At 41.4% G+C, this 142,396-nt stretch overlaps 2 protein-coding genes across 4 annotated transcripts; both read left to right on the top strand.

The window, feature by feature from the left end:
- Positions 1-5,245: 5,245 nt before the first annotated feature.
- Positions 5,246-32,546, top strand: ptbp1a (polypyrimidine tract binding protein 1a). Of its 3 annotated transcripts, none has more exons than XM_066662389.1 (16): positions 5,246-5,289; positions 6,732-6,785; positions 8,573-8,603; positions 13,618-13,684; positions 14,672-14,844; positions 15,356-15,502; positions 15,867-16,016; positions 17,075-17,185; positions 17,758-17,935; positions 19,186-19,263; positions 20,079-20,233; positions 23,593-23,626; positions 25,853-25,945; positions 26,519-26,735; positions 27,669-27,746; positions 28,440-32,546. In XM_066662389.1, exons 1-16 carry the CDS (start codon positions 5,282-5,284, stop codon positions 28,570-28,572), a joined length of 1,707 nt encoding a protein of 568 aa, XP_066518486.1. In that variant the 5' UTR covers positions 5,246-5,281; the 3' UTR covers positions 28,573-32,546. The 3 variants fall into 3 exon arrangements, with proteins under 3 accessions (XP_066518486.1, XP_066518485.1, XP_066518489.1); XM_066662388.1 differs by having other exon boundaries at positions 19,183-19,263; XM_066662392.1 differs by lacking the exon at positions 6,732-6,785 and having other exon boundaries at positions 19,183-19,263.
- Positions 32,547-37,940: 5,394 nt separating this feature from the next.
- Positions 37,941-133,541, top strand: efna2a (ephrin-A2a). The gene is made up of 4 exons (XM_066644019.1): positions 37,941-38,627; positions 120,077-120,369; positions 131,025-131,090; positions 133,372-133,541. Exons 1-4 carry the CDS (start codon positions 38,503-38,505, stop codon positions 133,491-133,493), a joined length of 606 nt encoding a protein of 201 aa, XP_066500116.1. The 5' UTR covers positions 37,941-38,502; the 3' UTR covers positions 133,494-133,541.
- The last annotated feature ends 8,855 nt before the right edge of the window (positions 133,542-142,396 follow it).

Genomic DNA, 142,396 nt, shown 5'->3' with positions numbered 1-142,396 from the left:
CAAAGGATATTACAGTGTATACATTCTACTAACTTGCAATGAGTTAATAAGAAACAAGGAAACTGAAACCATAATCCTCCAAAAAACATTAAAATGTCAGTGTAAATAATGTTGAGGTAATATACAGGGGTAAGATATTCTGGAAATTTAAAGAAATATTGACTTTTTCACCTTCATTTAAAAGTTTCCAAAGCAACATTTCCAAAACTATAATATAATTTTAAGAGAATGTTTTTATATTGCACATTTTCATTTCTAGAATGTTAAATTGATGGTGCAAATGGGGTTGAGGTGATATTGTTGCATTTCAAAGCAACGTTCCCAACAACCAAAATAGAACATAATTTTGCAAAGTTCTAAGTTCCAGGTCATGTCTTGTCTGTTTTCCCCACCATGTGCTCTTGCACATGGCTCTGTTTGTTATTGTTCATGTCTCCGCCCTAGTTGCGCCTTTGTTCCTCCTCCTCGTCCGTGTCTCATTTGTAATCCTGCCCCCTCATTATCTGTTTCAGGTGTCCCTTCTCTGTTTTTGTATGTTATATAATATTATCCTTTGTGTGACTCCTTCTTTGTTCGACATTCCACCTTCGTTTGTTGCTCTATTGTCTTGTCGTGTTGTGACGTCTCGTGTCTTTCTTTTGTCTTGTCTTATGTCTTGTCTTGTCTCGTGTCTTTTGTCTTGTCTTGTCTTGTCTTATGTCTTGTCTCGTGTCTTTTGTCTTGTCTTATGTCTGTCTCTCATGCCCTCCAAGTCAGTCTTTGTATCTCTCTTGTCTCAAGTCTGTCTGTGTTCAAGTTTAGTCTGTTTAGCTTTGTGTTATAGTTTAGTCTATTTAGCTGTCCATGTTCAAGTTTGGTCTGTTAGGTTTCTGTCTGTTTAGTTCCCTCTGTCTAGGTTTAGTCTGTGTAAGCTCTCTCTGATTAGACCTCTGTTTAGTTCTATTTGTCTAGGTTTGTCAGTTCAGTTCCCTCTCTCTGTCTAAGCCCCTCTGTCCATGTCTCTCAGTCTAGGTCTTTCTTGGTCTAAGTATTCTGTCTTTGTTTGTATCTTTTGGTGTATATAAAAAGTCACTGTGTTATAGCGAGGGCGTCCGCCTCCGTCAGTCCACTCAGTCCTGACAGGGGCGCACCTCTGGGGCATCCATGGTTGAAGAAATCCCTCAAGAGTGTGTCCATCAGTCCCCCTTAACCCTCAACAGCTCCAGCACGTGCCCTGTGAGCAGCACAAGCCCATGCCTCCATGGACATCGTCGCAGGGCCCCCTGCCTCTGTGGACGTCACTGCAGTGCCCTTCGACCCTGCGGAAGTCATAGCAAGCCTCAATGCTTATCTGGATGACTTTCAAAGGCGACACCTCGCCGCTGCTCCTGTCCCTGAGTAGGTTGCAACCTCCGTTGCTTCCTCAGCCGCTCCTGTCCCTGAGAAGGCGGCTTCCTCAGCCGCTCCTGTCCCTGTGAAGGTGGCCAACCAGGCCGCTCCTGTCCCTGTGAAGGCAGCCAACCCGACCACTCCAGTTCCCGTGATGGCGACTTCCTCAGCTGCTTCTGCTCCAGTGACTGTGGCCCCGGCCACTTCAGTTCGTGTCCGTAAGTCGGCCCCAAGGACTTCGGGCTGTCCGTGTTCAAGTTTGGTCTCTTTAGCTTTCTTTGTCTGTTTAGTTCTCCCTGTCCAGGTGTCTATTTAGCTCTGTCTAAGATAAGTCTGTTTAGCTTTCTCTGTTTAGGTCTCTGTCTGTTTAGTTCCCTCGCTCTAGGTTTAGTTTGTGTAAGCTCTCTCTGTTTAGATCTCTGTTTAGTTCTATCTGTCTAGGTTTGTCAGTCCAGTTCCCTCTCTGTCTAAGCCCCCCTGTCCAAGTCTCTCAGTCTAGGTCTTTCTTGGTCTAAGTATTCTGTCTTTGTTTTGTATCTTTTGGTGTAAATAAAAAGTCACCACCTCCGTCAGTCCACTCAGTCCTGACAGTTACTTTGTTACAGTTACGGATCTGCCAACAGAATCATACAAAAAAAAACAAATAGCATTCCTCCATTTTCTATAAATCCAGTTTATGGTCACAAGATGATGCTGCAGGTAGGGTCCCCCAACATAGATGCAGGGTTTTGCTGTCTTGGGTTGGCTCCTCTCCTTGGGTCACTGACAGTGAGGAGTGCGGGGTGTTCTCTTTGTGTCTGTGTGGGTTTCCTCCGGGTGCTAGGAAATACTGGATAATTTAAAGGAACTACATTATACACTATCATCAATGTGCCTTTTTTTTATCAACAGTAGACATGAAGCCATAACAATACATATAATAATTATGACACCCGTGATGCATATGGCATTCTTATTTAATCCCATCTGTCAGAATAGTGACCGTAATTTATATTTTTTAATTATTGTAGCTCTTAATATGTTTCTGAGAAATATTTCAATGCATTTCTAGCAAATAAATAAATAAGAAAGTGTCTAGGTGAAATATGTGCAGTATCACGTGTTTAGAGTAAACTGTTACATGACCAGAACTTTTTATGTCCTGGTTGCACCACAAGAAGAGGATGGATGCATCAACGCTCTCAAAGAAAAGGTTAATAAAGTATGTTAACATAAAGAGGGGACAATTGTTTTTGAAACATAACAAAATTGCATAACACAATGCATCTAAGTATGCACTTATACACATTTATATTTCTTCTTCTACCAAATTTTCTACAGTTTTTTTCTTTTAGCTTCACTTTGAGTGAAATTCTAGATATGCTGGATCCGAGTGACCATCTAGACAAAGCATGCAAAAATGCAGTTATCTCTAAAAATGAGTAATATGCTGTCCTCAGTGATTGTGATAGCGATGGATGAGACTCGGAGTAAAAGGGGAAGTCATTGGTCAGCCAGGCTGTTAAATGCATATTCTGAAATTATGTATACTGTTTCCTCCCACGGTCCAAAAACACACGTGTGTAGGTGGATTGGCAACTCAAAAGTGTACATAGGTTTGAGTGAATTTGTGAGTGTGTATCAATGTGTGATCCAATGTGTTTTCCTTCCTTTTGTCCAATGATTCCGAGTAGGCCCCGGACCCGCCGTGACCCTGAACCGGAAAAAAGGTTACAGACAAAGAATGAATTAATTAATGTTTCAATATGTGTTGCACAAAGGAATCAATCTTGACTAAATTACTTGCTTGTAATAAAGTTTCTCTGTACAGCAGAAGTTTAAAGAGCAATGGCAATGAAATTACTGAAGAATTTAGGAAGAACACAACCTGGTAGCTCTTTTGGTGTTATTTTGTTAGTTTATCTAAAATTTGGAATAACTTTTTCTTTTGGCTTTGATGTTTGATGTTTTATTATCTTTGCTTTCAGTATTCATAAGGGTTTTTCAATGGGTTAAATAGTCACACTAGAATATAATAGAGCATTCTTGTGGAAATACTGGAGTCTGCTAACGAGAAAGTTTTAAATGTGATATGAACTAGGCTATAGGATATACAAGAATATACATGACTGCATTGGACAAATATGTTAAATGCATATGCATTATATCACCCCACTGGTCACAATTGTGACCAATCATAAAACAAACATTTTCACCCATTTTTCCTTAAAAATGTAAGACAAAAAATAGTGATGGATTTTTTTCAAAGTGTTAATAATGACATATAAATTGGATTTTTTTATGTCTGGAAAAAATTGGGATTAAATAAAATGACTAAACACTAAAGCTAATGATCTTCAAAATGTTAAATAAATAATATTAATTATTGGTTACTGAAACCTGTTGACGCAAAAATATATAGGTAGCTACCCTTGGTAAGCTAACCTCTTGCTAGCCTGCTAGCCTTGGTAAACTAGTCTCTTAAATGAAATTGCTCATTGAGCTTTTCTGATTTACCAGCTAGCAAGCTACTGTAAGATGACACCTTGATTTAATAGTTGCTTAAAGGCTTCAATGCTATTACTGTCAATAAAAATATGAACCTCATCAAAACTTACCTGACTTTAGGTAGTCCTTTGGTTCAAATGTGTGCTTTCAGTAGTGGTGAGTGTCAGGTTTCTAGAAATTATCTGGACATATGCTGTACATGTGACAGAGGAATGAACAGTGCAGGCTGTGTGGTCTTAATAGCTCTTCAGTGTGTAATGTGCTTGGGATTGAGGAGCAGCTTTGCTATTCAACTGTTTTGATATCATATCTAATTATTTTAGCCAAGATTATGCTTTAGTAAAAACTTTTACCAACTATATGCCAATTTATTTCCTTTAGCTTAGAATATTCACATTTTATTGCCATTATTTTCCATAATTAGCCATTAATTCCCTTTAATTCTCATGGTAAATTTCCCAACTTTGACAATTCCTGGAATTTTGCAACCCTATTCCAAATACACACTGGTAAGTGAGGTGACTGTGTGACACTGTCCACAGGTGAGTGTGAGAGTGACTGGGTTTGTGAACCTGTCCACTGTTGTGTGAGGGAGACTGGGTGAATATGTGTGTGTGTGTGTGTGTGTGAGAGAGAGAGAGTTACACTGTCCACAGGTGTGTGTGAGAGTGACTGTGTGAATGTGTTACACTACCCAAAGTTGTGTGTTACCCTGTCCACAGGTGTTTGAGAATGTGAGAGTGTACTCAGCATCTCTGATGGGTCCTGCAAAACATGGGTCCCCAACTACAGCTGCAGATGGAGAATGTGGCTCACTGAAGGAGAAGGACGTGACCATGTATATGCATAAGTATCAACGCTAATATTGATACTTCCTCCACCACCAGCGTGGAGGCCACTCCACTCCCAAACATGCTTTTATCAAACACTCAGACAAGATGACCTCCAGCTCAAATCCAATGTTTACATACATGTTGTTAGCAGACTTTATTGTCGTGTTTGTAATTTCTAAACGCTGATATATACAGGTTTGGTACTTTCAAGCACAAGGAGCTGCATTTCATTTTGAAAAATGTCAAATGAACATTTTATCGATACATTTCAAAGATAACGACCAAGGCCTCCCTAAGAGTACATTTTGCCATTACTATCTGAAATGATCGGTTTTAAGAATCAATATTTATATCGCATTTAAACGACACTGTGTTTCGCCCTTCAGCTCGAGTTTCTTCGAAGTTCTAAACCGCCTTTTAAGATTGACAATAGATCAGTTGAATCATATAGCCAGGATGTGTGTAAACTCCCGCCTACACCACGTTCTTGGCCAATCAGACAGCACTATGGCCGCCGCGGCCATTTTGTGAGTCTATAAGAGAGTCGAGGTGGCGGAGTCCCTACAGCGCCGACTGTAGTTGTGTATAGTGCCATGGACGGGTGAGTTTTAATAAATATATATGTTTTGGGTCCTTAATATGTATGGAAACCAGTTGGATTCAATATGTAATGAACTTACCACATTATCTAAGCATCTTAAGTCAAAGTGTGAGCTGTTTAAAAGACTCAATTCCGAAGTTTTCCCCGTAGTCTGTCGCGTTGGCTGGTGGTGAGCTCGCAACATGTCGGCGGGCACAAAGTTGAGAGTCTACGACCTGTTGATTTATGATGAACTTCAAAGCTATATAACTCAATTCCAGATTCAGATGAGCTAAATATTTGCATGTAAACAGTCTAACTAAAACGTAAGAATTATATCTAAGCAAGTTTACGCTGAGCAGTATCGCTATTATCTAGAGAAAACACTTAAGAATGTAAGGTCAGTTTGCTCCTTATTCCAATTTTACGTTCCACCTTAAAACAGTGCAATGATATGGGTACACCTTAAGGTGGAACGGGAAATGGGAATAAGAAGCTAATTTCAGCTTTGGTTCAGTTTGTTCAACGAGGTTATTAATTTGTTAAAGGAGCTTATTTTATTGTGGTGTTGTTAAACGAAACTGTATTATTTTTTTTCTTTTTTCCTGTTACTTGTTTAATCTTACTGAGCACTAATATGCGATAGTTCATAAGCCCTGCCGGAGACAGCCTTTAAAAAAAAGCAATTAAGTTATTAACAACTCAGTAAAGCTCGCAAAAAAAGCATTTGAATGGCTCCTTCATACATTAAGTCGTTCCCACGTATAATGAAGTCAGCAAGTCGTTATTCCCAAGCATGATTTCGAGACCATGTATAACGAATTTGTTTCTACGTGTTAACTCTTCAGTTCCATTTAAGTCGTCCCTAAGTGGTAATAAATAATTCTCACACATTATTACACCTTTCACAAGCAATTTTGAATTGTTCACATGAATTAAGCAGTTCCGATGCATAAAGTTGCTTTAAAGCGAGTATTCCCACACATCAAGTATGTCCTTTGCGTTAAATATCTCATTCTCACACATTACATCTATCCAGTGAATTAAATATTTGGTCCCACACCTTTTATTTATTTCGAAGATGTCACCAGTAGTGCTCCATATTCAATAACAAAGTGATCTTATTTCCATATCTTTTATGGTCTAATATGCAGAAAATGTAAGCTTGGAGAAAAGGCTTAAGGGAAAATGCCCTATAACCATTACTTTTGGAAGTAAAATATGTAACAGACTTTGCTGATATGTATGGGAAAACACTTTTTGTTTACGTTTTGTTTATCATTTATATTCCACTACCTTAAAAACACATAATGGTAAACAAGGGTCTGTGATTACACTGGGGAACCAAGACAGTAAATATGTGCAATGTATCCACTCTGTTTGTTTTGGGGGCTGCGTCTGCTTTATTCTGTTTAAAAGAGCCTCTCTCCTGAATCTTTGAGTTTTGTTTTGCTCTTTTACAGACGTTTAGATGCGGATTTGTATCCTCTGGGATCCAGCTACGTCAACAAAATAGAGTAAGGTTTTAAAAACCCGAGCTTGATTTGTAATAATGTTTGATAAACACATACAGCTGTTTAATGTCCTCCCTTCAAAGCTACACTCTGGAATTTGGACATGCACGAAGTACACAGCCCTGCTAGTGGCTTAACACATGGTAACATCTCTCTAAATGTGGGAATGAGATGAATACATCTGTGTTCCTGTGACTTAAATATATAGTTCCAATGGATTCAGCATCTCACTTCCACAGCTTAAGTTCTTCCCATGCAGGGTGATATCACGTTCCCAGCGTTGCGTAATAATTTAATATCATGTTTTCACTTTTTAAAGCCATTCCCATACTTTAGGTGGCTTATTTCCACATTTCCTGAATATCTCTGTCCCTTGTTTACATCATTCCTATGTGTTGAAAATATTGTTCCCACACTTTAAAAGGCCAGTTTATGCATTTGTGTTAAATCTGCGGCATAGCCTGATGTGCACCTCGACAGAAATGTAAATGCACATCGTGGCGAGACAGACCTCAATGACTGTGATCGGTCTGCATTCGGAGAAACACGGATCAGGTTGAGGAGAGATAACCGGGGAAGTTCAGGAACACAAACTCCTCAATGCTAGGGACTGCGGAAGAAAATATTTGGGCTTCAGAAGCCAAAGCATACATAAGCCCTAACTAGTTCCCTTGCATGTTGACTGCTGGGATGCCAGAGAGCTGCAGTCACTGTAGATGTAGCTCTTTATTTCAGAGCAGAATGGTCCAGAAAGGGTAGTGGTCCACACTACTCCTTTGCTGAGACATATTAGATGCTCTGAAAATCTTCCCTTGACCATGGCTCACTCTCGGTGCTTTTCCACCAATGGAAAAAATCTTCAATCAAAATGTCTTGTCTGTGAGCATGTTGAGATAAAGAAGCTAAGAGCCTGAAATAAAGCATTATGGTGCTGTGAAGCTGGATGGGTCATTTACAGAAATAGTTATAGAAATAAATAAAAGGAAATAAAATGGAACCTGCTTCGTCTGTGTTTGTAGGGCTCCTGAGTTCAGCATGACATGACTAACATTAGTTACTTTTCTCCACTGTTCTGAATCTCAGCAGACAACTGAGAACTCTGCATCACTTCCACATGTGTATCATAGCCCACGCTGATCTGCCCCTGCTGTAAACAAAGAATAAACAATGACGCAGTACACCCCCCACCCCTCTGAGGCGTCCATGATTCCCATCAAAACTGGTGGAAAACCGGGGTGGGGGTTGGTTCACAGGAGAGCCCCAAGATTTTAGGAACATAACCTGTTCAAGAACAAAAGTTGTTTTGGTTGAAAAGCAGAATCTCAGAACCAAAGCAGCTTAAAAAGCTCCATTTTTTAATTTTGTTAATGCGACTGCGGTCAGGACTTTTCTGGTGGATGGCTTTGAGGCACTGCTTGGTCAGGTTAAATGTTTGTAGTGTCAGGTAAAGGTAAATCCTGTGGACTGGCTGTTTTTCCAAAGTGCATCTCTTTTGTGCTGTAGGTTAAGAGGGAAAATTTAACTGGGTTTTCAAGTGCTTTTTTGCCTTGTTTTAGTGCTGATTTTTCCCATGAGTTAATATATATATATATATATATATATATATATATATATATATATATATATATATATATATATATATAAAACTTTTTTTTATTGCTTATTTTGTTTGGCAGCAGTGTCCATGATGTAAGGAAGTGATATTTAATAAAAATCCTATTAATTATCCTAATGCAATTAAAATGATTTGTCAAACATAATTTATTTATTATTATTATTTTTTTAAACAGAAGCGTCCATGATATAACAGTTGGCACAAAGGTAAGTTAGTTATTCCTTTACTTGTTATACATTTCCTTTCCCTCACTTAACACTGTATGTGAGGTGTAAACTGCAAATCTCAGCATCAGCTGGTTTTCTTTGTACTGTACTGGGTTTGTGTGTGGGTTTTTTTTTTATTTTTTATTTATTTATTTATTTATTTAAATCTGTTAGACGAGTGAATAGTTCACTGCTTTAAAGTCTGACTAATTATTCATGTCAAATTCCATCTGCTGTTTAACTGTTAATCTCTGAAGAGGCTGGAGAACACATTTCAGTGTTTAGTTTCTCTGTTTTTTTTTCTGTGGATAGGAGGATATTGTTGCACTGGTTACACATGAGAGAACACACCTCGCATTTACAGTGGCATTAATGTAGTTTTGCCTGTTTAACAACAAATGCAGGTCACTTATTCAAAACAAGGTCATTAAAAAAAAAAGAAATTCTAAAGGAATGTGACAATAGGGTTGGTTGCTATGACAGTACCGTGGTATTTAAAATGAGGGCAGTATTTGTGTGATGTGTCAAATTTGTGTTCTGTGTCTAAGTACAAGACCATAAAGTTAATTCAGGTGCATTTAAGAGAACAATTGGGAGGGGGTATTGTGGGAGCTCGCTGACTGCTAATGTCACACTCCAAAACGGGTGGGAGATGAACATAAGACCAGTAGCCCACCGCAGTTAAACGCTGAGTTTGGATTAAGTGTGGAATGAAGCTGAAAACGGACAAAACGCTCAGAAGACCCTTCACTCAACTTTGTGCTCACAGGTATGAGGCGTTATCTCTAAATGTGTGATTTGAGCCTCAGTTTGCTTGAAAAATCTGTTCCTCCAGCACCAGGCGATGAAATTTGCGCACACTCAATGGGTTTTTAATTAGCAACATGTGTCGGTGCCGAAAACCTTTGCTTGACCCGCGCTCAAATATGAGGCTTGGTAATTATAATTACTATAATTAAATTAACAATGTTTAATTTAATAATATTTTGAGCTGATATGAGAACTCTAGGTACCACACATCCCTATTTTATAATACAAATGTATACTTACAATATACTTGCAACTATCTCATAAGATGTTACAAACAATGTCTGGTCAACAACAATGTAACTATACACTCAGTGTCTATTTTAAAAACTCCATTGACTGTTCACTTGCACTTATTAGGTGCTAGAAGTGATGTATCTTGATCATTTTATTTTCTTTTTAAATGTCAGTGCTTGTCAGTCTGTGACCTGCTTTGGTCCCACAGCAGCGTGTTCAGAACGCCTGTTCCTTTAAGTGATAATGAGCCACTCACCATTAACCCCAACCTGAACACACAGCAGTGAGGAGAGAGGAGCAGTAGCTCTGGTTTTTAGCGGTTTTGCTCGGTTCTCTTTTCTTCTCCATTTTAAGCAGAAGAGGCTGGAGAACACATTTCAGTGTTTAGTTGCTCTGTTTTTTTTTTTTCTGTGGATAGGAGGATATTGTTGCACTGGTTACACATGAGAGAACACACATCGCATTTACAGTGGCATTAATGTAGTTTTGCCTGTTTAACAACAAATGCAGGTCACTTACTCAAAACAGTGAGGAGAGAGGAGCAGTAGCTCTGGTTTTTAGCGGTTTTGCTCGGTTCTCTTTTCTTCTCCATTTTAACACAGTGGTTCTGTATTCCCTCCGTTATGTTTTGCTGCATTCAGCCTTGTCTTTTGTGCTCTCACATAAACGTGGGTCCAGCGCTGTGATTGGACACACTCAGACGAGGGTGCAGTGTGATTCTAAAGTCTCAGCACTTGATGTCAGAAGCGTAGCAGAATGAGAATTGCTCGTTTATCCCGTGTTTACTGACTTAAGCCCTATTCGGACAGGATTAGTTTTACCTGTGGACATGGGGGTAAAGTGTTTTTTACCTTAGTTTCTCCTAGTTTTAGTCCCATCCAAATGGACCATCTCAGTCATTTTTCCAGAGTGCGCACTCCTGTTTCAGTAAAGATTCCTGGGCCTTTTACCTAGTATAAAACAAGCAGTAAAAATGACCCCAGGTTATATTAATACAGTCCGAATTGAAATGTCTGTGAATATTGTAATATCCTGGGTAAATGGCAGGTTTTCTTGTAAAAGGAGGAGCTGAAGGAGGCATTCAGTGATGAAATATATGGTTTACGTAAAAGCCCAGCGACTGAACGACACACCATGCACAAAACGGCCTGTAAGCATGCTTTGCCCAGACTAGTAGTCTCAATGCGCCATATTAACGTGTTACCATTAAATGGTTTATAATATTGGTTATAACTGTGAAGAATTAAAGTGTTTTTTGCTGCCGCCTTGTCTGTTGTGTTATGATGGTCTTTGAGGGCTGTATGTTTTTGGTGGGAGGCCTGATCCAAGAACAGTAGTGACAGTATAAAAACTGCAATAGCTCTGCTGTCTGATCCAGACTGTGTGATAGCAGTGCATGAATCTTGTTTCAGTTTGTTGGTGGGCTCCAGATCCACACAGTAACACGAACATGCCCTGAACAAGGGATTATTTTGTTACATGTCCCCTTAAAAGGCCTGTATGGGGTTTGCGTACAGAGTCTTTTTGATGTTTTTTTTTTTACACCCGTCTGGAGGAGGGAGCTCTCTGAATGTTGCTCTTGAAGGCTTTTAAAATTCTGGAATGTTTTGAGGTTGAATTCCTGCTTCTTTTGACCTCATGACCATCAGTACTTCATCACATGATGTAAACAAATCAGTCTGCAAACCCTCAGTTCTTTTAGCATAATGCAGCAGACTCCTGAGCTCTGAAGTTTGTAAAAGTAAGACGTCGAGCCATGAGGGTGTCCAGACAGATATTTAAAGCCACATTCTGGTGCTTAGTTGAGGGGAAACGAAGGAAGGAAATGATCTCAGGGGGATGGATCATTTTCATGAAACAATGGAGTGTTTTATGCCCCCCCCCCCCCCCCAAAAAAAAAAAAAACAACAACAACAAAAATCAGAAAGCAGACCAGGCGTCTTTTTTTTTATTTATTTATTTGTATTTTTTTTTTACTGAAGGTAACAGGAAACTGATTTGAACTGAAGGAAACAGAGCCATGTTCAGTTGTCGCCACCAGCCACCTCTCTCTTTCATTTCCTTTCTCCTGTTAATTTTTCCAGTGTCTGTTTCTCTCTGTCATGCTCTTCCACTCTTCTCTCACCCCCTCTGTCCCTCTTGAATTTTAGGTCAACCCCCCCCCCCCCCCCCCTCCCCCAAACTGTTTGCTCTCTTGCCCCCTGCTTTCCCTTGCTCTGCTCCACCTGCATTTCTGCTTCGTCAGAGAAGGAGTATTCCTCTGTCTGGAGAGACGATGACAAATCTGCAGAAGGGTGTGGGAGTGTTAGGATTTAGAATGTAATTGATTCACTCTTCTGACCCCTAGTGTCCTGGATGTGGGATTCTGTACAAAACCTTGTTATATTATGGCCGCCCCCTTATGGGAGACCCACTCAGTGGAGAATAAATTGGTTTATTTATTCCTTCGTCTCATGTGAGACCCATGTTGTTTTTGGAAAATATAAGATTAATAATTGGCATAAATCGATTGTTTGTGGTGCTAAAAATTGATCTCAGACCGTGGGGGGGGGGGGGGGGGGGGGTAAAATCTAATCCAGCACAATGCTGTCCTTTTGATATGTAACAGAAGTTACATTGTGTGTAGGGCTCTTAGCGTTTGCCTTTACCCAGTTCATGTGACTACTCCAGCAGACTCTCTCCAGCTTGAAGGAGTTTATTAAGAGAGTGATGCTGAGTGATCCTCTCTGTAAACGGACGACTGGACGAGTGGCCACAGCTTTGGCTCTGATAGACTGGCCTTTGTTGTAGTTGACACAGCTCCTTTTTATTCGGCCTCTTTCTCTTCGTTTAGCTCTTGGTGCAAATAAACAGTGACATAATCTCTCTGACCGCTGGCAGCTGAAGACTTCATGGCTCTAGACCACAATTTGTGTCAAATATGAACGTCTGACCTTATTTCTATTTATATTAACCCTGCTCTAGAGAAATAACCCCAGTACACCTGCCCTGACTGCTCCTTTTCCTTTAGTTGCAAGATTTAAAGGAACATCACTTAATATTTTTACCTTAAAGTTACAGATTGAAAATCATTGTGACCCTCCACTGAGCTGTAATAGGAGAACAAAGCCTCTATTGCTGCTACTATGGCCTCAGCACATGCAGAAACTGCGCTATGTAACATTTATAGGAGGATAGGAGACCATCCTCCTGCTTATTGATTTTGTACAGTGCTCTAGATAGGAATTACACTAGAGGGAGCCTCAAGTAAAAAACAAATCTTACTTGTTGTTACTCTAATATTTATTTACATGAAATTTCAAAATGGATCTTGCTGAAATTTGAAGCTGAACCTTAAGAATCTATGTTCAAACTCAGATGTTTCCAGCTCTGGTTTGTGCTGGTGATTTTGTGCCTCTGAGCTCTCGCACTGTCTGTGAACTTGGAGTAAATCTCATTTCCACTTAAATAAATGAAAAAACCCAAACGCCCACCTAACAGGTTTATTATTTTTTTTAAAGCTGCAATGTTCATTTCTCCAGTGATCTGTTTGGGTTTTGTGCAATTGTGTAGGGGATATTATCTGCAGGAGGTTTGTCCACTTTAAAAATGCAATCAGTCAGTTTTAGCCCACGTTGGCAGCCAATTTATTATTTGTACATTCGTTGAACACTTATGATCTACATTATTTATTTATTTATTTAAATATTTACAATAACTTAGGACTTTTGTGTTAATACTATTTTCAAATGAATCTTTTCCTGTTTATTTACTTTATGGCTTTCTTACCCACCCAAACAGCTGTTTCTGATTTTAATTTCCATGTCTCTATAAATGCATTACGTGTCATGTTTAATTATCGTTAGCCATTCTTCTTCCAACAAGTCCTTCCTTTTAATAAAGACGGAGCCCCACACTTTCCTCCCTGAATTACTTAGCCAAGGGGGGGGGGGGGGGGTAATAATGTATTCTTACTGTTTTGTATTTCCAGAGGGGATCTGACGAACTCTTTTCCTCCTGCGTCTCTAACGGACCGTTTATCATGAGCTCAGGAGCAGGTACGGCTTTGAAGGCCAAAATCATCTCCTTGAGCTGGACTCCTTTTGTAATTCTTTTTTCACACTGTAGTTTAGCTTCACTGTTAAATTACTATATTTTAAAGGTGCTGTAGGTCATTTTATTGAAAAAAGGTAAATAAATTAAATTTTTTATATCCCAAACCTGAATTAGCCGAAGGACTTGACTCCAATCATTTAGTCCTACCCACCTAGTGTAAAACTTAGTTGTGCACTGCCTGCTTTCTACAGAAGTATTTACTGCATCATTAAGACTTGTATGTTTTAAAATCCATATATATACACAGGGGGTCCTCGACTTACGATGTTGAGCCGTTTCTACGTCGCGTCGTAAACTGATTTTCCGTGTAAGTTGGAACATATGTACTGTACCTAAATAACATACTGTAAGCACTTATCCTATTCTAACACAGTAATGATCAAAAAACACATTCATAGGAGCAGATCCTTTCACATGTGCAAGGATGCGATCTTTATCCTTGATAATCGTAGCATCAGTCGAACGACTAAGTCCAAGCAACCAGCCAATGTTTGTCGTTTCCCACTTATCAAATCGCTTTATGATATCTAATTTCACTTCCATGCTGATGGCTTTCCTCTTCGATGCACTTCCATCAGAAGAGTCTGCCTTATGCTTGGGAGCCATAATGAAGGGCAAAAAGTTCACAAAATCAGACACGTGCACACGTGAGAGAGAATGACGTAGCAGCAAGCTAAAATGGCGTACAATGTGACTGGGTTGACACCGTCCTCCTCGGTCCCAAGCTGCGTAACTGTGTATTCTTCCGCCGCGCACACCAAACACAAATTTTGCATTACGTCGTTTATGATGCAAAACCACTTAAGTCGAAACAAGGCTTTATACAGTAAGTGGGAGATGTGTCGTAACCGCAAAACTGACGTAACCCGAGGACCTCCTGTATATAGCTGTTGTAAATTGTTTTTAAGTCGTTTTTCACCACCTCCTAGCGAATGGTAACGACAGTAAAAAGTTTAAAGGAGACATCAGGAGTCCTGGAATTCCATCTCGAGTTATTCACGTCCGTAAATTACCAAATGACGTCAACGAGGCAGAGGTGATCTCTTTGGGACTTCCCTTCGGAAAAGTGACCAACCTACTGATGCTGAAGAGCAAGAACCAGGTACCAGTTTCTATTAGCTACAGATATTTTAAAGCTGCAGTGTGAGAGCAGATTAGCATTGAAAGACTTGATTTTACTAAGTTAAGAAGAAAAATGTCTATAAAAAAAAAATTTCCTTGAGTCTAACACCTGGTCCATTTGGAAAGCATGCAGTTCAGGAGTTGACTTTCTTTCCCCACGGTGACGCAATGGATTTTGAACAAGAATGTAAGGCTATCCGTTTATCACTGGTTCTTTGAAACTGGACTCCGACAACAATGCTCAGATAAATTCACTCTGGAATGTGTGCCCATTTTACACAATGTTCTTTCACACGTTTGTGCATGTACGTATTTTCATTAGAGAAGTCACACATTTGCCATGGTTGTCAAACACAATGCAACATAAAGGTGTAAAGACTTGTCCTTGTCCTTGTATTGAAAATAGTGTTTTATTGGTTTGGGGAAGATGAGGCTGTAGGTAAGGGTTTGATTGACTGTAAGGTGAATGTAATCCCTGTTTTTACTTGCAGGCATTTCTGGAGATGAACACAGAGGAATCTGCTCAGACGATGGTTAGTTATTATTCCTCCGTCACCCCTGTCATCCGAAATCATCCAGTCTTCATGCAGTACTCCAACCACAAGGAGCTGAAGACGGACAACTCTCCGAACCAAGTGGTGAGTCTGAAATCGCAGCTTCTGTGAAGAGCCTTTTTTTTTTTTTAAACACTATAGTGACATGGGCTAGAACTGTTTCAGTTTTGGTGTTTAGTGTTTGTGTAAGGCATTGATAAATTCTCAGAACGGTGCGGTGCCCCCCTCTGGTCTCTACTGGATAATATGATCAAAAATTTTGCTAATACACGATTGACTTTCAGTTTATACCCAGCTTGTTCCATTAATTACATCTGACTTAAGACTAAAATGGTCTTGGTTTTTGTTTGTCAAGTTTGTACAACAGGGACATATGAAAGGTGCTCTAAAAAATAAGAACAGGGTGATATTTTAAATATCATTGTGGTTGTTCTCTCCTGTCGTGTAGAGGGCACAGGCGGCCCTGCAGGCAGTAAATGCAGTGCAGACGGGAACTGTGCCTCTGAGTGTGGATGGAGGATCTGGAACTCAAAGCCCGGTCCTGAGGGTCATTGTGGAAAACCTCTTCTACCCTGTCACTCTGGACGTCCTGCATCAGGTACTGCCCTCTGTCCATTTCCAGTCTGCACTCTTTAAACATGCTGCTTTACATTAAAAGTGCACTGTCATATTCTCCACTTATGTTTTTCATGTTATGAAACTGTCGCTCTGGTGACATCTAGTGGATGTGTCAGATTCTGTACTAGACCATTTAAACATGGGTCCCTCACACGGGGTGTCTAATCTAGAGCATAGAGTTTCAAACTTGGTAGGTCTTGTATGATGTTTCACTTCATTTTGGTGACTTAAAATGATTAAGCGTAGATTAAACGGTCCGTCATCTAGAGAAATTGTGCAGAGGTTACAAAAACACTCTTTTAGAACGCATATGAGCATCTGTAGATTTCTTTACTCACTTGTGAAACCAAGTGAGTACCCCTGCAGACAGTTTTTACAGAGGGAAAACTTGTGCTCTGGTTTTCTCCCACACGTGTTTGTATGTGGATTGGCGACTCGTGTCCATAAGTATGCAAGTGTCACGCCGTGAAGGATTGGTGCCCCCTCCAGGGTGTCTGTACCCACCGTGACCCTGCACTGAATAAGGGTTACACACAACGAATGAAAAACGGGTTTCAAAAACATTCAGAGGCATGTGGGCCCAAGAGAAGGACCTGTGGCCTCATCCACTGTCCTCACAGTTCATCATTTAACTCTTTCCTCTCTCATTTTCACACTCATGCTAGAGTTGTATTTATTTTTAGCTGTTTCTCACGTTCACTCTATCAACTCGATCTTAAACTGTTTGCACCATCAGTGATTTTAATCACAAATCAGACGTCTTCAAACCGAAAATAACAACCCTGGATTGAAACCACTCTTTTAATTTCAATTGATTTTAACTCTGCTCTTGTGTCAAACACCTCCGGAGAAGATCCTGACTGAGGCTGAATTCCCCATGTTGTAGATTGGTATGAATCCAGTGTGTTTATTTGAAGTGCTTTAAATAAAATTAAAAATTCATCATCACTTCTACTCAATGAATACAGTTCTTCCTGCGATTCCTGTATCTAGGTTTGTGTAGGTTCCACTCAAATCTCATATGTATTTTCTCTCTAGATATTCTCCAAGTACGGCACAGTTCTGAAGATCATCACATTCACCAAAAACAGTCAGTTTCAGGCCCTGGTGCAGTACTCTGACAGCATGACAGCCCAGCACGCCAAAGTGGTGAGAGCAGCCTTTAAATAGGTTTTAGATTCATCAGTGTTTTGTTTTTCGTTAGCATCGTTTGGCACATTTTTCCTAGACCAGATTCCAGACAGATGCTTGTCACATGTGTAAACAAGGCAGAAGCTGTGCTGTAATAAACCACTGAACTGCAGCATCTTTTAGCCCTTGTCATTCCCATATAATGTTATCAGTAATGTTTCAAACTGCACAGTTAAAATGATGGTTCTGCGAGGGTTCTTTAGTAAAGAAAATGGTTCTATATAGAACCCTGAACACTTGGAGCCTTTTTGTTCACTAATGATCCCTTAAAGAAACATCATTTTAAAGTATGTACAGCTAACACAGGTGTGTGCTGAAAGGATGAAGCATAGATTTCGATAATTTAATTATTCTTTTAGCTAAATGAATCTGGATTAGTTTTAATACAGGACTATGAATCCTGTTCATTTCTGGCTTAGAAACCCTTCCTGGAATTTCTTACAGGGGTATGATTCATAGCTTCAGGATTCTGTAAGCATGAAAGGATGCTAAACCTTTACCTTGCCTGATTAAACTCTTCCCCTCCGCAGTCTCTGGACGGTCAGAACATCTACAACGCCTGTTGCACTCTGAGAATCAGTTTCTCAAAGCTCACCAGCCTCAATGTCAAATACAACAACGATAAGAGTCGAGATTACACTCGTCCGGATCTGCCCACAGGGGACAGCCAGCCATCTCTCGACGCTCAGACCATGGCAACAGCGTTCAGTAAGAGCTCACATTTCCATATTAAACCTGGCACACACAAGATGATCTGGCCGAGCTTCTGCTCCCAACTCCAGCTATAGGTCTCCTGATATCAGGGCGATCTTAAAACCATGATCTCTCCAGGTTTTTTTTGTGCTGTGGCATGTCTTTAATCCTCCAGTCTGCACTCAGCGTCATCTAGGGCTGTTGTAGTGAAACACCTTGCGGTGTTTAAACAGGTTTCAAATTAAAGTTATTACCGCCCCAGATTACTTAACTCATCCTGGTTCTAGTGCTGCCCTCCTGATTGTCACATGGAACTGGCCTGAACTGTTCTTTTTGAGGCTGCTACATAACTCTGTGCTGGTAGAGGCAGTTGGGTTTCAATAGCTGGATGAGATTTCAAATTTCTGTTTCACAGCGACTTTTTTTGGTACAGATTTTGCATATAGCCTCATCTGAATTGCCTGGCTCATTTGATTGAAAGCTTAAATGCTCCCAAACTGTCAGTTACATTTGGTTTTGTGACTAGGTTTGCTGCCATTGTGCTCAAACAAAGACTGACACTCAGCTGTTCAGATGCCAATAGTTGGGGGACAAATTGGCTACAATCCTAAAGTTTTTACTATTATTTTTACAGGTTTTTTATTTATTTATTTTATTTATTTTTTTTTTTTTAATTTATTTAACAATCATTACACACACACACCAAAGTGTAAAACAAAGACCATGCAATGAAAGGGAAAACATTTGTACGTTGCGGTGTTGACAGTTCTTGCCATTCTTTGTGGTTGGCTGGGCAGTAGTGCGGTATAACTCTATTGCAGTTATTGTGACAGCCCTAGCATCATCTACAATTATTTATTTTATTTTTTTAAGAGGGTTCTTTGCATCATAAAGGGATTTTTCAGATTGTGCTGTAGATGGTTCTGTGCTGCACCTTTCAGAAAAGGGTTCTTTACGGCACCAAAAACATTTCTTCAGTTGTAACAAGCTTGACACTGTAGCAATAGAAAAACCCTTTCTGGAGCCGTAGAGAACCCTTTTCCGCTGTATAGAAATAGTTCCATTAATAAAGGACCCTAGAAGATTATAAAAAAAGAGTAGTGTGCAGGATAATGTGTTATAATATTTTTCACTTGGAGAGTTTATATGCATATATTTACTTGGCTTTTGCATATGGCTCTAGAAAACCTGTTTTTTCCAGGATGTTTGCAGGTTTCGGGAGAGAAAATTCATGGTTAATTCATGTCTCTTGTTCCTTGCAGCAGCTCCAGGAATAATCTCAGCTTCTCCATACGCAGGAGCTCACGGATTCCCTCCAACATTTGCCATCCAGCAGGCAGCAGGTTGGTCTTTGGTATTATATATCTTCCTCAGGGTTATGAGGATAACGCCACCCTAAATGTTACATGGCTGAAATTGAGTGCCATAGCTGTCAACATCAGAAAACTTGTTTTTATGTATTAAAATCCACTTGACTGTTGCAGGTCGGTTTTCTTTGTCCTGAAGGGTGCACACACTCAGAATGATAGCTGAACTAGTTTTAAAAGGTTAAATATAGTTTGAAAGCTTTTCTTTCTTTGGGCAGTGTTTTGGCTGTATTAGTTTATGGAGGAGCAAAGCTGCCAAAATTAAAAAGAAATAAAATTAAAAATGTATGAATCAATAAATTAATAAATAAAATGGCTTAAGTATATATTGAATGAAAGTGAACACAGAGAAAGTACTACAGAAATAAACCGCTCGAGTTACAAATGAGTTTCTGTAAAAAAAAACAAACAAAAAAAAAAACCTGCACTTCAGTGTTATAAGTTGGATTTCAGACACCAGAAAGTCAGTCTTACTCACACTGTTCCACAATAAAATAAATATATTCTATATGTAAACATACCAGAGAATTGCAGTTCCCCACCATCGTATACATTGTATACAATGGTATCCCTGTTATACCTAAAACATCAGCTTCTGCGAAAACGCCGCCTCAGTGCTGGATTACCTTTATGAATGACCAGACCACCGATAATTCTCAGGCTTTATCCTTACAATAAACAACTAGAAAACACTCATACGCATCAGGTCCCTCATTTATATCTGAGGTAAGTATTTATCATGTTTTCAGGAGCCTAAAGGTTCCCACTCTGACTGTGATGTCCCCCCTCAGGTCTGTCTCTTCCAGGCGTCCCTGCCGGAGCTCTGGCGTCTCTGGGTGTTCCCGGAGCAGCGGCTGCCGCAGCAGCAGCAGCAGGCAGGATTGGACTCGCGGCGCTCAGCACAGCAGGACACTGCGTCCTGCTTGTCAGCAACCTGAACCCTGAGGTCAGTCTCTTTACGCTCTGAAAGAGGCAGGTAATTCAGATAAAACCCAGGCACACCTTTAAAGGCCAGTTCACACTGAGGTTTATCAAATATTAATTGGTTTAAAGTTATTTAAACAAACAGTTACAGAGCCTTAAATCTGGCAGTGACCTGAGAAATTAAGTGAATCTCAGTTATCTGCGCAGACAGATGTTAAATATCAGACTGACCAATCATTGCGCTATTATTCCTAACAGACAGCGTCAGAGAAGCTCCTTTTAGGTGCTTGCCTTGGTTTAGATTCTGTTATTTGGAGATTGCTGGTTGTGTCCCATTGATGCCACAGCCAGCCTGCAGTCATCGCGGGAGGAAACAAGGTTTTCTTAAGCCTTATCTGGATGGGATTATTTTTCCATGTGGAGCTGGGGTAATGTAATTTTACCACAAGACGTCAGTAATGTTTAAGGTAGATTTGCACTGGATAAAGAATCTTGGTGTAAATAACAGATGGGAGCGTCTACTTGATCCATAATATCACCCAGTGGGTCAGACACAGCAGGGCTGCTGGAGTTTTTACTGTCACTACTGTTCTGAGAACAGTCTTCCCCCAAATATCCACCCCTCAATGAGCATCATCTAGCCCTTTAAAACAGATAAGGGGTGAGAAGATGGCAAAAGCTTCACTTCCTTCAGTTATTATAACTGATATTATAAATTTAATGTTAAATTAATGAATAGGAAACATGCTCATAACACCTGGAGGCTACTATTGTGCACTGCTCGATTTAAAAATTACTGCTCTATTTACAGAAGGTAAAAAGTCTCACGCCGTTAAAACGTGGTTCAGGCATGAGGCGCCGTCTGTGGCGGCACAGCCTGCCCTGTTTACATGTGTATGTGTGTAATTTTTTTGGGCCCTCTGCTGGACCAAAAAAAAATTATATATATATAATATAAATAAAAATGGTGGCTCAATAATATTTAGATCTGGTGATGTTGGAACCATTGGATGCACATGGTCCTCCAGAATGGTTCAGTAGTCCTTGGCAGTGACGTGCCCATCTAGCACAAGTATTGGGCCAAGGGAATGCCATGATATGGCAGCCCAAACCATCACTGACCCACCCCCATGCTTCACTCTGGGCATGCAACAGTCTGGGTGGTATGCTTCTTTGGGGCTTCTCCACACCGTAACTCTCCCGGATGTGGGGAAAACAGTAAAGGTGGACTCATCAGAGAAAAATACATGTTTCACATTGTCCACAGCCCAAGATTTGCACCATTGAAACCGACATTTGGCATTTGGGTTTGGCTATAGCAGCCCGGCTGTGTATATTGACCCTGTTGAGGTGCACATTTAATTCTGCCGTGATTTGTGCAGCCGTGGTTTTGTGTTTTTTGAATACAATCCAGCTTAGCACCCGAACATCCCTTTCAGACAGCTTCCTCTTCGTCCACAGTTAATCCTGTTGGATGTGTTTGGTCCTTCTTGGTGGTATGCTGACATTACCCTGGATACTGTGGCTCTTGATACATCACAAAGACTTGCTGTCTTGGTCACAGATGTGCCAGCAAGATGTGCACCAACAATTTGTCCTCTTTTGAACTCTGGTATGTCACACAATGTTGTGTGCATTGCAATATTTTGAGCAAAACTGTGCTCTTACCCTCTGCTAACTGAACATTCACACTCTGCTCTTACTGGTGCAATTAATGAAGATTGGCCACCAGGTTGGTCCAATTTAGCCATGAAACGTCCCACACTAAAATGACGGGTGTTTCAGTTTCATTGTCCAACGTGTGTATTTTATATTTAATTTAATTTTTGACAAGTGGAATAATTTTATTTAGGATATTTAAAAGTATTAGATTTCAAAACCAATGTTGGAGTAATATTAATAACCATGTACTTGCTAAACGTTTGTTCCTTAAAGGGTGCTACTGCATTGCATTTGTTTAATATAGCTTTATATCAGTTGCATAAAATTTGAGTAATATAGTTTTCCATTGTGGAACAATATATCGACTACACATGGCTATGGTGACAGGAGTATTCAAACAAGCTGCATTCACACAATGAACGTTTCAAGCTAAACAGAAAAGGCCAAGCTGTTTTACTGAGGACAGATATCTGACAAAGACCACTTGGTGTGAACTGGCCTTTATTAGCGTTTATATTCCCGTTTCCACAGGATGCCGTTCTTTCAGCTGATGCTCATTGTCTTAGTCCTGAGTTTACAACAGATTTGACTTATTTACATCACTTTTCAGTCATTTATTAATCATCGAAAATGGACTTATTCCCCCTATATATATATATATATAAAAACTCATTCCATGTAGGACATTTATGCTTTAAAATAATATACATTTAGGAGAGAGGTCTTTTCTCTCAGCATTTTAACTTGTCTGGACATTTTCATTTGTAGCCTTCCTTTAGATCTGTGATTTTCCTTTATATTGTCTCTCCTTTTTCTGTATTTTTCTATATTTCATTGTTAATCTTTTCTGCTCTTTTTTCTTAGTGTTCCTCTAGTGAGAGGCATTTAATTTTAGCGTTCTGCTGACTTGGAGCACTACATTTCTTTGTGTATACTGACCTTGTTTATTTTTTTTGTTTGTTTGTTTTTTTCTGTTTTTCTTCCCCTCCCCCCTCCCTCATTTTTGTTTTAATTTGAATATTTTCATCTGGATTCTCCTTTTTGCCACTGACTGCACGTCCATTGTTCCACCTCATCTCAATTCTTTTTGCCTTTTGCCTTTTTGTCTCTTCCCCATTCATTTATTCATTAATTTTACATATTTCGTTGTAATATTGGGCTTTTATATAAACATGCCACACACTTTAATGCACATTCATGTCAATTTATTCATTGCATTTTAATATTGTAATGAAACATGAACCAATACATTTTAACCCTTCATTTTATTTTTCATATTAATTTCATATAAAATGTATTCATACAACATATATATTTTTACACATTTGTTCATTATTTCATATTGGGCGTAATTATAAACCACCCAAAAACGCAAATATTGTTTAATACTGGGTTAAAATATAAATGACATGCAATACATTTTAAACAAATGCATTTATTCCTTTACTTGAATAATGTATTACCATATAAACCACACACTACATTTCACACCCAAATAACTACCAAAAACCCAAATATGTTCATGTTTCCTCTCCTGGATGTCCTCTTCCTCCTACATTCCTCACCTCCTCTTCCGTCATGAACCAATACCTCCCTCTTCATGATCCTACCACCGTTTTTTCGCCATTGTGGAACCTCCTCGCTGCTGGAAACGTTCAACCTCCACTCTCCTGCCTCCGATCTTTTTCCTGTCCCTTCCTCCCTCTGCTGTCTTTAAAGAGCGTTACGCCCCAATGCCTCTTTATTCTTTTCGGTATGTTATCATTGGCATCTTCCTTTTTTGAATTACCCTTTGTTTGGTTTCTTTTCATATTTTATAGCTGTTCTGTGTAGAAACAAAGATCAGTACTAGTTTGGTTTTATCGTGAGTTTTGTAGTTTTTAATGTGGAAATGGTGACAAGGTGCAGCATTTCAGACTCAGTCCCAGCAAGCTGGCCCTCCAGAGTCTTTCTCTTCACAGCAGTATTTTTTTTTTTTTTTCTTCTCTCCCCCCCGATCTGATACAACCCTCGACTAGGAAGATATTTCTTCAGATCTTTTTTTTTTTCACCTCAATTCTTAATGCACCTTAAACTAATGAATGTTTGTGGTGTCTCAGCCAGACACTGCTTGTTTTTGGGGATTTTCTTCAAATCTAAGTAGTTCATATCTGAGCTTTAGCTTTCTGCTAATTATCATCCCCAAATCTAACCTAGTAAAGGACTTGTGGTTATTAATTACTGCCACTGCCTTTGCAAATCTACACACATTCTGAAAGCAGGTAGAGGTTGAGGAGCGGGGCAGGTGTTTAAATGACAACAGGTTATAGAATAAACTAGGGATTCATCAATAACCAACATGGATAAATACAGGGTGTTCCAAAAGAGACAAAAAAGCAAGGAAACGCCTGTATAAAAAAGGGTGATCCAATTTTAGGCATAAATACATGTGGAGCTAGACGATACGGCCAATATTTTATCACTATTTTTCAATTTCTGTAAAAACAATATAATTCTGATAGCGCTGTGAACAATAAAGCCATGGAAAAGTGAAAGAAACAAAACATCGTCATTAAACATTCATTCATTATCTGTAACCGCTTATCCAATTCAGGGTCGTGGTGGGTCCAGAGCCTACCTGGAATCATTGGGCGCAAGGTGGGGAACACACCGCCATGCAATGAATGTCTGTCAGTGAAGGATGCTTTAAATGTATATTGAAAATGTTTAAAAATCATTATTTTTGAGATCTCTTATATTGTGATATATATTGATATTGAATTATTGTCCAGCCCTAAAAAATGCAAAAACCTGTTAGTCCATGGTTCCCCTGCCCCACAGCTTGTTTCTTATATTTGTCTCCTTACTTTTGTGACTCTGCACATTTAACTTTCTTCATGGCACCCTTAAATGGTACCTGACCAAACCATGAGTGTCTTAAGTGGTGTGTACTTTCCAGTTCTGAATGCATCACTTTTAATTTTTAAAACCTTTCCCTAAGGAAGTGTTTCTCATTAGAACAAAAGGGTGAATGGGACGGGGGAAAAAGCTATTTGCCAACCTTGGATCAGATCATATTTATATTTTTTATATCGTTTTCATTATCGTTCTGAAGAGTCTGTTGAAATGTTGCATCTTTTAACTAATTTCTAAATCATAGTTATGTCCTGTCATAGCCATTTTTAAGGATTTGCATGTTTTAAAATTTATTTTTGCATGTTCCATCAATCAAATGATTGATCACTCCTTGTTACAGGTAGATTATTTGTTTTGTAGCTCCCTTTGTTTTACAGAGCTGTGTGCTGGTTAAATTACATAATGTTTTTGCTTTTCTCAGTGGAAAAAGTAGTGAGATTAATCAAAGTAAATGACCAGATGCACAGAGAACACAACTCTCTATCAGGGTCTGCTTATTGATTCAAATAATAAATATATTGAACTGGAAAAATAAATGCTATCTTATATTTTTCTATGATGAAGTTTGAGAAATATTTTAGGATTTCCCTAAAAGTGATCCAAATAGGAAAATATAAATGGTGTGCCATAATAATGACAAATTTGTGTCGAATAAATATTGCTTAATCTACACTAAAATGTAGAAATGTAAGGAATGTCATTTTTACTGCAGTTATTTATTTTTTAATATATATATATATATTTAAGCTAAATTAAGGAACATTTGTAATACTTTATCCAATTTACTAAATAGCACAGTATTAAAGATTGTCTAAAGCGTTTGACCTGAATCGTCCAAACCTTTTGCCTTTAATGTAGATTTAAACCATAAATGTGAGAATTTTGTGATTTACATTTAATAAGGCAGATGGATTTAAGTGGTCAGACTTTTTCTTAACAGCTAGAAGTGTAGTGGTCCTAGTGTAGTGCATGCTGAGATGATCTTTTAAAATTTATTGATTCCTTTTTAGGTTATTTTTCAAGTGTTTTAATGTGCATGCTTATAAAACAAGTTCTCAGAGTCTTATTGTACTTTATTTTAAAGGCGTGTATGGTGACGTCATGAGAGTGAAGATACTCTTCAATAAGAAGGAGAATGCGTTGGTGCAAATGGCTGATGGAACACAAGCCCAGTTGGGTATGGTCAAAATGTTTCTTTACTTGAGTAATAAACTTGTTATATATTATATTTATAGGGCATTTTAACAGCTGAAACAGCTCACATCTGTACTCTAGTAAAAGTCTCTACTCCAGATGTTGGAATATTTGCTTGTGAGAATTTGATGGGAGTCAGCCACATAATCTTGGGAAATCGGGGCCTGATGTTGAATTAGTTCTGACTCTAACTTGTCCCAGAGGTATCGCAGGGTGCCCCATCTCATCAGAGAGCTCCCTCCTGTCTCCTGCCACAGTACCTGGAAGGTTTTATACCCCTCTGGTGAACTCTAAGCCAGCTGCACATGAGCCTACGTGCACTGTGCCCAGAGTTTTCATGTTTTTCTGCTGTGATTTTTAAAACAAAGCTGCTCAGTTCCTCATACAGGGTTGTCTAAAGACTTGTCGATATATTCAGTGCTTGCTGGAGGAGCTCAACAACCTGGTGGTCACATGGGGGGGGGGGGTACAAGTTGTTACCTTGTATTATTTTAGCAGGATGGAGAGCATCTTCTGGCTTAGTTACACCTTTATAATTTTGTGTTTTGTTTTCCAGCCATGAGCCACCTTAACGGTCAGAAGCTCCTTGGGAAAGCTCTGCGCATCACTCTGTCCAAACACACCACAGTGCAGCTTCCTCGGGAAGGGCACGAGGACCAGGGTCTCACTAAAGACTACAGCAACTCTCCCCTGCACCGCTTCAAAAAACCTGGCTCCAAAAACTACTCCAACATCTTCCCTCCTTCCTCCACCCTCCATCTCTCCAACATCCCGTAAGTCCCCCTCTGGTCAGGGTTAATCCTGGAGGCCGACTTTGATTTAGTTTTAGTCTTAGACTTTTGACTAAAATGCATTTGTTTTAGTCATTAAAATATCCATTAAATTAAAATAGCCTAACTTTTGTGTTTTTAAAAGTTAATTTCAGTGATATTCTTTAACTTCCATAAACAGCTTAATTATGCAAGATTTTAAAACACAATAACGTCCAAAATTTTTGAATAAATCTGGCCACTTTTTTCTTTTTAAATACATTTCAAATTTATTTAACATTAATATTTTAAGTTCAAGGTCACTGCAGAAGGCATCGCAATCTGCAGTCAACTCCAAAAGATTGAACTCTATAATCATTTGCCAACAGTTGATGTGAGTGATTCCCAGATGCTGGAAGAATCAATTCTTTGGGAGTCAACCCCTCTTCACTGTTCTGGCCAGCCGCTCTCGCACTGGCGAACAAACAGACAGGGCATCGTCCTGTTTATATTTCCTAGACATTCATTTTTTTTTTTTTTTAAATATATATAATAGAAATATCAGGTTGTTTCTGTCTTTCACTTTATTCTATGGTTTTAATTTGGTGGTTTTAACAAGGTTTTGTTGTGGAAAAATGGGTTGTCAGCATCTTTCATCATAGTTTTTGTTAAATTAACAGTGCATCTGGCACTGATCTGGCTTTATCAGGATAGTTTCAGGCTTAAACTAAAGCTTAGTCTGATTAATGCAGACTATTCAGACTGAACCATCTTAAGGCTGGATGACTGGGTCATGGGTCATGCATCAATCATCACAGATATCCAATCGCACACTGGCATTGATTTGGAAAACATGATAAAAACCAGGAGCTATCAGTTGTGTGAAAGAAAAGTGCTGGAGCCTGAAAACATTGCTGTCTCACAATCTTCCTCTTTCTTTTTCCCTTCTATTTTCAGACCTTCTGTAGGTGAAGATGATCTTACAGGGCTGTTTCAGAGTTCAGGAGCAACGGTTAAGGCTTTCAAGTTTTTCCAGTGAGTTTCTTTAAATATTGAAATTGAGTTGAATTCTTGTTAAAGCAGCACAAGGTGGTATTTTTTGTCTTAACATTACTGTAGGAAACCACCCCCTCCCTCTTGATTGCAGGACCCCAGGAGAAACAAATCTTACCTAGTGTTGCTTCAAATCTGTCCTCTGGATGTAACAAAAAGTACCTTTGGAATGGTTGTGCATTAATGCTGTTTATTTTGGCACTTTTTTTTTTTTTTTGAATTTGAATTTGAACAAATTAAACTTCAAATTTGGTCTTTGTTGATGTTGTGGCACAATGCTTTTTTTTTTTTTTTTTTTTTTTTTTTTTTTTTTTTTTTTCAAATTATTTAATTAAACAGGTAATAAATGCAAATCAGTAGTTTGCGTTGTGTTCCTGAATGAACCAGTTTATGCTCCAAAGGAGTCCCTAGTGTTTACAAGGGATTTAATACAGAAACAGTTTGAGCGTAATCAGTTGTTTTACTGATGCCTAGTGGCCAATCTTTTCTGGATTTGTATCCAGGGGGACTGAGCTCTGGAGCAAAAACGGTTCAGAGTGGTTTCTTAGATCATTTTCAGACACTGCATGCTGTGTGGGGTTATTCCTTTTTGTTTTGTTTTTTTTTTTTTTTTGTTTCCCCCCCCCCCCCCACTCCCTCTCTCTTCAAAGTGGTTTGTTTTATTTCTGTTCTCAGGAAGGACCACAAGATGGCACTGATCCAGATGGGTTCAGTGGAGGAGGCGATTGAGTCCCTGATTGAGTTTCACAATCACGATCTCGGGGAGAACCACCACCTTCGAGTGTCCTTTTCTAAATCCACCATCTGAGGACAAGGAGCGTCCATTCAGGAGAGAGGGGGGGGGTGTTAAGAGACTGTCACTTTAGACCAAACTTAAAGCCTTCCACAGTTTATAAAGATGTGGACTTTCCACAACACACACTTTATCATTCCTCTTTCTTTATATCCATTACTGTTTTCACCGGGACCCTCGGCTCAGACGCTACTTTGCAACCAGTAGATCTTTTTTTTTGCAACCGGTAGTTTTATTTTTTTTTATTTTATTTTTTTTTTTTTCTCCCCCTCCCCTCTTCCCCTTCCCTGTCCTTCCCTCTTCTCTGATGGTTTCCTACTATATTCCTCATAGGTTAGACCACGACGACATCCTATACAATTTAGGAGGAATTTCCACCGTAAACTTACTATAAAAGCACACTTCTACCAGGAGGAGAAGGGTTCATGTTTCTCAAAGCTTTTAAAATTTCTATTGGCTTTGTTGAAAGTTTTGCTGTTTAATTTCAATACGTTAATTCCTGAAAGTTCAGGACACATTTTGAGAAAATGATTTCAGCTTTAACTTGATTGCCTTCTGAGTCTGAAAGTCATTAGCGTTCAGAGATGACATTCTTCAAATAACATTCAGCCTTGTTTACACTCAGTGCCTCTAAAGGGTTAAAACAAACATCCCAAACTTTCCGGTGTTTACCTGTGCACATACCTGCTCTCCAGACATGTCTTAGTTTTCAAACTCATACAAATGTATGTTTTGTTTTACTTTTCTTTCCCTTGGTTCTGTCTCGCCAAAACTGTTCTGGGCCTTAACTAAAGCCCTGGCTGTGGTTAGCAGCTCAAAGTTGAGAAATTAGTTTAAAGGTTTCTGTGGAAATAGTTCTTTTTTTGAGGCATTTTTCTTATTGGTTGTAACCCAAAAGCTGCAGGTAAAGTTACATATCAACCCCCAGTGGTGTTATCCGTTCACTTTAATGATAATTAGTAACATCCTTTTGGATTTTAGCATATTGTTTTTGCTCAATTTTACGTCACAAAATGGTTGTTAATCATTTTGTGAAACTTTATCATTCTCTCAAATTAAATTTGAGGATTTGAGGAAAAATAAGCTATTTAGACCATTTCTACTGTTGTACATTAACATTTGGCATGTTAAAATAAGTCTTCTCAGGCCGATGGTCTGTCCAATTTATTCAATATTTTTCTCCATAACATCTTTAATCAGCTGTTTGTTGCCCACCGTATTTATCAATAACCAGAAAAGGCTTCTTTCTTTGAAATTACATTAATGTGAAGTTATTCCAAAATGTATTAAAAGGAATCTAAATTGTATGTAATTTAATCAAAATTGTGCAAAAAGGAATCATTGTTTCAATAAGTGTTTGAAAAACTTGAATTTGGCCTCATGCCCTAATTTAGTCTCGATATCCTTTTTTAAATATAATCAATTTATTTAAACATTACACTTTCTCAGTTTTGAATATTGTAAACAATGTTAGGCACATTCTTTTTTTTAAAAAAATATACAATTACTACATTTTTACATTTACTACATACAATTACCCTTTTTTTCCAGAGAATTAAAGTAAAATACAAAAAAATGTCTGGGATCCAAGTTTCTGCACATTTCCAACTTTTTTTTTTTTTTTTTTTCCCCCAGAGTAAATAAACACTGGAAATCTGCAGAAAATGCCGTATTCAGGATGTTCTCTGTGGAGGTTGTTATAGATTTAGTTAAAGCTCCAGTAGGATGTTTTGGCTTTGATCTGAATATATCATATAGAAAATTCCCTCCTGGTGTCCTTCCTGTGATAGTGATGTATCTGAGCTTCTTTTCTTTATCCTCTTCAACAGTTCCTTTAGAGACTCAATTTAAGAATTTAATTCCATTTATGAGTTTTTCTTTAGATGCACGTTTTATAATATTTCTATACTGTACACTCGGGACAATGTCTCAGTCACTGTGCCTTAGCTTAGCTTTGTCTCCTTCCTCTTTGGAGACTTTCTCATTTTGTTTTTGTTGGCTGGGGGGTGTGGTGTTTTCTACTGTTAATTTCTGCAAAGACTGAATCACGGCAGCTTTCTCCCATGGAAAAGCCTTAAGGAAAAAGCCTTAAAGTTGTCATTCTCCAGCTTTAAATGAAACAAAGTTATGTTTTTAGGGCTGATTGTCAGTTCGTGTCCAAATTCACTGTGTTTGTGGCATTCACATCAAGTTTCAGTCGGTGGGTGTGGGGGGGATACACCGATACTGAAGTGCAAATTGCGATATTTAAAGATCTGATTTTCTTTTTTTAATTACTGCTGATATTGATTTCTCTTTTTATGCCTAATAAAGCTTGTATTTACACCAGCAAAACTATGTATGAAAAATAATAAATGTTAAAAAAATCTAAATGCTGTTGTCTGAGAACGAATAAACAATTTTATGCTACATGGAGTGGGTTCCCCTTATGGGGTCGGCTCTATTTTGAGAATGCTTACTAGAGAGTCTGCAAAGCATCCAGGCCACTAGGAGTCAGTGTAATTGCTGTTTCATAATGTGAAGAACAATTAATTTTTCCTTGTAAAAAGGTGGGTTAGATCATGAGGGCCAATGAAATTGATGTTTATATGCATATGGATATTAATTTCCATTCTCAACATGATGAAACATTACACTGACCCGTAGTGGCATGGATGCTGCAGATAAACTGAAATCTTTCTCTGACAGCAGTGTTTTAGACATTTTAGTTAATATCATCCTTCATCAATAGTTTGGCTAGTGTGTTGGTAAAAATAATTGATTGCATCTTTAATGTTAAACAGGTGAAGGGAAATCTTTGAGAGAGCAATGTTGCATTATCGCTGTTGAAATCCAGCCCTGGTCCAGATCCAGCTGTTTACACGTGTGAATTTGGACCTTTCTTGCTTTCCGTAGCAAAGATGTCTCAGTTTCTGACTGCTGGCCTCGCAGTGCTGTGTCTTACAGAAATAAACCATGTCTTAAATTTCAATTTCAAGCCATGCTGTTTTAACATTTGTTTTTTGGGCACTTGTTCGGTCTCGTTGAGAAGCCCGGGGAGGTCATTTTCTCCCATGTTTTGAGCTGTTTATCTTATACGCACTTATTTTCCACAGCATTAAAATCTGGGTTTGAAACATTGATTCCATTTCTGATCCCACAAAGCAGGTTTTCTCACTTGGAAAGAACTTGAGCCCAAAGTCAGTCTTATCCAGTAAAGCAAGAGATTACATTCCTTTTCTGCAATCACCAGCTTTGGGTTTAAATTATCTGGCTAAACTTGGGCTGCATGCGTTCCACAGAGCTCAGGTTTCTTAAACCCAAAGTCAAGTTTATCTTGTACAATAAGAGAGAAGACACACATTCCTGATGGACAATCCTTAGCTTTGCACTTATCTGGCTAACTTTGGGGGTAAAAGAAAAAAAAATCATTCCCTTGGTGAATGTTTTGTGAAGCAGGATTTCAGTTTAGCTGGATAACTTGAGCCCAAAGTCAAACTTTCTCAATTTAAAGAACCCATACACAATTATATTCTACAGCTAAATTTGGGCTTACATTGTCTGGTTACTCTTACATACTGGCTTTGGGATAGTTTGCAAAGCAAATATTCAGTTAGCCAGATAGCATGAGCATGACGTCAGGCTTTTTCAGTAGAGTAAGAAAAGACATTCCTGTTGGACAATCCTCAACTTTAAGCTCAAGTTATCTGGCTAATTTAAAAAAAGAAAAATGTTCCCAGGGACATGTTTCACAGAGCAGGATCTCACTTTAGCCAGATAACTTGAATCTAAACTCAAGATTATCAGTAGAGACACATTTCTGTTGCACAACTTTTTCAAATGTAGTCAGATAACCTAAGCCCAGATGTGAGTTTGGGGTTAAATTATCTGGCTAATATTGGTGCATCACCCCTCAAGTTTTGCATGCTTGTTCCTTAATTACGAAGCCAAAATAGTCTTAAAGTGCGACCCCTGGTGGCCTTTTTTTTTTTTCTTTTTTTTTTTTTTTTTATATAAATATATATAAACTTTTTGGACTGATTGAATTGTGACATGTTTTTGTCCCTTGTTTATCTTGTTTTTCCTCAGTGGTCAGAATCAGTACTTGTTTATTTTTCACATTTTGTTTATGTATATTTTGGTAAAGGCGATTGCATAAACTCTGCTCATTGTAGAGCATTACTTATGTTTTTTATTATTACACAGAATATTAAAGATATTCCAACCCACTGAGTGTGTAACTTCCCCTCCTCTGACACTGCTTCCTCCTTTTCTGCTTTAAATAAACCTGTCGTTACTTCTTTCATCTTGAGTTATTTCTTCAATAACATCTTCCTTTTCCACAGCTTTTACTCACTGTTCATCACCTGTGCCTTTAACTCGAGGTTTTGTTTTATGTTTTCTGATTTTAAAATCTTAAGACAATCTTTAAAAAAGTAATGAGGTAAGATTTCCCAGTCTGGATCAGTGTGGAACTGACCTCTTTTCCATTCCACAACAGAGCTTTTCAGAAATCTTCAGCAGAAACTTTTTTCTTTCTCTCTCAAAATATATCGATTTTCTTTGTATAGCATTTTTTTTTACATGTTACAAAGCAGCTTCACAGAATTCCAGCAAATAAAGTTTTGACATGAAAGATAAAAGGTAAACAATGTAAAAATCCCCCAGAAGAGCAAGCCAGAGGCAACTATGGCAAGGAAACTGCCTATGTATGTGAACGCTGAGCCCCGAACCATCCATACTGTTTGTTGTAAGGTACGGGTTTTATCATTGTACCATGGGGCGAGCTTTTTCGGTCTTATACGTTTTCTTTTAAGTGGCGTCACATTTTCTGAAGTAGATCGACGGGTATTTTCTAAGTAGTCAGTACATCTAGCTCCATTGGGTCTGATGGAGTGGGAACTGGGGCTGATAGTTTTGTGAGATTTTCCATTAATTCTAGGGCGGTAGATGGTTTTGTGGAATAGTGAGGGGGTGTACATATGTGTGAGGCGTAGCTCATGTGAAATTAAGTAATGGTCGGAGATTACTGAGGTTTGCTGTAAGATATTAAGTGTCTCTATGTTAAGACCTAGTGTCAAAACTAATCAAAATTGTGACTACAGTGTGAAGGCCCTGTTACATTTTGAATAACACCAACAGAGTCTAGGATGAAAATAAATGCCTTTTTAATTGGTCTAGGGGGAGACACCTGGAGGAAACACACTCCTCACAGGGAGAGACCCGGGGCCTAGAGACCCTGCAGCTGTCTCTGATAAAGTAGCCAGTGAGTGTCAGTATAAGGGAGTGTTGCTGGTGTTGACCAGCAGAGGGCGGACTTAACACTTACACAGGACATAATGAGCAGAACTTCCGGAAACAAATGATATTTTCAAAATATAGTAATGAGTGTTTTGTGTTTTTACAGTTGGATGGGTTTAGAAATTTGTACTGATATTTAATATATTATTAAGGCTTTTAAAAGTGTATAATTTTTGACTTAAGATTTTATATTTAATTAAGAGCTTTTAAAAGAGCTGAAATTGTTTTAACCAGTTTAACTCCTGACAAATGCTCTCAGACCAAGGAAGTGTTCCATGGAGCAGGATTTCTTAGGGTTGTCCAAAACTAACGTCCTTTAGCTGTTGTAATATACATTGTTGACTTTGGGCTTAAAGGTGTAGTTTAGTCTGACCAGATGTGGGGGGGACAACTGACGTGCAGACTGACCAATTAAATGTTTACACAGAAGGTTATCGACCAATAACGGTAGCTCTACACTCAGACCGTCCAATCAGAAAAGTTTAGGCTACTCCACGTGAGTTCACCACTCACCCTTCTCACTCAAGCAAACCAAACGGAGTAGGGGAGGGCTTCTCGTTTCTATGTAAGAAAATGTGAAATTCATTTGTGAAATTCCGCCCGGAATTTTTAGGTCTAAAAAAGAGGACGTCTGGCACCCTAGTGTAGTTCATAATTTTAATAATAATAACAATTAAAAAATAACCCCAAAACACTGTATAAACCTCTGAGGATGTTTCCTCTCCATTTGCTTCTCTCCAGCAGGTTTGCACTGGAAGCCCCAGTGTCTGTAAACAGTTAAAAAAAAAAAATGTTTCTTGGTTTGGGATGCTAGACTTTTCTTTAGACTGGAGAGATTCCAAACACTGAAAAGCACAAATCAAGATGAGGATGTTGCTCTATTCTTGCTCCATAGATGGGTAACACTCCCTTATTTTTGCTGTTTTGGATCACTTAAGGTGGAAATGTCTCCAAACTTGGGAGATGGCTAACTGTGCTACCAAAAGTGCTACAATACTAAACAGCTTGAGTTACAGATGAGTTCCTGTGAGAATTAGTTTAGGGTCGCGTTGGGTCCGGAGCCTACCCAGAATCACTGGACGCAAGGCGGGAACATACCCTGGAGGTGGCGGAAGTCCTTTGCAGGGCAATACACACTCACATTAATTCACACACTCACACCTAGGGACACATGACTCGCCAATCCACCTACCAATGTGTGTTTTTGGACCATGGGAGGAAACCCATGCGGACATTGGGAGAACATACCAAATGCCTCACGGTCACCTGGAGCGGGGCTCGAACCCATAACCCCAGGACCCTGCAGCTGTGTGACAGAGACACTACCTATTGTGTCACCGTGAGGCCCAAACAGGTGATTTCTTTTATTTAAATATGTAGCAAAATATTTTATGTTTTAATGTTTTGAAAAACTGGGACAAAATTGATCCAGATATCTCAGAATAAGAATTTCTAAACCTGGATTTTCTGAGCTTCTGAAAAACCTGTGGCCCTGTGCTGGACAAATGGTGATATACGTTCATTTTCAGTTCAGGGTTGCGGTGGGTCCAGAGCAGTGGCGATTTCTCTAAGACTGCAAGGGAAGCTCAGCTTCCCCTAAAATGTAAAAAAAATAAGTGATCAAATATATACTGTTGTGTCATTGAATGTCATTGAATAAATATGCACTACAACGAGCTCAACTTTTGTTCAGAATCAGCTTCTTATCGCTGGTAAAGACGCGGCTTTCCCGCAGTTTCACAGTCCTTTAAACAGTGTGGACGCTGAGCGTCCACAGAGTTCAATAGCGAAGCAGCGAAGTGCAGCGAAACGAGACGAATGATTGGATAAATGCTGTGCTTCGTCCCACCCATTGGACGCTCAGCGTCTCTGGGGATCTATGGGGCAGTAGGTTAGCCTCGGCTGGCCCGGACGCTCAGCTTCTGCATGATGATTGGATGATCTGTCTGAGGCTGAATCCCTTTTTGATTGACAGTGAAATGAGCGAATCAGCGATCCTTTGGTGTAAAGATCCGTGGGAGCACAGGCGGACACACTTCACATGGCCGTTTAAGCAGCCTAGCTCTGCTGGCCATTGAGAGGACACTAGTCAAGTCCCTGGAAAAGACGCCTTGTTGGTACGACAGACTCACAGATCATTTTCTTGAATTTACGTATAAATAAGCCGGCACATTTTATGATGTAGGCCGAAATTGAGCTTCCCTTCCTTGAAAGACCAGCATCCGCCACTGGTCCAGAGCCTACCTGGAATCACTGGGCGCAAGGCAGGAATACACCTCGGATGGGGCGCCAGTCCTTCACGGGGCAACACACATTCACTCACACTTTTGAGACACCAATCCACCTACCAACATGTGTTTTTGGACCGTGGGAGGAAACAAGCACCCACGCAGGACACGGGGAGAACACACCAAACTCTTCACAGACAGTCACCCGGAGTGGGAATTGAACCCACAACCTCCAGGTCCCTGGAGCTGTGGGACTGAAACACTACCTGCTGCACCACCGTGCTGCCCTGGTGATATGCAGTATCTCACAAAAGTGAGTACACCCCTCACATTTCTGCAAATATTTTATTATACCTTTTCATGGGAGAAGTCAGTATCCAAAGTGTGCTCATAGTGTCATTAATTTGTGTGACTGCTGTTATCTAACACTGCCTTAGCCCTCTTGGGAATGGAATCTTCTAGAGCTGCACATATTGCTACTGGAATCCTCTTCCACTCCTCCATGATGACATCACAGAGCTGGTGAATGTTACACACCTTGCGCTCCTCCACGTTTCGTTTGAGGATGCCCCACAGGTGCTCAATTTGGTTTAGGTCTGGGACATACTTGGCCAGTCCATGAACTTCAGCTTCTTCAGCAAGGCAGTTGTCATCTTGGAGATGTGTTTGGGGTCATTTGCATGCCCAGTTTCCCAAGGGAGGGGATCATGCTCTGCTCCAGAATGTCAAAGTATGTGATGGAATTCATGTTTCCCTCAATGAACAGCAGCTCCCCAGTATCGACAGCACTCATGCAGCCCCAAACCATGATGATTGACTGTAGGCAAGACAGTCATCTTGGTACCAGGGTCTTGGTACCCTCACCAGGGTGCCTCCACACATGCTGGACACCATCTGAGCCAAACAGCTTTATCTTGGTTTCATCAGACCACAGGACATGGTTCCGGTAATCCATGCTCTTGGACTGCTTGTCTTCAGCAAACTGTTTGCAGGCTTTCTTGTGCGTCAGGTTCAGAAGAGGCTTCCTTCTGGGACGACAGCTATGGAGACTGAGTTGATGCAGTGTACAGCATAAGGTCTGAGCACTGTCAGGTTGACCTCCTACTTCTTCAATCTTTGCAGCAATGCCGGCAGCACTCATACATCTCTTTTTTTTTTTTAAGCCAACCTCTGGATATGACGCTGAACACGTGGACTCAACTTCTTTGGGGACCATGGCAAGGCCTGTTGCGAGTGGAATCTGTCCTGGAAAAACTGCTGTATGACCTTGGCCACCATGCTGTAGCTCAGTTTCAGGGTGTTAGCAATCTTCTTATAGCCTATGCCCTCTTTTGTGGAGAGTAACAATTCTATTTTTCACATCCTCAGAGTTCTTTGCCATGTAGTGCCATGTTCAATATCTAGTGGCCAGTTTGAGAGAATTTGCAGAAATTATATATATATATATATATATATATATATATATATATATTTTTTTTTTTTTTTTTTTGTCCAGCAGAGGGCCCAAAAAATTACAATTTGGAAATCCTTATCCTGGGATTGCATAGTGATGGAAAAATCAGAATTAAAAACTTTCAAAAAGGCCCCTAAGGTTTCTCAAGAGAGAGAAATCAAACCCAGCCACCAGGAGCAGATCTGAGCTATTCTTGATCAATCCTCAACATGGGCTTAAGTTATCTGGCTAACCTGAAAAAATCCTGCTTTGTTGAGCAGCCCCGGTTAAAAATGTGTCAGGTATTAAAATAAAGAAGAAACCTGCGTTTATTGGTTAGTGTGCGGCTAAGCTCCGCCCTTCTTTCTGATAGGGGCGTGGTTTAGAGCGCCCAGGCTGAGAGCTGCTCAGTGTTTGGGTTGGAGCTGCAGGTGTGTGTGTGGAGGAGGTTTAACTCGGGTTTAAGCCTGATTTAAGCTGGGTTTGAGCCGAGGACAGACTGGACTAAGCTCTCTAACCGCGTGGAGGAAAGCGAGGAGCGTGTGGCGTGTGTTTTGTGGGATTTTTCACACGCGTTTTTGCACTGCACTGGCGTTTTCCGCGCATTCCTTGGTCCTCCGGTCATCCTCGCTGGTCCTGCCGGAGTTTGAGGCTCGTGGGACGGCTGTCTGTGGCGGAGGAGAGCGAGGTGCGTCCTGGAGGAGAACCCGGAGAACATTTGGGTCCAATTTGCGTGAACACGGCGCTGGAGAACTCACGTGGAGCGCAGGTCCCGACGCTCTGCTCCAGGGGTTAAACTTAAATCCAGTCCCAGGACATGAAGTGATGCTTTAAAGATGCTCTTAACAAACCGTCTCTCCTCAGAAGGACGTGTGGAAAGCGCTGAGATCCGAGTGATGTCCTCATGGCCCCAGGAGCTCTTCACAAAGAGCACTGTGAGCTGTTAATCCTGCTGTTCTGAGTGGATCAGGTCCTGGTTCTGTGCCAGAGTTCAGTGCAGGTCCAATGGAGGTTCCGGTCCTGGTGCTGATGCTGCTGATGGTACTGATGCTGTACCTGGGTTCCGTCTGCGCGGATGACAGGATGCTCTCGGACAGGCATGCGGTCTACTGGAACAGCTCCAACTCCAGGTAGGAGATCTGTCCTTTAATATGTGCTGAGGTTAATGAAATTAAAGGTGCAATAAGTCTTTTTCACCCCAAAACAAACTCCATAAAGAAATGGCTATTTATAATGCAGCTCACACAAGATGAAGAATCATAACACTCGGTGGTCCCTGAATGAGTCCCCCACGAGTGGAGGCCGACATGACCAGTTTGAGACACAACAGTATTTAGTTTATTATGTTTGTTCCTTTTACACACAGACAATGTGACAGTTCAGGGATTTTTTTTAATTCCTGAATGAAGCAGTTTATGCTTCATAGAGTGGGTCCCCTACATGGGGGGCCATGTTATGTTTTTTGTAATTTTGAGTGAGTAATTTGATGCATCCAGACCAATAGGTGTCAGCATAACTTGTTTTTTTCATATTTTGGAAGAAATGGAATATTATTGATTGCATCTTTAAAATCTGGGAAAGTTGCTGAGTAAATTTTGGAATTCTTCTGTTCCACCTTAAATGTATCAAGTTTTAATGTAGATGATGGTGTATTAATTTCTACCAAACATTTAAACCACAAAAAAAGCTTCAGTAAGTTTTACACAAACAACAATAATGTGAAAATTAACAAAGCAGAAGACACTGTGTCTGTGGAGCTCACACATTTAAGAAACAGGACATTGCGCATGAGTCTAAATCACTCTCAGGGTGATTTTGTAGTGAGAAGATTGTGTGTTTTGGACCCTCAGGAATGACAGCCTCCTGTTACTGAGATATAGGAGATGCTGCTTTGGCGGAAGGTGGTTCGGCAGGACTCAGTTCGTTTGGTTCCATAAAGAAATGTAGTTTTGTGATGGTTTTGAAAGGACCCTGTTTTTGTACAAGAATCTCTTAAAAATAAAGGCGCTTCAAAGGGTTCGGGGGGCAATGACACAGAAGAACCACTTTTGCCTGAAGAACCATATTTGTTTAGAGATTTGTAGAGAGTGTGAAAAACCAATCTTACGGTTATTTACCTATTTAAATGTATCAGCAAAAAAGTTTTTTTTATGAAACCAAAACTGGTTCTTCTGTGGCATCACTCATCAACTTTTTGTAACTCTTTTTTTTTAATTTACTTTATTTTTAAGAGTGGATCATGATTCTCTCCTTCACCTCAGGGATGTGCTCCATCCCCCTGTTCTCCATCTGTGTAAACACAACGAAACCCTTCTAAAGTGTCTTTAATGGTGCTGTTGGAGGGATGCGGGTCATCTTCTCAGCTCGAGCAGACCAGGCCGTGTCTCAGCATAAGGACAGTGATGTTTATGGATCACTTCTGATCCATGCCGGAGCTGTAGAAAAACAGCACAACCCATTCTCTCCATCTCTCTTACACTGGAAGCTCGCTGTTGCACCATGGACACAGCATTTTAATCATCAGGAACTGATCAAATGAAATCAGTCATTAAAGGCACTGTAGATGATTCAGGAAAACTACTGTTTTCAGAGCAAAGCAACATTCACTGTGTGTTCATTCAGAAGCTCCTCATCTTTTAATGTGGATCAGTAAGTTTGAGTAAGAAGTGACTAAGTTTTTATGCACTGTTTGAATTCCCACAGAAACTCGAGCTGTTTAGTTTTGTAGCACTTTTGTTATGTGTTTACTTTCATGCAGTTAGCTGTCCAGAATAGAGCAACATCCTCATCTTGGTTCGTGCTTTTCAATATTTGGAGTCTCCCTGTTAACTAAAAACCTTCAGATGCCTTACAGACAGACAGACAGATAGAGAGAGACATGTCTGAGTCAGTTTGGACAGAGACACTTAGTTTGCTTTCCATTTACTGAGCCAGGGCTGTGTACAAACACCGGAATGTTTTCCAATGCAAACAGAGCGGAGAGCAGCAAATGGTGAGGAAATATTCTCTGAATTTAATAAAACGTTTATTGGATTTAGATCATGAACATTGCTTTTAAGTAGGAGTTATTCATTTCTAAGGAGAAATTTAAGGAAGTAATACAGTAATGTTCCCGCCAAAGCTCTCCCTAGTGGCTAAAGGGTCTGAGTGTTCTTCAGGAGGTGACTGTTGGATCCCTGGTGATTCCTCAATGTCCGAGCCTGGAGCTCCTATAGCACTATTGGCTTTGCTCTCTCTGATGGGGGTAGTTTGCGCTCTCCTCTGGTGTATTGAGCTGTCTGGTGATATTGCATTAGTGGAGGGTGTGGACATGATGTTCCTAGGTGAAAAATTGTAAGAATGGACCTTTAATCCTCCAACGACTGTGGAACAGATGAACTGAGCAGAACGGAAGCACAGTTTGGATGCTGTCAGCTGCCAGTTAGTGTAGTTAAACCATCCACAGTGAGGCGCTAACATCTGAGACCAGAAACCAGCATAGCTTTCACTGATTTTTCTTGCTCTTGCTACAGCTTTCACACTGAGGACAGCCGGCCTCCCCTCTTGGAAGTCTCTGGTAGTGACTGGGAGTCAGGCTATAATTACAGATGGTTCCCAGGGACAAACGTCAAAAATGAGTTAACAGCTTTAAATAAGAATTTTAAAATTTGTACCAAATTTTCAAAGATAACATTTTTCTGGTGTCGTTTACATTGACGTCGCTGGTTTATAGATACAGATACACACACACACACACACACACACACACACACACACGCTTGTCGCTAGTCGTTTTTAACAAAGAAAATGCCGCTAAATCTCTGGTTTAACTCAGAACAGAGCGAAAATGTAATGCTCCCGCGGATCTCTACACCAAGGGATCGCTGATTCGCTCATTTCGCTGTCAATCAAAAAGGGATTCAGCCTCAGACAGATCATCCAATCATCATGCAGAATCTGAGCGTCCGGGCCAGCCGAGGCCAGCCCACTGCCCCATAGACCCCCAGAGACGCTGAGCGTCCGATGTGCGGGACGAAGCCCAGCATTTATCCAATGACTCTCCTCTTTTTGCGGCATTTTGCTGCTTTGCTATTGAACTCTGCTCAGCGTCCACACTGTTTAAATCAATGTGAAGCTCCGGGAATGATTGAGAGGAAAGTCGCGTCTTTACCAGTGATAAGAAGCTGATTCTGAACAAACAAATAAATATATATATATATAATGTACATAATATTGGAATATAAGCATTTTAAATTCTCTCTTTCATTTCACTGATGCTCCACTCATTCTCAGAGCATTCTCTCTCACTCTCACTCTCTCTCTCTCTCTCTCTCTCTCTCTCTCTGTTTCACTGTCGTTATGTAAGACTCCTCCTGCTGGTGGCGTCTTTTTACTTTTGGCTCACAGTCAGCGCAGTCATATCTTTAATAATACATCTGTCCCATGATTTCACAAACACTGGCCTCAATGCAGAGGCCTGACTGCTCCTAAATATGGTACACACATGGTCAGGTCTTCATAAACACAATAGACAGTACACAAAAGTTTGTGGACACTTGTTCATCCAACATTTCTCCTGGAATGAAGGGTGTTTCTCTCTTTGCTGCCGGCACAGTCTCTGCTCTCCTGTGAAAGATTTACATTAGATACAGCAACATTGCTGTTAGGATTTGATGGCATTCAGCCATCATTGTATTCCACAGCAAAATAGTCGTCTGATAGATTGTTTGCATTGGGCCTGTTGACTTCATTGGACTCATGTCTTTAGAGATTGAACTTATTGTAAGGGTTCTAGCTTCTCAAAGGTTTTCAACATGTGTTGGACACTGGTTCTTGAAGTAAAGCAGCGTACACTCTCTAAGTGCTTTTAAACAGATTGGACATATAAAGAGTCCAGCTGTTTATAAGGACCCCCGTGTGTGATGAACATGGAGGACCGGGGGCTGATGGGAGATTTCTGCGCTGTGTATCAGGAGCTGAAAGAGAATCGAAGGGTGCTCTGTTAGTATTGAGCGAGATGTAACTGCATTGCTCAGAGCGAGAACAGAAATCTTCCTCAGAGGCTCTTTAATATTTTAGAAGCCGCTGTTCTGCAGATCTCTGCTAACTCAACCATGAGAGAACACCATTCCTGTGTTTATTTAACCCCCCACCGCCCACACCTGAGGTGGAGGCTGTCGGAGAACATCTGGCTGATGTTGCGAGAGAAACGGGCCGTGTCCAGGCTGTGTGCGGGCTGAGGTGACCACACTCAAGAGGGAACACTATTTGAAAGAGCTGTAGCTGAGGACTGAAAGGATCTGTGTTAATTTTGTTAATTAAAACTGTGTTGAAAAATATTAATTGATGAATGAATTAAAAAAAATAAATCAATAATGTGAAAGCCTGATAAATTACCTGTTATTTTTTTTATTTAAATACAGAAAATTGTAACAAAATAAAGATAGGAAAATGCTCCATCTCTAAAATTGAAAAGCCTTTACAAATACATGAATTAGGTTTTTTTTTTTTTTACATTAAAACTAAAACTAGACGAGAACTAATACAAATTTTAGTCTAAAGATTAAGACCAAAACCAAATGAAAACTATTTTTCAAAAAGTTAATGCTCCACAGAGTGGGTCCCCCACACTGGGACCTCCATATAGAAACTCTGCCACATCCAGGAGGCCACTAGGGCTTCTGAGCAGTGAGCCAGGGTTTGCAGCTGCTAACTTCAGGCAGATTAGCTCACTTTTTCACGTTAAACATTGATTTTGGTAATAAGTGCTCTTAGTCGGTTGCTATGTGGATTAAATTACTGGAGTTACACTTTGGTTCGGTGGAACCCAAGCTTTGTTGAGGACAGTGTTATAGTCCGGTTTTGAGAGTTACTGATGAACGAGGGCGAGTGGTAGTAGCGCCTGCTTACTTTAGCCAGGTTATCTACTAGGATTAGACTGAGGAGGTTTTCAGGTGTCATCAGTAAACCCTGAATAAATCTGACCTCCCACTTCATTTACTCCTCCTTCATTACACACCACACCAGGGTCCACCCATCATACACATCTCTCTCTCACTCTCTCTCTCTCACACTTACACACACGTGTGTGTTCCCCTCTCCCTCTATACTTTCCCCCTCCCCTTCTATCTCTCCTAAGAGGCTTCACTATTGAAGAAGGAATTAAGAGAGAGGGAGCGAGAGAAAGAGAGGAATAAAGTGAGGATGGACTCTCAGGGGTCAGAGCCCAGCTTTGTAACCTGAGAGAGGCCTAATCTAATCCCACCATTTATCCTTCAAAGACTACCTTCTCTCTCTCTCTCTCTCTCTCTCTCTCTCTCTCTCTCCTGAGAAAGCTTTACTGCAGAGGTAGTGGAATATTTCTGTGTGGATCTGATGGTGTTCAAACTCATGATCATCAGTGTGGGTTCCACACACCAGAGGAACCCCATCACTCCAGAGAACGCAGTTCTACTGTTTCACACACCAGAGGAACTCCATCACTCCAGAGAACACAGTTCCACTTTTCCAGTGTTGGGAAAGTCTCACACTTTTCTATGAACAAGGAACTGTAATGTTTTGTTTTGATGGGAAAGGGCTACACTGTGATGGTTATAATGTTTTGGTCCATCTCCAGAACTCCATGTGGTCCATGTGGTGTGCAGTGGTCAGTACTAGGGATGGACGGTAACCACATTTTTCATCCTGTCATACCCTGTCAAAATATTATCACGGTATACTTTATTACCCTGGGGGTTGGAGGTGCACTTTCATTCTGCAAGACCCTAATAACTTTGAGTCGAGTGAAGGGTATTCGATGCTGTGCAGTTCAGCTATAACAATAAAAACCTGTTTCTAAGAGTAGATTTTAGTGCCTGGTGCTAAAGGAGGTCCACCTTTAAAAACTCCAGCAGCACTGCTGTGTCTGATCCACTCTCACCATGAGGATTGTATATTGGTGATCATAGTGATTGATAAGGGCTGTGTGGTGTAAACTCCTGCAGGTGGCAATGTATTGATTCTGAACTCAGACGTGTGTGAAGTCATTTCTCTCTTTTCTTTGAAACCCAAGTTTCTCCCTCTCTTTCTATCACCCACACACACACATACATACACACACGGCCAGAGCGGCTCTTAATTAAGAACATTGTCACAGAGTAAAACTGTCACAGATTGGTTATTGATTGAGCCTGTGTTTCTGAGCCTGCAGCTGCAGCTCGCTCCATTTTACACACAACACACACTCTTTATTATTTACACACTCCCTGATACCCACCCCCGTCACACTTGCTGTCTGAGGGGTAATTATGGGATGTTTAAGCCTCCTGAGCTGAGTTTCTGGATGCTGTATCTAATCTTCCTCAGTAATTCTCACTCTGATGTGATGGCAAAGGTCTTTCCTGTTGTGGAGGTCTAATTTAATAGCCTCATCTGCGTTTTCTAGGTTTAAATTGGACATTCTCTCTTCTTTCTCCAGGAAGTAACACACTTCTGGGTCTTAATGACAGCACCTGGTTTTAAGATGTTTTCGCTTGGTTCTCATTTTTCTCTTCTCGTTGTCTCCGTTTTTACTCATTGTTCTTATTTCTCTGTGCTCGTGTCTGTTTTGCTGCATTTAATCTAGTCTTTGCGCTGTCACATAAACACGGGCCCAGCGCTGTGATTGGACACACTCAGATGAGGAGGCGGGGCTTGTCAAAGCGTCTGCCCCTGACGTCAGAAATGGAGTAGAATCAGAATGGCATGTTTTATGACTTAGGCAGCGAACAGAAAACTGAGGGTGCTTGTTTCACACGTGGGTTGGTCGGCTTTAGATCAACAGTTTAACGTGAATAAGCACACATGGGGTTTTCTTAAATTATATGATCCTTTAAATCTTCATTTAGCCCGTAAACAATATTAAAGGTTGCATATAAGAAATTCTCATGGTCATTCATTTCTGCATCATTATTATCCCGTGATTGTCCAGATCTAGTTTGCATCTTAAAGGTACAGTAACAGTGTTTAATTCTAAGGAATAAAGCAGTGCCTGTTTGTAATGAATCATGATGTTTTGGGAAGAGAATATTGCCATATGGGCACTTTAATCTGCACAGGACTGCCCCCCAGGGTGAACAGAGAACCATGTTACAGCATTTTTCAGGATATTTTCTGGCTGTTAATGCCTTCCCTTGTCGGATTGTTCAGATTTAGTCCACTTTTCTCTGAGAACGGCATTCTGTGTGTAGTGAGTGACCTTCTGGATCGTGCCCTGGGGCAGGAGTGTGTACTGCGCGTAGGGAAGCCTGTGAAGTGTGGACGGAGGCGTTTGGAACAGGGCCGGTTGTCTTCTCTGGGTATCGCACTGAGCAGAATGTGAATGGAGCGTGTGGAGTGTGTATCAGAACGGGGGTGTGTGACTCACGCCGGGAAAGCCCAGAGGGGGGCTCTTATTCTTCTTCCTGGTTTATTTATTTATTATAATTTATCTGTGTTTCGTCAGCCATGCTGTGCGCTCTGGAGGGTCCAGAGACCAGGGTTTAGATTAGCTAAGAAGAGCTGGAAGGGGTTCTGTTTGTTTTTGTTTGTTTGTTTGTTTGTTTACGACCCAGAGCCATGTTTCATCTCTCTGCCAGAGTATAGAGAGATAGAGCAATACGCTCTTTCTCTACACTAGGGTTAAATCTATTAAAATCGATTGTTAAAATAGTTGGCAACTAGTTGGGTGTAAGTTATTATTCACATAGGTACAGTTGCTACACGTGACGAAATCTGGAAGAAGGGTTTGAAAAAATGGCGGAGGCGGTCACAGCAGAGGATAACGTTAGCACAAGCAGAGAGAAAAATGTACGACCCAAGTCCTCAAAAGTATGGGAACACTTTCAAGGAACAGCGTTAGGTGCAAAATGTGCACAGCTGATCTCGCATGGCACAGCAGCACATCACTGCATGAGCATCTGAAAATGAAGCCTGTTGGAGCTATGTGTGAAAGAGATTAAGTATAGTAAGTTAATTCTACTCTTTCTCTCACTCAATGTTACTAGAGCCTGCTAGAATAGTTAAACAACATTTGTTTTCTTAGTACATTGATATTACACTCGCGTTTAGCGAACAAGCCTTAGCATGTCCCCGACTTTTCTCTTCCACCTTAAATGTGTCAGTTTGACCAGCAGTTCCAAAACAAACCATAGTTTTAGTCAAGCTAACGTTAGCGACAAGTTCTATTTTTTCTCTCACTCAATGTCACTAGAGCCTGCTAGAGTAGTTAAACAAGATGTCTCATTTTTAGTAAATCTATATCACTCTTGTATTTAGCGAGTTTTCCGTTCCACCTTAAATATGGCGGCAGTTACATTCAGAGTTAAAAAATCCAAACATTTTTAAAAATAATATATTTAAATCCTTCTTCAAGGTCTTTTCTGACTGGCATTGCGTGTTAGTGTTTGAGTATCACAGCCAAGTGTATATTACATTACATACACTGTTAAATATTGATAAAATAAAATTTATGTAACGGTTGGGTTAATTCTTCACGTAAGCGCTAATTTTTAATAATGGTAGGTTGTGTGTTCCTTATACAATTACAACATTAGTTCTCTAAAATCTTAAATATCTTAACGATATCTGATCATGTGTTAGATGAATTTCCCTTTTATTCTCAGCACATGGCAGCATCACCCAATATCCATTTATGTAATTTCAATTTGCCTGCATTGTTGTCTGCATTTTAGATCACTAGTTATTAACTTAAAAAAGCTCTATGTTCATATCTACACTTTCTCTGTCACCTCAGATAAAAACAGCCCAGCATTGCTGACTATGTTTTGAAGATCTACACACCACAGCAAGCAGCTGTTCTCACTGATGGTATCCTGAATATGCTAGTAACAGACAGGAAACCAAATTTGGCTTGTCTTCCTTTTTTACCCGATTAATAATCGATTAATCGAAAAAATAATCGACAGATTAATCGATTATCAAAATAATCATTAGTTGCAGCCCTACTCTACACTAGATAGCCAAAGGTATTCGCTCTGCCCTATGATATCTGTCCACCCTTTGCAGCTGTAACAGCTTCAACTCTTCTGGGAAGGCTTTCCACAAAGTTTAGGAGTGTGTTTATGGGAATTTTGGGCATTCCTCCAGAAGCATGTTTGTGTGGTCAGACACTGACGTTGGACGAGGCCTGGCTCTAATCTAATTAATTCCAATGGTGTTCTGTCAGGTGGAGGTCAGGTCTCTGTACATGCCAGTCAAGTTCTTCCACATCAAACTCACTCATCCTTGTCTTTATGGACCTTGCTTTGTGCACTGGTGCACAGTTATGTTGGAACAGGAAGGGGCCATCCCCAAACTGTTCCCACAAAGTCCAGAATCTCTTGGTGTGCCAAAGCATTAAGAGTTCCTTTCACTGGAACTATGGGGTCAAGCCCAACTCCTGAAATTCAGCCCCACACCATAATACCTCCTCCACCAAATTTTACACTCGGAACAATGCAGTCAGACAAATGCCATTCTCCTGGCAACCGGCAAACCCAGACTCTGCCATCGGATCACCAGACGAAGAAACGTGATTCGTCACTCCAGAGAACACGACCGCACTGCATCCGACGCTTTGCAATGTAAGGCTTGGATATAGCTGCTCAGGTTTGGAAACCCCTTCCACGAAGCTCTTTTATGCACTATTACATACTATTAATCTCTAATAGTAAAATAATATAATAGTCTGTAGCGATTGACTCTGCAGAAAGTTGGTGAACTCTGTGCACTCTGCACCTCAGCATCTGCTGACCCCTGCTTTGTCATTTTATGTGACCTACCACTTCGTGGCGGTGCTGCTGTCATTCCCAGTCGCTGTTATAATACCACTGACAGGTGGAATATTTAGTAGCGAGGAAATTTCACGACTGGACTTGTGGCACAGGTGGCCCGAGAACTGCAGCTCTGGGTGAACGAGTAAGGGACACAGTGCAGAGTGGCTTAAAACAACAGTGAATCTCAAACACTACAAATTCAAGTCTGATCTCAGGCTTGAATTCTGCAGCGTGGCCCCTGGAAATGCTCCTTAAAGAGGCTGTGTGTGATTACGGTGCATCCACTCTGTGTGCCGGGTTAGCTGGGCTTTGTTGGACCTGTTGGACACGGTCAGTGTTTGTTATTCCTCTTTGCTCTGCTGCAGTGGTGAAAGAGACGCTCAATGTCAGCGTCACGGCCCCCGGGAACTCACTGCTCCGCCGCTGAGAGAGAGAGAGACCACTCTCTAAAAGCTCTGCTGCTTTTCCTGGAAACTGCCCCCTGCTCAATCTGACCAATTCACTGCGGAGAAGCACACAGCACACGCTGTAAATAAACAATGAGCTGTGCACTGTTAAAGGTGCAGTCTGTCATTTCCACCACCAGAAAATTTACGATAAGTGCTTATTGTTTTAGCTTGTTTTCTATCAAATGTAGATCACAATCTGCTCAGTCATCCCTGAATAAACAAGTTTCATTTCCACAGAGTGGGTCATCCACCTGGGACAGTGTCTCTGACACATCCATGCCACTAGGTGTCAGTATAATGACAGGCTCAGTCATGAATAGGACTGTATGCTTGTTTTAAAGCACCTGGGAGCCCAATTTTGTGTTTTTTCTTTGTTTGTTTGTTGTCAGCAAACTTTAAATAAACAAGAGTAGAGAGAAACCTAGAGTTAAGCCTAGATTTGCCAGACCATCTTTAGCCATATAGCCATTGTCATGAGTTGTTTTCCATGAGTTGTTTCTGGCATTTAAAAAACAGGAAAGCTCAAAATAAAATGCATACCCTTGTCAGTGGAAGGTCTGGGGAAGCTTTGGTGCTTCATATCAAGGTTTGTTTACAATAAGAACTATTAATAACTAACTATAAAAATAGTTTATGTATGATCATGGAAAGCCTGTTTTTTTCTGAATAAAACAGAAGCAATGTGTTGAGATGATATTAAAGCAATTTGTTTACCAGAAACCAACATGATAACAATTTAGCATTTAAGTTTTTAAACATTTCTAAAACAAAGCACCTTAACATTTTACCAATTAATCTATACTTGATAAACGACCAGGGCATCGCCGGGAACTAGATATTTATGTACTGACTTGCATTACTATATGGGTCTGACTGATAAAACGGTGCTGTAACTAATTCACAGCCTCGTTTATTTTGAGTAGCATCTCGCTCTGGTGTTTTTGCCCGTTTTCGTGTAAAGTTAAACAAAAAGCTGTGCAGATGGAATTTACTCACCAGAAAAACAGTAACGGTGAGATGTGTCTGTGTATTCGTGTCATTATAGGGACAGACAGTATGACTTTATGTTTGTTAAATATAGTAGAAAAACAAAAGAGACTATGATAAATATTACCTCAACAATGTTCAACACATTTCTGTTCGAGGCTCCAGTAAAACACTGAGCTGCTCACTGTGGTGGACGGTAGACCTACAGCACTGAAGCAGCATGCATGTGTCCCAATTCAGCTCTAAACTCTCAGACCCCTTGAACACTTTAACCCTCACACCTTCTGCAAGAAGTTTATAAGGATTGGGAGCTCTGGTTTCCTCCCACACTCCAAAAAAACATGTTAGTAGGTGGATTGGCAATTCAAGTATCCATAGGTGTGAGTGAATGTGTGAGTGTTTGTTGCTCTGTGAAGGACTTGCACCCACTTCAGGGTGTGCTCTGGACCCACGACCGTCTTGAACTTAATAAGCGCTTAGAGACAATGAATGAATTCATTCATATACAGTACAATACATTTTCAGATACAGACAGTTGACAAAAAGCCTTGTTTTGCAAGTGTAGGAGGAACTTTTTGTGAGTTCAGTAAATTATTCTCATGATTTCTTCCACACATACACACACACGCAAACACACTCACAGAGAGAGAGAGAGAGATCTCCTGGTCACTTCCACTGGGCCACTTGTCTCACACATTATCATATAAACCCACTTCACACTCTCTGCTCTCCCTCCTGCAATTTCAGCCCTTTTTCTTGTGGTGGGTTATTACCCCCCACCCAGAGGTGACCCTCAAATTTCACATCAATACAACCCTTCTGAAAAACAGGGTCTGGGAGAGAATACAGAAAACACAGAGGAGGATATCTCCATCTTTTCCTGATGGAGTGTTTCAGGGTTGAATACCCACACTCTCAAACTAAGCTTGGTCCTTCTGGACACAACATCAGTCTGCGATTATTCTGTCCTCTATATGAGATAATACATCAGTTATGATTATCTACATACCCCATTTCAAGCTAAAATGCAATAAAAAAAGGAATCTGTGTTGTGTTCATTATACTAAATCTTTATTTAAAGGGGTATTTCATGATTTTTATCAAAAAACACTGTTTATAAAACTCTGAATATGTTTCATCTCCATTTGCTGCTCTCCAGTCGGTTTGTGCTAGAAACCTGTCTAATGTGTTTACGAAACCTCAGTGTCTGAAAATGGGTAAAAATCTCTGTCCGGTAGGGGTGCAGCATTACACAAATTTCACAATACAATACATATTGCTGGATTTGCTCCACAATGCGATACAGTTTGATAAAACATCAGGAAAGAACATGATTTTAATTTGGCGGTACGGTGGCGCAGCAGGTAGTGTCGCAGTCACACAGCTCCAGGGGCCTGGAGGTTGTGGGTTCGATTCCCGCTCGATTCTCGATTCCCGTTCAATTCTCCTGTCTGTGAGGAGTTGGTGTGTTCTCCCCGTGTCCGTGTGGGTTTCCTCCGGGTGCTCCAGTTTCCTCCCACAGTCCAAAATCACAAGTTGCAGGTGGATTGGTGACTCAAAAGAGTCCGGAGTGTGTGATTGAATGTGTGTATATGTGTGTGTTTCCCTGTGAAGGACTGGCGCCCCCTCCAGGGTGTATTCCCGCCTTGCGCCCAATGATTCCAGGTAGGCTCTGGACCCACCGCGACCCTCAATTGGATAAGCAGTTACAGATAATGAATGAATGAATGATTTTAATTTCCCTTTTATTTTCTGATGTAGATGTCAAAGAGGCCAATACAGCCAATAAAGGATGGTGCCACCATAAATCTAAAAACAGAGCTTTAAAATCCTCTAATTCTAAAAATTTTGAATTAAAAAATGTTAAATTCCCAGTTTTTCAGCATTGACCTGCTGCTCAGCGCCGCAGCAAAACAACCCCCTCTAGGAGGGACTGTGACTCCATTTGTTGGTGATTGGCTAAATAAAGGTGACAACCAATGAGAAGCACACTCTCTGTTTAGGAGCTGTGGACTATCTGCCTCTTGCTCTGGCTGAGAGAGAGTGCCTGGCGTGTTTCTGTCACAAAATGCGAAATCAACGCATTGAAAAAAAAATGAATATTACTATGTGTATTGTGACACCCCTACTGTCAGGTATGCTAGGCTTTCTCTCTCTGCTCAGAGCAGAAAAAACATGGGGGATTTTAGACAACGGAGAGACTCCAAATGCTAAAAAGAACAAACCGAGATGAGGATGTTGCCCTGTTCATGCGCCAAAGGTGGGTAATGTCTGTGGAAATGTCTCCAAACTTGGAAGAGCACTAACTAACTGCTACAAAATTAAATAGCTCAAGTTACAAATGAGTTTCTGTGATAATTCAAACAGTGAATATAAACGTATAAAAAACCTACACTTCAGCCACCAACAAGATACTTCTTACCTTAAAAAATTTGGAGATTAGAGCTGCATTTTTTAGACATTCCCTTTAATAACAAAAGCCCAAAAGAACAGGTTTCCAAAGTTGTCTCTCAACTGGAATGTACTCTATATATAAACACATTTAGAATCTGATGCCTGCTACTCACTCCAGAAAAGTGGTGACAGAGGTGAGATTCCTGCTGAGCTTCATCACCTTTCCTTTACTGACCTTTCCTACACTGCGTTTGGGAACTGAGGAGATACACTGCAAGACTTCACACACTCTCCCTCTCCCCGCTCTCCCTCACACACGCACACACACACACACACACACACACACACACACACACACACACAAGGAGAGCATCCATTACAGCAGCTGACTGTTTAGCATCCACACTGAAGACCACCCACGCTCAGAGTAAACACAAGGAATTTAAACACTGACTCTGAATGAGTTCAGTCTGCGCACAGATTACGACTGAACTGATTATATCACAATTTACTTAACAATCTGCAAACACACACACACACGACACAGAGCACACCACATCTGATAATAGCCAGATCTAAACCAACAGTGAAAGATGTTTCCCTGTAAATCCTGGAACACTTGATGATGATTTTTCTTGGTGTTGAAGCCTAAAGCGCTGCTCCGTGTCCCTCTCTATGAGTTTGATTGATGCTGAGGTGAGAAGGTGTAGCGCACTAAGCTGTCATGTTTAGGTTTATAATGAGTTCTAGGCAATATAACTCAATCCATCCATCACTGTTTTCCTCCTTTAAATTAATATCAACTGAGAGAAAGAGAGAGATCAAGAATAAGGGATGAGAGAAAGAGAGATATAAAAAATGTACAAGGAGAAATGAAGAGAGAGGAATAAAAAAGAAAGTGAGGAGAGAAGTACAGGGAGAGGTTGAGAGATGAAGGAAGAGAGAAAGGGATGAGGGAGAAGTGGGGAGAGAGAAAGGGGTAAGAGGAAGAGAGGGTGAGTCAGAGAGAGAGAGAGAGATGTACAAGGAGAGAGGGAATGAAATGAAGATGGACAGAAAGTCTAACTGCAGTATAAAGGGAAGGCTGTGAGCTCCATAACTCGGGAGAACACAGTACCACAGTCCAAAAGCTGGCCCTCATTCATCAAAGCAGTGTGAGGTCAGATGTGGTCATAAATTACCACACTGACTGACTCCACACACAAACTCCATCCTAAACACAGTGGGTGGAGCCATAGTCTGTTATCCACTGTAGTAACACACTGTTTACAACACTGTTTATATCCATCATATCATTGTACCATCCAGCCAATCAGCACGCTGCTTTAACTCGACTGTTTATTTCCTCAACTCTGCACAGTTTAGTCAGTATGGGGCGCAGTGCACTCACAGTTCTTCAAATTCTGCCTACGAATGCAGCCACTGGTTCGGAAGCTACTGAATTAATCTGCATCTGTTCGTTGGCTCATGACTAAAACATCTTTATGAATGAGAGAGTGCTTCATGTAAATGAGGCCATGGTGGGCAGAGCTTAGTTTCAGGCACTGGAGCTGATTGATCAACTGCACTCAGGTCTCCACTGCTTTCCATGACGTGTAATTGTGTTGTGAATCAAAATATGAAGTGTTGGTGTGTCCTTCAGCGTTGTCAGCTCTGCGCTCACTTCCATACAGCTCTGACCAATAAGGGGCAGTGTGTCCTGGGGTGGAAACAGGGCAGTTTCTGAGCGGTGGCAGATGATTTTCTGCCGGAGTGTCTGGGTATTTTTGGAGCGAGGGGTTAGTACTGATTCATGGCATTTATCAGAGCTCCGGTGTAATGAGCTCCTTCAACATCAATAAACCTGAGGATGAGGGGCTTGATGAGGGCGAACAGGTCGATTTAACACACACACACAGCGGCTGGAGACAGTCAAGAAGGAATTTCTTCAGGCTCATTAAATCTCTCAGCTCCATGAAGCTTCATAATGTGAGAGAACAGATCTTCACTGTCAGGACACATGTCCACTGTCTCCTCTCAGCTCCACTGTCCCCGCCGCTTATTCTATAGTTCTACACTTACACACTGTAGTCCATGTGTTGCTCTGTATATATTATTACCATCTTTCCCCCTATTCTTCAACACTCAGTACCCTCAGAGCAGGTATGATTTGGTGGTGGATCATTCTCAGCACTGCAGTGACACTGACATGTTTGTGTGTGTGTTGTGTTGGTACAAGTGAATCAGACACAACAGTGCTGCAGTCAGTCACTGCTGGACTGAGAATAGTCCACCAACCAAAAACATCCAGCCGACAGCGTCCTGTGGGCATTATCTTGGATAGCACTTTTACCACATAACACTCATAGCAACCACCTGGAATACCATAGTAACAGTGGTGTTGTATTTGTTCCACAGAAAGCTACTAGGTCACACAAAACCCCTCTCGCACATAATCTGTTTAAGTATAACCGCTGTGGCGTGAGCACATCCACTCTCGCGTGGAAACCTGTTCAAAGAGCAAAACCACTCTCGCGCGTCTCCACCCCCCCTGTGACCCACACGCCACAGAACTCTTTCCAATAACCTCAGTCTTACAAAGTGTATTCAGGGCTCTCAGAGCTCAGGCCTGGTTTCCCATGGCAACAGGACAAAGTGGGGTCCAGGGATGACAGCAGATCTTCTCTGTTTGTGTCAGACTTTAAGTAAAGGCCTACAGTTGAATTGAGATTAAACCCAAAAACAACCCTCCTACCTCGATCCTCATCTCAGTATGTGCTTTTCAGAGTTTGGATTCTCTGAGTAGTCTAACAATACCCATTTACAGACACACTGCTGTTAATATTCATTATTATTATTATTATTATTATTATTATTATTATAGTTGTTGTTACTTTGGGAGTCTCAGAAGTGAGAAATGTATCCTTCCTTTGAAATGAAAGTGTCTGAACCTCAGTTGGAAGCTGCGGAGGACGGTGGAGTGGAAGACGAATGAAAACCTCTTAAGTCCGTCTTCACCTTCTGATGCCTTTCTGCCAAAGAAAACAAACATAAAAGTCCCCACTGACCAGTGAAGAGCAGAGGAGTGTGGAAGTAAACAAGGAATAATCACACTGTGGTTTATTTGGAATAGGGAGTTGGATAGAGGGAGGTCTCAAGGGTAATCCGCCCTTTTCGTTTAAAATATTATTTACTCCCAGTCATTTATTCTTTATTATTAGGTCACAAATATCATCCAGTGTTGGGAAGCACAGAATTTATACTGTAAACATATGTGAACTTGCAAAACACCTCCTGCTTACTAACGAGGAGATATTGCTCTAAACTACAGCATCTCAACCTGTCTCAAGGTGTGACTTTAATTTGTGTTGACAATCGTTTCACCAGCCCCAATTCTCTTAAAGAGACGTATGCTGAAGAAATCCCATGTTTAATGCATTTCAAAAGTGTGCACTTGGAGTCCACCAACCCACACACTGTGAAACAAGACCCCAGTCTTATTTCTGTGTGCTGCCAAAGTCAGAAAACATGGGATAAAAGTCGTTCTGATTCTGCTCTGCTTCTGATGTGCAGAGTTCAGAGACTTTAAAATTGCCCCGCCCCCTCATCTGAGTCTGTTCAATCACAGCGCTGCATCCAAGTTTCTGTGAGAGCACAAAGACTAGGTTAAACACAGCAAAAAACACACCAAGCATGGAGAAATAAGAACACTGAGTAAAAATGGAGAAAACAAGAATTGAGATGAAAGAGATCTCGGCGAAAATGGCTAAAAACTGTGTGCTCGGGTCAAGTGAACAGCGAGCGGCTGTGAAGTAATAAATTAATAAACTGAGAAATGTTCAGAAATAAGAGGAAGAGTGTAAAAATCATATATATATATATATATATATATATATATATATATATATATATATATATTTAAGCTAGTTTGATTTGTAAATATTTTTATTGATTAATTAAATATTTATTTTACTTAATTTTTTAAAATAATTTACTTATTTTTCATTTTGTCAGATCTGGTCTAAATTAAGAAGCAAAACTCAGACTCTGCACATCTTGGTTGATCAGCTGCATCATGGATCACTGAAATTTATTTATTTATTATAATTTTTTTTTTATATATTACCAAATGTTTATTTCAATTTATATTGTGTATTAATAGCACAGTATATTACATTACATTACATATACATTAATATAACACATGCATTTCAAGGTTAATGCAGGACTGTCTTTATTAACCTATTTGCTGCTGTGACAGCTCTGACAATTCTGACTTTCTGTGAGCGATAATCCCAGCACTAATCCAAATTCTGCAAGAACAGCTTTATTCAGCTCATAGTTAACCATTCCCTGAAGACAGGAGTCCAACTCTCCTTTGTTTGTGTGTGTGTCTCTTATGCAGATGTTTGACATTGTCCCATTGTACACTGAGTACCGTGTGTAAATTTGCTTGTAATACATTATTCAAGTGACAGCAAGCCCCAAAGACAAGATCCCAGATCTCTTGTTTACACATTGCAAACATTTATAGACCATATCCGGAGGATAAAAACCAGCAGAGAGCCGCTGTTTACCCCAGAGCACCACAGCATTTGATTAGCGCTAATCCCATTCACTTTCCCCATAGAGAACTTCAGCTCCACCCACAATTCCTTATATGGACATCCAGTTACACACACTCCTCCTTATATGGACATTCAACCACACCCACTCCTTATGGGAAATCTTATGCACTCAATACTGGAACATAGCTGTGAGGATCTGATGGAGCCTTATAATCATCAGTGTGCTGATGTTGGGGATTAGTTCCGGATCACACTCAACACTCCAACTCATCCCAGAGGAACTCCATCGCTCCAGAGAACCCAGTTCCACGGTTCCAGACACCAGAGGAACTCCATCGCTCCAGAGAACAGTTCCACTGTTCCACACACCAGAGGAACTCCATCGCTCCAGAGAACACTGTTCCACACACCAGAGGAACTCCATCACTCCAGAGAACACAGTTCCACACACCAGAGGAACTCCATCACTCCAGAGAACACAGTTCCACACACCAGAGGAACTCCATCGCTCCACAGAACACAGTTCCACTGTTTCGCTCCAGAGAACACAGTTCCACTGTTCCACAGTGATTTCTCTCTCTCTCTCTCTCTCTCTCTCTCTCTCTCTCTTTCTCTCTCTCGCTCTATAACAGAAGGCATACTCAAATCTTTCTAAAATATCCTCTCGGGAAGTGTAGAAAATAAATAAACAAACATATGTGAGAAGTTTTGGTGTAAACAACATCAACATGTTGGCCTAGAGAGAGAGAGAGAGATTCTTTTTTCCTCCTCTGTCCTGAGACCAGATTGCTCCACTGTTGTGTTGTTGGACTGAACTGTAACTGTTTATTACTGGAGAACGCTCTGCAGCAGAACGGCATTCGTGAGAAAACACAGAGGATGAATCCTGAGCTTCATTAAACGGCTCCTGGCTGCAGTTCTGAAAAACATTTTCAGAACATCTAGGATTTTCTCTTCAGACCATCTCTGTTATCTTCCTCAGACTCTCCTAAGATTCTTCTCAGACTCTCTGCAAATTCTTCCCAGACACTCTGACTCTCCCCTGATCCTTTCCAGATTCCTCTTAGACACTCCTCAGACTCTCCCCCAGATGTTCCTCAGACTCTTCCCAGATTTTTCCTGGACGTTCATCAGACTGTCCCCAGATTCTTCCCAGACTCTCCTCAGATTTTTCCCAGACGCGCCTCAGACTCTGCCCAGATTCTTCCCAGACACTCATCAGACGCTTCTCAGACTCTCCCCAGACGCTCATCAGGCACTCCTCAGACATTCTTCAGTAATTTCTGATGTTGGCTATTTGTTACACAGCCACTGGTGCTCCAGATTACACTCATCACCAACTACATAAGACACTCGCACATTTTCCCAGCCACTCACACTCAGACATTTAATCTTACATACAGTTACAACGCACTGAAATACAGATAGAGACCAGCTTCTAACACAGAGGCCCCAGTCTGACTACAGCTACGGAAAGTTTACAGGGACAAACTAAGAAAATGTGCCATTGAACCTTTTTCACATTATTTCTTAAATTATATCTTAACTTCGACACCCATAAAGAAAGCATTGAAACCATATTGTACACAGTCCTTGGGTCAGTGTCTGTCATTATGAAATATTCTGAATTAACTGTGAGCACAAACTGTGAAATGATTCCTCACAGTCTGGAAAGCGCAGGATGAACCCTGTTTGGAGGAGCTCGGAGGAATCCCCTCAGTGTCCTGACAGTGTGAGAGTGTTATGATTAAAATCCTGTGTAATCCCCTCGCTAATACACTGCTAACACATGCCTCTGAACTGGTCTCCAGCAGGAGGGGCTTAATTTGGGGCTTGATTTCCAGGAATAAATATGTCATTGCATATTCTTATGTATTCAAAATGTATCACAATAAAATTCAGCTCATACTGCGTTAACACCACAGAATTAATACCACAGATCTAAGTATTCATCCAACGCAGTCTATAAATATACATTTTATTATATTGTTTATTCCCCCATAATCATCTCGGTGAGGTGTAAATTCAGTAAGTTTCTAGAGAATTATTCAGAGCCAGAGCAGTGGACAGTGTTGTGTGAATGGAACTTGACATCCTCTTCTAAAAGCCCCTCACAGAAAGTGAGGACAGTAAACAGTGGGGGAGAGTGTACAGTGGAGGTGAATGGAAGCAGATGTCTTGTAAAGCAGGACAGAAATTAGGACACTAAATCATTATTGTGTCATTGGGCGTTTGTTCCAACTTTTTCTGAAGAAACAGCTTCTAGTCTTCTGGGGAGGATTTAAATGAGGTTATGAACATTGCTGTGAAGGGGTTTGATGAAATTCACATCAAAATCAGCCAATTCAGTTATTGCTGTTCTGGCAGTAGATCGCACCCCAAATTTTTTGATGAAGCTCATTTTAGTTTCACAATCATTTCATTTAAAGCATTTCTGTGGAGACTAATGAACTGTGTTCCTATAAATATCTGAATGTTCACACTAACTTTCCCTGAAGGTTTTTCAGTCAGTTTGTGAGACTCAGTAGAGTCCGTTTGTGAGAGTAGAGTCAGTTTGAGAAATTCAGTAGAGTCCGTTTGTGAGACTTTTCCAGTGCCCCTGATGGGGAGCGGTGTATGGTGAATACTGATTGAGGCTCTGCTGGAGTTCCTGTTCAGGTTTTTACTCGCTGCTCTGACACCTGTTCCTGTTTCGAGAGCTTTTTTGTGGCGTTCCCTTGAGGTTCTCCCGGAGCTGCTCAGGGCTTCTTCTGTGTGCAGATGATTAATGATCAGGAGTGGAAAAACAGAATGGAGCAGGACCTCCAGCACTCACTGTTTGGTGGTAGTTACACTGGACAGTGTGTTGTCCAAAGTGCACGTAACAAACCCATGCACTTCCAGAAACAGCTGACTGCTTTTCAAACTCAGATTTATTCAAGGTCTAAGCAACAACCCAGGAGAGGAAATCCCAGAGGATCATTTTAAACTTAACTGAAACCTTAATATAAACATAAAGCTTTTTCTTTATATTTTGAAAGAAATTATAATCAAATATATTAAGAAACCTGTGGCAATTACAGACATATGTTTCATTTCTGTGTTTTGACGAGTTGCATCACCCTTCATCTACCTCCACTACAAGCAAGGGTTGCTAAGGCTGTGTATTTTAAGTGATACTGGGCATTTTTCTTTGAAGTTGCTCACAAACTGTGCTTTTTCACGACATGGAACCTACATGACTTAACTCTGCCCTTCTGCTTTTCCACTGGCCAAATCTGGTCCTGGTCCCTGGTATTTTTAAGTCTCTGCTTGCCACTGGTATGAATCAAGCCAAGTTGGTACCAAACAGTGATGTGTGAATCCTGCAGAGAACTGATTGGCCAGAGACCTGTCAATCACCATGAAATGCAGAGCTCCAGCACAAACTCGCTGCTTGTAAAATCTCTGAAGTTACAGCAGCTCTCACATGTAATTTTATCTGACTCAAAGCGGCAGCTTGTAACATTCCCCCCGAGGGGATTTGAAGAGGTTCAAACGCTCCTTGGGTCGGTGGCAGACGAAAATTTCCAACAAAGGCCGAATGAGGAAAACTGATCCCTGAGAACTGGGGTGTGGAGCCATGTTTAGTACAAATACCAACAACACACCAATACACGAGTATACAGCACCTTACATTAACGCTGGTGGTGTTGTGGTTTTGCATTTCCATTCCATTCCATTCCATTGGTGTCCATTTCGCGGAGGAGCTGTGCTAGTGGTTTTAGATAAGAGTCGAGTTGAGTCACTCCAAACACAATGGAAATGTCAGTGTACATTTTTGTTATTTGGTTTTTCCTTTCTAATCCTGATAAAGAAAAACAGAGAACGACCCATTTCCTGATTCTGAATGATATTACATAAGGTTCACTGACCTTTCTGTGGTTGTGCACATGCTGTGTTCGCTTAGCGTTTTCTGCTCATGGAGCTACTGTGCATTTTGTCAGTTCAGAGTCCCCTCTTTACAGCAAGTTTAGATCATGGTAATATTCACTTAGAAATGATTCAGAGCTTTGCTTGTTTTAAGTTGTGCTACACAAAGCACTCGTAAACTGAGACCGAGTCGATTCCAAGAGTTATGACTCTCTGAATCATTGGCCAAGAGTTGACCCCAAGTCATAGACGGTCAGAGAATCAGTTCTTATGAGTCCACAACTAATCAGTGAATATATTTAGACTTTATTCTGTCTGTCCTTACTGTGCAGAGAGGCGTTGGATAGAAGGATGGATTTGAAACCAGAATCTGAAAATAAGTTTGCAAATTTCACAGCAACATCTGCACCACTGTTAAAGGACTGTGAGGTAAAAGATAAAAACAGAGAAAAAATATCTATTTGAGACCAAATTCTCCTCACACTACTGAAGGAAAACACACTTTCTTCCTCATAATCAAGCGGCTCATCGGCAGACACTGTTGCATTTTATTTCTGCGTTATGTTTTGTGTGTTTGTGTCCTTGTCTGTTTTCCTGTGGCAAGATTAGAAACAGAAAACCAAATAATAAAATGTACACTGATCTTTTGGCACTGTTCTTGGGAAATTACTCTTTAATGTCCCCCAAAATGTACACCCTTACAGTCACCTGGAAATGGCCCTTGTAGCGGTTTTTTCACATTTCTAATATTTTCTTCTAAGAAATGCTCTTTGCTTCGGACCGGGGTGGAATCCGCATTGTTCCTCCTGGATCTGAGGTTCAACTATCAGTCTGACTCTCTTCTCCAGTACCCCCGTATAGACCTTACTGGGGAGGCTGAGGGGAGCCAGTCCAGAGGCACTGCCCCCGATGTCCACGTGATGTTGCAAAGACGTGTCAGCCAGGACAGCCCCACAACATCCACCCCCGGGGCCCTACCGCCAAGGAGTTTTCCTACTACCTCAGCCACCTCAGCCCCAGTGATAGACGAGCCCTCCCCAGGATCCCCAAACTCTACTTCCTCTGTGGAAGACGTGCTGGTGAGAAGATCCTTGAAGAATTCCTTCCACCGCCTAATAACATCCCCAGTCGAGGTCAACAAATCCCCACCCCCACCATATTCATTGTTGATGGAAAACTGTTTTCCCCTCCTTAGTCGCCTGATGGTTTGTCAGAATCTCCTCGGAGCTGACCGAAAGTCGTTTTCCATGTCCTCACCGTACTCCTCCCCCACCAGAATTTTTGCCTCAGCGACAGCTGAAGCTGCGAGCCGCCTGGCTCTTCAGTACCTATCAGCTACCTCCGGAGCCGACCAGGCTTGATAAGACTTTCTTCAGCTTGACAGCCCCCCTCACATGGGGTGTCCACCACGGAGTGCGGGGATTGCCACCCCGACAGGCACCGACAACCTTGCAGCCACAGCTCCGTTCAGCCCCATCAACAATGGAGGTCTGGAACATGGCCCATTCAGACTCAATGTCACCGGCCTCCCCCCAGGATGCAGTCGAAGCTCTGCTGGATGTGGGAGTTGAAGATCTTTCTGATAGGTTCCTCTGCCAAACGTTCTCAGCAAACCCTCAACACACATTTAAGCCTGCCGGGTCTGTTCGGCATCCTCCTCCCCATCCTCTTCACCTGAGTGTCCTGAACATATGGCCACAGGTCCAATGATACAACTATAAAGTCAATCATCGAAATCCTGATGTCAGGTGTACTTGTGGACACTCTTATGCTCGTATATGGTGTTCGTAATGGATAAATTGTGACAGGCACAGAAATCCAATAACTGAACACCACTTGGGTTCAGATCAGCGGGGCCGTTCCTCTCAATCACACCCCTCCTGGTCTCACTGGCATTACCCACGTGAGCGTTGAAGTCCCCCAGCAGAACAATGGAGTCCCCAGAATGAGTACTCTCCAGCACCCCCTCTAGGGTCCCCAAGAAGGCCTGGTACTCCAAACTGCTGTTTGGTGTATAAGCACAAACAACCATCAGAGACCTTTCCCCAACCCGAAGGCGCAGGGAAATTACTCTCTCATCCACTGGGATAAACCCCAACGTACAGGCGCTAAGCCAGGGGTCTATAAGTAGGCCCACTCCTGCCTTACGCTTCTCACCCTTGGCAACTCCAGAGTGAAAGAGCATCCAGCCCCTCTCAAGGTTCCAGAGCCCATACTGTGTGTCGAGGTGAGCCCAACTATATCTATCTGGTACCTCTCAACCTCGCACACCAGCTCAGGCTCTTTTCTAGGGCTGCAACAACTAATCGATTAAAATTGATTGTTAAAATAGTTGGCAACTAATTTAATAATCGATTAGTTGGGTGTAAGTTATTATACACATAGGTACAGTTGCTACACGTGACGAAATCTGGAAGAAGGGTTTGAAAAAATGGCGGAGGCGGTCACAGCAGAGGATAATGTTAGCACAAGCAGAGAAAAATGTACGACCCAAGTCATCAAAAGTATGGGAACATTTTCAAGGAACAGCGTTAGGTGCAAAATGTGCACAGCTGTTCTCGCATGGCACAGCAGCACATCATCACTGCATGAGCATCTGAAAATGAAGCCTGTTGGAGCTATGTGTGAAAGAGATTAAGTATAGTAAGTTAATTCTACTCTTTCTCTCACTCAATGTTACTAGAGCCTGCTAGAATAGTTAAACAACATTTGTTTTCTTAGTACATTGATATTACACTCGCGTTTAGCGAACAAGCCTTAGCATGTCCCCGAATTTTCTCTTCCACCTTAAATGTGTCAGTTCGACCAGCAGTTCCAAAACAAACCATAGTTTTAGTCAAGCTAACGTTAGCGACAAGTTCTATTTTTTCTCTCACTCAATGTCACTAGAGCCTGCTAGAGTAGTTAAACAAGATGTCTCATTTTTAGTAAATCTATATCACTCTTGTATTTAGCGAGTTTTCCGTTCCACCTTAAATATGGCGGCAGTTACATTCAGAGTTAAAAAATCCAAACATTTTTAAAAATAATATATTTAAAGCCTTTTTCAAGGTCTTTTCTGACTGGCATTGCGTGTTAGTGTTTGAGTATCACAGCCAAGTGTATATTACATTACATACACTATTAAATATTGATTTATGTAACAGTTGGGTTAATTCTTCACGTAAGCGCTAATTTTTAATAATGGTAGGTTGTGTGTTCCTTATACAATTACAACATTAGTTCTCTAAAATCTTAAATATCTTAACGATATCTGATCATGTGTTAGATGAATTTCCCTTTTATTCTCAGCACATGGCAGCATCACCCAATATCCATTTATGTAATTTCATTTTACCTGCATTGTTGTCTGCATTTTAGATCACTAGTTATTAACTTAAAAAAGCTCTATGTTCATATCTACACTTTCTCTGTCACCTCAGATAAAAACAGCCCAGCATTGCTGACTATGTTTTGAAGATCTACACACCACAGCAAGCAGCTGTTTTCACTGATGGTATCCTGAATATGCTAGTAACAGACAGGAAACCAAATTTGGCTTGTCTTCCTTTTTTATCCGATTAATAATCGATTAATCGAAAAAATAATCGACAGATTAATCGATTATCAAAATAATCATTAGTTGCAGCCCTACTCTTTTCCCACCAGAGAGGTTACATTCCATGTTCCAAGAGCCAGTTTCAGTAAACGAGGATCAGAACGCCAAGGTCTCCGCCCTCAGCTGCCACCCGATCCACAATGCACCAGACCTGGATTACTACCTCTCCCACAGGTGGTGAGCCCATGGGAGAGTGGACCCATGTTGCTCCCTCGAGCTGAGCCCGGCCGGACCCCATGAGTGAAAGTCAGACCACCAGGCACTCGCCGAGGAGCCCCTCCCCCAGGCCTGGCTCTAGGGTGGGGCCCCATTAACCCTACTCCGGGCAAGGGAAGCTGTCTCTTTTGTTGTTGTTCTTCATCTGGGTCTTTATGGATCACTCTTTGTCTGGCCCATCACCTAGGACCAATTTGCCTTGGGAGACCTTATCAGGGGCTATTGCCCCCAACAACATAGCTCCTAGGCTCACGCAGGTACACGAACCCCTCCACTACGTTAAGGTGGTGATCGAGGGACTGGCCTGTCCATCACACACATCTCAAATCCTCATACGTTCAGACCATATCCACTGTTTTTTGTCCTAGATCTTATTAGAAAAACAGGCAACCAGAACAGCCACATAGCATCCACCTGGGAATTGCTGCAGATAATTCTGCATTTTCTTTAGAACACACTGCTTTTTCTTTCCTAACATCAAAATGCCATTACATATTACATTTAACATTCCTCTGTGCCTTTTAGAACAAGTCCACTGTTTGTATTATTAACTCTTATTAAAGTGATCTAAAAAATCACTGAGCCACACCCTAGCAACCACCTGGGAATTCTCTTAGCTGCTCAGTCACTCATTTTCGTCAGGAATTGTAACTTTCTAGTCTCAAAATACACTTCAGGGTGTTTTTAGCTATTTCCCTCTTCAATAATCGCCTCCCCCTTCCCACCATATTCCCTTGTGCATTTAATATAAAGAATTAGGTGTCAGAATTTTTTTTTATCTCTAATAATCATTTTTTATTCTATAATATTAATTTGCACATTATTAAAATCACATTTATTATATATACATTCTGAATCCATAATCAGCAGTTGTGCTGTACTTTATTTTGTTGAGGGTCTTTCTTCTGGCTGATATGATAATGTTAATATTGCTTACATCACACTATATGCCCTATGTCACATACTAGCAAGCTAACCTTTCAACTTCATGGCTGACTATTCAGACACGGAGAGCTTCAGTAAAGTCTTTTATGTTAAGTTATATACTGATGCAATTACAGTGAAGCGCAGCGGAGTGACGTTACAACTGTGTGCATCTGTATTGTCCATAAAGCAAGTTTTAAGACTTAATTTTTAAAATGTAAAGTGGAGCCGTGGCCTGTGCGGAACCGTGCCTTAAGGGTTAGAAAGGAGGGCTTAGGACTGAAAGGTTGTTCGATTCCCATGAGTGGCAGGAAAATTGGGGACGGTGGGAGTGAAGGAAAATCACTGTCCTCCTCTCTCAATACATGGCTGAGGGGCCCTTGAGCAAGGCACCAAACCCACAACTGCTCCTCAGGCAGCCGAGGCATCGCTGCCTTCTGATCTCGGTGTTTGTTCACAGCCCAGTGTGTGTGTGTGTTCACTGCCACAGATGGGTTAAATTCAGAAGACACATTTTGTTGTATGTTGTAAAATAAGTTGACAAATAATTGCACGTTCATTCATTGGTTTGATAACACACCAAACTCCTCACAGACAGTCACTAATTGCACATTATTATAAGATAAGGAAGGAAAAAGATAAGTCTTTAATAGCCCTATAGTGGAAAACATTTACAGTGTTACAGCAGATGGACACGAGTAAAGAAATAACAGACCATGTAATAAGTTTATAATCATACACAAGATAAGATGTAAAATATCCTATGCCAATCTATTAGAGCTTCACATAGGGCCCACCACACTCTTCCTACCTGCAGTCACCAAAATTCCTGTTGAAACCTACAACCCAACACTAAGGTTGCTGTGGCCGTTTATGATCCGATCAGCAACCGGCTATCCTTAACAACTAAGTTTACTTATTGAGCCCAGCCCATGAGTAACCAAACCAACCACTGTATCATTAGCTCGTCAAAGGAGTCATCAGGCAGGCACCTCCTGAATTCACTGAATTTAGCCCACAACACCTCCAGAAGCCTCAACAGTGAAGTCTGGCCTCCCAGAACCACCCCCCTCCAAGCCAGCTTTATAGTCCTACCTTACCTTTTACCATTAACAACCATAAATCCACACTGGCCTCCCTGGTGGCTAAGGCTGTACCTAGCCCCACTGGCATCATTAATGCATGCTCAGTGCCACCAGTTCCATGTGAACTTTACATGCTACATTACAAACAATCCCAATAGTTCCTCTACAGTGCAAGATTTTGCTGTGTTGGAAGGATGTCAAAAGTTGCTCCCAGCAAAAACATAATATGACTTGCCTCCATCGCCCACAGCTCTTTCCAGGAAATCTTCCGTTTCTCTAGACTCTCCCATCGAAGCCACTGGCCTTGTTTTCCCTGTGACACTGCTGTTACACACTGTACCTCCTCCTCCTGCTCGCAAATAAAATTATTCATCATTTGTCTTCTCTGGTGATGTGGCCTTACTAAAAGATTTCCACGAATCACCTGACCCAAGGCCTGTGCTATTTAAACACTGCAGCACCCCTAGCCACTTCCTTATGGCCTTGTTATTAACCCTTTCCATCCTCTCTACTTCTGTGATTGAAATGTCATAAACTGTCAATGGCCACTTAATACAATTTGCAGTAAGCCAATCTGCAGACACCACAATTTCAACTTCCCTGGCAAACACAATTTATCAATGCTATTAACAGCCTTCATGAGTTAAGCTTTTAGTTTTACAACTTGTTCTGTATCGTTTAGCGCTGTACTATACCATATACTTAAACTCTTCACTGGTCTCTCCAATACTGTAGGGATCATTTCTCCTTCCATCACAACATTTTCTTTAAAGTTTTCCTTTGAAAATCGACAGACTTCTAGACTTGCTTGGTTTAGCTTTCAGCTTAGCCAACCTTAGATTATCATTTAACTTCTCCAGCAACTAGCGTGTGCAAGGCACAGTAGGCATTCCCTGTGTGGGAAGCTGAGTACTGTCATGAAACCTATCCCTGCCTTCAACCCACTTAGAGACCCTAATTAAAATAAATATTAAATATGAAAAAACAGAACTCTGAAAAATATTTACATCAAAATAGCATGTGACTAGGCTAAGAACGACTGACTAGGAACATGACGAAACAAAGGTGAAATGTTCGACCAGAGGACATGAGACAAGGGGGCTTAAATACAACAACAAACGAGAAACACCTGAAACGTATAACGAGGGTAAAGACAAGGAGGCGGAACAAAGGCGGGGCATGAACGACAACAAAACAAAGCCATGTGCTGAAATCGAGAAAACAGACATGACGAGACGAGGGCGTGACAATATCTATCACATTAGTACAGTAAATGTTCTAAGTAAGGGCATCTCTAATATGAAGAGAGGATCGGAGAGGTACAGGTGTCTTATCCAATGCAGAAATGCTGTTTATTCCTGTTAAATAGAATAAAATCTCAGTGACAAAAACAACGCGCAGGCTCTGTTGTCTATAACCACTATCCACCCTACAGCCACACTGGAACCTGAAAAAATATCATTTCCATTTGGATACTTTATCAAATCTCAGATCTGAAATGATACCCTAGTAACCACATGGAACACTGTGAGACCTGGTTACTGCTGTGTGTGTGGAGCTGAATCCCTGTGTCCACATTTCGTTCTGCGTGTTGTGGAAGATGCTAATTATGAAGGAGAAAAGCTGCCAAACTTCTGGAGAACAGTGTGCGGTTCCTCTACATCTGCAGAGTGTAAGCAGAGAGAGCAGCTGTCAGAATAAGGAACAACTGGAGTGGGAGATAAAGCTTAAATCCAGCATGGAGGTAGAGGACGAGCCCCATATCAGCTCCTTTCTGCCGTAAATCTCACACAGCTCTGGAGGGTGAAAACTTCCACACACTTTATACCTCAGCCCAGTGTTCAGTGCCACCAGTGGATAAGCCCATTAGGATCTGCATTAGCATAATAAATAAATCATAATTACTAAAAATATTTATACAGACTGTAACCAGGCAATGACGCTCTGTCCAGGGTGTGTACCTGCCTCGCACACAATGATTCTGAGCAAGACATACTGCAGGAACTGTCGAAGAACACAGTTTTTTTTTAGTTCCTGTTTTCTCATGGTTCCGAGCGAGCCGATTAGGGACTAAACCATGTCGTGTAAACCATGCAGGGAGTTGAGTGTCCAGAGAGAGTTGTCTCTCTATGCCACGCAATGCAGACGTCCGGCACAAACTCTCCGTAATCTCCAGCTGCAGCAGAGATCACATTTGTTTTTATCTGACTCACAATGGCAGCTTGTAAAATTACGCCATGGTCTTTTGAAAAGTTTCAAACGCTCCTTGGATCGGTGGCCAATGAAAGAAGCGAGCGAGAGCTGGACACTGCAACAAGGAAGGAACAAACTCTACTGATCTGTCAGAACTGATGACGGAACTGTGTTCTGTCCCAAACAACAACATGCCAATACACAATGAGTAAACAACACTTAACGTTACCTCTGCTATTGTTGTGGTTTCCAAGGCCCGCTAGAGACGGGGGGAAGACACCAGATACATTTCAGGGAGGAGCTGTGGGTGTGGAAAACCAACCAGTGACCAGACAGAGGATAGAGTTCATTAAGAGACCAGCCAGTAAGGCCGAGTACAGAACAGGAGAGCCCAATAGAGATCGGTAGGGTCCAGTAGAGCCCAGTAGAGAATGGTAGGGTCCAGTACAGGCCAACAGTAGAGTCCCGTAGAGTAGATTAGATTAGATTAGATTCAACGAAGTAGGTCGTTGGTTTATAATTCAGAGGATTCAGTAACGTTCCGTGGAAAAATTAACACAGAACTAGTGAAAAGTTTGGATTATTTTGTTGGTTATATCAAGACACATTCACTTTCTTCACAGAGATCCGTCCTGGGCTCAAATTTCCTCATAAGGGGGTGGCTGCTCTATGGAGACTGGCACTGAGGGGATTTTAAAGTGCTGCGATGTCACGTTCCACAGGATTTGGCCGTCATAAAGCAAAATGAAAGAAATAAAAGATCCCACTAAGCCTGTGTGATACGCCGCAATCTTGTTAGACATCATTAAGAATATAATACAGAGAGAACATGAAAGAGGAGTGAGGAAGAAGAGGAGGGAGATGAGGAAGAGCAGCGCTCCTGGGATAGTGCCGGCTGAATTAGCGTAATTACACTCCCCAACATCACCATATGGCTGCTTTGATCCACCCCCCCAACCACCACCACCTTTTTACTCTCTCTCTTCCTCTGTCTTCTTCCTTTTCTCTCTCTCCCCCAATATTCCCTTGTTCTCCCTCTCTGTCAGTCACATTGTCCTCCTCTTTCTTCTTGCTTCAAACTCTACATCTCTCTCCTCACCCCTTTTCTCTCTTCTTCTTTTCCCCATCTTATCTCATGCTCCCTCAGTCACATTCTCCCCTTTCTTCTTCCTTCAGATGTATCTCCTCTCTCCATCCATGTCACTTTATATCTGCTCTATTGGTCTCTCATTGTGTCTTTACCTTTTTCTTCTGTCTCCCCCTTTCAGTCTCTCTCTCTTATTACTATCTTTTTATATCTGCCACCTTCTCTCTTATTCTTTCTTCAGGTCTCTCACTTTTTCTCTCCCTCTTCTTCTCTCACCTCTCATGCTCTATCCCTCTTTTTCACTCTTTATCCCTTTCTCTCACTCTTTCATTTTCTCCATTCTTCACTTCTTACTCTGTATCTTTCTCTCTCTCTCTCTCTCTCTATTCTCATCTTTCTCTTGGTCTTTTCTCTCTTTCAATCTCTTGGCATCTCTCCCTTCTCCTCACACTCTTCTTCCTCTCCTGTTTATCTTCAGACCTCACCCTGTTTCTCTTCACTGTCTGTTTTCTTTCTCCCTCTCCCTCTCTTCCCCTCTCTGGTCTTAATCAGTGAGACTCGTCCCTGTGTACTGTGTAATCGGTGCTGTTTAAAGGAACGCAAGGTACGATTTGTTTTTTCATCCTGTGGCTCCCCCTAGTGCAAATAGTTTTTACTGCAGTGTACTGAAATCAAAAGGAGATAAAATGATTTCCTACCCTCCCCCAAAAGGTACATAGTGCAGTTTCTGCAGTGCTGAGCCCAGAACAACAGTGACACAGGCCCATTTCTCTGTGTTACTGTTCAGTGGAGCCTCACAGTGATCTTGAAGCTATCATTTTAATGGTAAAATATTACGTAGTGTTACTTTAAGGGGGTGTTTATAAGTTAATGCTCGGTGCTCTAGCGGATCGGGGGAAGGAGGGTGAAAGTGATTGTGGCTCTGCTCCATCTGCGCGCTCGCTGCTGATGTGCGGTACTTCATTTAAATATTTACTCGGATGAATTGCTGAAGTGTGGAGGATTAATTACACATTCTCACTCCACCGCTCCATGTGGGGTTTTTCTTATTCAAATTAGACATGACCTTAATTTCCTGAATGATGGGTTCCTCCTGAGCTCCCAATACAACACATTTACCATACACCAGCAGCTAAAAACACGTATCTCCAGCTCTGACTTTACAGAAGGCCAGAACCCTCCCTCGTGTTGAATGCGCCTGAATGTAGAGAGACTGGGTTCTGTGTGACCCAGAGTTCTGAGTTCAGAAACGTCTTGTTAAAATTTTTTCTTGTCGATGTTTTAAATCTGTCTCCAGTGCAGACACAGCACCAACACAATCTGTACAACACACTCGCTCCTCAACATCGCACGAGGCTGGAGTCGGCTTTAGATTCACCACTGTCCCGTTCCAACTTCAATACAACGTAAAAAGCACACACCACATACCTGCCACTCCATTTAGGCTGGAATGGAATGGTATTGTATGGTCTGTGAGTAGCGAGTATTGTGTTGTGCTCAGTTCTGCTCAGTTCATAATCTAGAAGTCGTACCCCTAATAAGTCGCATAAGCAGGTCAGGGCTAGATGTAATGACCAAAGCTATTTTAGGTGGTCCACAGACTATGAATATTCAAAAAACACAGTCAATTGCAATTAAGATCTGTAAATATTATGTTTTCATAAAGTACATCTTAAGCACACAGGAGATAAGATTTGTGTATGAAATTTGTAGGGCTGTCCTGAATACCATTTTTTGGGATTCGGAGCTTCGGGCGGGATATTTTGCGAATATTCAAATACTCGGAGAGTGAGTTGTGTATATTGTGTTCATTAGCAAAATACGCTTCCCCTGGTTTCTCTCTAGGCTGCGCTGTAGCTCAAAGCATGGCTTTGCTTGCTACGCTCTCTAACATGCTAACTAGCTCTCTAACTAAGGGCACAGAGTATACACAATTTAACCAGTTTGAGCGGATGTGCTCTAATTTCAGGCACAAAGTTGACAAAATGAGCCGTGGCGTTGCCGCGCTTCACTGTAACATGTTAGGCATGTTTTATATGGCTGAGTTTTAAGCTTTACTTGCACAAAGACTTTTATGTTGATGAGCCTGAATACGGGTCAAGTTGGGAAAGCACTGTTTTTACTGCTGGAGCCTGAATGTGGTGTTGCCTTTATCGATAATCACATTTATCCGAATCTCAAAATTAGAAACAGAATACATATCCAATGAAAAATATCGGAATAACCGAATATTTGTGGCCAGCCTTATTGTTGAGGAATAAAAATGATAAAAATGAAAGCCGTACTTTGTCTCCCAGTATGGCTCTGGTCGCTGAGTTGTTCGCTATTGTGAGTGCTACACAGTGCCACTAAGGGCACAGAGTGTACACAAATAAACCAGAGCTTCTTTGAGGTGTAAATCTGACAAAATGAACTGTAGCTTTGCCATGCTTTGTTGTAAGTAGGTTGTTGTAGCGTGTTAGGCTGTTTTAGGCTTCATTCAAGACTTTTATGTTGACAAGGCTGAATACATGTGGAGTTAAGTGTTGCCTTTATCGCCACAGTTATCCAAAAAAATAAAAAATAAATGAATATCCGAATCTCAATTATAAAACGAATACCTACCCAACAACCGAATATCCGAATATTTTGGGCCAGCCCTAGAAATTTGCAGTTTATTAACAATGTACAATATGTAAATGTAAAAACACTGATGCATGCAAATACCCACACAATTTGTCTGTTCAAGAGAATTATCAATGATGCCACCTTGACATGAGCATAATGCAGAGCTTAATCAAGCAAGCAGCAAGACTAAGACTTCTGGCTGAATAAGTGCCAAGCTACCTAATGCTCAGTTCAGAGCATAATTCTTTGGTTGTGGTGAGAAGTAGAAAAATGTTTCACATAATCAATGTTGAGAACATGTGACTCAACACTGAGATTCTTCTGTAGGCACCAAGAAATGTAACGTAATGTTAACATTATCTTGATACTCATGGGTGAACTGGCATATCACATTGTAATATTAGTTAAACTACAAAGAAACCAATCTCCTATCTGAATATAAAAGTGAATTTAAACAATGACTCTGATTCATAACGAAACAACTGTAAATTTTACCTCAGAATGACTATTTTACCATTAGGGTTGCCAACTTTCTGAAATCAAAATAAGGAATGCACAGGCTTGGGGACCAGTATACACTTGTAAATCCTTTTGACTGTAGTAAATCCGATAAAACATATTTGTTGTCAGACATTTACTAAGCCAACTGCCAGCAGGACTGACTGTGTCTGTTGGTAGCTGTTTTGAACAATGGCAAAGCAGAATCTGTCATGTATTTTGCAAATACTGTATAACAAGTTTAAACAACCATTATTTTAAATTGTCCATTAATTACAATAAATATTGTCCCCACCAATATTCAGCAATTATCGATTATTAAATTGTCCACAAGTCCTACCTGCCCGTAACATATATGGCCAGTGTGATTGGCTGTTCCTTCCCCTGTTGTCATGCGAGTTTCTGTAGTTTGGTTTTTAGCAGCGCCAAAACTGGAAGGAAAACTTTCCAGTCATAAGCGACTATTACTGTGCAAGACTCAGAAGACCTGTATTGGTTATTTTAGTGTCCAAATATAGGAAGATACCTTATTTTATGGGTAAGTTGGCAACACTATTCACCCTCCATCAACAAGCTGCTGTTCTTCTCCCTGCTGCGATATCTTTCCTGAGCGCTTGACTCTCTTCTCCTCCTCCTCTTTATAATGGTGGATTTATAGTAGCTGCGTCTAAATTCAGGGGTTTCATCCTTCGAAGGACGCGGTCTGCGGAGGTCTGTACTTTGAAGGCTACACAGATATGGCACAGTCTACTCTATGGTGGATTTCCTGTTTGGATGCTGTTACCGTTGTTCTGTCGAATTGTGCTACCTTGTCAAAATGTGCTACTTTGCAGCTCTGTGCATGCTCAGACCCAAAATTTTTATGTTTAGTGTACTTTTATATGTACAGTTTTTTAATTAAACAATAGTTGAGTTAATGTAGTTTAAAATGCTGCTTACAGAAGTATAAACAGGAGATATGCACAGCCCAAATCCCATTACTATTGAAATTATCTGACGTTTATTACCTTTAATTCACCGTGTACAGCTTTGGAACATTCAAGCAAATAATAACAGTAAACTTGTGTAATGCACCGAAGAAAAACTAATTTAACATGAAAAACATGAAAACATTAAAAATTTTATTGTGTTATTATAGTAGATTTCACTGAAATATATCATAAATACTTAAATCATAATTTAAAACACACACAGTCTTTCTGATTGAATGTTCTCCTGCTGCATTTACTGTTATAACACCTTTGTGCCTCTACATGCTTGTTTTTGTTTTGTTTTTTAGGGTTAATAATCAGTGCACCCTTTAGTTTTATTTTTTCACAAAACCCCAGTGATGACAGTAGAGTAGTTAGGAGTAGTTGTATTGGAGTAGTTTATTGAACTTTATTAATTAAACAAAGAAAAATTTTCTCTCTGCTCCTTGCTGTTCTCTTTTCTCTGGCGTACTCTCCTCACAGTAGCTGTAACACACAAGACACATAACGGTAATCTTTAAAATAAACAGCTATCATTTAAGTCAGTGATGTTGTAAAATGGAAAGGCTATATTAGTAACCACAACAGCTTTCTGAAGTGAACAGATCTCAATAGCGCTCCCATATAAACAATAATTTACAGAAATAGTCGCTATGTGTTCTGCTGAAGCTTCAGTCACTGTGTATTTACCTCATGCCAGTGTTGTTTAACACCGCGGGAGATAAATGAGAGATAAAAGGGTTAATATATAGATAAACACTACATTTTCCTACAGTTTAATAAACTGCTCATTGTTCCTTAAACAAAGGAACAATCAAGTACACGCTCCTTAATGTTTGTATCAATAATGATTTAATGTTAATTAAAGTACGTTTAAACCCCGTTCGCTCCTCTACTGACATCGCAGTATTCTGAAATCCCAACAGCACACAATGCACCATGAGATATCTCAGCTGCTGAAGGATAGTCCTGTTGTATGGAGTCAAACAAGGGTCAAAAGTGTTTGTAAAACAATACTCACAAATGTAATTCATTTTGTAACTACATACACGTAATATTAAAATCCACAAATGTACTGGAATTACGTTTGTGAGTATTGTTTTACAAACTCAAAATCTTTTTGACCCTTTTTTGACAACATACTGTTGCATCCTTAGTTTCTTCGGGAATAGAAGGACGCATTTGTTGGCCACATGTGAAGGGGCCTCCGAAATGGAACAGCCTAGTCTCGGAGCTGTGACGTAACCGACCTACAAATGCATCCTTCGAAGGATGCAGGCCCTGAATTGAGAGGCAGCTTGTTTCTACATTTTTCTCATAATATTCTCCAAACTCACCCCTCACAGGCTCCTCCCCTTCCATCAGAATCACATGCGCTTGGTAAAGTGCGGCTGATGAAGAACTACACAGAGATATTGGTGTTCACTGCCGAGCGACTGTTTGTTACAGCTCATGTGGTAATTCAGGGAAAACAGCCGTGTTAATTACTACCAGTGTGATTTAAGGTTAATTACATGTTAATTACACATTATTACTAATTGTGTAACTTGCAGCAATATAAATGCAAATAAGTTTATATGCAAATTAAGTGTGTGGACAGCTGCTCATCCATTTCATCGTCTGAAATGAAGGAAGTGTCATTTTTGTCATTTATTGCTGCACTCTGAAGGACTCTCTACACTCTGAAGGATTTATACTTAAGGTTTAAACATTGCTGTGAGGATTTGATGGCATTCAGCCTCATAAACATAAGTGAGGTCAGGTGCTGATGTTGCTGTGGTATGTGATGTAATGACTGTTGAGTTGTGTTCTGTGTGCATATATGTGTGTGTGTGTTTGTGTGTGGTAATGACAGAGTTGTGCTACACACTCTTTCAGAGACACTAATGAGTTCCAGTGGGACTCTCAGTAAAAATGGTCTCATTACACGTTACTGTTACCTGCACTGACACAAAGAACAATCCAGATGTTTAAAGGGCACAAATGATGATAAACTCCCCTTGTTCGCTGTATGTTCACATTAATATATGAATCCGGAGACCAACAACCCACACACTGGGAAACAAGACCCACCAGTCAGTTACCTTTGTGCTGCCTGAGTCAGAAAACATGGGATAAAATGAGCCGTTCTGACGTCAAGTGCAGAAACTTTAGAATCGTCTGGCCCCCTCATCTGAGTCTGTCCAATCAGCGCTGGACCCACATTTTTGTGTGAGCACAAAGACAAGGTTAAACACAGTAAAACAGACACAACGAACGCTGTCAAATAAGAGCACTGAGTGCTCCTCACTCTTCACTGCTTTGTGCTTGTTTTCGGGTGAACAGCGAGTGTCTCATTATCATTTAAAGGAACAGGCGCTGAAAGCAGGCTATCACATCCTGGCCCAATCCTGTTTATTTTCCCCTGCCATGTGGCTCTGTATGTTTGTTGTTGTTCCTATCTCCGCCCTCGTTCCACTCTAGCTCCACCTTGTTATTTTCCTTCGTTATCTGTGTCAGGTGTCTCTTGTTAGTTCATGTATATAAGTTCCGTTGTTGTCACTTCCTGTTATCGGTCATTTGTATTGTTTGTTTCCTATCCCAGTCGTGCCGTATCCATTCCTAGTCATTTGTTATTGTTGTTGTTGTTTTGTTTCTCTAGCTCGTTTCTCATTCTCGTTCTCGTTCGGTCTCTTGCCTGTTTCATGCCCCAGTCCTATAGTGTTGTTTCGTGCTCTTTTCCTATGTTTCTAAGTCGTGTTATTTCGTGTTTCTCGTCAATTCTGTTTGTTTTGTTATTTCTATAATACATTATCTGTGTTGTAGCGAGTGTGTCCGCCTCCTTTAGTCCACCCTTCATGTCCCCGTGACACAGGCATTCTGAACATGGCTGTTTAGACAGCAGGAGAACACTTGTGTGGGGCTCTTGGGGACACAGACATTTCGTTAAAGAATGTGTGATTTGTTTGTTTACAGTCGGTATGGAGTCGTCAGTACATAAGTTATTGTGGCAGTGAACTGTGCTGTTGTTAAGGGTTAGGTGACTTCCTCAGTGTCTCTTTAGCTGTGGATGTAGAGGGAGGAGAAAGAGCTGCTCCTTCACTCCCCCACCAATCTTTTCCTGCTAGTCATGGGGATCAAAATTCAGTCCCAAGCCCAGCCTTCTAACCTTTAACCCACCACTGCTGCAAATGTCATGTTTACAGGTCAGGGATTTCTGCATATGTGCTTACTGACTGACTGATTGACTGACAATGTTGAAATGCGCATGTGTGAGAAGAAACTGTTAATTCAATTTCCTTTGCCACTGTCAAGGAAATAACAGAATGGGCTCAGGAATACTTCCAGAAAGCATTGTCAGTGAACACAATCCACCGTGCCATCCACCGTTGCCAGCTGAAACTCTTCAGTGCAAAGAGGAAGCCATTTCTAAGCAAGCTCCACAAGCTCAGACGTTTGCACTGGGCCAGGGTCTTTTAAAATGGAGTGTGGCAAAATGGAAGACTGTTCTGTGGTCAGATGAGTCATGATTTGAAGTTCTATATGGAACACTGGGATGCCATGTCATACGGACCAGAGAGGACAAGGATATCCCAAGTTGTTATCAACGCTCCGTACAGAAGCCTGCATCACTGATGGTATGGGGTTGCATGAGACGCTTGTGGCATGGGCAGCTTGCAGGTCTGGAAAGGCGCCATTAATGCAGAGAACTATGTTCAGGTTCTAGCGCAACATATGCTCCCATCTAGACGTCATCTCTTTCAGGGAAGACCCTGCATTTTTCAACAAGATAATGCCAGACCACATTCTGCAGCAATCACAACATCATGGCTACGTAGGAGAAGGATCCGGGTACTGAAATGGCCAGCCTGCAGTCCAGATCTTTCACCTATAGAGAACATTTGGCGCATCATAAAGAGGAAGGTGCGACAAAGAAGGCCCAAGACGATTGAACAGTTAGAGGCCTGTATTAGACATGAATGGGAGAGCATTCCTATTTCTAAACTTGAGAAACTGGTCTCCTCTGTCCCCATACGTTTGTTGAGTGTTGTAAGAAGAAGGGGGGATGCCACACAGTGGTAAAATATGGCCTATCCCAACTTTTTGGGGATTTGTTGATGCCATGAAATTTTGAAACAACATATTTTTCCCTTAAAATGATACATTCTCTCAGTTTAAACTTTTGATCTGTGATTTGTGTTATACTCTGAATATAATATTAGATGTTGTCACCTCCACATCATTGCATTCTATTCATTTTATTCACAATTTGTTTAGTGTCCCAAATTTTTTGGAATCCGGTTTGTATTACAGCACCAATTTATCAGTCAGACCCTTATAGAAATTTAAGTCAGTACATAAATATCTAGTTCCCAGCGATGCCCTGTTTCTTTATCAAGTATAGATTACTTGGTTGATAAAATGTTAAAGTGCTTGGTTTTAGAAATGTTCAAAAACAAGTAAATAAATGTTTTATTTATCTTGTTATTATTTGTTCTTATTGTAAACATAGACATTGATATGAAGCACCAAGGCTTCCCCAGACCTTTCAATGACAAGGGTATCTTTCCTGTTTTTGAAATGCCAGAAAAACCTCTGTGATACTGGCTATATGGCTAATGGGGGTCCAGCTAAATCGGCTTGCCTAGTTTCTCTTTGCTCTTGTTTTTGTACGCTGTCAAAAATAAAGGTGCTACAAAAGGTTCTTTGAGCAATGCCATAAAAGAACCACTTTTAGTTCCATAAATAACCATTTTCTGTAATACCTTTAAATGAGTAAAGGACTATAAAACTGATTGATGGACATAACCTTTGTGATGGTTTGAACCTTTGTTTTTAAGAGTGTCCTGTATGTGTCCTCTGTGTGGGTGTGTATGTGAGTGGGGGAAGAGGGGGGGTGTATAAATGCAGACGCTTTGCACAGCATTCCTCTGATTGTTTATGAAAGACATGAGGGTAAATGGAGGGATAAATTCATTCATATTCCAGGGTTTGTCTCCTGATGCATTTTTCTTTAGTGCTGCCAACATCCCACATGAAAAACAGGGCCTCAGTGACAGTAAATAAAGAAACATCTGTGAATAAACAAACAAATAAACAAATCCAGCAGGGGAGGGGCAGAAAGAGGATGTTTACCAATGAAATCACAGATTTATGCTTACACAAGTCCACATTTTGTCATTGGACTACGTATTATGTCAGGTGTCCAACCCATCTGATCTTGTCCTTATTCCTCTTTATCTCGTCTCTCTCACTCTCTCGCTCTCTCTCACTCTCTTTATCTTTTTCTCTTTCTGTCTCTCTCTCAATTTTTAATTTTCTTGGCAAGATTAATAATAATAATAAGGCAAATGTATACTTATATAGACACACACACACACACACGTGCACCATACATACCACACATATACACACACGTATCTGCTTACACATTCAAATACAAATATGTGTATCCCTAGTAATATGTAGAGATAATGGTCTTAATAAATAATAAATGAAGAAACAAAACAAAAGAGAGAGAGAGTCCTGTTCTAAAGACACGATGTAGAGCTGAGACGTATTTGGCCACTAGTGTTGCCGTCTCAGCTTCTTCTCAGAGAACAGCACAGTGTTTGTCAAAGTCTGACAGACAAGGGAACACATTGTTTATGTTTTCAAAGTGTTGAAAGAATGTATGTCTACTGGCTGTGTATTTGGGGCAGTGCAGGTGGAAGTACTGTTCGCCCTCGATCTGCATCAGACCACAGTGAGGTTCTCTTCACTCCGGGCCTCCGGGTTCTGTGGTGTCTTACTATCTCCACCTCCAGCCTGGGTTCACTGATTCTGTGTTTAGTGAGGATTCTCCACTCCTGCACTAGTTTAAGGTTTAAATAGTGAGCCAATTCAGTTGAGGAGTTTAGGGATCGAGTCTTTTATTTAGTCATTCATTTAATTCATTTTCCAAATTTCATTGTTTGTTGAGGAGGAGGAGGAGAAGAGGTTTTGATGCTGAGGCTCAGTCATCTCTCTGTCTCTCTCTCTGTCTCTCTGTCTCTCTCGCGCCCATCTGTCCTCTGTCTGATCACCTCCTGCAGATTTACGCCCGGTTCAGTTTTAAAAACAGAGGTTTTTGTCTGTGTTTCTCCTCCTGTTCACACAAACACAATGCTGTAGGTCACTGACTGAAATCAGGTTTTCTAAACGCTCTCCAAGGTTGAGGTTTGTGAAAACACTGCTGTCCCTGTTCTCGTGTGGAAAACTGATCTGTTCAGAAATGCTAACGTCACACTGTGTGTCTGTCGCTGTCTGTAACACAAACAGCTCCTCATTCCATCTATAGTGAATTACATCAGTCATAAACTACACTGTACACACACAGACAGCACTAGATTTCAGATTCACACATATGAATAAGTATGTGTAATAAATATGTATTAGTAATATATAGTAGTTATATAATGCACTGTTAAGATCTAGATTCAGACATTCCAGGACTTGTGTAGTGCACTACATTGGGAATATGGAGTGATTTGGGATTAAACCTCTGTTTCCCACAAGAAAAGAGGTGTTGGATTCATGTGAATTCTGAATACTGAATACATTGGAAGTGTTTGTTTATGTCAGAGTTTAGACGTCTGTGATCTTTATGATGAATGCTGCCAAATTTCACACTGAAGGTGTGTATTGGGTGGTTCTTCATGTAGAACATGACTTTATTTCGATTTCACTGAGACTTCAGATGTGTGTGTGTGTGTGTGTGTGTGCTTGTGTTTGAAACAGAAGAGGCTCTTTCCCCCAAGGTGTTTCCACATTCATGTCGTCTTCTCTGAGATGCAGATTAGTGTAATTTGCCTTTACTCTGCTTTCCAGCCTCTGAGGCCCTGAGGCCTAATTACACCACAATGAGTCTATTCTCTCCATTAACACCAAACACACACACACACACACTTTCTTCAGTTTCTTCTCTCTCCATTAATACCACACACACCTTCTTCAGTTTCTACTCTCTCCTTTAACACCACACACACACAGTTCACAAATGCCTTCTGTTTCTATTCACTTTGCATTAACACTACACACCCATACACACACAAACACAAATACACATATGAAAACACCATATACACACCTTCATCTGTTGCTGTAAAGGGAAGGTATGAGGGAACAGCAGCTGAAGACAGTGATGATACTGTTGTGGATGATATTGTGATGATATTGGATCTTGATATTGTATTGTTGATGATATGTCATTAGGGGTGGACGATATGGCAAAAATACATTATCACGATTTAAAAAAAAAAAAATTGTGCAGGATCACAATCTCGATTTTATCATGATTCTTTGTCATGCTGGTTTTAAACCTCTTAACACTCTTAACACATCTTTTTCCATTTTGCGACTGAAAATACGTACCCAAATCTTTTTATGCAATTTTATGAAGTATGTTGCTGAAAAGCCTGCAGAATTTTTAAAGATACTGAAATGACTCTTTAGTGGTCTAAATATGACCAAAACAACAAAACACTTTTCTAAGGCATTTTTAGGTACTTTTCTAAATTTAATTTGAAATCTTCTTTGAAATCTTCCTTTGGAGTCTTCAAAGACCCCAACCTGTCTTTAAGGAAAATTATTAATTTTACTGCAGAATAATTTATTAATATTATTATTATTATTATTATTATTATTATCTAAGCTTAATAGCAACATTTTACATTTTACCTTCCTTGACAAACTAATCTCAGGGAAGGGCAGACAGTGAAAGGGATCAAAGCTTTTTTTGATTGTTGTTTATTTTGATGACTGTTGCCATATAAAACTGCCTGTGTCGTCTCTTGCGGTTCATGTCTGTCATGGTTGCTACCCCGCCTCCTTGGTTGAGCATCGGCCCTGATTGGTCTACAGACTTGATTGACTTGTCATTAATGCTGGTATTCTTTGTCTGTGTGTCTGTGTGTGTGTGTGTTAGTGATCGACCGATATGGGTTTTTTGATGGCTGATGCCGATATTTAGACAGCAGTAGAGGCCGATGTCTGATATGTAAAGCCGAAATTCCCATTCCTCAGGCAGTGAATAAACTAGACGCATTATCATGATTTATTTTTACAGAAAAACCTTCAAATTTGTTAAAGAAACCATTTATAGGTCCTGAAATATATATGAAGTTGTCTAAAGCTTATGAAAACCACAAAAAATGTAGGTGCTTGTCTTATTTTTGAAAGAAAAAAAATTGTTAGTGACTATAAACTGAAGAGTTCATGAGTCCAATTACTTTTTTCTTTTTAAAATTGTGTCTCCAGGGGTCTACTTTCTTCAGGTAAAATTTGGAGTTGATACCTCCTACTGATTTGAAGTCATTGAAGCTGGAGCAGACAGTTGACAGATGGCCTCTCCAAGTGTCTCTTTAGACCCCAAGCTCTCCATAAGGAAAATTACTACTTTTACTGCAAAAATACAGCGTATATATCTTGTCTAGACCTAATGTCAACATCTTAGTGTTTTTCTTTATTTTCTATGAGAAACTCGTCTCCTGTCCTTTTATCCCTCACCAAACAGTAAAAACCCTTAGTTATGGTGTGTTTTATTCTGATGTACTTTTATTTCTGATGTTTACACTTGTTTCTCACAGAGTAATGTTCCTTTAAATGACTGATGTGTTAAAAGGCACGAGCTGCACTCTGATTGGCTGTAGAGCAAGGCAACTGCTGTGTTTAAATGTCTTCAGTGGGGGAAATGTAACTAGTAAAAGACATCTAAGCTTTGAAACATGTTTATTGACTTGATTATAGTTTGTGGAGCTTGTAGCTGCCAAACAGAACCGTTTGAGTCTCTCTCGCGGTGTCTGGGTCTGTTAGGCGCTGAAAACATATGCTCTGCTGCGTGTTTGTCCCGCCTCCTTGGGTGCACATCGCCATAACTCTGCCCCTGATTGGTCTACAGACATGTCGTTGGAAACCTGAGAGCCTAAGCTACGTGGCAGTAGGTGTGGCATAGGTGTGTCCATGGGGATCATATTTAAATTATTTTTTGAAAATGTGTACTATTTTGTTCGGGATTGTTTTTTTCGGGTAGTACTCTTGACACAAAACACGTTTTGAGGGGACTGTCTAATGTAAGATAGTGCTGTGCTAGCTCTGTGTGTGAGCCGCTTGTGGGCTCTTCAGGCTTCGAGAAGCAGCAGTTTTCATTGATGAGGAAGAAACCTGAAGTTTGGAATATCTTATTTTTTTAGCTTTAATTCCTTAGTCCTACATTTTAGTGTAAATCTTCATGATCCTGAGAGTCTGACCGTTCGATTGGTGTATGATATGTACACATTACTCAAATATGGCGCCGTGAAAAATCTGAAAATCTGTACGGTCACTAATATTTTTTCATAACAATTTCCAATAACAGCAAAAATACTTATTTTTCGAGTGAGATCATATATAAAATGATTATATCAATGAAAACAAGTGACTTTAAGCTTTAATTTGGTACATTAACTGTTGACTTTGGACTTGTAGTACTTGAGATATATATTGACGGATATAACAATGAGTGACTTTTGACACTGCTGACCAATGAGCGAAATAAGAGTACGCTGGGTTTCTAGGTTACAACTATCAACTCGGTCATTTATGACAGCAGATTATTGAGTGTATGTTACAAAGAGCAGCCAGTAACAAATAGTGAGAGCTGAAGAAGAGAAAATAATTAACACCGTTTTCTCTGATGAGACGGCAGGCAGCTACAGGTTGGAGGCTTGTACTTCTGTACTTGTTCTCAATGATGTCTGCCTGTGGGATGACAAGGGGCGCTCTAACAGCCAGAATACCGGAGCTGCCCACAGCATTGCCTGTGTGCATTGTGTATATATCGCCCTCTTGTGCTAATATATTGGCCGATGCCAAAAATGTGCTAATATATCGGCCAAAAATCAGCTAGATTAATCGGCCGGTCAATATATTGGTCGATCACAGATCACTAGGACAAATTCTTATCCTTCTCGATCTGACACCATCATATCGCACACCCTCTATGCCATGATATCATATTACGCATGATGTATTCTATCGTATAGTAGGAACAGACTGTGTTGTATTATAATTAGTATGAGGCTTTACCTCTAAATGCGTGTGATTTGAGCCTCAGTTCTCTGGAAAATCATCTGCAGTGGTGTGCTAAACCGCAAGTGTCTGTTAGCGCCAGCAGTGCTTCTAAACAATTCTGAAATTTGCTGTCTCTCAGAAGTGGATATTTATTGTCAACACGTGTCAGTGTGTACTGTCAGGCTGTGCTGAGCTGAACTGCACAAAGCCAAAAACCCTTTACTCATGAAGCTCATGCAGCCTGACAGTGTACAGCCCCACCCATGTTCAATTTTTTTAGAAAGTATGACGGTATAAAAAATGTGGATACCGCCTATTCCTAATCATGATGATATTTTATAGTAAGTGATGCATTGTTATTTTTGCATTGATATTTAATTGTGATTATATCATATTGTGGATGATGTTTTATGAAGAATTTGTATAATGATAGTATTGTGTTGTGGTGTTTTTGTATCATGATATTTAATTGTGATGATATTTTATCATAGATGATATATCGTGATGATATTGTGTCATGGATGATGTATTGTATTGTCTGGTATCCTCTAGTGATTCCCACTCCTCTTTCTTTTGAGGACTCCTGTCTTTCTCTGGCTCTTTTCCTTCTTCTTCTCTTCTCTGGTTGTGACAGAGTTATTCTCTCGGGGCTCATTAGAGTCTCCTAGGCTCTGAGCTCTGTCCCTGAGCTTCTCTCTCACTCTCTCACGTGAGAAACCTGTCAAAAACAACCAGACAAATACACAAACGCAACACAACTGCAATATTCGCAGCACACCTGGATTCACTGTGCACTGGAGCGCGGCCGCACTTCAGTCTGAGATCAGGTTCAGTCCTGAGATTTAGAATATTTCACTGTAGGAATATTATACAAATATTCACTTCTTTCTAGATTTGCTGTTCAATCATGTCCCTGTATTTGTAGGTATTTGGATTACTTTGGGCATATGTCATAAAATTAATTAAATAAATGATCTGAATTTTAAGCTGTATACTGTATGTGGAGTTTTTGCAGTGTAAAGCATATCTGGAGTTTTTACAGTGTAAACCGTACCTGGAGTTTTCGCAGTGTAAAATGTTTCTATAGTTTGCGCAGTCTAAATGTTAACTGAGGTTTTTAGTTTAAACTCTATTTTGAGTTTTCACAGTATACATTGTACCTGGACTTTTTGCAGTGTAAACCCTATCGGGTGTTGTCACACTGTAACCTGAAATGTGTTTTACCATTATCAACATTGAAGCTGAGAGGGTTTATTTCCCGACAGCGCTCATACTGGTGGTGCCCTGCTGTGGAGTTCATCCAGCTCTGTCATGTTTGTTATGTATTTTGTCCCTGAGGGTTGGTGTAAATTGATGAGTGGTCAGTTTCCCAGGGGCCAGGGTTTTCTGTCCGCAAAAAGGGTTTCCTTTACTAAAGAACCCTTGCAGAACCATTATTTATGCTAAAACTCTATTTTTACCAATTCGTTTTGGCTCAGCAAATTGATTGTAGTTGTATTCTTGTTTTGTTTGAGCATTAATTGTTGTTTTATATCATACTTTTTAATAAATTTTGCTACAGCACCTTGAGTTAAAATGTGCTTTATAAATAAATCCTTACATACAACAGCCTCAGTGAGACTCACAGAACAACACGTGTTCCTTCTGGGGGAAAGAGGATTTGCAGTTTTTGTTGTTAAAGGTTTTGGATGTGGTTTACGCTTCTTTAACTGTTACTGGAATATAAAGATTATCCAGTACCAATAGGGACCCCTGGGTTACAGCTGGGAATTTCCCACACCACTGGAGGCTTTTACTGTGGTGGAGGGAGGAACATGCTCCTGGTCAGGGCCCTTCGGCTGAGGAGGGACTCTGGATGATTCTGTGTCTACACGCTTCGCCAAACGAGGGTCTTTTCCCGAAGGTCGAGGAAGATCAAGTGTGGGGTCTCGCCGAGGGAACAAAATCAAAGCTTCGACATCAGCTTCACTGAGTGAGTGGAATATTCCAAAGAGGGTGTGGAGGAGGGTGGTGGGGGGAGTTCAGTGAAAAAAGAAAATAAAAAGGCGAGCTCCTGGAACTCTTCTGAGAATTCAGGACGTCTAACCTCTACATCTCTTTTATCGTGGAGTTTAACCTACAGAACACTGTGCTTGCCTCTCTCTCTCTCTCTCTCTCTCTCTCTCTCTCTCTCTCTCCCCCTTCCTCTATCCCACTCTCTTTCAATCCACCCCCTTTCTCCCTCTTTCTTTACGATGACTAGCATCTCACTCCACTTTGAAGTGGAAATGAGCCTCTCTCGCTGTTCTCTCTCTTTCTCTCTCCCCTCTTCTTCTCCTTATTCCTCTCTTCCCATGGCAGCCAGAGAGAGAAGGAACGTGTTTACATAAGGCCATGAGCTGGAGGGAGGGAGAGAGGGAGAGAAGGAGGGAGAGAAAGAGGGAGGAAGAGTGCAGAGGCCCGATACATCAGATCCGTCTGATCTACACTCAGCCACGGGCGAGCGAGAAAGAGGGAGCACTGGGAATGCTAAAGAGACAAAGGAGAGAGGGATGAGAGGAAGAGAGAAACCCTCTCCACTCCGGACAGGCTAACCGTTTCGACCACACGGCTGGTCTCAAAATACTGTTTGTTTATATTTTGTGGTCGTCTCCTTAATGAGATCCACTCAAGGTCAAAGCCACTCTCTTAAAAGTGACTAAGTGTCTCCATTATGTAACACACACATACACCCTCAGTAAATATTCAGTGTGTGTCGCTGGTCTGATGTGAATACAGAAATAGAAAAGTTTCACAGGAAAGAAAAGTTCTGACTGAAGTTTTTCTGCTGATTCTCTGATTTTCTCCTCATTCCGAAAACAGAGAAAATAATAAATAACTACTGTATACATTCTTAATAACAACTGAATACTGAATAGACTATACTAAAACTACTGAATAACTACAAACACTTTAACTACTCCAATTACTAAATCACTACCCAATGACAATTAAATACTACCCTATATCTATTTTATAACTATTAAATAACAATAACTGCTCTTAAACTTCTAAATAACCCTAACTACTAAGCAGCTTTAGAAATACACTATTTTATTAGATCTGACTATAATATAATATATATAATACAATTTATATATAAATTCAACTATTATGTAACTACTGACTATTTACAGTGACATAATCTTATAACTAGTCAATAACTGCTGAATAACTACTTTATAAACTACATTTACTGAAGAAGTACTGAATATCCGTGGTGGGGGAGTAGTGTGCGATGGGTGACGCGAGCCGTGAACATTCACTTCTCTTTATTCACTCTGTTCAGTTTCTCATGCAGCACTCGCTCACTCCTCTGTTCTTCAACTCTCTCAGAAACATCAGACAATGACTCACATCCTCATCAGAGAGAGAGCGAAAGAGAATAGAAAGAGAGAGACAGAGAGCGATTATATTGATTATTACTGATTATTAATAATAATTATTGATTTCTTACTGATTATTACACATTTATAACGTCTCCCCAATCTTATTTTCCTTTTCTTGTTTGATTATCAGTAATACTGTAAATGAACCATTTCCTGTTGAACTTGAGAGAGAGAGAACACAGAGAGGAGGAGGGGCTGAGAGAGGGGAGAGAGAGAACACAGAGGGGGGGCTGAGAGAGAGGATAGAAGGGACGCAGAGAGAGAGAACATGGGGAGGGCTGAGAGAGAGAGGGTAGAGATAGAGGGGACGCAGAGAGAGAGGGAGAGAATGAGAAAGGGAGTACAGGGAGAGCAAGAGAACAGACAGATGGATAGAGAGAGAGAACAGAGGGAGACAAAGAATGAGGGAGAGAACAGAGTGAGGGGAGAGAGAGCAAGAGAACAGACAGAGGGATAGAACAGAGAGGAGAGAGAGCAAGGGACAGGACAGAGAGAATAAAGAGTAAAAGAGTACAGAAAACAGGAAAGAAAGAGTGAGAGTACAGACAGGGGATAGAACAGAGAAGGGGGGGGGGCATTTACAGAACATGAAAGACAAAGGGGCGGGGGGGCAGAGAGAGAGTGGAGAGGGAGGTGCAAATATAAAAATAGTGTTCCTTCCAAAATGGAGGGAAACCTCAGAGTCTTTATTCCGTGTGAGGATTTGTTGCCTGCCGTTACATAAGAAACTGAAGCGACTCTCATCTTCGGCCTTCTGCTGAGACACACACACAGAGAAAGACAGAGAGAGAGATGTGTTATAAAGTACAGTAGTGGTTGTACGTTTATGGATGGGGCAAGAATTTAAGAACAACTCTTCATCCACCACGTCTCCTGAACTAAAAGGGTTAATCAGCCTCCTCTTTCAGGCTGGAACACAGGTGTGAGGATTTGATAGCATTCAGCCACATGAACATTACAGAAGTTGAGGGTGACAGTTATTCCATGTTTCTCAGTCAAACACACTTTGAAATTATGGTTCTATAGGGTTTTTTAGTAAAGAAAATGGTTCTGTATAGAACCCTGAACACTTGAAGAACCTTTTGCATGATTAAAGGGTTCTGCATCATGAAGGGGTTCTTCAGATTGATGAAGAATGTGCAGTAGATGGTTCTCTACAGCACCTTTTTAGAGAAGGGTTCTCTAGGGCACCATCAATGGTTCCTCTGTTGTTACGATGTCAAACTTGTTGGTCCCGTAGAGACCCTTCTCCAAAATGTGCTGTATAGAACTACATATAGTCTACAGCACATTCTCCATCAATCTGAAGAACCATTTAATCATGCGATATGCTCTTTAAGTACTCAAGGTTCTATATACAATTATTTTCTTTACTAAATAACCCTTGTAGAACCATAATTTTTAAGTCTGGAGACATCTCATCTCTGTTCCTATTGGACAGTCCTGTACTTTGGGCTTAAGTTATCTGTCTAACTGAGAAATCCTGCTTTGGTGAATCCCCCTGGTGTTCCAAACTGAAGAGAGAACACAGTTCCACTGCTCCTCCAGGTCAGTGCTGGGGGCTTTTCACCCCTCTGGTGGACTGTTGGCATTGGGCATGGTGTCAAACCCAAGGCCTGGTTGCCGTCCAGTGATTTTTGGCTCGGCTCTGAAGAGCTTTTGTTTCGTCCTCCTCCTTCCGATCTCTTCTGCCAAGATCCAATCACATTCCTGTCCACATCATTCCATGGCTTTTACCATGGACCCCACTCCGTCCCAGCCAAGCCCCCCAACCCCACCCCGGGAGAAGAACAAGCCCTCTGTCCAAACACGGACAGCTAGCCCTCACCAGCATGTCCTCTGTGGTCTGTTCATTGGAGCGGGCATATCAGAGTCCACCCTTAGTGGACACAGCAATGGACAGTGTGTGGGGAGACAATGAGGGACGGTAGAGACTCATTTCTCTCCAGTGGTGGTGAATGGAACCAGAACATCTCCAATACACACACTTAGCATTTTATTCCTCCACCATCTAGATTCTCTGTGGAGTGATGATGATGGTGATGATTGGGATGTAGATGCCCGCTAATGTCCATCTCTGTTTGTAGATGCCCCTCATAATGAGTGTACCCTGCTGCATTTTGCTGCATCTTTCTGTATCATCCCTACAGATCAGTGGTCACCAAACAGTCGATTGTGGCGGACAGGTCCTCGTGACAAGTCGATTGTGATAAATCATGGCTGCTTCAGTTCTATGTGTAAATTACTACAGCCGTGTCATTGTTTCCACAGTGGTTCGCTGATTAATCAGGGGCTTATAACACCACGGTCACAGAGGGTTTGTGTCTGATTTCTGATACCTGAATTCACGTGCCTGACCAGCGCTGCTGCACTGTCTCTGCCCTGTCTGAGCCGACATGGCCACAGTGCTGACGTTTCAGCTTCAAAACTGGAGATATTACACAAATATTTAACATGGATTACAGATTACAACAGAGCGAGCGCCACACTGTACTTCGGTGTTCTGTCAAGTCATGCTGCCTGTGGAAATGTGCAACCATTGTGTATTTTTATACGTAAAGCCGCCTAAATAAAACAGCAGGTGGATATTAGGCTAAAAGAAGTAGATCAGAAAATGCTTCCAACAGAAGCATCAGAACAGGAGACATTACAGATAAACTCATTTCATGTGGATTACAGATTATACACAAACGAAAGTCAGTTTGGTACACAGTCAGTTGGTAGGCAGGGATCCAATGGTAATTATCTTTTCTTCAGGTGTTTTCAGTAGCTGTGGTAGCATCTTAGCTGGTTTGTTAGCTACTCGAATTCAAGTGAGATTCAGAGTCAGTAGCTTTTCTCCAAAATACAAACCTCCACTTAAACACAGAGCACTGACAGCAGTTTTATAATAGTCTCTCCACACTGTAAAACTTTTCAACAGCTTCAGCTCAAAAATGTGAGTTCAAAAGCTGCCTGAAAGTTTTAAGTTAAATCCAGTTAGAATGACTATTTATTTCAACTCATGACTTTAAGTCAAGTTTGGCTTTGGATTACTTTCTGCAAGTTGATTTGACTTTAAACTGCTTGTTGTTTCAACTTAACCACATACATTGAAAATACACACGACTCATTCCAACATAGGTATTTAAGTTAAAAGTAGTATTGAAGTTGCCTTTAACGCTCTTTATTAAAACTCAGAGAAAGATCATCAGAGAAAACGAACAAGCAACAGGCACCATTGAGGTGTTGCTTATAAAGAGACTCAGCTGGAACCTTACCTAAGCTGCAGTGTTTCACTCTGAGGGTGAGGCCTCTGACAAAACACAGTTCTCGCTACAATGAAAGACTTAATAGGTCCAAACACCAATAAACCACCTAGAAGTGTCATATATTACTCCCATCCTCACAGCACACAACAATGAAAATAAAACCTCAAAAAAGTGAAAAAGGATGGGCCTGCAATGCATGCTGGGAGCTCTTCCTGAGCGTACCTAAGCCCATAGCTATAGCTCACAGTTTCAAGTTCATTTCACTCCTTCAAATTTCCTTCTGATTGGAGTAATTTAAAATCTTGAGTTGAAAGGCTGAAAACTCATATAATCCAGTGGAAATCACAAAACGTAATTTGATATGTTAAAGTAAATGACAAAAATATGCTGTTATGACTTATTGCGTAACAAATTTTTTACAGTTACTCTATAAACAGTGACATATGCCAGTGCTTAGCTAGCTAACTCTTGCTGCTTTGCTAGCACTGTCCCTCTGTGAAACTGCCAAAAGAAAATGGAGGACTGTTTACACCTCTGGTTTCCGTCCCTACCTTAGCCACGCCCATTTCGCTAGGCCACGCAAAATGCAAAAACATAGTGCGACCAGGCCTTAAGCCTGGTATTTACGTTGGTAGACCTTTAATTTGTTCTGATTTCAAAAGGTAATCTTATACGTAAAAAGGTTGCTATCCACTGAATGAGAAACCAAATGAGGCACTGAGCCTGAAATCACCATACCCAGAACTAAGGGTGTGTTCACTAATTGCTTTTTTGGTCCAAACAAAATAAAGCATGTGTGAAAGGTCCAAAATAACCAACATGGGATCAAACTGAACCGGTTCCTGTGCAGTATGAAAGCACTTTTTTGGATGGTTTGGACTTGAGGATGAATCACAGGAAGTATAAAAGACAGAGATGGAAATCAGGCTGCTTCGGCTGGCGTTTCTAATGGGGAACAGAAACCAGTGTTTACTGAGCTCCATCACACAAAGCGTATCATCATTGAGCAGACATTTATCACGAAACGTATCAAGATCATTTTATGGTCCAACACTGTTGGAAATTTATGTGGAGTTCCCTTTCAAGCTGTGGGGCTCCGGTCAGATCAGACGCATCTGTGGATCCCAGAGGATGATAGGATATGTATTTTGAGATAATCCTTATCAGTGCTGCTCCAATCAGAGACTGATCTGAGACAGTGAGACACATCAGACATATGTCCTCTGTCTTTACGGTTCTAGATACACCATAAGACAAGAACACTGTCCACAGGTGTGAGTGACTGGGGGAGTGTGAGTAATTGGAACAGTGTGGGAAACTGTCCACATGTGTGAGTGACTGGGTGAGTGTGTAAATGAATGGGACAGAAGATCCATGAATGAATGTATGAATAAATGACTTGGCGGGGACAGTGTGCAGTGGTGGAGTGTGATGTGGATGACATTAGGGAATCGTTAGAGAAAGTTTGTAAAATGTAAATATAATTTGTAATTTGATTTTGTGATTTATATCTAAGTATTAATTATAAGGGAGTGTGTGTGTGTTGGTTCATGTGTGTGTGTGATTTAAACAGTGTTTATCCTCAGATACACAGATACAGATTAATAGGATTTAACCCCGCGGCTGCCACTCGTCTTGTTTGTTTGTTTTTCCTGCTTCCTCTCGCTGTGTCGGGATCTGTAGCAGAGCATCAGGAGCGGAATCGCGGATCTTTTGCTTCTAATTAAACGACGCTGAGGAAGAAAAGCGGGACTGAGGAAAGCAGAGCCAACGAAAGCTCATTACTCAACTTCAAACGGAAATATTAAACATGTATAAGGCCAACAGCAACAGTTTGGAATCTGTGAATAATTCACTCCCGCTGCTTTCCTTGCAGCCCAAGATTTTATTCAGTGGACGAGGACAAAAAAGGTAAACACACACCTACAAACTCACTTTTCTCCATTGGAAATGTTTCCATAAAAACGTTTCCAGTGGCTCTTTGTGCTTAACAACAAAAGTCTCACTTCTTCTGGCGCACCGTTGGGATTTCTGATAGTGTGATAACTCTAGGCTGAAAATGTACACGTGCACCAGTCTTAGCTTAGAGTTAATATAATAATATTAATCCCATAGGAGCACTAAGTCATGGCTGTTTCTGCTTTCAGTTTTCCATCCAGTCATTGCAGCATTAGCATTGCTGTTGTGTCTGAGTTAAAACCAAAATGGATAAAAACCAAAACATAGTGTGTTAGCTTCTCGATTGTCCAGTCAAACCAAGTGAATTTTGTCATTCTATCCTTATACAGTGTGAACAGTACATAGTTAAACAAAACACCATTCCTTCAGGACCAAGGTGCTGCGTCAACAACTCATACATGATGAAAAAGTAGTAAGGAATATTTATTTATTTATAGAGCACTTTTAAAATCTTTGCCCAAAGTGCTTTACACTGTAGGAATATAATAAAAATATAGCATGAAATTAGCTTCTACATCATAAAGAAAGCAGAAACAATTGCAGAGGATGAGGCAAATTAGCAGCAGAAACAGTGTCCGATTTATTAGAAAATAAATTAAAAAAAATACATAAAACAAAACGTCAACAAGGGAAGAAAATCTCTCTCGGACAGTTAAGTGCCTTTGAGGGCTAATAAATAAAAGCAGGTTTTAAGTTGGGGTTTAGAAGCTGATATGGAGGGTACTGACGTAATGTGAAGGCTAAAGGGATGGTTGTTCCACTGTCATGATTCAGCAGCTGCGGAAGTGCGATCACCCTCGAGCTTCAACCGGGACCACGGAACATCCAGGACCATTTGATTTGTAGAGCTCAGTGACCTTGTGTTGTAATGGAGGTGGGGAGTAAAGTCCACAAATCAAATCATAGTGTATTTGTCTCATACAGATTCCTACACCATACAACTAGCAGTAATGACTCTACACTAGAACACTAGGGAGACGGGGGATGAGTCAGTGTAGCTTGACCAGTCTCGGTTTATATTGGGATTGGTGTAAAGGGAAGTAAAATGCAGAACGGAACAGAACTGTACATTTTACACTGGTGTAAATATGATATATTATATCATAGCAGCAGATGGACAGGAGGTAATGTCTGTTTCAGCACTTTTTCAAGTAGCAAGTTAAATTTAAAAAATAAGGAGGGTGATAAGAACAGGAGTAGTGTCTCTCTCTCTCTCTCTCTGTGTGTGTGTGTGTGTGTGTGTGTGTGTGTGTGTGTGTGTTTTCAAGTGTGTTCAGTCTAAGTAGGACAGACACTTCACTCCCAGTGCTTACCCTGCTGCCCAGATTTTATTCAAGGGTCGAGGACAAAAACGAAAACAACAAAAACAAAACAAAAAAACAAGATAAACACAATCCCCTCTCTGGCTTTTCTCTGTCAGAACAGCCGGTTTGCTCAAGGTTCCTGGAAATTGGGACAGCATCTTTTTATTCTCTACAGCTCTACATTCATTTCTGCTAGCGCACCTATGGGATTTGTCTCACTGTGTTAGCAGCACTATTGACAAGATCCTGAATAACTGACCCTTATGATGATGCCCAAGATTTTATTTAAAGACCAGGACAAAAAAATAAAGAACTAGTTCAAAAAGCCCCATTTCTGCATACCTGACAAAAAAAAACTGCATTTTTTATACAATAGTTGTAATTGCAAAGTTGTGAAACACTATGCAGGGTATAGTGTACACTAAATTGGTTGTTGATAAGCTTAATTTTCCATAACTTCATGAGGGTATTTTTTTTTGTGTGTGTGTGTATTTAGGACATACCATTCATGATGATTGGACCTTTTAAAAATTGTCAAATGGCTGCTGAATGCTGATTGGCTGATAGTGGCCATGTTTTTCGAATATGACATCATCATCAGAGAAGCTAATTCAGGGCATCACTCTGTACCCACATATTGATCATGTCAATCGGACAATCAAATTCAAATTCAATCAAATTTTATTTATATAGCGCTTTTCACAACAAAAAGTCGTCACAAAGCAGCTTTACAGAGATCCGGGTCCAAGCCTCCTATGAGCAAGCCAGGGGCAACAGTGGCAAGGAAAAACTCCCTCAGCACACGAGGAAGAAACCTTGGAAGGAACCAAGACTCATACGGGGAACCCATCCTCCTCGGGTCGACACCGGAGACAGAATAGAGAACAGAAGTAAAAGTGAAGGGGTTATAGTAATATAAATGTAGTATATTAGTGATGATGGAGAAGTAGAAATGAAAATGGTGAGGATGATGATATTAGTGATGTATGAGTCTTAGCAAGGCCAGGATCTTGTACAGGACACGGGCTGGATCAGGGCAAAACCTGGAGAGCAGCAGGACATCTCAAAGCATGAGAGAGAGACAGGAGAAAGAAAGCCAGACAAAGGGAACAAATAAAAATACAAAAAAATACAAAAACAATCCTGTGCTGCATATCGTTTTTTTAGTTGTTATAGCTTCCCCTAGCTTGCAGTTGCACCATAACCAAGTCATATCTTCCAGCCCTTATAGGGATCAACCAGGTGAAGTTTTGTAACATTTGGGAAAAGTATTTCAGAGGTGTATAGCTGTATTTGTCTGATTTTTGGAACGCAAGCTCCACCCCTATTTTTGGGCAGAGTCTGGAAGGCACGCAGTGATGAAATTCCAACATTATTTTGATGATTTTTTAAGTTCAAGTGCTTAGGATTCTGCTGATACCACATATATCTATACTGGGTAAGTATCCAAGGACTATTTTGCACTCAAATTTTTGTGATTTTACAAATTATGCAAATGGATTCAAACTTTCTCACTATTTTCTGTCAGAATTTGGGTTAATATAGAAATTCCACAGGGGCACTCAACATGGCCAGTATAGTCCCAGTGTTTTCATCCTGTAACTACCTGTTAGAAACTAACAACCTTTAACAAAGAGTCTGTTTCAAAACACATTAACCAATAGAGAAAATCCAAAATAAAATATTGTTCCCATAATTCACATTGAAAGTTAAGAAATATTGTGTTTTTTTTTTTTGGAGAAACTTCTCTGTTGTTTTATCCAATCAGAGTCCAGATCCTTTGTGCTGTGAATAAAGTCCAAGTACTGGAGTGTGTTCATCTAAATTACCTCCAGAGACGTGGCAAAGTCACCCTCTACCCTCTAAACTAACACACACTGCTAAACATTCACAGAGCCTGTGTTTTCCTCCTCGTCTGGAAGCGTGTTTGTGCCTGACCTTGATTGAAGTGAATATGAAAGTGAGAAGCGCTGCGTTTGTAGTGCTCTCACCTCTTTTACTGCGATTCCCTCGTGAAACACACAGGAAACATCAAAAATTCATACTGCTAAAAAGTCATCTTTCATTTCCAGCTCACGCCCTGAGACCCAGTTTAATTATGACCTGCTCTTTCATTCTGTACAGCATCGGTTTCCCCTTAAAATCCAGACCTGAACTTCCGCCTGAGCCTCACTCTCCTGCTGGACACAGGCAGATGCTCTGATTTAGAGTTTTATTTTAATTAAAATCATTTTGTCTCAATATGACTCTCACTGTGAAGTGTTGTAGAGAGTCTAGTGCCCCCAGAGGCCCTATTCCATTCCCTGTGTCCATCCTCATCACATAAAAAAAAAGCCCTGAAAGAGGGTGGGGCTTCTGGAGACTGTTTTGTTGTGTGATTTCGCACACAATGCTGGTGTAAACAACAAACACAAGCTCCAGGTCAGTTCCACCTTAAGTAATGTACCTGTAACAGCAAAACGTAGTCAGTGTTACCCATCTATGGATCAGGAATAGAGCAACATGCTCATCTTGGTTTGTGCTTTTCAGCATTTGAGCAGAGAAGGTACAGCATACACTTTGTCTTCTTCACATTTTTACAGACACTGGGGCTTCATAAACACATTAGACTGTTTTCCAGTGCAAACCGACTGGAGATTGGATTCATGCAAAGTTTTTTTTTTTTTTTTTTTTTTTTTTTTTTTAATTATTATTATAATTGTGAACTTGGCCTTTAAACCAGTAGGAGGAACAGCTTGTTGGGGAGTAGCTGTGAGAACAGTAGTTCTACAGAATTATCTATGTTGCCTTTTACCTGCTGTTGTTTTAAACCTCCGTCTGATAGTCCTTCCCCTGGTGATGTGTTATCCCACCCCTGAGTGAGGGGTCTTTAACTCGTTCCAAACTGGAAGGTCTTTCCTTTCCCCACAGGAAGCTTTGGTTCCATTTCACTACTTCTGTGGATGGAGGCTGTCACCTGGATATTGACTGGAACGAGCTTCAATTAAGCAACTGTGGAGCAGAGGGGCAGTTTTCCCCGGGGTCAAATTATGGACCTGACCCCTTATTAACACCCATTACTTAATTAACTCCACTAGCGCTCCTTTCAGTCTCTGACGGGATGAGCTTTAGCGCCTCACCCCAGAGCAGGGGTCGGCAACCCTCTTTGATCCATCTGATCCGGATCAGATTTTGAAAATAATTACTGAGTATTTTTATCAAAATGTATTTTATTTTAGTGCGTTCATTTTCAAAATGTAATTCTATGAAGATTATGGGGATTTTAATATTTAAATATTTAAAATATTTTGTCGCTCTTAATACAGGTCACAAGTTCCAACGTGCGACACCCGCCACGTGTGGAAACCAACGTCTGTGGTTTCATGAACTTTTTGACAGCTGACTGCACGATGCCAGTAATAGGATGACGGCACGCAGAGAGAGGACAGCATTTGTGTTTGCTGCCAGTGGATAATTTAAGTTCAGCGTTTTTTTTCCCATTACTACAAGGACTCAAATAGACATTTTACTTAACCTTCAACCCAACGTCTTTTTTTCTGGTTTAAAAATTTTTTGTTTCATGCAGAAATGTTATTTCATTTTTCTGCAGTCATTCATTGATTTCATAAATGTAACACAGTATAGTTTGTTTATACATACCAAAAAGGCAAAAAAATAAAACTGGGTTTTGTGGCTCCTAGTGTTTTCTTTACTGTGTGAAACGGGTCCAAATGGCTCTTTGGCTGGTAAAGGTTGCCGACCCCTGCCCTAGAACCAACACTGTACATGGGAAAATAAGACCTGAATCAGTGACACATTCTTGAGTCTACTTAATACCTCTCAAATTTCTCCTCATTTTGGTCTGAGTTATAAAACCTTATTCACCTATTTTAGAAATTTGTCCATGTTTGAAGTCTTATATCACATGTTTTCTGGAAAAAAAAATAACTTTACAAGATCTCCAAATGTATAATCACTTAAAACAACACAAGATAGAAATTTAACCTTAAAAACGTTACCTTCTACTGGACTCTACTGAACCCGGCTGGACTCCCGCACTCCCCCTCAAAATGGATCTGGTGTCATCTCAAAACCCCGGCTCTAACAGGAACAGCAGAAAACCACAACAACGGTAACATTAAGCGTTGTTAACTCATTGTGTATTGGCGTGTTGTTGTTGTCATTTGGGACTTAACATAGCTCATCAACATAGTCACCAGTTCAGACATATCCGTATAGTTTGTTCCTTCCTTGTTACAGCATCCATCTCTCACTTTCGTCTGCTGTCAATCCAAGGGACGTTTGAACCTCTTCAAAAGACCACTGCATAATTTTACAAGCTGTCATTGTGAGTCAGATAAAAGCAAATGTGATCTCTGCTGTAGATGGAGATTTTACAGATGTAGAGTTTGTGCTGGACGTCTGCATTTTGTGACTTGGAGTGGCGACTCCCAGTGCTTACACGCCACAGTTTAGTCCCTGCTCAGCGTGCTCGGAACCATGAAAGAACAGGGACTTAAAAAATGACCAGATTTACCTGATGGAGAAGTAGAAAAGCAGTGTAGAGCCAAGTAGAGGAAGGTAGGGACTATGCAAAGGAAAACACCATGTGAGAATTGGCCACACTGACTCTGCTGGTACTACTCTCTTTCATCCAATTTCCCAAAAATATGCACAAACACAGAAGAGATGACCAGAGAAGATGGACAGAAGGCCAGGTCCAGATGTATATACAACTGTATATGAGCATTAAAGCTGGTGTGATGTGATGAAGGACTTTTAAAGTAGCAGTGATCAGTGACAGTGACACGGTCAGAACCTGGACGAGAACCACACTGCAGAATGACTCACAGTCTGATCTCACTTGCTGATTTTCGGCCGTGGGAGGCAGGCGCTCTGGGAGAGGAACCGAGGGAAGGACTGGTGTGTAAGTGGAGTCTGGATGCTGGAATGTGTTGGTTTGCTCAGTTAAAAGGAGGCTGCTGTTCCAGAACGATCTCCCTGGGGTTTGAGCCTATTTCCAGCTCCGTCTGAGGGTCAAGGTTTGGTCAGAGAAGAGAAAAATAGCGTCCTGCTTTAAATAAGAGCAAACGCTTTCCAGTGGAACATCCCACGCACTTCACTTTGTCTCTAACACACACACACACACACACACAAACCCCTCAAACCCAAACTCAAGGCCAGCTGCTCTGTGTCTGTGTTTTTCTGTGGTATACTTATCACGGTCCACTCTCCCAGCTCCACTTTCCACTCTGGTTATTCTGTAGTTCTGCACTGTAGTCCACGTGTTGCTTTGCATACAGTGTTACCCTCTTTCCACCCCACCCTGTTCTTCAGTGCTCAGGAACCCCACAGAGCAGGTATGATGTGGGTGATGGAGCATTCTCAGCGCTGCAGTGACACTGACGTGGTGGTAGTGTGTTGTGCACATCAGAAGCAACTTTACGCCTCGTTGCCCAGATGGCTGATCACTCATTCTTTAGGGACATTGCTGAGTTCAAGCTGAACTTTGGTTGCCATGGTTTCCCTGACGCTAAGAAAGTTCCACAGAGCAGTTTACTGATTTGGCGGGTAATGCACTTTAATCAAATCTCACCTTAAATCCCAACAGTTTCTGTTATGCTTCTCCACAAGTCTTTTTTACACCCAGTTATATTCATAAAAATAAATCATATATGACAGGATAATGATATTCTCTTCCATTGGTGGTAGGAATTATTATGGAGGAACCAAAAAGGATGGTACTGTTACACAGTACACACTTAGAAATAAAGATACTGTACAGGTACATTACTATCACTAAAGATACAAACAGTGTAATGCACCTTTAAAGGTACAGTAGTGGTGTTAAAGTCCAGTTGTGTTCCTTAAAGGTTCTTTACATTCTCTTCTCCAGAAGGAAAGGGGGATGTCTGTAATCTTTCATTATAGAACTGTGTCAACTAAAAGAACAGAATAAAAGTCCTGAGATGAAACAAGGCTTATGAAATCAACACAAATTTAAAATCTACAGTTAATATAGAATAAGGTACAGAGATTTTCCTTAATTAAAGGTACAGTACATGTTCCACCGAGGGTACCACCACAGAGAGTGTAGTGGAGGCGCACACTGCTCAATGCTGAATTGCTATTGGTTATTGCCACATCACTTTGCTACTCATTTACATAAACTCCACTTAATCACATAACTGACTGTGCCCACTTCGCATCGCAGACATTGTGTTGCATCTTGTTGCTGGAAATTGTCAGCTCTCGTTGAAAATGTACAAACACTGGTGTGAAAGCAGGGTTAGTCTCCTGTACAGTGTCCTGTTTCTCTTCATGGGGCTCTGTGGAGGTTTTAAACACTGTGTGTAAGGAGTGCAGATATAATCAGCTGGACCACAAGCGTTTGGACACACACTCTCAGTGTGAAGGGCTGTTTGCACAGAGTCAGAGCTGAAACTAAAGTGCACTGAAGTGAAGTGCCACTGCAGAATAACAGTCCCTAGTGAATGTGACATAGTGTGCTGTGGCGGTGGGGCTCTCTGGAGAGTGGCTCTAATAGTATTTATTACTGTTGTGTTGATTTGGGCTAATGCAGTGTGTGTGTGTGTGTGTGTGTGCCATGAATAAATCACACTGTGGGGACCAAAACCTCTTTACACACTCACATTGTGTTGTCCCCACAGTGTAAATCATTACATAAGATGAAGACATGTTTTAAAATTAAAGTTAGTGTTAGAGTTAAGGATTAGGATTGGGGTTAGTTAGGTGCTATAGTTAGGTTTAGTGTTAATTTTACATTTTACTTTTTTGTGTAATATTAAATTGTCATGTCATTTTATTTTTAAAAAGACCTAAAAATGAAATATTAATGTGCTCCGTTCCCAATCTCTAACACTGGAATTCCCATCTTTAAACCCAAACTCACACGCACTTTCCGATACAATATTATCCCCAAGAACAGAACAAATACATCACATGCTTCTGTAACTTTTTCCTGATGCAGCTCACAACGAATGCAGTGCAAAATAAATTCATCACTTTTTGCACTACTTTATTTTATTTTATTATTATTTTTTTTAATAAAATGAGATGTGTAATTTTTAATACGACACATCAGTCACCATAAAATGACAAAAGAGCAGAGAATGTTTGAAAGTAGAATTACAATATGTTACTCACAAACACATTAAAACTTATTTGTAAACCTAATCACTCAGGAATGATATTTGGAGAGGCTTCCTGCTTCACTGTGAGCTTTAACTATCTTTACCTTCCTGTTCTTCACTGTTTACCGTCAAGTCGGTGCAGAGTAAAAACATGATAAAGCCAGTAAAGCACTGTGTTATTAAGAACATTTATCATTTGCTTTTACTCTGATTTGGGGTTGTTTTTTTTTCTCCTGCAGAGATGTTTAGACCCTGTCATTTACAGCAGAATTGGTGGAGGTTTGAGGCAGCTGTTATTGCACAATTTGGAATGATTTGGAATCATTAGAAACTTGGACTAAAATAGAAAACACAGGCCCATCTCTGCCCTCTGGTGGAGGATGGAGTCTTGACAGCTTAGAGTTATTCAATATGAGAGTGTATAATGTTAGAGAGGAGTTAAATTTCTCATAAAATCTTATTTAATGTTTCTGTTCATGACTATTCTGATTATTCTGGCTAAAACTAAAGGGACAATTTGCTTCTGTTATAACTACAATGGGTTTTAGTTATGCTAGGCAAGGCCTGTATATTTATAGAGCACCTTTCATACACAGAGACAATTCCGAATGCTTTGTGGAATGAAAAGAAAAGCTGTTAAATTGAGGGGCATTAATAAAAAAAATTCAAGGCATTTAAAACAATTAAAATACTGCAATAACAGAAAATATATAAATGCATTTAGATTACTAAGATTTGGCAATAAAAAAAAATGATGACATTTTTGCTCATGGGCTCCCCCTGTATTTGCAGGGTGTCATTCACTTTATTGCACTGTCCTGAAATCAAGGGGGGTTGGAGCAGTTACATGGTGCAATTTCCGGAGTGCTGAGCCCTGAGTAACAACAACAGAGTCCCATATTCTCCCTATTACATCTCAGTGCAGCATCACAGTGATTTTTTAGCCATAATTTTAAGGTAAATATATTATGGTTCCAGTCAAATGTCTGGACATGCCCATTCAGGGAGGGTTTTTTTTTGTACCATTTTCTACATATTGTGAATGTACAGTACCAGTCAAAAATGTAGACATCTTCTCATTCAAAAGTAGTTTTTTTTCTATGACTATTCTTACTCCATATGGAATTATGTAGTAAACAAAACAAGTGTTAAACAAACCAGAATATGTTTAATACTTAAGATTCTTCAAAATAGCCACCTTTTGCTTTGATGACAGCTTTGCACACTCTCGCCATTCCCTCATGAGGTCGTCACCTGGAATGGTTTTCAGTGAACAGCTGTGGCATCGTCAAGTGTTAATTTGTAGAACTGCTCGCCTTCTGAATGTGGTTGAGACCATAACTTGGGTTGTGCAGAGGTAGGGGCTGGTAAACAGTTCTATACAGTGAATAGCCCTATTCTACCAGTGACAAGAGGAGATGTTGACTGGTACTATACATAGTGTTGCTTTAATAAAGATGAGATTTTGCCTGTATTTTGTGGGATGTAAGCCTCACTCCCGGTTTGAGAAATGAGCGTGAGAGTGGAGATCTCGTCAGTTATCTTGATTAATTCTCTGTAAAGGCCGACAGATGGTGATGTTTGGGAGCCGTCAGTGCAATTAGAGTCAATCAACACTCTCTGACCTTCTCTTCAGAGAGTTTTTGTGTGTGTGTGGGCTGGGACAGATGTGCAGATGCTGACGTTTGTGGTTATTTACATCTCTGGAGCGGAGGAGTGTTTCAGGTGGAGATACAGCTCGTCTTTATCACATTAGTTGTCCTGTCTTCTCCAGTCTGATCCTATCTCAGTCCAAACACACACTGGTAGGTGGAGAAAGTGTGCGACACTCTCCACAGGTATGAGGGACTGGTTGAGTGTGAGAGTGATTTGAGTGAGGGACTGGGTGAGTGTTTAACACTGTCCAGAGGTGTGAGGGTGTGTGTGTGACTGGGTGAGTGTGTGAGGGACTGGGTGAGTGTGTGACACAGCCCACAGGTGTGAGTGACTTGGTGAATGTGTAACACTGTCCACAGGTGTGTGTGTGTGTGTGTGTGTGTGTGTGAGTGAGTGAGAGAGAGTGAATGTGTGACACTGCCCACGGGGGTGTGTATGTGTGACTGGGTCAGTGTGTGTGAGTCACTGGGGGATTTCGAACAGAAGTTTGTTTGGACCCTGTCAGTTTGGGAGGGAATTTAGATGAGATGGACAGAAGCTCTTCACGGTGCGCGTGTATGTGTGCTGTGTTTGATGGATGGCGGACTGGAGGCCAGTCCATTCTCCTGTTCTCTGCAGCTCCTTAAGGAAAATGTTTTTGCGATGAAGTCCATTACCCAGAACCCACTGGGGCTCATTACCCAGCACCGGCAGCCCCAGACGGGCCACAGCGGGGCCCTGCAGCAGCTCTGTGACACCAATAACCGTATTCAGATGAAATCACAGAGAGCAGAGAGGCGCCTCTAAAGCCACAGAGCACTCGGCTGCGGGAGCCGTAATCACTTTACACGTGAAATACCGGCCCTGTGGCATGGACGTCATAATCCAGAATATTCCCTCGCTCTTCTGCATGCTAATGGAAAGCCCAGGACACGAAAAACCCATCATCCCTCATCCCCTCTTCATCTGAGAGCAGAGGGAGCCTAAGCGCTGCATGCAGAGTGGAGGGATATGGGGAGAGCATCTCATTGTCCAGTATGGATTACGGTGAAAGGACGACAGGTTTAGCCTCTTCCCTGAGAGCAGGAGTGCAAATAAAAGATGAAGTGTTCAGCTGGAGGAAGAGCGGAAGAAGGGAATCCTTTTAAAGTTCTCTGTGATAAATTGGCATGGACATTAAAAAGCAATGCACCACTGAGCCCAGCTCAAGTCAAACTTAACCCCGACACTGCTGAAGCCCTCTGCAGCCTCTGAGTTTCTAACGTTTAAAAACACCCCACTTTTCAAGATCTAAGGTGAAAATGAAATGCCAGTGACGTGCGTTGGTCAAGCCCCACAGCAGCATTCTCCCACTGTTTAAACAGCCCTGTTCAGAACGCCCTGCCCACTTTCAGCACCTGTTCCTTTAAATGATAATGAGCTGTTCGATGTTCACCCTGGACCGAAAATCTGGTTTTTAGCCATGGACACGTGTGTGTGTGTGTGTTGATAGGGGACCTGTGTGTGTGTGTGTTGTTGGGGGATGTGTCTGTATCTGTGTGTGTGTTGTCTAGGGGATGTGTGTGTGTATGTGTGTGTGTGTGTGTGTGTGTGGGTCGTTGGGGAGATGTGTGTGTTTGTTATTCAGGGTGTGTGTGTGTGTTCTTTTAGGAAGTGTGTGTGTTGTTGGGGGCATGTGTGTTGTTGGGGGGCACGTGTGTTGTTTGGGACGTGTCTGTGTCGTAGGGGGACGCATTTGTGTCGCTGTGGGGATGTGTTTGTTTGTGTAGGTGCGTGTGTGTGTTGTTGACGTGTATGTGTCAGTCATTGGGGGGATGTGTGGGTGTGTGTTGTTGGTATACATGTGTTTGTTGGGGGACGTGTCTGTATGTGTGGGTTGTGTGTCTGTGTTGTTGGGCACATGTGGATGTGTCGCTGGGGGGATATGTGTCTGTGTGTGTGTGTGTTTTTGGGGGATATGTGTGTCTGTGTGTCGTTGGGGGGACGTGTGTGTGTTATTTGGGACATGTATCATGCATGCGTGTGTCATTGGGGTACGTGTTTGTGCGTGTGTGTGTTGTTTGGGGGACGTGTCTGGCCCAGTGAGGGACCCTGGTGTGAGAGCTTTTCTGCGCAGTTCTGGAGCAGTGTGTTGTAGGGGTCTGATCTGCAGGCTCGTCACGGAGACGCTCGCGGACAGCTGTCCACCACCATTAGCCTCCAGCCGCAGGACGAACCCAAGCACCCGTCTTGCGTCTCCTCAGGTGAACGGAGACGAGAGCTCGGAGGGTCTCAGGAGAGAAAGACCTACTGGAGTTCTGCTGGTCCTTCTCCTTCACTCTGGAGTTATAGACTCTTACAAACATTTCTCCTCCGTGTTTGTGTCAGACAGCCGCATTTATATTACAGTTCAGCTCCCCTCAGGACAGGAAGGAACAGGACAGGGTGGTCCTCATCTCACCTTGTGTCTTATCTATGGAGCTAAATCAAGGAGTGTTTTAATTTTTTATATTATTTAATAATTTTTGTATGGCATTTAATAAGCTTGAAAATTGGAGGTGGTAAAATATTCAGATTTGAAATTTTATATTTCCATACATATCTCTCCTTTAGAAATGTTGATTTTCTCATGCCACGCATCAGTGAAATTTCACATAGTTGTTGATCAAATGTGAATCAAGAACCCAATCAGTTTTCTGTCAGAAATCATGGGATAAAACGAGCCATTCTGGTTCTGATCCGCTTCTGATGTCAAGTGCAGAGACTTTAGAATCGCCCCGCCCCCTCGTCTGGCCAATCACAGTGCTGGACTCCTATTTACGTGTAAGTGCAAAGACGAAGTTATGCAGCGAAACAGAGACAACAAAGACAAATAAGAGCACTGAGTGAAAACGGGGAAAACAAAAAGCGAGCGAAAAGAGCTAAAAATCAGAGCCTGCTGAAAGTGGGTGTTCTGAACAGGGCTGTTTAGACAGTGGGAGAATACTACTGTGGGACTTGTGGGGTTTGAAGTAGGAGACCCCCAGAGCCTACAAACTGAGAAAAATCCTGGTCTCTTTTTAAGCTCCTCAAACCAGAGACAGGACACATTTAAGACAAATGTCTTGAGCCTTCTCCTCATGTCCAGATGGTGGACTGATCTTCCTTTGACTGTCTGATCAGCAGAGTCCTTTAATGTCTTCAACTGCAGATTGAAAACCCATCTGTTCCTCAGGAATTTAAATGAAACCTTATCATAGACTTTAAAAGAAGCTCTGTCCTCTGAGTCCCATTCACGGCAGTGCTGTAGTCCACAGCTATCTTTAGACTCAACATCAGAAAGTGACCGGGTCATTTCTTCAGTTCCGAGAATATGGAACAGTTTCTCCATAAAGGCCTCATTCGCAGTTACACACTTTCATTCACTGATTAATTCACTTCTTTTTACTTCCTCCTGAAAGCAGTTGATTTCTGCACCTGGTCCATAATCTAAAAGCCAAGCTGCAGAACCAGCAATTTATGAGTTCAGTTTTTGTGATGTCACTAAAAACTCTCAATATCATCCCTCACTAAACCCACCGACCAATCATCATCTCTTGCTTAACCCCTGATCAATCATCATCCCTCACTAAACCCACCAACCAATCATCATCCCTCACTAAACCCACCGACCAATCATCATCACTCACTTAACCCCCACCAATCATCATCCCTTACTTAACCCCCAACCAATCACCATCCCTCACTAAACCCCGACCAATCATCATCCCTCATTAAACCCACAGACAGGGTCTGACTGGCTCGCTGGACATTATAGGAGGTGTCAATGGGTAGTGTCTTGTTGTGCTGTGTTGTGTTTTACTTTAATATGCTGTTTGTTGGATTGTGTGCTGTGTTGTGCTATGTGTTGAATTGTGTTGTATTGTGTTGTGTGCTGTGTTGTGCTGTGTGTTAGATTGTTTGCTGTGTGCTGTGTGTTGGGTTGTATGCTATGTGTTGTGCTGTGTTGTGCTGTGTGTTGGATTGTTTGCTGTGTGTTGGGTTGTAAGCTGTGTGTTTTGTGTGCCATGTGTTTAATTGTGTTGTGTGCTGTGTTGTTTTCTGTGCTATGTGCACAGCAATTCAGTGTTGTTGTGTTGGCTTGTGCTGTGTTGTGTGCTCTGTGTTGTGTGCTGCGTGTTGTGTTGTGTGCTCTGTGTTGTATGCTGCGTGTTGTGTTGTGCGCTATATGTTACATTGTGTTGTGTGCTGTGTTGGGTTATGTGCTGTGTGTTGTGTTGTGTTGTTTTGTTCGATATGTGTTACATTGTGTTGTGCTGTGTTGGGTTGTGTGCTGTGTGTTGGGTTGTTTACTGTGTGCTGTGTTGGGTTGTGTGTTGTGTTGTGCGCTATTGTGTTACATTGTGTTGTGTGCTGTGTGTTGAGTAGTGTTGTATTGTGTTGAGTGTTGGCTTGTGTGCTGTGTGGTGTTTTGGGTGTTGTGTGCTCTGTATTTTGCTGTGTGTTAGGTTGTGTGCTGTGTTGTGTTGAGTGCTGTGTGTTGGGTGCGGTGTTGTGTTGGGTCTTGTGTGATGTGTGTTGTTGTGTTCTGTGTGTTGTGTCGTGTTGGGTCTTGTGTGTTGTGTTGTGTGCAGCGTTGTATTGTGTTGGTAAATGCCCTGGAAACAGAAGCGCTGATGACGTGATAGAGGCTGGGCTTGGCTCATGTTGTCTCTAGTTTAGCTGTCATTCAGAAACTCATTCAGAGTGTCATCCCTCCCTCCATCTCCATCTCTCCCTCTCCCTCCCTCACCCCCCACTCCCTCCCTCACCCCCCACTCCCTCCCTCTGTATGTTTCTGGCAGTTTCAGCACACTCCCTCTACCCTTGAGAGAAGCAGGTCCGGTTCCCAAGCCCCTGGCCTCGATGTGGGCTGCAGATAGCCCCTGTGTGATAAGTGGCTTTTCTGCTGCCTCTTTATCTCCTGCTGGAAGAGACTTGCCTGGGAGCGCTGTGCATTGAGTGCATTGTGGTCGGCGCTGCGCTCCTCCACGGCTCTGAAAGCTCTCAGTGTGTGGGGGTGGGGTGAGGGGAGGTGGGGGGTGGCGCTGGCACGGCCGCTAAAGGCCGACTGGTGGCAGAGGGCCTGCTTCTCGCTGCTCGTGCTGCTTATGGCGGGCTCTCAATGAGGGGGCCGTTGGACCACCTCCAGACCTTTTACTCAGGCCACGGTGTGCATTCTGCTGCAGTGTGTAGCTTTAGAGCTTTAGAGGGAGGGGCACACACATTGTCCGGGGGGGGGGATAGGGGTCAAGTTATAACCTCTCTAGTTACACTGTATAATGCACACAATGGCCAGACATTTTTATAATGACAGAGCAGGTATGCTCTGTAATGTGTTCTAATTGTAAAACTGTGTTCTGTGGGCTGATGGAGCTCTTTTCAATACATCTACTATGAGTTAGAGTGCTGTTCACCGCAAGCGAGGGCTGGGTGGTAGCTAATTTGATTTAGTTTTAGCCTTATTTTGTTGGGGTTTTTTAGGGTGACATGTCCTCTTTTTTAGACTTAAAGAAATGTCCGGGCGGAATTTCACAAACGTCTGGGATGTTGTTTTTCTAGAGTTTACATAGAATTTCAAGAATCGTTTCGTTCACAAACTAGTCCCGCCCTCCCCTACTCCGATTGGTTCGTTTGAGTGAGAAGGGGGAATGGTGAAGTAGCCTAAAATATTCTGATTGCACGGTCTGACTGTAGAGCTACCATTATTGGTCGATAACCTTCTCTGTAAAGATTTAATTGGTCAGTCTGCACTGTCCTTCTTTACGTCAGGCAAAGCTCATATACCTACCCTCATCCCGAGCAGCTATGCCGAAATGTAAATGTAAGTTCTCGGATGAATTAAAAAAAGAAATTCCCATGTTTTCCCATGTGTAGAAAATAAAGATGTAAAGCACACATAGGTTCAGCTAAGCATACAACGGCATAAATCCAGGTTCCTGGGGATGTGGGTTTGAGCCCCGCTCTGGGTGACTGTCTTTTGAGGAGTTTGGTGTGTTCTCCCCAGTCTACGTGGGTTTCCTCTGGGTGCTCCGGTATCCTCCCATGGTCAAAAAACAAAACAAAAAAAACAAAAAAAAAAAAACACATGCTGGTAGGTGGTTTGGCGACTCAAAATTGTCAATAGGTGTGAGTGAATGTGTGAGTATGAAGGCGCCCCCTCCAGGGTGTGTTCCTGCCTTGCACCCAGTGATTCTTAGTAGGCTCCAGACCCACTGCAAACCTTAACTGGATAAGCGCTGATTCACAATGAATGAATAAATGAATGAATGAATTAGTTTTAGTTCCATTTAAGTCATTTATTTATTGTTAAATTTAATCCAGTTTGAGTTTAAGAACTTAAATATCTTAGTTTAGTTTTAGATTTAAAAAAATTAATAAAAAAAAGTCTAGCATTAGTTTTTAGCATTAATAAGGTTTTACTTTTTTTAGAAGTATTATTTATTACTAATGTTTATAAACAATAGCTTAAAATGTATGTAACATTTAAAAACACATTACCTTCCAAAATTATTGAAGGAATTAAGGAACGTTTCTGTTTAAATACATTTTATTTTATTTTATTTCTATTTTAATACATTTATTTAACACTAACATTAACTTTATAAATCATTGGCTAGCATTTGATACAAGAGAATCGCAGACACTCAAAGAATCGATTCTTTAGGAGTGAAATCCTCGTCACTGTCTCTGTTTACTGTGACTGTATCTGCTGCTCTTGCTGTGAACGTAGATGCTGCAGAGGGACGATGACTTTGGAACCAGACTCTGAACATAACTCTGGATGTTTCTGAATAAAGTCAGCCCCATATCGCAGGATGGTGAGGAAGAATGAGGTTTTTTTTTTTTAGATTGAAATAAAGTTGACTCATGTCATTTAAGATTAAAATCTCCTCACTCTCCTAAAGTAAAACCCTCTATCATTCACAGAAAATCACAGAAAATTCCTTGTGTCGAGTGTAAAATGTTTTCAGAATGTGGTCCTGAGTCATAGCAGCAGGGGTGAACAAAGAGAGAGAGAGAAAGGCAGGAAACAGGAACTCACCTAACAACAACAAACGGATGGGGCATTTTCCTGTTTTTATTTCCTTGGGATTTTCTCTTTTCAAATCAGAAATATCAAGTACTTTATCAATCTTTAGTTATTACTTGATGACAAAACATTTCATCATAGTTCTTGTCTTCAAAATATATATATTTTGAAGATAAGTCTAACACTGCAGTATTGGCCTGCGGCCAATTCTCTGTATTCTCTGGAGGCATGGAGCTCCATCCAATATGTATGGTATGAGCTGGGATACAGAATCCAACATCAGCACCTGTTGATGGCTCAGTGTCATCAAATCCTCATGGTAATCTAGTATAAAGCCTTCCCAGAAGAGTAGAAAGCTGTAGAGGTTTGTATCAACCCTCTCTACATGAGTGTTGTGGACATTACTGTGGTCAGATCTGTCTGCAGTGTCTGACAGTGGTCCTATTAAAGGCTTTATTCTAGATAAAGAATTTTGCTGTGAGGATCTGATGGCGTGTTAATGAGGTCAGAGGTTGATGTCTGAGGATTCGTCCCAGAGGCAATGGATGGAACGCCATACCTTCAGAGAACACAGTTTCACTGCTCCACAGCTCAAAACAGACTATATTTTGAGTGTCCTCTTGCAACTTGGAGCTGTGTTACAGGATGTACTGGTTAAAATCTCCCCCTAGGAAACAGGATATCCAGGATATCTCTGTACTTGGCCGCATTCATCATTCCTTCAATTGCAACCAGTCGTCCTGTCCCTGCAGCTGAAAAACACCCTCATAGTATGCTGCCACCACCATGTTTCAATGTTGGGATTGTATTGGGAAGGTGATGAGTATTGCCTGGTTTTCTCCACACATACAGCTTAGAATTAACACCAAAAAGTTCAATCTTCATCTCATCAGACCAGAGAATCTTCTTTCTCATAGTCTGGGAGGCCATGTGTTTTTTGGCAAACTCTATGCGGGCTTTCATATGTCTTGCACTGAAGAGAGGCTTCTGTCTGGCCACTCTGCCATAAAGCCCCGACTGGTGGAGGGCTGCAGTGATAGTTGACTTTGTGGAACTTTCTCCCATCTCCCTACTGCATCTCTGGAGCTCAGCCAAAGTGATCTTTGGGTTCTTCTTTACCTCTCTCACCAAGACTCTTCTCCCACGATTGCTCAGTTTGGCTGGACGGCCAGGCCTAGGTCTAGTTCTGGTCGTTCCAAACTTCTTCCATTTAAGGATTATGGAGGCCACTGTGCTCTTAGGAACCTTGAGTGCTGCAGAAATTCTTTTGTAACCTTAGCCAGATCTGTGCCTTGCCTTGGGCAGTTCCTTCGACCTCATGATTCTCATTTGCTCTGACATGCACTGTGAGCGGTGATGTCTTATAGACACAGGTGTGTGCCTTTACTATTCAAGTCCAATCAGTTTAATTAAACACAGCTGGACCCCAATGAAGGAGTAGAACCATCTCAAGGAGGATCAGAAGAAATGGACAGCATGTGGGTTAAATATGAGTGTCACAGCAAAGGGTCTGAATACTTATGATCAGGTGACATTTAGTTTTTCTTTTTACAGTATAACACACAGCCACAGAACTACACAGAAATGGTCAAATATTGGTGGAGTTCAATTCATACATTTAATACATTTGCAAAAATTTCTACATTTCTGTTTTATTTCTGTCAAGATGGGGTAGTGAGTGTACATTAATGAGAAATAAAATAAAACATTTTTTTATTTTAGCAAATGGCTGCAATGAAACAAAGAGTGAAAAATGTAAAGGTTTCTGAATACTTTCTGTACCCACTGTAGCCTCAGGCACTACAATATAACTGCTTCACCATTTAAGGTGGAACTGTAAGTCTACAGCTAACTCGTGCTGTTTTCTGCTTGTTCTTGACATTGGGCATGAAATACGTTGTGTATTTGTGCACCTTTCTCAAACATGTTCAGTAGGTTTCACTGCTTGGTTCCTGCATTGTAGACTCCCACAGAGGGCTGCATTCAGACAGACCACCACACTTACGCCTTGGGGTGATTTACACTGAGGCTGGGTTTAGTGCCAGATAATGTACCTATAGGAGATTGTGTGTGTGTGTGTGTGTATAAGTGCATGTGTGCGAGTCCGTGTGCTTCAATGCCCTAGGGATCGTCAGATAAAAGAGGAAGAAGAAAAATGAAAATGCATTTGCTGAGTAGCTTAAAGTAACTGCACTGAGTTAATGGCTGGAGCTACAGACTCATGCTGTGTGTGTGTGTGTTTATGGAACACATTCTCTGTGTTAAGCTGAAGGAAAAAGGAAGCCCGTTTGAAATGATGCTACTCTAAATGTATTTATAACACACTGTGCAACGATCATTTGTATGTGTGTGTGTAGGAAACTTATTATTCACATGAACAATTCTAACAGACAGAATTGCATTTATTCATAAATTAGGATATAACCCATAACAGCCATAACATTAAAACCGCCTGCTGATATTATGATGTAAATGCTAAATGCCCCAAACCAGCTCTGACCCATAAAGGCATGGACCCCCGGGACCTCTGAAAGGCACGGATCCTGTGAGTCCTGTAAGCTGCGAGGTGGAGTCGGTGTCTCTGGATGGGACTGGTTCCTCCAGCTCCTCCTGTAGACTCCGGACCGGACTGAGATCTGAGGAACCTGGACCTTGATTCTGTTCCTCAGATGATTCCTGAGCAATGTTTGTGGTGTGGTGAGAGGACACTGCTGTTAGAGACCACCGCTGTCTTGAAGGGTGGGCTCGGTCTGCAGGGTTTAGGGAGGGAGTCCATGTCAGAGGAACATCAGCAGAACTCAAGATTAAAACCACTGTAACCAGGTCATCAGTGTTAATCACGTCCCCTCTCTGTGGTTTTAATCTTGTGGCTGATTGGTGAATGTTACATAGCTGAGGGAAGTAGAGAAGGAAGGGAGAAAAAAAGAATGAGAGATAAAATGTGGTGCTAGAGAAAGAATAAGAGCAAAGAGAAAGCGAGGAGGAGAGGGATAGACAAAAGATGAAACAGAGAGGAGGATAAGGGGAAAATAATAGAACTGAGGCACTGATCATTTGTATGAAATGTGTGTCAGAGAGAGAGAGAGAATACGTGGCAGAGAATATCAGAGAAGGAGGGATGAAGGGGCAGCAGAAAAGAGATGTAAGAGAAGGAATGATTGAAGACAAAAGAAAGGGAGAAAAGTATGAGAAAGTGGAAAGGAAGGTAAGAGAGAAAGAAATTGGAAGTGTTGAAAGAAGAGGGAGAGAGAGAATGAGCTCTTTGATCTTTCAGTGCACATTCTCTCTCTCTCTCTCTCTCTCGCTCTCTCTCTCTCTCTCTCTCTCTTTCTCTCTTATGGAAGGAAAGCCCTGGTGAAGTGTGTGATGCTAAGTGGAGAATGGATGCAGAGTTGGAGTCTTTGAAGCTGATGTCTTCAAAGCAGGTGGGAAATGTGTGTGTGTGTGTGAGGGACTGGTTTCTGTGTCTCAGAGACAGTGTCATGTGCTGGGGGACGCTCCGAGAATGATTCTGATTCACAGATGAGACGCTGTTCGTTCTCCTGCTCATTTCCTGCGCTGTGTGTGAAGCAGCATCAGACTTTGAGCTGAGTGGCGAAAGCCCACACTTGGCTCACAAGAGGATGAGTGCAGCTCTGTCAGGCCCCAGCTGATCAGAGATCAGTGATAGAGAATAACCCCACCACTCTGCAGCTGCAGATGGAGACCCCCGATTACAGTATAACACAGCCACAAAACTACAGAGAAATGTTCAAATATTGGTGGAGTTTCCCTTTCAGCTCCTCCCACCAAGCACAGAGGACTTTGATCTGACTGATGGGTAGAGGAGTCAGGTAGACACACACTTTTTATGACAGCTGTTGGTCTCCAGCGACAGGAGATGGCACCAAGTCCAATGGGATGTGGGTGGAGGACACAAACTTTATGCAATTGGGAGCAAAGCTTTATGGCCATTATTGAGAGCAGTGTGTGCTTTATCCCTGTTCCTGAATCAACTGCACTGTGTCCTAAAGGCAAGGTCCACCATTTAAATCAAAGGGTACTCCCTCATTTGTTGTTCTATGGTCTGTTTGTTTGATAGAAACGCCTCCTGTATGATTACATCTATAGCTCGGTAAATAGTGAAGAAAAACATTCAGGGTTTTTCTCTGTATGTTGTTGGCTGAGCCACGGCACAGAAACTGCATGAAAGTAAACACAAGAGCAAAAGTGCTACAAAACTGATGGAGAGTTTGTGCTGGACATCTGCATTGCGTGGCATAGAGTGACGACTCCGTCTGGACAATCAGCGCTCTGCAAGGTTTACACGTCACGGCTTAGTCCCTACTTGGCTCGATCGGAACCACGAAAGAACAGGGACTAATAAAAGAACCTGGTACCAGGACCAGATTTACCTGATGGAGAAGCAGAAAAGATGAGTAGGGGCCCTGCAGTGGAAAAGCAACAATAGAGAGAGAGGGGGGTGTGGGGTGCATGAATACAAGGCAAATTTAAATTTACATTTTACATTTATGCATTTGGCAGATGCTTTTATACAAAGTGACTTACAACAGAGGATCTAACATTCAAACTACAGCACAATTTATACAAAATACCTTACATTGAGTGCAATATGCCAGGAAGTAATAAGTGCATTAAAGAAAGACTGTCAGTGCAAGAGATACTCTCGGAAGAGCTGGGTTTTCAAGGATTTCTTGAATGCGGAGAGGGTTTCTGTTGCTCTGATAGTGCTTGGAAGCTCGTTCCACCAGCGTGGTACCAGAGATGAGAATAGACTCGACTGACCTGTACGTGGGGTTGGCCGTGTTACGGCCATAACGTATGGTTTTAAGAGTCTATTGAGGTAGATGGGAGCGGAACCAGTGAATACTCTGAAGGCCATCATTAGTGATTTAAATTTGATGCGAGCAGCTAATGGTAGCCAATACAACTCAGCTAATAGGGGTGTGACATATGCTCTTTTAGGCTTGTTGAAAACCAGGCGTGCTGCAGCATTCTGGATCATCTGTAGCGGTCTCACACCACAGGCCGGAAGACCTGTCAAATTGGGAGATTACTAATGTCCGAACAAGGAGCTGTGTGGCATGATGAGTTAGGTATGGTCTAATCTTCCTTATGTTGAATAGGGAGAAGCGGCAAGATCGAGCTACAGCGATAACATGATCTGCGAAGGTCAGCTGGTCATCAACCATGACACCCAGGTTTCTTACAACCTTGGTGGGAGCCACTGATAGGGACTCTAGCTTGATCCTGATGTTATGGAGAATAGCTTGCTTGGCTGGGAGGACCAGCAGTTCAGTTTTGGATAAATTCAATTGGAGCTGATGTAAGAAGGAAGAATGAAAGGCAAAGGAGAATCAGAGAGAGATGGAAAGAAAGACACAGAGACACAGTGAGAGAAAAAGAATGACTGAAAAGTAAAGACAGAGAAAAGAGAAGTTCATGGCTGCAGATGGGTTAAATGTAGAGTCTGAATAAAATCAGGTCTCGCTGGTGTGTCCTCTCTTGTCTTCAGCTCTGAGGGGACATGGTGGACGGAACCCTGGAGGACCCCCACCCTGCTTTACGGGACAATATCAGTGCTCTGTCTGTCAGAGAAGACTAAAACCTGACCAGCTCTGTCCAGATATGAGACTCGTCCTGTCTCTTCGGTGGATCGTTGTTCAGTTTGATGGCCGCCCGATGTCCCTGGTCTTGATGCTGAAGGAGGACAGAAAGCTGAGGGGACAGTAAAGCATAGCTTGTGTCTCTGCAGGATAGTCTTGAGCCTCAGACACAGATGCTCTGCCCACAAGCTGACAGAGAATCTGATACTTTCAGTGCGTTATATTGGCCTCATTGTCAGGATTCTGGCTGCTGTGTTCTGATTGGCTCTCTGCCTCCTTCTACACGTCATGCTGAAATAGCAGACTTGTGATTGGTCCTTTTGCGTGTCAGTCAGATTTCTTTTCCTGCAGCAGTAGGTGGATCTTGGCCACGGTACGTGTGAAAAGCACCAGACTCTCATAAAACTCTGGCGATGCGACACTAGAGTGCCGGTAACTCCCAGTTATTCCAGTGGCTGATTTTTATTTGAATCTAACTAATCCTAACTAAGTTAATGAAGTGTGCAATTCTGGCTCCACAGCTAGCTCACAGTGGGACTTTGAGTCCTCAAACACAGGCATTGAGTTGGGAAGCTTGGAAAGGGTTTATAGATGTGAGTCTATAGAGTTTCTCAATTGTCTACAGAGCTTCAAAAGTGTCTACATAGTTCCTCGAGTGTCTACAGAGCTTCAGAATTGTCTATAAAGTGTCTATAGAACTATCTATAGAGCTTCAAATGTATGTCTACAGAGATTCGCAAGGCCTTTCATTCTATTTCTTTTAGTGCCGGAGTGTGTACTGCTTCAGTCCACTGAACTTCAAAAGTCTAGAGATGCTTCCCGAGTGTCTACAACGCTTCAGAAGTGTTTACAGGGTTTCCCGAATGTCTACAGAGATCTGTAAAGCCTTAAATTCCATTTCTTTTCTCGCCGGAGCATCTGTGCTCCTTCTGTCCACTGTTTGGCACTTTAAGCCCAGTCAGAGGAGGACACTGAGGAATGATGGGTGCTGAGTTATACTGTGGATCACAGTGGGATTTTCACTTCTCAATCACAGTTATTACACCCCCCCCCCCCCCCCCACACACACACACACACACACACAGAGAGAGAGAGAGAGAGAGAGAGAGAAAGATTGGTATGAGCCAAAACAATCAGCCAAGTCGTTTTCTCGCAGCAGTGTCCAAACTCTCCAAGTGTCCGAGGTCAGTAAAGCGTGTCCTCTTCAAATGTTCATCTGCAGACGTGGGTGATCTGTCAGAGAGAGAGTGTGTACAGAGAGAGTGTGTACCGAGAGAGAGTGCAGAGAGCATGATAGAAAGAAATAGAATACAGAAAGAGTGAAACCCAGCGACAAAGACTCATTGGCACTGAACCTGTCTCATCCATCAGCTGAACTCTCACTCTTCTGCTTATCTATTATTTCTTTTATGTGACGACTGATGACAATGAATGAAAACGAGCCGTTCGCTGTTCACATGACCCGAGTGCACAGTAGTGACAAGCATAGAGCACAAGCTCTGATTTTTAGCTGTTTTTACTCAGTGCTCTTATTTCTCTGTGCTCATTGTGTCTGTTTTGCTGTGTTTAACCTTGTATTTGTGCTGTCACATAAACGTGGATCCAGTGCTGTGATTGAACAGACTCAGAAGAGGGGGCGGGGTGATTCTAAAGTCTCTGCACTTGACGTCAGAATACGAGCAGAATAAAACGGCTCGTTTCATCCTGTGTTCTCTGTCTTAGGCAGCACACCGGAAACTGACTGAGGGTCTTGTTTCACAGTGTGTGGGTTGGTGGGCTCTAGATCCACACATTAATGTAAAGAAGCATGACTCACTGTCATTTATAAATGTGAGTGTGTGTTGATCTTCTCAGATATGTCTAGGACTTTGTTTCAGACGGTTGCAGGTGTGTGTTTTTAGCTCAGCTGGTGTGTCCATGGACTCAGAATTGTGTGTGTGTGTGTGGAGAGACAGAGCAGTGAAAGACGTCTCAGCTCCTGCTGTCTCCTGCTGTTTGTAAACACTCAGACATTGTATGGCCCTATGTTTCCAGACACATTCAGTCAACACCGCCTCATCCCCCTCCACTCTTCCTCATCTTTCATTGTCCCAGTTCCAAGACGAGACAAAAATAACCAGCCTCAGTGAACGCAGACCTGTTCCAACGCCAGCATCTGAACGGCAGACCCTCCGTCCCTCCCCTCTGGAGGAGATGGTGTGAGGATCCAATCACAGTCGTGTCAAGTTTTCAGATCAAACAAACATCACTGAACTATGTCTGCGCAGACAGAGAGGAGCTGGAGCACTCTGAGGATGAATTTCATTTCCTGGCAAACAGAAATAGCATGAATACCAAACCTTCACTGGTGTGTAGAGCATGAGAGCTGTGTGTGTGTGTGTGTGCAGGTCTTGAAGGGTCCTTTATTAAAGTTGATGGTTTTATAAGGAATTTTAAGTACTTAAAGACCCAGATATGTATGCACACAGTCTCAGAAGTGTGTGTAGATATGTTCACAGGTGTGCACAGTTTGAGGTTTGTACAGGTGCATGGCAGGTGTGTAAACACGTGGAGGGTCTTTAGTAAAGGGGATGTTTATATATAGATCTACTGGACTGCATGCATACAGATGTGTAGTCCACATAGTCTCAAAGGTGTGTGTTTAGCTTCACAGGTGTGAAGTCCTTGCCAAGGCTTTTTTCAGGTGTGTATATGCCCTTCAAGGCAACAATGCAAGTTTTTACAGGTGTATACGTTCTCCTGGAGGTGCCTTTTAAACTTCACAGGTGAGTGTAGTCCTTACCAAGTGAGTACAGGGCTCCACAAATGTGGTGGTGTATGTATAGGGAGAGATGCAGGTGTGTGAGCAGAGCATTGCAGGCGTGTGTGTAGAGAGATGCAAGCGTGTGTGTAGAGCATTGCAGGCGTGTGTGTGTAGAGAGATGCAGGCATGTGTGTGTGGAGAGATGCATGCGTGTGTGTATGTGGAGAGATGCAGGCGTGTGTATGTGGAGAAATGCAGGCATGTGTAGAGAGATGCAGGAGTGTGTGTGTGTGTAGAGAGATGCAGGCAAGTGTAGAGAGATGCAGGCGTGTGTGTGTGTAGAGAGATGCAGGCGTGTGTATGTGGAGAAATGCAGGCATGTGTAGAGAGATGCAGGCGTGTGTGTGTGTGTAGAGAGATGCAGGCGTGTGTGTGTGTGTAGAGAGATGCAGGCGTGTGTGTGTGTAGAGAGATGCAGGCGTGTGTGTGTAGAGAGATGCAGGCGTGTGTGTGTAGAGAGATGCAGGCGTGTGTGTGTAGAGAGATGCAGGCGTGTGTGTGTAGAGAGATGCAGGTGTGTGTGTGTAGAAAGATGCAGGCGTGTGTATAGAGTTGCAGGCGCGCGTGTGTGTGTAGAGAGGTGCAGGCGTGTGTGTGTAGAGAGGTGCAGGCGTGTGTGTAGAGAGATGCAGGTGTGTGTGTAGAGTTCAGAAGTATAAACACTCGTCTCCTCCCTCTCATCTCTCCCTTTCTCAACTGAAACGCTGGAGCTCCACAGATGGAGACGATGCAACGTGGGGACATCTTGTTTGCTGCGGAGGGAACTCTGCCTCAGTCTCAATCCCCTAAAGAAGCTGTAAATGATCATCAACTTCAACAAACACCCCCAATATTATCAGTTCCAGGAATCAATACCACAGACATCAGGGAGGTGGAGTCACTCCAGTTATCCACAACACACTCGACACCTACAGGGCCTCAGAGGACAGGATGTCCTGCACGAGACACAGAGAACTCAGCACTACCGCCTGAGGACTACAAACACAACAGATAAATCTCAACACACACAGTTAAATGGGACATTTATGATTGTGGGGAATCCTGTTCTCTTTTAAGGTGGAATGGTGTGTTTGAGTAAGAAGCGTTTCTTGTTGGTGTCTGAAATGTAACATGTCTAAGTTTTTAATCACTGTTCTTTTAAATCACAACTGAAAACACACATTTTTTCTTTACATTTTCATCAGCTCCCTTTTGTAAATTACTTAATGCTTTTTGTTTGTTCGTTTGTTTTTTCCTGTATTGATGTAAAGAGACCTTGAGTGTGAGAAAGGTGCTGTATAAATTAAACTTATTACTATTAATATTATTACTAAAATGTTAATAAAGTATTTAATGGTCAGCATTTGTCCGTTTATATATTCTTCTCTAGTCACTGACTCACATGAAGAGTCCTCAAACGTTTTATTTAAAGGCCAGCTGTGAATTTTTCAGTCTTTTGGAGCGGGGAGGGGCTGCAGCCAGAAAGAGAACATCTAGAAAATAATATATATAAGTCACTTCGTTCTGCTTGCGCACAGGAAAACTCCTCACTAAAAAACAAAACAAAAGCGGGGGGCACTGTCACTTAATCACCATGAGACGCAATGTGGATGGCGTCTCTCACGCAGCCACATGTTTACAGCGCTTTGTCTCCTTACAGCCACAGTCTCTCAAAAGTTTCGGAGAGATGGCAAAGCCAGTCCTGTTAGTGATGTGGGTTCAGGAGGCGGGACTCGGAGTAGAGGATCACAGACTAGACACTGATGCACCGCTGTGTTGTAATTTTCACCCAAATGACTGCGAGGGACAGCCCAGTAGTCACTGGCTTGGTGAAGAGACATGTCCATACCGTCTCTACCCAACTCCCTGCCCTTGGACAGACCACTGCTGGAGTTAAAGGGGCCGGTCAAATGAAAGCAGCGTGCCGAATATTGCCAGTGGGCCGTGGTTTGAAAACCCTTGCATTAGACGTTCAGTAACATATATTTATGTACGGGTTTGTTTGTTTGTTTGTGTGGGGGCAGGTGGTGGCCTAGAGTAGTGCTATATGTGTCCCTTACCAATGTGGAGATCAAATCTACGCCCTTGGAATATACAGTGTGTGGGTTGTGTGACCAAGCTGATGCCTTTACTCCCCTCACACATCACTGAGCAAGATAATAATTCCTCTCAGTGATCATATATACTCTCTCTCAATCTCTATCTCTCTATCTCTCTCTCTCTGCAGGTTTTGGCATGGTGAGTACACTGTGGCTGTAAACATTAATGACTATCTGGACGTGTACTGCCCATACTACGCCGGCCCCCAGCCCCACAGCCGTATGGAGCGCTACATCCTCTTCATGGTGAACAGTGAGGGGTATCAGAGCTGTGAGCACAGGATGAGGGGCTTCAAACGATGGGAGTGTAACCGCCCCCAGAGCCCTGACGGCCCCCTGCGCTTCTCAGAGAAGTTCCAGCTCTTCACCCCCTTCTCCCTCGGCTTCGAGTTCCGCCCCGGACACCACTACTACTACATCTGTGAGTCTGTTCAATCAGCCTGTCTCTCGATCAATCAGTCTGTCTGTCGATCAATCTACCCATCTATCTATCAATTAATCAATCTGTCTACCATCCAATAAACCAATCAGTCAATCTGTATGTCAAGCAGTCAATCAATAAATCAATCAATTAATCAGTTGTTTAGGCCAAGATATCTTCACAAATTTCACAAAGCAGGTAAACAACAGCACTATTACTAGAGAGAGAGAGAACACAGAGAGAAAGAGAACAGAGCGAGAGAGTGGGAACAGAGGGAAAAGACGTGTGTGAAACTGTCCACGTGTGTGCATGCATATGACTCGCTCAGTGTGTGAGTGACTGGTTGAGTATGTCAGGATGAAGTGGTCACTGAAGGTAAGTGATAGATAGCTGTAGTTGAGGGTTTGTATTAGTGAGAGCAGTTCTCTGTGTCATGTCAGAGTCCAGGGAGACTGAACAGTAACAGTGAGACTGATTTGACAGAAACACGTCAGGCTGTAGATCCTGAAGCAGGCGGATAAAGAGTCGGAAGCCGGTTCCTGTGAATACAGCGCTGAGTTTTTGTTCCTGGCGCTCCGAGACACTGGAGACGCGCCGCTCTGAACACTACAAGGACTCTGACACATTCTTGGTATAAACAGAACTGAAGTTTAAAGCAAAAAACACCAGGAATCCAGAATTAACGTCCTTACATTTTTCTAATGTCTTACTTTTCATCATCGTTTAAACCTTTGAACTGAGTTTATGAACAAAACAGTGCAGTTATCTAATGTCGGTAGATAAACAAATACATCAGTAAATTAAGTTGAATTTATTTTCTGAATTTTATAAAGTGTAATTCACATGAGATGAGGCAAACAGTGTGTTGTCTCTGAATAAACCAGAAGCGGGTCCACCACATGGAGGCGCAGTTTTACGTTTCTGCTCTATTTCTGACATCAAGTGCAGAGACTTTAGAATCACTCCACCCCTTTGTCAGAGGCTGTCCAGTCACAGCGATGGACCCGCGTTTATGTGAGAACGCAAAGACAAGGTTAAAAGTAGCAAAGATCACTGAGTAAAAACAGAGAAAACGAGAATGGAAAAGAAAGAGAACCAAGTTAAAACTAGAGCTTCTGCTCCTCACTCTTCACTGCTGTGGGGCTTGTGACGTTTGGACCAAAGCAGGTCACAGTCATTTCATGAAGAAGAACGGAGAGAATATTGCACCTTTAATGTGTTATATGTATTTTTATCTACTTTAAAGATATATCAGATATTATAAAGCACTCTATGAATGTTTTTGTGAAGTTTCATGAACACAGGACGCATAGAAAGTGTTACACTGATCTTTTGTAAATTCTCTCTCCAGCAGAAGTGAAATGAGGTCGATCTGATGCAAGATACGTGTCATTAAAGCCCCAAAAGAGAGACGAGAGAGAGAGAGAGAGAGAGAGAGAGAGAGAGAGAGAGAGAGAGGGTTTTTGAAAGGCTTCTACCAGCGAATCCCCTTTAAAGTCTCAGCCGTAGCTGCCGTGAATGTGTCAAACATTTCAGCACAGTGAGGGACTGCTGCTGTGTCTTGCTGCTGTCTTCAGAGTCAGAAATGTCCTGTGTGAAACACTGTTGGTCTCCACTATGGACACAGCGGACACACCAGTGGGAGTTCTGGTTCAATCCTTTGAACCATAAACTGGTGCATTATGGTGTGGTTACCTGAGCAGGGAATCAAACCCTAGTTTTCTATGTAGAAGACAGCAGTGCAATCCATTTCACTACTCTTAAGGGAACACTAGGTAAGATTATCCTTTTTACAGAACTCTCCTGCACTATGTAACTTTATGTTTAACTTTGTGTTTCTGCAGGGCTGAGGTTGAAGTAGCAACAACAGAGGCTCTGTTCTCCCTACTCTCTCTCTCTCTCTATATATATATATATATATATATGAGTTTCCTCTTTTGAATAGAATTACTGAAATAAATTAACTTTTTAATGATATTCTAATTTATTGAGATGCACCTGTATATCTCACTACATCACTGATTAACGGAACTTTCCTACAATATGGAAACACAGTTGATGAATCAGCTTTAGTTTGTGAAATGAAGCTCTGCCCACCAGTGCCTCATTTACATATCATTTACATGAAAGTCATCCAGTCCTGAACCAATGACCAGATGAGCTCCTGAGCTCCAGTGTGTGAAACCAAGCTCTCCGCAGTGCTCCATCTCAGAATGTCTGAGAAACACAGAGAAAATTCTCAGAGCTCTAGAACTGTGGAGAAATCCAAGGCGGCCCCGGGCCCTCTGTCCCTGTCTCCGTCAGGAATCATAATTAGGCCTCCATTAATTATTGAGCTGGGTTAGTGCAGCTATCTCCCAGCTCTTTCATGTTATCTCTCTGGAACAGCCGGGAAACTCGCAGGAAACTTCATTATTCCCTTGTTTTCCTGCACATGAGCTGGATTGTGTTCTTCAGAAGGGGGCTGGGCAAAAAAGAAGGATTAAAGGACGAGTGGAAGGTCTGTGAGCTCTTGGAGGTTAATGGGGACATGATGGTGGAAGCCCTACATGTAGAAGACTAGTGAAGATAAGAACATGTACTTCCTCCTCTGTCTCTTTTTCATAGAGAGTTAATGTTAAAGTATTACTAGGTAATATTTTTACCAGCTTCAAAATAATTTTGATGCTCCACTGAGCTGTAATATGCAATCAATACTTTGTCAGGGCATCTTTTGCATGAATTACCGCATCAATGCAGTGTGGTATGGAGGCGATCAGTGGCTGAGGTGTTATGGAAGCACAGGTTGCTTTGATAGCGGCCTTCAGCTCATCTGCAGTTGAGTTTGTTGCTCAACAAACTCAACTTTTTGTCATCTTCCTCTTGACAATACCCCATAGATTCTCAATCAAGCACAGTGATACTATGGTTATTAAACCAGGTATTGGTTCTTTTGGCAGTGTGGACAGGTGCCAAGAGCTGGAAAATGAAGTCCACATCTCATTAAAGTTTGTCAGCGGAGGGAATTTCCTGGTATATTTCTGCGATATCTTTGGACTTGATATAACACAGTGGACCAACCCCGGCAGATGACATGGCTCCCCAAACCATCATTGATTGGGGAAACTTCACACTACACTCAAGCAGCTTTGATTGTGTGCCTCTTCACTCTCCCTCTAGACGCAAATGAAATGCAAAATTTACTTTCATCTGAAAACAAGACATTGGACACTGAGCAAGAGTCCAATCCTTTTTCTCCTTGGCCCAGGTAAGACACTTCTGGCGTTGTCTCTGTGTCATGAGTGGAATGTGACAGTTTTGGCCCATGTCCTGGATACATCTGTGTGTGGTGTCTCTTGAAGCACTGACTTGTAACAGGGCCTACACACTACTGCAGCCACACTTTAGACTTAGTTCTGACACTAGGTCTTAACATTGACAAAATTAATATCTTACCGCAATCCTCAGCAATCTCCGATCATTACTTAATTTCATATGAGCTACGTTTTATCCATAATATATGTAAGAACCCTCGCTATTCTACAAGGCGTATAATAAAACCATCTACCGCCCTACAATTTATAGAAAACCTACCAGAACTATCAACCCCAGTTCCAACTCCATCAGACCCAATGGACCTAGATGTACTAACTGACTACCTAGAAAATACCTGTCGATCTACTTTAGAAAAGGTAGCACCACTTAAACATAAAAGTATAAGACAGAAAAAGCTCGCACCATGGTATAACGATAAGACCCGTACTTTAAAACAAACATTACGAAAACTAGAGCGGAAATGGCGATCAACCAAGCTTGAAGTGTTTCATTCTGCCTGGAAGGACAGCCTTATAGAGTATAGAAATGCCCTCACTAAAGCTCGCTCAGCATATCTGGCCTCGCTGATCTCCAATAATAAAAATAATCCGAGAGCACTGTTTAGTGTGTTTTCTAGAATTACAAAAAATCAAGCAGGTTCTGAACAACTAATTCCAGCAACTCTCACCAGTAAAGATTTTATGGACTTTTTTAATAATAAAATTGAGAATATTAGACAACAAACTCTAGCCACAGGATCAAATCCATCCTGGCTGCCACCTGATGTGAATGAAATAAAACATAATATAACTGTAAAAGAAAGACTTGAAACCTTTTACCCACTCCCACAATTAGAACTAGAGAAGATTATCACCTCCGCAAACTGTACAACTTGCACACTTGACGCAATTCCCACAAAGTTGCTCAAAGAAGTACTACCAGCTATTATTGATCCTCTTTTAACTATAGTAAACTCATCGCTTAGTCTGGGCCATGTACCCAAAGCTTTTAAACTAGCAGTTATTAAACCTATGATCAAGAAACCAAATCTTGATGCTAGTACACTGTCTAATTACAGGCCTATTTCTAATTTGCCATTTCTGTCTAAGATCTTAGAAAGAGCTGTGGCCCAACAACTTAGTTCATATCTACATAAGAATCATATATATGAAAAATTCCAATCTGGATTCAGGCAACATCATAGTACAGAGACAGCTCTAGTCAAGATAACAAATGATCTTCTTCTTGCCTCTGATCAAGGCCACGTATCCCTGTTGGTGCTTCTTGACCTAAGCGCAGCCTTCGATACAATAGACCACAATATTCTCATAGAAAGGTTAGAAAACATGGTTGGAATCACAGGGACAGCCCTATTATGGTTCAAATCTTACTTAACGGAACGTTATCAATTCGTAAAAGTAAACAATCTAAATTCAAATTATTCTAAAGTAAGATTTGGAATTCCACAAGGCTCTATTTTAGGACCATTATTATTTACATTATACATGTTACCGCTAGGCACAGTTATAAGAAACCATGACATTAACTTTCACTGTTACGCAGACGACACACAATTGTATATTTCAGCCAAGCCCGATGACAAACACAGATTAAAGAAAATAGAGGACTGTGTAAAAGACGTGAAAGGCTGGATGTTGCGTAACTTCCTCCTTCTAAACAGCAACAAAACAGAGGTCCTGCTTTTGGGTCCAAAAGTGACAAGAAATAAATTATCAGATTTAATTTTAAATCTAGCTAACTTTCCAGTTAAACCTGGTTCAGCAGCAAAAAATCTTGGTGTCATAATTGACCCGGATTTATCATTTGATCAACACATAGGTAGTATCACTAGGACAGCTTTTTTACATCTTCGCAATATTGCTAAGATTAGAAATGCCCTATCCCTCCAGGACGCAGAAACATTAGTACATGCCTTTATTACTTCAAGGCTTGACTACTGTAACGCACTACTGTCAGGATGCACCAGCAGCAATTTAAGAAAACTTCAACTAGTTCAAAATGCTGCAGCTAGGGTCCTCACTAAAACTAGAAAATTTGAACATATCAGCCCAGTTTTATCATCACTTCATTGGCTGCCTGTTAAATTCCGCATTGACTACAAAATTTTGTTATTAACATATAAAGCTCTACATGGGCTTGCTCCTGAATATCTTCAAGATACAATTTCCTATTATGAGCCTCCACGTTCACTCAGATCACAGAATACTGGATTTTTAAATGTTCCCAGAATTCAGAAGGCCTCAGCTGGGGGAAGAGCCTTTTCTTATAAAGCCCCCCAACTCTGGAATGATCTTCCAAAAAATGTTCGGGACTCAGACACAGTCGCAATCTTCAAATGTAGGCTAAAAACTCATTTGTTTAGTTTATCATTTGGTAGCTAATGCTCCCCCATAGATAAAGGCGGCAGATCCGGGGGGTCCATGGACACAGGGAATTATAGTATACTGAGACGCTGGTGCTGTCGTCCCGCCGCTTCTCGCGATCACTCAGGTTTGTTGACGGTGGAGCGGAGGGATGCCAGTGTTTCAGGATGCTCCCGTGTCTGTGTGTCCTCCTGGTTCTCTCCTTTTAGTTAATGCTGTCATAGTCAGATCTGCCGGAGTCATTAGCCACACTCTGGAAATTTTCATATTTTCTACTTTACAAACACAAAACAGTTCAAAACTAATTCCATCCCTTTACATCTTTCCGAGTAAACGACTGCCCACCTGTCTGTCTGGACACTGATGGATGACTGTCGAGATCCTCCTCCACGCTTCAGACCAGCTGCCCACGCTCCAGCAACCACCAAGTGCCTTGAAGCTGTCCCTACACTGAAGTTCTCATGGACTACTAACTATCATCACCAGTAGATTGACCAGAGGAGGATGGGTCACCCCTTGTGAGCCTTGGTTCCTCCCAAGGTTTCTTCCTCAGCTGGGGGAGTTTTTCCTTGCCACTGTCGCCCCTGGCTTGCTCACTTGAGGGTTTTACATTTGTCTTTACATTTCATGTCAAATCTTGTCTTACTGGAATTCTGTGAAGCTGCTTTGTGACAACATCAGTTGTGAAAAGCGCTATATAAATAAATTTGATTTGATTTGATTTGACTTCAGCAGCAGTCCATCCTTGTGAATCTCCCCCAAATTTTTGAATGGCCTTTTCTTGACAATCCTTTCTAGACTGTGGTTCCCCTGTTGCTTGTGCATCTTTTCTTACCACACTTTTTCCTTCCACTCAACTTTCCATTAATATGCTTGGATACAGCAGGAGGGTGTCAAGTCAGCAGTCTTCCCCATGATTGTGTAGCCTACTGAATTTTAAAGGTTTACGAAACCTTTGCAGGTGTTTTGTGTTGATTATTCAACTTTTCTGGAATAATGAATTTTGGGTTTTCGTTGGCTGTAAGGCATAATCAACAACATTTAAAAGAAATGAAAGCTTGAAATTGATCATTCATTCATTCATTTTCTGTAACCACTTTCTATAACGTTCAAGTATTCAAGTTCAGATTCACGTTGAGTCCAGAGCCCATCCGGAATCACTGGGAGCAAGGCAGGACCTCACGCTGGAGGGGCGCCAGTCCTACACAGGGCGACACACACTAATACCCAGGGACACTTTTTTCGCCAATCCACCTGCCAATGTGTGTTTTTGGACTGTGGGAGGAAACTGGAGCACCCGGAGGAAACCCACACAGACACGGGGAGAACACATCAACTCCTCACAGACAGTAACCCGCGGGACTTGAACCCCCAACCTCCAGGTCCCTGGAGCTGTGTGACTGCAACACTACCGTGCCACCCCTGAAATAGATCACTCTGTTTGTAATGTGTCTATATAATATAAGTTTCACTTTTTGATATTCTAATATTCTGAGATGCACTTGTATATCTATCTTTCTATCTATATCAGATCTAATCTAATTAATTTGTATATCACAACTGACGTTGTCACAAAGCAGCTTCACAGAATTCCAGTAAAGACAAAGTTTTGACATGAAATGTGAAAATGTAAAGAATGTAAAACTCCCTCAGAGCTGAGGAAGAAACCTTGGGGGGAACCAATGCTCAAAAGGTGGGGACCAGTCTTCTACCTAAAAATTAAAAGGACCCTATGCATCACATATGTCTGCTGTTATGTTCATGTGTAGTGATTTAATTATAGTATTTTAATGTAAGCATTGGTGATGATGATGATATTATTATTATTATTATTAATATTACTGGTAGTATTTGTTTGGAGTGGTGGTGGCTGGAGCGTGGGCAGCTGGTCTGAAGCGTGGCGCAGGAGCTCAACAGTCAGTCATCCATCAGTGTCCAGCTGGACAGGTGGGCTATCATTTACTCTGGAAAAGGTAGAGGGATGGAATTAGTTTTAATCTGATTGGGTGTATGTAAGGCAGAGAATGTGTACATTTCCAGAGTGTGGCTAATGACTCTGGCAGATCTGATTATAACAGCTTAACTAAAAGGAGAAAACCAGAAGGACACACAGACGCAGAAGCATCCAGAAACACTGGCATCTCTCCGCTCCACAATCCACAAACCTGAGTGATCACGATCGAGCAGCAGGACGACAGCACCATATGCCTCTATCCTATTCACCTACCTATCTACCTGTCTCTCTCCCATCACTGTCATCCATCCATCCATCCATTCGTCTGTCAGGCTAAGTTTCTATCTATAATCCTATCTCTCTACATTTGTATATATCTGGATTTCTGTTTGTCTGTCCTTTATTTGTCTTTCATTCATCCGTCCCTCCCTCAATTTATCTGTCTGCCTCTTTATCTATGTCTCTCTGTCTCTCTGTCCCTTTCTCTGGGTGTAACCCCGCTCTTAGATGCAGCTTCTCGTTTCTGTTTAGTGCTCTCCATTCAGAGTCAGTGAATGTCTCTCAAAGGATCTGGGGGTGTTATTGGGGGTTTTCTCTATCTATTTATCTGTCTGTCTGTATATCTCTCCATCTGTCTGTCTGTCTCACTGTCCATTTATCCCTGTGTCCTCTGTACCCCATCGCTGCCGGAGCTCTGCGTCTGCATTGTTTTGTTTTGTTATTGTTCTCTTTTCAGCGACAGTGAGTTTTGGGAGTGAAGTCTCTTTGGGGATCCCTGGGGGGGGTCTCTGAGGAGTCTCTGAGGGTTATCAGGGGGAGGTTAGAGGAGTCTTCTCAGGATTGTTTATTGTTGAAAGGGCTTGTCCATCACTCTGGAGCCCCTCCTCCTCTGGGGTATTGATCCTCGATGATGAGTCTTTACCAGCTGCTGTCGAGCCTCACTGATCTACAATGAACCTGACGGTCTGGAGAGGAGGAGAAAAACAATGGGGTAATACACCCACCCTGAGAGAGACAAAAGGGGGTGGTAGCACAGGGATGGGGTCATTTTTTGAGGGGCGGGGGTGATTCAGCGCTAGGAATATTTTATAGTGAGCTGGTTTATGTGAACCGCACCAGAGGAACAAACAAGAGAAAAACAAAGGAGGCCGGGAGGGCCAAGACCACTTTCATATTGTTCTAAAATGCCCTTTTCTTCAAAATATACAAATACATCCATGGACAGAGTCGTAGAGGAATCTAAAATGAAGGAGAAAGTGGTAAAACCTCCAGAATTCCTCAATGAAGGAGACTTGTGTAAAGAATAAATATCTTTTATCATTTAACACAGGCCCTTCTCCAGAAAGTTCTCCACAGGTCCTGCATCATCAGAAAATACACCCTCACCAGACCATGTGCAGACTGTGAAAGACAGTGGGAGAATTTGGGAGATTTAATGTTTGGATCTGGAGCCCACCAACTAGCACACTGTGAAACAAGACCACCCAGTCAATTTTCTGTGTGCTGCCACAACGGGTTAAACGAAGGATAAAACGGGCTGTTCTGAATCTGCTCCGCTTCTGACATCAAGTGCAGAGACTTTAGAATTGCTCAGCCCCTTTGTCTGAGTCTGTCCTATCACAGCTCTGGACCCGCGTTTATGTGAGAGCGCAAAGGCGAGGTTAAACACAGCAAAACAGACACAACGAGCACAGAGAGTGTAGGCTCAGGTCAGGGTGACAAGCGAGCAGCTCATTGTCATTTAAAGGAACAAGCGATAAAAGTGGCTGAAAGAATGAGATGGTGGACACAATCAGCTGTGATGGGTTTTCTCCAGCACGTTTCTGGGTCACTCTCGGGAGCTCAGAGTGGAGCCACTTCTTCTTCACCCCGAGAGGACCCAGGTGAAGGCTAATAAGGACGCCCCTGGATGCACCCAACTGGATCCAGCAGGCACAGCCAACTGAGAGGAGCTCCCCAGGGGAGACCAAGGACCCGCTGGAGGGATTATATCTCCCGTCTGGTCTGGGAACATGTAGGATCCTCAGGAGATGTTGGAGGAAGCTGCAGGGGACAGAGACACCTGGGGTTCATTGTTCACTCTGATGCGGCTGCGACCTTGAACGGGCCAAATAGTCAATATTTTGAGTTAGAACTGTCCTGGCTGTAAATTTGTAGAACAGTATTTTACTGAAGGTGGGTGTGTGTGTGTGTGTATCTGTCCGAAGTGTTTGGTTCTGAAGAGGGATTTGCCCATTTCTCTGGGGTCAGTCTGTGTGTGCAGAGAGCAGTAATTTACTGAAGGAACATAGTGTGTGTGTGTGTGTGTGTGTGTGTGTGTGTGTGAGAGAGAGAGAAGTGTCGAGTGATTTGCTCTTTACTCTAAGGTCAATGTGTGTTTGTGTGTGTGAGATGCAGCAGTAAATTACAAAAGGAAGTGTGTGTGTGTGTGTGTGTGTGTGTGTGTGTGTGTGTGTGTGTGTGTTGGTCGTGGTAAATGACGTGTCCAAGCTGCAGAAGGTCAAAGTAATTTCCTCCAGAATGGATCGCATCTCAAACTGTCCACACAACCTGTCCATCAGGAAACTATCCTATCAGAACCAGACCCCAGAGACTGTCCAATCAGAATCAGGGCCCAGAGACAGTCCAATCACAACCAGAGACTGGGGACTTTCCTATAAGTACTAGACCCCAGAGACTGTCCAATCAGTACCAGAGTCTAGAGACAGTCCAGTCAAAACCAGAGCCCAGAGAGGGTCCAATCAGAGACAGTGCCCAGAGGCGGGCTGATCAGACCCTGGCTTCAATTCCAAAGCCCTGGGCAGTTTCTCCTCAGACAAGATGAGACTCATATGTCTTTAAATAGGAGTCCCAAAACTATAAGCCAGTTTCCAGTGGGCTGGAACTCATGGGCGAGTCTTTCCCTGTGTAACAATGCAGTGTTTAATATTACAGGTTTTGACATTTTATTTAATAACAGTGAAATGTCACCTCCTCTTTTATGATGTTTATTACAACTCTCTCTCTCTCTCTCTCTCTCTCAGCATCTCCTCATCCGAATCATGCTGGGAAGCCGTGTTTGAAGCTGAAGGTGTATGTGAAGCCTGCGGGTAAGTTCCTTAATTATTGTAATAATAAGAAACAATAACAAATCATTAAATATTAATAGATCAATATGAATGTCCAGGGAACAGCACGTGTTCATTTAGAAACATGCACAAAGCCAGTCCTTAGTGGAGCCCGTCTTTAGTGGAAAGCAGAGTGGTGCCCAGGTGTATAGGATGAATGCAGGTGCCCAATATCTCTCTGTATGTAGGGTACGCAGGGGTCCAGAGTGGATGCTGTGTTTTAACCCTTACACTGGCCCTGGAGGGCATCCATACATGAAGCCAATGTTTAACCCATGGACAGAACTTGCCGCTACCAGCTGGGCTGCTGAATGAACACTAATGTGGACTAGAGCAAGAAAACGAGGCGGCTTAAGTTTCTCACTAAGGGAGTTCCAGGGTCCAAATTTCAGAGTTCTTCAGGGTCCTGGGGGATGGATCAGTAGTAGTGAATACACTACCCCCCCCCCACCCCCCCCCCACCCCCTTATAGCATCAGGTTTCATGGTGCATTATATAAATACATAAGAACCTTTCAAACCCTAACACCACATTTTCAACAAATCAACTCTGATTATTTAACTGGTTTTGTTCCTAATCCTTAGAACCTTGCTTCTTTCCATTGAGCCAGCCTCCTTGGTTTCCACCAGTTTTGTTGGGAACCAAGAGTACGTCATCAGTGGGGGGCACTGTGGGTGCTTGGTTCAGTGTCACTGTGTATGAATTCAGAGCCAGAGGAGAAAAGTAGACAACGCTCCTGGAATGGCGCTGAACTGTTCATGATTCCTATATTTACTTCTACTGAAAAAATGAAGGATATTCTTTATTTCATCAAGCTTGCAATTTCGGCATTGGTTGTGACATCACAACCATGAATACATGAATAAATGAAGACTGTTTCTACAGCACTAAAAATTGCTTGTATGGTAACAAGCGATTTAAGGTTTTTTTTTAACACAAATACATAACATATTAATTCAGATTAACAAAATCTATATTTTGCAGTATTTCACATCAATTGAAACATCAAAAACCTCAGTTTTCAAAGATATAGGCCCTTTAAAATGCCTCAGCGCAAGTTAATCAGACCCTTTAATCTACAGCCGAGTGTCTGGGGCGCTGTTAGAGCATGAGATGGGAGCCAGAGCCTCAGATTCAGTAATTAAAGTTTAATTCAACTGTAATTAGGTCAGTGTTTGTGGTTCCCTGCTGCTTTGAGTGAAGGTGTGAACATGGGTTTTGACTTGGCTAAAACATAGGGTTAGACACAGGGTTAAACACAGGGTTAACACACCGGGCCCCTGAGATCAGTATCTTCAGTCCCTTCTGCTCTAATTACTGGATTAGTTAATGTTTTGTTCTTCATTCATTATAACTTATTTCTAAGTGGAAATGCATTAACCCATTTTGTGCAAGTTTAAAAAATATATATAATTAATTGCTGAGTTTGACACATGGGAAAAATTAAATCTGGTGAAATGTGAAAAAGAAGAGCTTATTTATATTCACATAAGCCCTGTGCATGGCAGGACTAAAATCACTGAGAGACTCCAGTAATATTTACATTACACCACCTCCTAATGACAATGACTGGCATAGCGTATTCGGACCATAGGGAGGTGGTTAATATAATAAATAACAGAGAGCTACTCAATTCACCCAGTGGATCAGACACAGCAGGGCTTTACAGTGTCACTACTGTTCTGAGAACAGTCCTCCTGGCTACTATTGTGCACAAAACCTACAGCTTCCAGAAATGTCTCTCCACTGAGTGACTCTTCAGACTGTTTTGTGCATGTGCGTGTGGTGTCATTCACTAAAATCCTTCTTTAGCTCCTCCATTCTCAAGAGAACCCACGATAAACTCCTTCAACCCAGGATATGACAGAATATTCCCCCATATGTCAGTTCGTATGGGGTTAATAACCTGGGGTTATTTTTACTGCTCGTTTTACAGTAGGTAGGAATCTTTCCCGAAACTGGAGCATATACTTCAGAAAAAAATTGTGAAATGGTCTGTTCAGACGGGATTAAACCTACTGAGATACTCCAGAAATAATTACTTTACCCCATGTCCACAGATCCCATATATGTAGGGCTTGTGTATTCAGATAGGACTGAAATCACTGAGCAACTAAAAAAATCCTTCATGAATAAGGTTTTACAAAATCAATAAATTCATATAAATGCTTTTTCTAGTGCTGTCTAAACTTGCAGATGGTTGTATATTTCCAAGCTCTTTTCCTAAGTATGTTGTCTGTGTGTGTGTATGTGTGTATTTCAGATGGCTCAGGGTACGAGTCTCCAGAGCCTTTTCTGACGGATAAAGGAACCCTACTTCCCTGGATACCCTCCTCAGTGCTGCTAATCTCAGTACTAGCCCTGCTGCTGCTAAATCACCTGTAAAATATTCAGCTTGGGCCTGTGAGAGTTCCAGCCACGTTCTCCCTCTGCACAAACCCTCAGGGAAAACCTTCAGGCCAGCAGGTGGCACTGTGGGGCAACAAAACAACCAGCAACCACTACAACATTGCTTCAAACCCCTGGACTCGTGTGGATACATTTCTTTTGTGGCAGCAGAAAAAGACTGGATTACTACTGAGCCACTGAGGAATCTACACTGCACTAGGGGGCGCTGTTGCTCTTGGCAAAATGCATATTTTTCATTAGGAAGTTGACCATTGACATGAAGCTAACTCTCAGTCAGCTGGAGTAGCTACTTCACAGCCTAAACACAAATACACAAGCTAACACTAGCACACATCACAGAGGATAATGCTAACACAGCAATAGCACAATGCTAATGCTAGCACACAGCCCTCACAGGTTAATGCTAGTGCGCACACACACACACATTAGAGAAAAAAATTTTGCTCGAAAGTTGCTTATTGATATCTCAGGAGATTTAATGGTGATTCTCCTAAAACCCCTCAGGAGAAAGAGAATGAGACTGAAAGGAGACATGAAATGTTTGTGTCCAGCTTCTGAACTTAGCAGATTGTGAACACTGGTGAGAAATTATGGAGCCCTGTCTTTAGTTCAGCTGTAGATAAGCAGGATATTTGTGGTAAGACACCACTGAGACCTCCAGTCCAACTCCCAGAGGACATTTCTGGACTTTCTCTGAGGAGAAACATCTGAGCAGAAGGAGACACAAGCTACAGTCTTCACTGTCTCTCCATCTGATATCAGCGACCTCCAGCAGACACTCCAGAGATAAGAAGGAGACAATAAAGGGAGGTTAAGGAGACACTATCGAGATATTAAGAAAGAACAGTGATATTAATGTGTAATTACTGAGATAATAAGATGAAATTACAGAGATATCAAAAGAGGAGTAACGGAGAAAATGAGACAGTACATAGATATATAGTGGAGGATAATCCTACCCAGCACAATAATGTGGGGTCCATACAGACAGTCAAGCTGGATACCAGCTGATTCTGTTCAATAGTAAAATATTGGCCCCACATAAGTATGCCCAACAGGTTCAGTGATGGCTCCAGAATAGGTTAAACATAAGGCCCACAGGGGCCACCTAAAAAACATAGACTCATTATAGATCTGTGTGGATTTGGTGTTCAGTTACCAGGGTCTCATTAATAGCCCATGCATGACCCCCATGACCCCGAGCCTATGCCCATCTTGATCATAGCTAGCCCATTTTTTACCCATGTGGTCCTGCTAGGGTGTGCTGGGTGGGATGCCACTAGAATGATGCCACACCAGATAGTACCAGAATATACAGCATTTTCCACTGCATGGTCCCTACTCAGCTGGACTCTACTCTTCAATATTTGGCTTTTCTGCTTCTCCATCAGGTAAATCTGGTCCTAGACCTGGAATCGGGTTCTGTGTTAGTCCCTGCCCTATTGTGGTTCAGAGCAAGCTAGGTAGGGCCTAAACCATCACGTGTAAACCATGCAGAGCACTGACTGTCCAGAGAGAGTCATCAATCTATGCCATGCAAATCAGATGTCCAGCAACTCTACATATGTAAAATCTCCATCTACAGCAGATATCACGTTTGTTTTTATCCGACTCACAATGGCAGCTCGTAAAATTACACCGTGGTCTTTTGAAAAGATTCAAACGCTCCTTGGATCGGTGGCCAACGAAAGAATCCAGCAAGAGCTGGATGCTGCAACAAGGAAGAAACAAACTCTAATGATCTGTCTGAACTGATGACGGAGCTGTGTTCAGTCCCAAACAACAACAAAAATACATAATGAGTAAACATCTCTTAAAGTTACCGCCACCATTGTTATGGTATCCAAAGCCCACTGTTCCTGTTAGAGAGATTGACACCAGATACATTTCAGGAGGTAGCTATGGGAGTGGGAAACCAAACAGAGTAGAGCCGAGAAGGTACCATGCAGAGGAAAAGCGACATAACATAGCACTCAGGCTAATTGCTGTGCCACATTTCTACATAGCCAACTGCTAGCAGAGAAACCACACAGGCTAAATCTAGTCCACAGAGTAATTCTACCAGAGCAATGCCACAATTCCAGCACAAACTTCACAGCCTAGTAAAGCTATTACACCACACAGGTTAACACTAAGCTAAAGCACACAAATGACAGAAAAGAACGCTGCGATATGTTAAACATGCTAATGCTAGCACACAGACTACATAGCCTCATGCTTTTCTAGCACACAGGCAATAGTACCTGAACAATGCTACAATCTAATGCAAGCACACTTATCATACAGGCTAGTGCTAGCAAGCTATGCAACACAGGCTAGTGCTAGCACACTGACTAAAACTTACAGAGCTACGCTGCACCGGCCATTAACAACACCCACACTGCACAAGCTAATACTAGCTAAACGATGGCACAAAGCTAATGCTAGTGAGGCTGTGCTACCAAACAGTGCAAAACAAACCCTGAAGACTCCAGTGCTGAGGACGTTTTGGACACTGAAGTTAAGCTAAAGCTTAAAACTTGTGAGGAACTTCAGTCGACGCAGTTGAGATGAATCTCTGCGTTTTGCCACAATGATTAAATTGGATTTAATTAGTTATTTTTCAGGCAGATGGTTTGATACGAACAATGATTTTCAAGTAACTGACACGATGGAGATTGTTGGCATCTTCTTTCTGGATTTCTTTCAGACAAATGACGCCAAAGGACTATTATTTTTTATTTTTTTTTTTTTTTTTTATTATTATGTGTTTTTCTTTGAAGTTTTTTGAAGAACCAGCACTTGTAGGACTAGCTGTAGACTGTTCACGTGCATGTGAAACACTGTGAAAACCAGACATAAAACACAGTCGTCTTATTACAATAATAACAATATATTTTTATTGGTAAACAAAAAGAAGAATGAAGCATTTAGACTTTTTCCCCTGACTCTGTTTTCTGTTTTTTGTCATCTCTCTCATGAGTCCTGAAGGAGGAATAGATGGAGGCTAACGATGCAAATATTTGGATCGGTGCTAGAAGACTGGACCTTTTATTTTAAGGACTTTCTGTGAGTCAGAAAGTATGGCATCAAAATAAGGCTAAAAATGTTGAGAACACTCCCCCAAAAAAAAATAAAAATAAAACAGGAGATGAAAAATGGAGCACTGTCATTTACATAAAATCTGTTTTAATAATTTCTTTAAAAATAAATTTAAAATGTAAAATGCAGTTAATCTATTCTTTTTTCTATTTATTATTATTTTTACTCATTGTTCTCCTCAACACACTTAAAAATGATGGTTCTACAAGGGTTCTTTGGTAAAAAAAATTTGTTCGATATAGAACTCTGAACACTCGAGGAACCTTTTACACGATTAAAGGGTTCTACATCATAAAATGTTTCTTCAGATTGATAGAGAATGTGTTATGGTTCTATACAGCACCTTTTAGAAAAGGGTTTTAAACAGCACCAAATCAGTTCCTCTATTGTACTATGTCAAGCTTGTCACAATAGAGCTGGTAAAGCTTGTAAACCCGAGACCCTTCCTCATACAGCTGGGCTTGGGGCTGCAAGTTACCACAGATGTGCACTACAGCAACACCACCTCAGCACTTGCAAGATTATTTCTGAATCAGGGTTGAATCTGAATTCCGATTATTCTGAATATGAGAATAAATACAGAATCCTTTATGAAATGTGTTTAAAGCCCATGTTTAAAGCAGGATGTACAGACAGTTCTCGTTCTGATCTCCCATCTGGCTCAGAGTAACCTCGTCATGCTGCTGTTTCTCAGAACATAGGCCAGGTTCTGAAGCTGAAACATGGCGCTGGAGTCTGGGGATGGGGCCGGGACGCCTCTGTGTTTAATGTGAAGAAAACTGAGGAAGTAAAGACTGCAGCACAGGCACTGAATAAAAAACACGACAAGAAAAAAACGGACGGGGTTTGTATTCTATTTCATGTTATTTTTGTAGCATTTAAAAGCAGCATCAATTATTCACGAGATACAGGGTTTTAACGTCTACAGTGACGGACCACCGATCGAGTCAGCATCTCTCTCTCTCTCTCTCTCTCTCTCTCTCTCACTCACTCTCATTCTCTCACACACAAACAGACACACACACACATTCTCTTTCTCTTACTCTCTTACACAGACACACCCACATTCACTCTCTCATAGTCCTTCTTTCTTTATATTCTATCACTCTCTGTCTCTCTATAGCTCTCTCCCTATTGCCATTTCTATAAATCATTTGTAAAACTGATGTTGCACTGATGCCTAGTGTCCTGGATGTGTCTGGCTGTGGTGTCCCCCCTGCAGCAGTCCCAACAAGGCTCCACCCAGGACCCTCTTCTCAGGTTACTGGAGTGTGTGGAGTGGAGTGGAGTGTGCTGTGTTCTCACTGTGTCTGTGTAGGTTTCCTCTGTGTGCTCCACTTTCCTCCCACAGTCCAAACACATACACTGCTAGGTGGAGTCAACGTGTGAAACTGTTCCCAGGTGCGAGTGACTAGGTGAGTGTTCGAAATTGTCAGAGGTGTGTGTGTGTGTGTGTGTGTGTGACTGGACAAGTGTTTGGAATTGTTCACAGGTGTGTGTGAAAAAAGTTTGATTCTTGTTACTTTTATTTCAAAAGTAACATATTGTCTCTATCTACTACTTTTGGCTGGTTAAAAAATGACTGATTGCACCTATAATGGGATGCATCTCATCTGGAGGATGGAAGATGGAGGGTGGAGGATGAGGGAGGGAGGGTGGAGTGTGGTCGAGGATGAATGTAGAGTGGAGGATAGTGGGTGGAGTGTGGTGGAGGATGAGGGGTGGAGCTTGGAGGTCCTGGGTGAATATTTTTATGGCGTGTGATGAAAAATAAATGCAGCAGGAAGATTCATAGGCCAAGGACAGAAAAATGTGTGAAACATGGAGAGAAACATTTTGAATTGGATGGAGTGAAACAGAAAGGTAAAGAGAGGCAATGAGAAACAAGCGGAACGAGGTGAAAGGGGAAAAACAGGCAGAGGAAAAACAGAGGCCTCGTGTTTCTCTGAAAGCGTTTTGCTGCCCCCTGGTGGTTCCTGTCAAAGCTGCAGCAACATTAAACACCTGCTCTTCACAGTTCAGTCTCTCTGTCGACGCTTTAGACCAGGGGTGGGCAATCTTATACGCAAAGGGCCAGTGTGGCTGCTGGAGTCTAGTCCATTCAGGTCAGAGCAAACCTGATTTCACTCCTTTATTAGTTGGTCTCAGTAAAACAACCACCAGCCAAACAAAAACCAGCGGCCACACCGGCCCTTTGCAGATAAGATTGTCCACCCCTGCCCATACATTCACCCACGAATATCCTGGTTATTAAAAAAACAAAATGTACACGCCAAATGACTATTTCAGTGCAATTACTACATATTGTGAACGCATTCACACACACTGGCGTTCAATGTTTTTACTGCTGTAAGATGTGAAAATATTATGTGATTTACAGATGAGTTCTTTCTGGCGGAGAAGCGCTTTAGCGACGCAACTTCTTTTCAAAATAAAAGTCTTGGGTATGCGCCATTTAAATACGTAAACCCTGTAACACATTTGAAAGCTGATTGAACATCAGCTTCCCTGTGTGTTGTATGTAAACCTTGTAACAAATTTGTGAAAACAGATTCTATGTCAGATTTTCTATATTTTCTGTTTCTGAACTAGGAAAAATGGGTTTCACAATTAACCGACGTGACCCACGGACCCAATTTCAGTCCTATGATGAAGTACACCCAAGGACCAATACATTTCATGCTCATTTGGACTTGTGAACCTTGTAACAAATTTGTGAAAACAGATTCTATCCGAGATTTCCTATATTTTCTGTTTCTGGACTAGGAACGTTGGGTTTTATTTAGGTTGGTTGTAGATGCTCTAAAATATATATTTTTGAACATAAAATTATGCACTATCCTGCTGAACTACAGGAACTGTTATTTAACTATTTACATCAACACACACAGGGACATATTACACATCAGTGCAGTGTGGACAGTGCAGGTCCTGTCCAGTTTGAGAGAATGTCTCCCATTCTTCTGGTGTCATTGCCAGACATTTGTGGTGGAACCAGAAATTGCACACATTACACTGTATCAGCAGAGTAAAAAGAAAAAAAAAGAAAAAAAAGAGAAAAAGAAACATGTAATTGACTGTTATTTAGAGACTGACAAACCTTGATCTATTACAACAAACTGGAATACTGACCCACTGTGTATAACAGGGATAATACCTCTGTGTGCACATGTGGCATAATTCATCCAGATTATCTGAAATAGGTAATTTTGGAGATAAATCAATTAATATGACATTTTAACTGATTTCTATATCTTTATCCTGAGTTTTTATTTTAATATATATTATAAATTGCTGTTCACTCCCAGTGTTTTTGATTATTTGTAGGATTCAAGCAAATTATTTTGTACATTTTCATACATCACACTAACCTTGGGTTTCCCAAACTGTATATTTATTTTTAAATCAAATATTTCAAATAACATTTTTCTCTTGATGAATAGTTTCCATAAATTCCCAACTCTAATGATTCTGTTGTAATACAGCTGCTTCAGTTTGTGATGAACTTTGCAAGTAGAGGTTCCAATAACTTACATTCATTGCTGCACAATGTGTTACATTAGGAATAGGAGGAAAGGTACTTACTTGCAAAGTTCTTCATGTTATAAAAAATGTTATTTGAAATATTTGATTTAAAAATAAATATACAGTTTGGGAAACCCAAGGTTAGTGTGATGTATGAAAACGTACAAAATAATTTGCTTGAATCCTACAAATAATCAAAAACACTGGGAGTGAACAGCAATTTATAATATATATTAAAATAAAAACTCAGGATAAAGTTATAGAAATCAGTTAAAATGTCATATTAATTGATTTCTCTCCAAAATTACCTATTTCAGATAATCTGGATGAATTATGCCACATGTGCACACAGAGGTATTATGCCTGTTATACACAGTGGGTCAGTATTCCAGTTTGTTGTAATAGATCAAGGTTTGTCAGTCTCTAAATAACAGTCAATTACATGTTTCTTTTTCTCTTTTTTTTCTTTTTACTCTGCTGATACAGTGTAATGTGTGCAATTTCTGGTTCCACCACAAATGTCTGGCAATGACACCAGAAGAATGGGAGACATTCTCTCAAACTGGACAGGACCTGCACTGTCCACACTGCACTGATGTGTAATATGTCCCTGTGTGTGTTGATGTAAATAGTTAAATAACAGTTCCTGTAGTTCAGCAGGATAGTGCATAATTTTATGTTCAAAAATATATATTTTAGAGCATCTACAACCAACCTAAATAAAATGTGCAGTTCGAAGACTTAATTGTGATCCCCATCTTTCCTAGTCCAGAAACAGAAAATATAGGAAATCTGACAAAGAATCTATTTTCACAAATTTGTTACAAGGTTCACAAGTCCAAATGAGCATGAAATGTATTGGTCCTTGGGTGTACTTCATCATAGGACTGAAATTGGGTCCGTGGGTCACGTCGGTTAATTGTGAAACCCATTTTTCCTAGTTCAGAAACAGAAAATATAGAAAATCTGACATAGAATCTGTTTTCACAAATTTGTTACAAGGTTTACATACAACACACAGGGAAGCTGATGTTCAATCAGCATTCAAAAGTGTGTTACAGGGTTTACGTATTTAAATGCTGATATTTAAATGGCGCATACCCAAGACTTTTATTTTGAAAAGAAGTTGCGTCGCTAAAGCGCTTCTCCGCCAGAAAGAACTCATCTGTAAATCACATAATGATATTTTCACATCTTACAGCAGTAAAAACATTGAACGCCAGTGTGTGTGAATGCGTTCACAATATGTAGTAATTGCACTGAAATAGTCATTTGGCGTGTACATTTTGTTTTTTTAATAACCAGGATATTCGTGGGTGAATGTCTGGCGAATATCGAACGCTGAGCCAACTTTACCGCGGTACCCCACCGTTGGACCCATCTTCTCTCTGGCCACAGGGGCAGGGAGAGCAGAAACAAGGTGGTTTTTATCGGTGTGGGTTCCCGGTATCTTATTTCCCTTCGTCCCTGTGGCTGTGAGATTAAGAACCGAGTTTTCCATTTCAGGCGATTTTATCTTAAAATAAATCCTGAACTTTGTAGCTCCGAGATTAAAAAAAAAAGAACAGCGGCACCTCCTGATCAGAGCCAGGCACATTCCTCACCTCCACCAACTTCAGGTGAGATTTAATGTGTAAACATAGCCTTCACGCCTTGATTTGAGGCACAGAGACACCCCTCACTGAAGGATTTACATCAGAACTTTCCACAAGATATGATTATTTACCGAAAGAGACATTTGCATGGGAATAAAGGGGAATTCCACCTATTTTTCTAAGTCTTCTGTGTAATTAATGGTTGAACATGTGAACACAGTAACCATGTGTGGTTTTGTGTGGTTAGTCATGTTGAAAAATGCAACAGATACATTTGAAATACATTAGAATCATTGTGTTACAACAGAACAGAGTGATAGAATGCAGGTCTCCCAGTGGCCAGGACAGTAGAGCCACTTAAGCCAGTTCTTTTTAAAGGTAAATACCAGGGTAACGCCACCTGAGAGTAGTCATTATAAATTATAGATGCCTGCATAACCACATAAAATGCTTTTATTAATTACTATTAATTATTAAGTGTTGGTCTTATATATTCTTGAATTATAATGTGTTATGCAGCTCTTTTTAACTATTTAATGTCAATTATTCAGGCTTGTGAAATGCATTACAGTGTATGATGTATTATGTTTAATATTATTACATGTTTTTAATGCATTATGGATACAGGATTTGTTAGTAACAAACGAGAGCTTCCAAAAGCTTATGCTGCATCACATC

This window comes from Hoplias malabaricus, chromosome 1 (assembly GCF_029633855.1).
Source record: "Hoplias malabaricus isolate fHopMal1 chromosome 1, fHopMal1.hap1, whole genome shotgun sequence".
Lineage (NCBI taxonomy): Eukaryota > Metazoa > Chordata > Actinopteri > Characiformes > Erythrinidae > Hoplias > Hoplias malabaricus.
The sequence above is the reverse complement of the archived record's forward strand: the minus strand, read 5'-3'. Positions and strand labels throughout refer to the sequence as shown.

Bases quoted from the DNA above. Each gene is read 5' to 3' on its own strand.
- ptbp1a (XM_066662388.1), top strand. The intron at 17,936-19,182 runs GTAAGAGCTCAC...TGTTCCTTGCAG, and splicing joins GACCATGGCAACAGCGTTCA to CAGCTCCAGGAATAATCTCA. The intron at 20,234-23,592 runs GTCAGTCTCTTT...CTGTCTTTAAAG, and splicing joins TCAGCAACCTGAACCCTGAG to AGCGTTACGCCCCAATGCCT.
- efna2a (XM_066644019.1), top strand. From the start codon at position 38,503: ATGGAGGTTCCGGTCCTGGTGCTGATGCTGCTGATGGTACTGATGCTG. The intron at 38,628-120,076 runs GTAGGAGATCTG...CTCTCTCTGCAG, and splicing joins TGGAACAGCTCCAACTCCAG to GTTTTGGCATGGTGAGTACA. The intron at 120,370-131,024 runs GTGAGTCTGTTC...TCTCTCTCTCAG, and splicing joins ACACCACTACTACTACATCT to CATCTCCTCATCCGAATCAT.